Source organism: Hemicordylus capensis, chromosome 3, assembly GCF_027244095.1.
Source record: "Hemicordylus capensis ecotype Gifberg chromosome 3, rHemCap1.1.pri, whole genome shotgun sequence".
Lineage (NCBI taxonomy): Eukaryota > Metazoa > Chordata > Lepidosauria > Squamata > Cordylidae > Hemicordylus > Hemicordylus capensis.
The window spans coordinates 172,978,263-173,122,441 of NC_069659.1; the positions used below are offsets into that span (position 1 = coordinate 172,978,263).

A 144,179-nucleotide genomic window follows, 5' to 3' on the forward strand; every position below is an offset into this window, starting at 1 on the left:
ATCAATCCTAACTACACCTCAAATATGAATCATTTGAATAGAGTTTCACACATTCAGTGAAGCTATTCTCATGAGCAGCCTAACCAAGGCTAAGGCAGCCCAGCCTGGGTTAGGCTGCTCAGGTGGAGCACTGAGATTGAGACCGATCCCGGTGCTGCTGCCCTGCCTAACCCAACTTTTTACCCCAGCCTTTAGCCAAGGTTAAAGGCATGAGTGTGCCCTTAACCCTGGTGCCAGGGTTGTGTGTATGCTCAGGCACAGAGTTTGGTGCCTAGAGTACACAGTGCTGGGTGCCTAGAACATCTGATTCCCAGGGGAATCCCCCAATGCACCGTGCTCATTGTGCGGTGCATTGAGGGATTCCTGGAGGCTGGGAAAATGAATCCCAGCCAGGAAAATGAGTCCCAGCCTGCAGAGATCCATGCTACAAGGAGTAGGGCAGAACACAGAAAGCTGCCTTATACTGACTCAGACCATTGGTCCATCTAGCTCAGTATTATCTGCACAGACTGGCAGTGGCTTCTCCAAGGCTGCAGGCAGGGATCCTAAATTGGAGATGACAGGGAGGGAACTTGGAACCTTCTACTCTTCCCAGAGGGAAGATATGTAAGATATTCCTGAGGGGAATATCTTACAGTGCTCACACATGCCTCCCATTCAATTGCAAACCAGAGAAGACTGTGCTTTGCAAAGGGGAGAATTCATACTTGCCCCCACAAAACTAGCTTTCCTCCAACTGGGCATGCAGTGGCATGCTGAAGAGGAGCTTGGTTGGTCATATGGGGAGAAGGGAGGTAAAACCCTGTCTTCCCCACTGCCCAACCTTCCCATCAATGGTTTGGTCATGTGCACGACTTTAATTAATAATGTGAACTCAACAAATGTAAAGAAATGATGCACATCCATGTGTGAAACGGACCACTGAATATGTAAAATAGAATACCATGCAAGATAAGTGTTGTGGGCAATGCTTACCCGGAGCTTCATCAGATTACATTCTATTACATTCTCTTATCCATTCATCTTCCTCAGTGAAACCGAGCTGTGCATTATGGTATTGACATTCGTGTATATGGGATGCAGACCATACTGCCCACTGGGTCTGCATGTATGGCTGGAATGCAAGCAGGGCCAGTATACCATCCAGCAGGGTGAGGCAGCCCACCAAAGGTGGAGGCTTACATACAGCAGAGTGCCCCACTGGTCCAGGATACCTCTCCATACAATCTTCATGCTACTAAAGAGTTGGCAGGAGCTCCACTGCTACTAACGATGACATCATTGGTGAAGTGAGGAGCGAGCCTCCCATTGAGAATAATGGGAGGCTCATCGTTACTCCAATGATGAATCATTATTAGTGAAAGAGCCTCTATGAACTCACTAGCATCATGGGTGTGGTTTGGAGAGGCACAGAATGAGCATGTGCACTCTGCTCTTGGATCAGCACAGCACTTTGCTGTATGTAATGCTTAAGTCAGAAAATTTAGTGCTACCTTTAATGGACAGCAATTGTCAATTCTTTATATTTATATAAAGCACTTTTACACTTCTGCAAAGCACCATTTGGAATCTTAGTCTCAAGCACCAAATATCTTGAGCGTTCTCTGCTTGCAGAAATGCATACCAGTGGTGCTGAACAACTGATAAACCTGGTGCCAGTTTGTCACCTCTCTATCACCAGGTCCCAATTCCTGCCTACAAGATTATGATTCTTATGGAAGGTGGCATGCTGTCATTTACTGGCATCAGGCTCTGCTTCCATATAGGGAGGAGTTTAGGGGAACAGAAGATGCATGCCTCTGCAGCAGGCCAGCTCTAAAGTAGCTGCTTGCTGCCTGATAAGCAAGACTGCTGCCCCCAGGAACCCCACCAGAGTGGCTAACAGACATCACTTTCTCCTCCACATTACAGAAACCAATCAGGAACCAAGAATTCAGGGCTCATAACACATAAGTAACTGGAGCATTGTTGCTTAGGCAACATGCTGCTGATTGTAATTAAGGTTGAGTGAAAATTGCCTGCCCAAATTCACCATCCCATCCATATCCCATTTCAAGTAAACAAGCTCTATATATTCTAAATAACCAATACAACTAGTTATGAAGGTAGAATGCCAGCAAAGGAGGGGGTGCTTCTCACTGTATTGCTCAGAGAGTTGCATGTATTATTATCTGCCTGAGGGGCAGAAGTTGTAGGTTTGCACTTGGTGCAAAGAACTCCTGGCTTTCCGGGAACAAGTTGGTTTGCTCAAAGCCAAGGTGGCTGAACTGGAGAAGCTCAGGGAGGTAGCAAGTTATGTGGATGAGACCCTCAGGGATGTGATAGAGGCATCCCACTCTGAGGCTGACAGCTCCTCTGCTGTCATGGAGAATGAAGGATTCAGGGAAGGAGGACATACGTCTGAGGAAGACGGGAATGCTCCCTTAGAAGAGACTCCTTCCTTGGGTGATGCACCCATATCCTCTCACACAGGATACTCCTACAGGGGTTGGGGGCCTCTAGGAGTGGGTGATTCAGTCATTAGGGGCATAGAGAGATGGGTTTGTGACCCATGTGGGTTTGTGATCTGCATGGCGATCTGTCTGTCTGGTGCAAAGTTTGAGGACATCACTCAGCATCTAGATAGGCAGTACTGTAGAGGAATCAGATGTCATAGTGCACATCAGCACCAACGATGTTGGGAAATGCAGTTGGGAGGTCCTGGAAGCCAAATTTAGGCTGATGATGAGCGTGGTTTTAAAGCTAGAGGAAGAAACATCAATAACTTGTGCTACGCTGATGACACCACTCAGATAGCTCAGAATGTGGATGATCTGCAAGCTCTAGTAATGAAAGTCAAGGGGCACATTGAAAAAAATGGGACTACGACTAAATGTAAAGAAGACTAAACTAATGACAATGGGTACAGCAACCAGCCTCAGAATTGATAATGAAGACACTGAAGTAGTTGATAGCTTCTGCCTTTTAGGATCAATCATCAACAGTAAAGGATCCAGCAGTCAAGAAATATGCTGCAGAATAGCACTTGGTAGGGTTGCAATGAAGACCTTGGAAAGGAATTTAGATGCTATGACATGTCTATACCTACAAAAATTAGAATCATTCAGACAATGGTTTTTCCCATGACACTCTATGGATGTGAAAGCTGGACTTCGAAGAAGCAAGAGAGAAAAAGTATTGGCACTTCTGAACTTTGGTGCTGGAGAAGACTTTTGAGGATACCATGGACAGCCAGTAAAACAAACAAAGGGATCATAGAACAAATCAATCCAGAATTTGCACTCGAGACACAAATGGCTAGGCTCAAACTATCATACTTCGGACACATTATGCAAAAACCCAGCTCCCTTGAGAAGTCCATAATGCTGGGAAAAGTTGAAGGAAAGAGAAGAAGAGGATGACCAGCAGCAAGGTGGATGGACTTGATTACGACTATAATGAATGCACCACTGAGAGACCTTAAATGCCAAGTTGAAGACAGATTATCCTGGAGAGAATATATCTATGTGGTTGCTAAAAGTTGACACCATCTTGCCAGCACTCAATCAATCAATCAATCAATCAATCAATCAATCAATCAAGCTAGCATATTAATGTCCTGGACCCACTTGGTAGCATTCTCTGAAGTGCTACCTGTGTCATGCACAAAGCCAGCAAGCAGGGGTGTGCATGAACCATTCAATGCTGAACCTGTTCATCTCAAACTGAGTCGGTTTGGCGCTTTGACTATGAACCGAACCGGGGGTGGTTTGGTTTGATTGCGGACTGAACCACCCCTGGTTCGGTTCACAGTCAGGCTCAGGAGGACCAGTCCAGCATAGAACTGGCTGCAGGGCGGCGGGGGTGGGGAGTGATAGAGGTAGTTAAAGTGTCATACCAAGCTTGTGTGACTGCCAGCACTGCTGCTTGCCCCCTGGCAAAGCCCATAGCCAAGCCCACACCACGATGCCTCCTTTACATAGCAAAGAGCGCACCATGATGCCTCCGATGTGGCAGTGGCACAGTTTCAGTCTCCAAGCATCCATGGAAGCTGGAACTGCACCACCACTATGCGGGTGGCTTTCTAAAGGAGGCATTGTAGAACACGTAATGATCTGTGTCAGGGGAATTGAGTGGCAGTGCCGGCATCCATGCCAGCTGGGTATGACATGTTCACATTACCTCTTTCACTACCCCCACCACTACTACAGCCTACCAGGACCCCCACCTCTTTACTTGTAAAGGGGAATCCTCACTGGATTCATCTTTACATGTATAGCTATGCTCAAAATGCCAGACTGGTTTGGTCAAATGGATCAGGCTGCCCAGTAGGTTTGACTGAACTTGTTTGGCAACATGCAGTTCGGTTCCAATTCTATTCAATTTCAGACCAAAGCATGTCTTTTGCTTCATGCACACCCAGACCAGCGAGACAGGCAGAGCTGGGGGGGGGGTCACTGAGACAGTGGTGCCGAGAGGAGGGGTTTAGATTTGTTAGGCACTGGGATACATTTTGGGGCAAGAAAGGCCTGTACAAAAGGGATGGGTTCCACTTGAACCAACAGGAACCAGACTGCTGGCCCTTAAAATGAAAAAGGTTGCAGAGCAACTTTTAAAATGTCGGCCTGGGGTGTTGCCGACAGGAAATGGGTGGTATCTTGTTCAGCAAGCAAAATCCCCTAAGGTGTGAGGGTGCAAACATTTCAGATAAATCAGAAAAGGACAGAGTAGAATCAGGACTAGAGCAGATGGAATCACATGGCAGCTGGTCAAAAAGGTCAAATGTCAGGAAGGGAGATAGCACACACTAACACCCAGTAAGAGACATGTTGTATAAGTGTTTATATACCAATGCCAGAAGGCTCTGAGCCAATATGGATGAGGTGGAGTGCTTGGTTGCTGATGAAAACATAGATATAGTGAGCATAATTGAAACCTGATGGAATGGAGAGAGGCACTGAGATATAAACTCTACGGAAAGGACTGCAGCGGTGGGGATGGGAATGAAGTAGCACTATATATTAATGAAGGGATAGAATACAACAAGCTAGAAAATCTAGGAGGACCAGAGTCCTCCACAAAATCATTATGGGTGACAATACGAGGACTGAAAGGAAATGTGTTTCTTGGAACATGCTATCACCTTTTAGATCAAAACGCTGAGAGTGACCTGGAATTGGAGAAGCAAATCAGACAGGTATCAGAAAAAGCCAGAGCTGTAAACATGGATGACTTCATTTACCCTCACATAAACTGGGCAAATTTACATGCAGGTATTGACAGAGAGGTTAAATTTCTAGACATGCTAAATGACTGTCCCTTAGAACAGCTGGTTGCAGAACCAACCAGAGAGATGGCAACCTTGGACAATCATGAGTGGTGCCCAGGACCTGGTGCAACATGTCATAATTGTAGAACCATTAGGAAAAAATGACCATAGTGTGCTCCAATTCAGCTTATATACGAGTGGAGCACTGCCAAGGAAGTCCAACGCAGATGGATTGGACTTCAGAAGAGGAAACTTCTAAAAAATGAGGGGACCGGTAAAAAGGAAGTTGACAGGGAAAGTCAGAAGGGTCAAGTCATTCAAGAAAGCATGAAACATATTCAAAACCAAAATAACAGAAGCTCAGTTAGAATGTATATCAAGAAGGAGCAAAGGTTTCACCCAGCAGAGGATGCTGGCATGGCTAACAAATAGAGTCAGGGAGCTATACAGGGGAAGATTTCCTTCAGAAAATGGAAGTCCTGCCCAAACAAAGATAACCGAAAGGAATATAAAGTCTGGCAAAAGAAATGCAAGGAGACAATAAGGGATGCAAAAAGAGAGTTTGAGGAGCATATCAGAAGCAGAAAACCTGCCAGGGAGGCAGTTGTCCCCTTAGAGAAATTATTAAGGAGGATAAGGAGACTGCAGAGAAGGTGAATGAATTCTTTGTATCGGTCTTCATGGCAGAGGATACTGACAGTATACACACTCCAGAACTCAACTTCTCATTGTTCCCTATGGCCGGAACAAGCTGCCATAGGGAACAATTAGGAAACTTGAAACACCCCATTGTTCCCTATGGGTAGCTCCTAGGAACATAGGGACATAGGAAGCTGTCATATAATGAGTCAGACCCTAGTTCCATCTAGCTCAGAATTGTCCACACAAACTGGCAGCAGCTTCTCCAAGGTTGCAGGCAGGAATCTCTCTCAGCTTTATCTTGGAGATGCTAGGGATGGAACTTGGAAACTTCTTCAGAGTGGCTCCATTCCCAAAGGGGAATACCTTACAGTGCTCACAAATCACGGCTGCCATTCATATGCAACCATTCATATGCAACCTGCTTAGCTAAGGGGAAAAAACCTCCCAACTCACAAAGAAATTGGCAAGCAGGAGATTTCAAACAATTTTTTAATTCCCCCCCCAACCCCCCATATTAACCCACCACCACCACCACCACCATATGGTGGCCCGGGAATACAACCTGACCTTTTACTTGGTTTTACTTGGTTTAAAGGGCAACGAGCATGGTATATTGTGGGATTCTAGTTGTCCCTTTTATTCCTATGGCTGAAACATTCAATAATTTTTTATTTTTGTTTTGTTGAAACAACAACTAGTTTGACCACTGTTTTGATGGAACATTTCAGAGGTGTGCATTTCAATTTCAAATTGAAACAAAGCGCAAAATACATTTTGTGCACATCCCTACTCTAAATACCTGTTGCACAGGAGCAACAGCAAAAGAGAAGGCATGGCCTCTCCTCTTGCCTGTGGGCTTCTCCGAGTAGGGCTGTGCATGGACCGTGTTCCATGGTTTGGTCTAAACTGATCAGACCAGCTGCATGTGCAGAGGCCAGGTGAGTGCGTGCCTGCAGCCACGCCACCACCACACAGGCTGCTGGGGCAAGTGCCACTGCAGCGTCCAGGAGTGGTACTATGCCGGTAAGCTGTACTTTCTTATTTACTTGTAAAGGTGCCTCTCACCCCACCTTCTGCCCTCATTGGCTACCCTAAGTTTTATTCCCTTTACAAGCAGCTTTATAGCCTCTTGAGCTGGCGAACCGATGATTGAGGTGGTAATTCAGTTTGATCTTGGATTAGCCTGCCGTTCTTGAAAACCGGTCTGGTTAGCGACTGAACAGTCGGACAAGCTTGGTTCATGGCAGAATAGTTTGCTATTGAACTGTGTGTGCACATCCCTATCTCAGAGGCATCTGGCAGGCCACCGTGTGAAACAGGATGCTGGACTAGATAGGCCCTGGGCCTGATCCAGCAGCACTGTTGTTACATTCCTAGGGGGAAAATTAGTGAGTATTTTGGCAATTTGGTGGCAGCCATTTTATGTGCTGCCTGTCATTTCCCCTAATAAGATCCAGTATAATACCAGTTCCATGACACTGAGAGAAAACTGGCAACTACTAGAAGTATCCTCTACTGCAGAAATGCCTGCACTCACAGTCAATGTTCTCTCTATCCACCCCACCCCCAATCTGTGTGCAGAATGAGTTTTGTTTTGGGTGGCAGGATCGAGGCAGTGTGCGCACACATGCATTCAGAGTGGGGCTGAGCGGTTGAATCAACCTGAGTGATTGAATCAACATTTAATTTTAGATGTTTTGCACATCTAAAATTAACTGAGCAGAAATGTTAAAAACTTGTATGCAAGCGCACATGCACACACCTTAGAGGGGACACTGCTCACAGTATTTTTTTTTTTAAGACTGTGCCACTGCCACCGTGTTATGCCCCCCACCCTTGACATGATTTGTAAACTTTTGCTTCTCTCTCCAAAAATGTTGGGCCCCCTCAGTCCAACTTCAGGCCAGACATAGATTTATCCAGGAGTATTTGGCTATATTCATAATTCATGGCCCAAATATTGTTCAAGCATAGGGACGGAGGTGTCCCAATCACTATGATGCAAATGTTGCCAACTTTCCAAAGATCCATGGTACTGCTATGCCTCCAAGTTTTCTCAGATCTTGATAGACCAGACCAATTTCTATAAGCTTCACTAGCACCTAGGGAAGTGATAAATGATTTCATTGTTAAGGGTGAATTATACAGTCACTTTGCCTTTTCTGCCCCTGTTAGTGGGCTTTGTGTGTGAAGAAAATATTGCACCTTGCTAAAGGCTGCCGTATAGCAAACATCAGAATTTACAATGGATTGCACAACTGAGCTCACACTACTGTATCCTATTTGTCTAGAAACCCTTTATGACACAGAACCACTAAAGCTCTGTGTTTATATATATAAAACTTCTTGAGGCTCACATCTTAATAACAATGTTTCATTCCGCCCTGTTTTGCACGGATGCTCTGACATTTTTCACCTCAGCATCACTATACTGAAGCCCTTCCAATGTGTTTCTACAATACTTTTTAAATTTTAAAAACTTATTAGTCACATAATATGTGACTAATAAAGACAAGCTAAGTTTGTCAGGGCACAGAAGTGATCTCCATTTATCACAAAGGAGACACTCGGTCTGAAAAGAAGGTGAGTACTACCCTACTTCTGTAATATTCTTGGAAGACAGAGTCTGAAACCTTTACTTAGCTGACAACTGCAGCTAAGACCTAGCTTTCAAGTAAACAAGCTCTAAATATTCTAAATAGCCAATGAAACCAGTTATGAAGGTTGAGCTGCCAGTCTGTGAAGACAATACTGAGCTAGATATACCAATGGTCTGACTCAGTATGTGGCAACTTCCTATGTTCCTAATGGAAGAAGGGGAGGGGTTGCCAGTGTATCGCACAGAGTATTGCATGTATTACTATCTACCTGAGGGGCAAAAGTCATGGCTGTGCATTTGGTGCAAAGAGCTCCTAGCTCTCAGGGAACAAGTTGGTTCCCTCAAAGCCAAAGTGGCTGACCTGGAGAAGCTCAGGGAGGCAGAGAGGTATGTGGGTGAGACCCTCAGATATGTGATAGAGCCATTTCCACTCCAAGGCTGATAACTTCTCTGCTGTCATGAAGAATGAAGGTCTCGGGGAAGGGGGACATCAGTCTGAAGAAGAAGGGAATGCTCCCTTATAAAATACTCCTTCCTTGGGTGATGCACCCATATCCTCTCACACAGGGGATACTCCTCCGAGAATTGGGGGCCTCCTAATAGTGGGTGATTTAATTGTTAGGGGCATAGAGAGATGGGTTTCTGACCTGCATGTAGACTGCACGGTGACTTGCCTGCCTGGTGTGAAGGCTGTGGACATCACACAGCATCTAGATAGGCTGTTAGACAGTGCTGGAGAGGAGTCAGCTGTTGTGGTGTATGTTGGCACCAACAATGTTGGGAAATTCAGTCTGGAGGTCCTGGAAGCAAAATTTAGGCTTCTAGGTATCATATTATTATTATTATCAGAGAGATGTCAAAGAGAAACAGACCTGTAATAATGGATAACTTCAATTACCCTCACATAGAGTGGGCAAATACACATTTGGGTGTTGACAGATGTCTGTGTTTAGGGAGGAGGAATTCTCTAATTAACCTTCCCACCCCCTCACACTAAATAATAGGCATGGACATTGCCTCAGAGTTGGGGGAGGAGGGAAGTATATTCACTCCACTCCTTCACCTATCAGCGGGAGTAAAGGTCTGATCTCCTTTCCAGGAGTCGACCAGATCAACAAACCCCATCCTTGCTGATCGTCTCATCATCGGCAGCCCCTGCCTTAAATAAAGCCCTACATTTAGGACACTCTTCCCCCCTTCCAGCTTGCTCCTTTTCCCCTGGCCAGGCAAGTGGATTGGCAAGTGGATTGGCCACCCAATCCCTGGCCTCCCAAGGGGCCTTTTTCCCCAACTCCACCCCCTTCACTATCATTTCCACACAAGGCTGCAGCTGTGGAGCTGATGTCATCACTATTCCCTCTCCACCCTTCTGCTGCCCCTTGGACTGCCCCCGCCCATCCTCCAGCAGCTGTTGCATACCTCTCTGGGCCCTTCCTGACTTCTGAAAGGGAATTACTGGAGTTGTCCTGGAGCCCTCTGCTTCTCTCAGCACACTGCCGTTTGACTGTGTAAACAACCTTGTATCACGGAGTAGGGTAGGAAATCCCGACAACAGTCATTGAATTGCTAGACATGCTAAAGACTGTGCCTTTGTACAGTTAATCGCAGAAGCATCCAGAGATAAGGCAACCTTGAACTTAATCCTGAGTGGCACCCAGGACCTTGTGCGAGATATCATAGTTGTAGAACCATTGGGGATTAGTGACCATAGTATGCTCCAATTCAGCATATATGTGAGTGGAGCACTGCCAAGGAAGTCCAACAAAGATGCACTGGACTTCAGAAGAGGAAACTTCTCAAAAATGAGGGAACTGGTAAAAAGGAAGCTGAAATAGAAGGTCAGAAGTGTGAAATAACTCCAGAAAGCATGGAACTTATTCAAAACCACAATAATAGAAGCTCAGTTGGAACGTATACCAAGGAGGAAGAAATATACCACCAAGTTCAGGAGGATACTAGCATGGCTAGCAAGTAAAGTCAGGTAGGGATGTGCATGAAACTGGTTTTGCCAGATCAGCTTGAATCTGAACCAGATTCAAGCCAACCTGGCCTAGGACCCATTTTGGCCATCAAACCAGTTTGCTTGCCAGCTCAGGGGGTATACCTCTAATGGGGAATCCAGCACAGATTCCCCTTTAGAAGTAAAGAAATTCCCTACAGTAAATGGGGGTTGAGAGAAAAGATAGTCTTTACCTTTAAAATTAAGGCACTAGGGTGGCAGTGGTAGCTGAGACATTGGAGGTAGCGGTGGGGCTTCTTCAATCCCCTCTCACCGCCGTGGGTGATGCAAATTCAGGCCATTACGTGTTGACACAAATTCATATCATTTGCATCACCACTTATTTGTGTGACAATTTTTAGCTTGTGAGCCCTTTGGGGTCAGGGAGCAATTTTATTTATCTATTTATATCTATGTAAACCACTTGGAGAACTTTTTGTTGAAAAGTGGTATAAAAATATTCGTCATATTTGTACAATTGACTAGGAAGGTGCACCTGGTGTTCTGAGAGATATCCTACAAGAGGTAAAGCACCCAGATATGACTAGAGGCAAGGTACAAGACAGTTATTTAGTTCATCAAGCTCTTATATATAGCCCTACTGCCTGTCTTACTGTCATGCTCTCTAAGGAGTGGAGTCTTGCATTTGACCATCGTTTGGTTCTTTCCTGAGGGGTCCATTGGCATCACTGGCAACATGGAGCAGGAGGTCACAAAGCTTTGGGTAGATTTTATGGTAGTTCTTAAAGAGCTCAAGTGGCTAAAGTAATCTCTGCATTACATGGCTTCAGGGTTCAAAGAAGCATTCAAAGTACATGTACATTTTGGGGTTTTAATCTCTGGTTTATTTTTAAATTGTTATTGTTTTAAAGATTTTTGTATATGTTTTTAACTGTTTTTATGTTATTGTTAACCGCCCAGAGATGAAAGTTTGGGGCTGTGTACAAATTTGATAAAATAAATTAATAAATAATAAATGTATGATAATCTTGACCAACTTGAATAGCGACAAGACTTTAGAGTAAAGCTTTCCAGAACCTTTAATTGCTGCCAGACCCAGTTCATCTTGTGTGGAGTGAGCTTGAGTCCTAAATTAAGACTGGGTTGAACTGCTTCAAATTCTGTGTTCACAGGGAGCAATAATTGCATAGACGATAAAGGCCGCATTCACATGTAACATGAAACCACAATTAAATGGGGCAGTGGTTGGAACTCCATTGCATCCGAAGGTGTGCAAACGCGGTTTCACAGCAAAAGTGACCTGAGGTCTCCCTCGCCAAACTCCAATTTGAACCTTTGGTTTGTAGTGAGTTTTGCCGCCATAACCTGAGGTTTTTTTGGCAGCAGAATTATATTTGATACTGAAGCTACAGCCGTACGGATATTGCCATAAACTCATTTAGAATGTGCCATAACAGCAGTTTTGTTCACTTTCTGGAGCCGTAATCATAGAGACGGTGGCGCAGACCAACCTGTGATACCGCCTGCTCCATGCCTGCAGAGCTTCTTGCTGGCTGCCTCTCCGAACACTTGCCCCGCCCCGCTGCCTCCAATCCAACAAAGCAGTTGCCCATCACCAGGGACACCATCATGTCCCATCCCAAGCTTGTCAGCCTGTCAAATGGCACAGTTGCACAGGGGCAAGCTCTCTTCCCACTCAATATCTTGCTCCCCTCTCCTGGCAATCAGGAGAGAAAGGGGATGGGGTGGCAAGACAGGCACTACATGCTTTACTCTCTGAAAATGGAGTGACAAAAATGTATGTTCACAGGCACATGAACTCCAGGTGGCAACATAAGCAGGGCAACCCCATTAGTGTACTGGGGTGGTTAAAAGGCAGCCCCAACCAGGAATTATTGAATGGCTAAGTTATAATTTTTGCACAATGATGTTGGGGAAGGGGGCCCCAGCTCCTTTCCCTTGGGTGAACATGTGTGGTCAATAGGCTTACTTATGAGAAGGGCCAGGCAGCAGGATCATCATTGTGAGCACTGACAGGAGAGATTCTTCCTCTGTGATGATGATGAATGCTGTTCCTGAGTGGACCATTCACTCATGAGAGTGTAAGGCCATGGGGATACCCCTTCACAGCTCAGGAGAAAAACTGTCTGTGGGGACAGGGGTGTTGGGCAGAATCATTAAGAATGTGTGATGACCTCCCCTTCTCCCACGCACCACTTGCTCGTGAGAGTGGCAGGCCATGGGGCCGGACGGCAAATGCTGCCCAGCCAAGTTGCTCTATACAAGCAAGTTGTGGGGATGGGTACCTCAGCAACAGCTCCCTCTCTCTTGGTGTCTGCCGCAAATAAGCTGTCAAAGTATGCCATCTGCCAGCCTGTCCACCGATTTGAACATGACCATCTTTGTTTTTGCCCAAAATGGCATCCCCACTCTCCTGGGGTCACTGTATATTGGGTCTGCCTGCCTGGCTATGCCCAGACACATGAAGCATCAGAAATCTCCTTTGGGTGTGTGAAAGGCTTTTCTGCAGAGGAGGGTGTTGCTGTGCAAAGGTTCTATCATTAATCAGAGAGAGCAAGGGCCCCAAGCAAGCAGCGCCCCCCCTTGGGGCAAGTTTAACTCATGAGCTCACAGTCTGACCGAAGCCCAAAGTTTTTGGCCAACATAAGGTCCTCCCCAGTAGACTGGCACCATGGTCACAGTGGGCAAGACTGGAGGATCATTTGCTCTCTGTCATATACATATCCCCTCCTAGGAAGTCATCATGTTCCCTTCTCTTTCCTGAGTAACAAGAAAATAGTGCCCCCCCAGATCCCACACCCTGCCACCAGAAATTGTGCTTGTGCAAGAGAGTTTTGTTTGGGGGCTCTTACAAGGACAGCAGTGCAGTTGCTGTCAGAAGAAGAGTTTGCATGGCATGGCATTTAAAGGGATTTGAATGCCCTTTCCCTGCTGAGGGTGGGTGGACCATTCTGATAAGGCATGCTCATGCTTGGCACTCCCCTTGAGGATTGTGGCCAAGGGCTGCCACCCTGGAGATGTGCTGACACCTTGCCCACAGTCTACAATGTGAGCGCTATGGAGCTTGCTGAGATGAGGTCTTGGCAGATGAGGAAGACCCTGCCCTGAAAATGGAGGTTGCTGGATCATGGTTGGATGGATGACTGCAATGTGATTCACCATTTGAAAAATTAACTGCAGGTTCAGCAACCTCCGGTCTCATATTATGTGCAAAAGCAGTGGAAGTTTAAACCCCGTGAAACTAATAATCTTATTCTTTTTCCCTAAACAAGAATACATAAAGGTTTATCTATGCTTGTATACATGCAAATTCATACTGCATCCATCAATACTATGCCACATTTAAAAGCCTGTAGTAATATCTTGTGATGTTGACCAACTCCTTCACAGAGTCAGTGTCCAGATCAGTGCTTGGCACTGGAGTCATGACAGTTTATTAGAATTAAGGGCATTCATGGAGAAAAGAAAGATTTAATCAGATACCTAGCAACAGCTTGCTGGCTTCAGGAAGGTAGTTTTTCTGTAAGGACTATGGATCAGGAGATAGAGGTGATCAGTGTTAAAAAGCCAGAAGAATCTTGTAATCCCCAATTACTGCTGCTTAGAATTGGGATCACCATGTTTTTCCTCATATAGATTTAAAAGTTATTATTATTATTACATTTATATCCCGCTCTTCCTCCAAGGAGCCCAGAGCAGTGCACTACATGCTTGAATTTCTCTTTCACAACAACCCTGTGAAGTAGGTTAGGCTGAGAGAAAAGTGATTGGCCCAGAGTCACCCAGCTAGTTTTATGGCTGAATGGGAATTTGAACTCGGGTCTCCTCGGTCCTAGTCCAGCACTCTAACCACTGCACCACGCTGGCTCTAATTGTCACAAAATATAACTTTTCGATTTCCTAGGGTGATCCAAAACTCCCTTCCCAAATTTTTCACCAAATCCTGAGTCAGTGAACCTGGGGTCAGGGAATCTGAGAAATGTCTCAGCCCATTGGCAATCACCATTTTTGCCCAAATGTGCCCTCAGAATGACACTATAGCACCATTCAGATGTTATTTAACTTAGGCTGTACGTGAGCCGCTGCCACAGAACACAGCTATTGCCCTAAAGATGTTAAATAACATGTGAATAGGGCTATAGTCCAAACGTGTGTTAGAAGTTCCGCCCAGCACATCACTCACTTAGTTCTCCCAGTGAGTCACTCAATATTACAAGTGTTTGAAGAGATGAGCTCCGTAAGCATGATGGTGGGCACTTCAGTGATCGGCAGTCTTGAGTGCCCACCATCATGCTTACAGTGTTCATCACTTCAAACACCTCTAATCTTGAGTGACATGCCAGGAGAACTAAGTGAGTGATGCACTGGGTGGGACTTCCAGCATGCTTTCAGAGGCTGTATGTGAGTATAACCTCCATTAAATACAGCTGAATAGGGCTTATGTTGTGATTTGTGCTGATCCAAACCAGCACCAACCCCCTCCCTTCATGTCAGAGGTCAAAGCAGCTGGGAAAACATCTTCTCCTGGGTTCTCTTCTGACAATGAATAGCGTGACAATGCTGATCAATAGATATGCCATAATCCATCCCCATATGTAGCCTTACCACACAGCCAACCTTATGAGCCACTCAAAATATTAAAATTCTGTGCTTTCCATTTGTATCTGAAAAGTTAATCTTAAGAAGCCAGCCATTTTCAAGCACTTTTATGCATATCACACACTTTGGCAAAGCAAAAACAACAACCCAACAGCAACCTTCACTGGTACTTCTAAAATATTTTGGAAATCCTTCAGGTGAGAACAGATTTGAATAGGATAATTAACCTTGACAGTAATTTGTTCATAGCTGAGCCAAATACCAGTTGGAAAGATGTATTCACTTACCACAGAGTACAAGGTTCCCATGGGCGGCAAAGAGGCTATAATGTCTTCATAGACTGTTATTTCCCCCCAAAAAAACATTTAAAAATGCCACTAAAACATCTTCCAACACAGCTCTTTTTAATCAACATCTTGGAGATGATCATGCCTCTCATAGCATGGAAAGGGGGAAAGAAGACTTGAAGGGTCTGGGGGAGGGAAGTGTGTATACACACACACACACACACAGTCAAGGTGAATGACTCATCTTTTGACTCTCTCAGAGCAACACAGCTGGAATTACACAGCTGGAATTACATCAGGCTCTTGATGAAATTGGTACCATGTGCTTTGCCATATTGATTTGCTACCAATTGAAAAAGAGAATCCCTATCACAAGGAACACCATGAGTGCCCACAATGTGCTGATATGTACTTGCTGTCTCACACAGTGTGTCATGATGTCAATGCTATTTGTGTTTGTAGCTCTAAACTCAGAATGGAGGTTACAATGGAAGCAGGCAAATGTAGCATTAGATATAAGAAGCTGTCCTAAGGATTCATTACAGCAAGCTTGAATTCAAGTAAATCCCTCAGAAATCAGTCCTACTTCTAGCTAAACCTTTGTGCATACTTACACAAGTCAAGTGTCTGCTTCCATATGAACCTCCACACACTATTAGATCTTCTGGGGAAGCCCTGCTTAACATGCCTCCACTTTCTGAGGTTTACTTAGTGACTACAAAGGGAAAGTCCTTTTCTGTTCTGGCAGCACAGCTATGGATGGCTTTCCACAGATGGTTGCTTTTGTCCAATTCTTGATTACTTTCCAAATAGGGATGCGCACAAAACTGGTTTTTCTGGTTCGGTTTTGGTTCTGGTTGAAATGGACCCAGTTCAGTTCAACTTCCGAACCAGTTCAAATCAGTTCAGAGCTCCACTGGTAAAGGGGAATCTGGCAAGGATCCCCCCTTACCAGTAAAGGGGCAGGGGAGCTTCCCAAAGGGTAGAGTGGATGGGAGTCAATTACTACTTACAAGTCCCACTGGTGGCAGCTGCCACCCCAGGGGGCAACAGGGATGAGGCCAGGTCCCCCCTCCCCCCCACCAGCCTGCTCCAGAGTAGCCAGGGCCTCCAGCAGCCTGGTTCAGGCCTTCTCCAGCCTGGTTCGGGCCTCTGTGTATGTGTGGAGGCCATTTTAGTGACCTCCACACATGCTCAGCAGCCATTTGCATGACCACGCCAATTGTGTGGTCATGCAAATGGCCTCTGTGCATGTGCAGAGGTCACTAAAATGGCTTCCGTACATGCACAGAGGCCTGAACTGGACCACCACAATTCCTGGCTACTCACAGGGAGGCCAGCGGGGGTGGGGGAGAGTTGCCCCCACCCCCACTGCCCCCCTAGCAGCCGTCACCAATGGGACTTGTAAGTAGTAACTGACTCCCCTCCTGCCTGCTCCACCCTTAGGAAAGCCCCCCTGCCCCTTTACTGGTAAAGTGGAATCCTCACTGGATTCCCCTGTACCAGTAGAGGTCCAAACAGGTTCAGTTCAATCCAGGCCTGGTTTGGTTCGAACTCAGACTGGCAGAGTATGGTCCATTTTAACCCCAAACCTGTTGAACCAAGCCGGTTCAACATTGAGCCTGGCTTGAACCAAGCCTGCTTGCACACCCCTACTTCCAAAAGACGATGAAGACTACCGGTATCTGCATTCAGAAGGCACTCGGGGGTGGCATGACGTGAAAACTGAGATGTGTTTGATGGTAACTCTACTGTTCGTTTATGTTTTTTAACAAATTATTTTGGCTTCTCTTTTAAGACTATGCAACCTACTCTGGGTCTAAATGTAGCAGAACAGTGAGTATGAAAACACAAGGATTGGCATGTAAATATCTATCCATGATTCAATACTTGTATAGCAAACTTGGATCCAGCAGCTTTATGGTTTTGATGATGCAGCCTTTGTGAATCTAAAGTTTAAAAATGAATGAATATAAGCAGTGTTGCTCCTAATTTTAATCTGAAGCAACTCTCAAAACAGAATGTGTATTAGGATTATTATACATCATCAGTAAAATGGCTACCAAGAGAAAAATTACAATTCATTGTGCTAGCAACAGTAAAGTAGCTTTCCCTTTGATGAACACATTCTTCTTGGGAGCTTGATTTGCAGGAACTTGATCTCTAATGTTTTTTGGGTTTTTTTAAGCATCCAACTTTGTATCAAATTTCATTTCAGGCAAAATCTGATGGCAACTCTTTCTGGGTCCTAGTGTCTTGTTAGACATGAACGTCACTGGATGGTCTTGGGTGAATAATTATCTTCAGTATAACCTGGCTACTGGAGTGATGGGAGAGGGTACAATGAAATAATATTTGTACAATATTTCATATGCTGAAATGGGCTTCATAGCTTGAAAAGTGATGTAATCATATTTATCAATAATGAGCATGCTTTCTCTCATTCACATAAGCTGAACAACTTAAAGAGCAAAAGAGCAACCATGGTCTCTACTCAAGACAGTGCATGATAACAATGGCATTTCATAAACTATTCACATTACATGGAGGGATATTAGCAAAAAAGTGTTCTGTCAAGTAACCAGTAGGGCTGTGCATGAACAAAGTTATTGGATCCAGTCTAATACATACACAATGCAAGGGATTATTGAAACAACATGCAACAGGCCCTGCTAACTTGGCAAAGAGGCACCTTTTAATGTGGTGATTCTCTTTATTTAGCAGTGGGAGAGTAACTGGCCCTATCCACCCCCAGCACAGTGACTGTTGCTGGTATCTATCTTATGTTTCTTTTTAGATTGTGAGCCCTTTGGGGACAGGGTTCTATCTTATTTGTTTGTTATTTCTCTTTGTAAACCACCCTGAGCCATTTTTGGAAGGACGATATAGAAATTGAATTCATAACAACAACAACAACAACAACAACAACAACAACAACAACAACAACAACTGAACCACCCAGGATTGATTCGTTCAATGGATCATTATCAGGGTTGATGCACTGGCCCATAGGATATAATGGTCCATAGGAAATGATGTGACATCATTGAAAGTCTATAGAAATATTATCATAAGACCGAATGGGATGAAACTTTCCATTCTGGTAGATGTCTTTTGATACCTCTAAGATCCTTCTTAGAGCTTGATACCACCTCCATTTCATCAGAAATTCCAGAGTTTAAGAATAGCGGGCAATGCCTAAAGAGGCATTGATTTGAAGCAGGGATATCAAACAATCATATAACTGTTTTCTTCCTGCCACCCCTCCCACCCCACTACCAAGCAAGTTTTATGATATAAGCAACAGAGAAAAGTAGCATGAAAACAGCCCATCTGATCACTAGATGAAGCTTGATGCAACTCAATATGATATAGAAAATATTGTTTTGTGTGGTGCCGATATTAGCAATTTTGCATTGAAACCAGTGTAACAAAAATGTCACCATCAGGGACTGTATCAAATAGATTCTGATTATTGTTCTAATTCAATGCACAGCCCTAGTACCCAGCATGCAACATTTGATGTAAAGAAAGGTTGAAGGCTACCTGCTATGATCAAGAGATGATGAGAAGACAACTCAACAGATCTCTAGTTTTCACACTCGGGGAAAAATGACACTGCACAGTTGCTTTGTTGTAGAAAATTTCTGGGGAAAGAAATATTTCCTTGGTTAGTGCATTTTGCTTGAACCTAATGGAAAACAACAGCTGCAGTGCTATAATTATGGGTATTTGAGTCATAAATCTCTTCTTGAAAATGTTTCTCTAGTCACATTCCATTTTTATTCTCTATTTACTAGCCTTTTTATCTTCCTATTTTTCTTTTTGCAGCCCGAGATGTAAAACACAAGAGACCAAGTGCATTAAGCTCATTAATGTCAGCTAGGTTATAAACTAACAGATTCTAGGTTGATATGCTGATGGCATAACTTATGCAAAATACTTTGGTGTACTGAATGTATATTTAAGTATTTCTTTTAGCTGAAAATGCTCGGATGGCATTTATCGTTACAATTCGCCTCTCCTTCTTTTCCTCCTCTGTTTATGACATCGTCAGTTTCAAAGTCTGGGTTATGCCAGAAAGATCGTGGTTATCATATTCTTTCAAATGGCTGATTGATTAAATTCTGAAGTCACTGAGCCCACTGACAAGGTCACTTTGAACTTGCTTCTTCTCTTCCAACGTGGCCATCAACCGTTTGTACTTCAGAACATAATAAAAAGCTAGACAAGTGGAATGAAATACAGCTCAAGAATTAAGAACTTTATGCTCTGATAGCTTACCTCGGAAACATCCCCACAATAGTGTGACCTCTGCTTTCAGAATGTACATACATAGTGACTTCATCATATAGAATCTAATTATGGGGAGTCTGAAGCCAGCATTTCTTCTTTTTGTGAACAGACAGAAAATGAAATATGTTTCCTTCATCCTGTTTATTTCACATACTGCCTAAGTTCATTAAGAATGCTCACTCCTACTTTTATTTAAAAGGCAGACTGATGCTATATAGCACGTTGTGTCCTCAACATGGTTCAAATAATTGGCATGTGACAGATTAGATGTGCAGGATAATTAAGGTTACAATGCTTTAAGAGGCTTGTATTTATAATCTGGTGCAGTAAGTAATGGATAACATTCATTTATTTACTCCAAAAGCAAACAGGGTAAAAATGAGGCTTCAGCAACAGCTGCACAGGTTGAGCTATGCTGAATATTCTCCAATTTGATTCGGAAGTAGAAACTAGCAAATTTCTCTGCAAATAGATTGTATAATATTTTCACTCTTATACAGTTCCAGTGTTTTCTCCACCTGCTGCAGTTTCAGCATCTTTCTTCTTGCAGGCTGCTATTTCTTCCTCATTCCTTGATCACATAGGCAATCCCATCAAATCAGGTATCACACACTGAATGGGATGACCTCATAATGCTACCTAACCAATCAGATGTCCAGGTGATGGCATCACTGAAAGCTATTGAGTGTAATGGAAGTGAATAAACAAACATGTTCACACTCACTGGAAAGGGAAAATTTGGCACTGCCAAAAATATTTATGAAAAACTATAATTTTGATTCATATACATGTACAGATATCAACACATTTGCACATGGTTTTACATGAATGACTGTGTAACAAACCCAAGCCCAGCCCACCTGAGAGGAGACTCTAACTGAACCACGCCTCTCCAAGCCTTGTGGACTGACTGGATTTAACATTAATTAAAAAGAAAAGAAGACTCTCTGGTAGATTGTCTCACTGCCACCAAGAGCTCCTTGGTTAACAGAGTTAGCTCTCACGAGAATTGGAACACTAAAACTTCCCATCCCTTCTTTAATTTTCCAGCAGGCAAATATAAAAACATGGTTCTACTTATATATGCTTAAGTGGAGAGTAGCAGGCTTAGTATGTCTGGTTGGGGCAGTGTGAACTAGAGGCTTCCTCTTCCTCTCTCCCAGAGTCAGTCAAACACTCTGAGAAGGCTTGTAAATACAAAGAAAACAATTTTTTAGTATAATACTACTACTACTACTACTACTACTACTACTACTCCTCTCTCTCTCTCTCTCTCTCTCTCTCTCTCTCTCTCTCTCACACACACACACACACACACACATACAGAGTCAGGATTTAGCTTAACGGTTGCAAATAGGAGTTAGCTTAGTGGTTGCAAAAGTTTTTCAGGACACCCAGATGGTCTCAGCACTTAACTTGTTCATTACCAGACTGATGTTGAAGATAGATCAACATCAGGGCAACCTAAAAGAGCAACCAAGATGATCGGGGCCTAGAGCACCTTTCTTATGAGGCAAGGCTACAACACCTGGAGCTTTTTAGTTTAGAAAAAAAAAGACTGAGGGGAGACATGATAGAAGTCTATAAAATCATGCATAGTGTGGCGAAAGTGGATAGAGAGAATTTTTTCTCCCTCTCACATAACACTAGAACCAGGGGTCATGCCATGAAATTGATTGCCAGGAAATTTTGGACCAACAAGCAGAAGTACTTTTATACACAATGCATAATCAACTTGTGGAATTCTCTGCCACAAGATGTGGTGGCAGCCAACAACCTGGATGGCTTTATGAGGGGTTTGGATAACTTCATGGAGGAGAGGTCTATCAACGGCTACTAATTGGAGGGCTATAGGCCACATGCAGCCTCAAAGGCAGGATGCCTCTGAGTACCAGTTTCAGGGGAGTAAGAGCAGGAGAGAGGCCATGCCCTCAACTCTTGCCTATTCCAATGGCATCTGGTGGGCCACTGTGTGAAACAGGATGCTGGACTAGATGGGCCATGGGCCTCATCCAGCAGGGCTATTCTTATGTTCTTATGTAGATAGTTGCAAAAATAGATACTTGGGTATACAAAACTGGTTCCATGCACATCCCTTGAGGTGGCCTAAATAATCTTTACTTGAGGTATGTATGAATGGATGAACCAGATGCTGCCATTAATTAGTTAACATAATTTTTTTTGCAACATCTTTTTTTAAGAAGTCCAAATGAAAAAAGATTAAACAGGTAGAGGTGTGCAAGGTTGGATTAGAGAGGTTAGACATTGGCCCACATGGGCCAGGTCAGAGGGTGTTGGGAAGGCTAGTCATAGCACTTTGTAGCTCCAAATGGCAGTGGGAGTCAATCACGACTGGGGTGAAAAACATCTTCTGCTACTTATCTGCCAGCCAGCCTGCCTGCTTGCCTGCCTGCCCAAGCATTTATTTCTTCTTTTGTAAGTTTTTTGCCATATTTTTATTCACATTTTTTAAAAAATATAGCTGCCGGTTTCTGGGGTTCCCCTGTGGTTCTCTGATGATAAATCACTTCCCCTGAGATTCCCGGATGTTACATCAATTTTCTTTCACATGCTCTGTGAGTACAATTCCTGGTTACTTAAAAATATTAATCTAAAAACAACCAATGGTCTGATTCACTTCTAGTAAAATACACAGAGTCCGACCACCCTTGGCTAATTTTGTGCCAGCTTTCAGAGCTACCAGGCTATCCATTTTTCTTGGTGAGTCTTTCATCCTTTTCCCCATAGACTTCTATGGGGATTGTTGACAATTTTACTGACCCCAATTTTACTGATCCCTGGCCTTATGAAGGTTGAAAAGGAAACAAAACTGACATCTGGTGTTTCTGGAACTGACCCAATCCAATTTTTTTGTAGTTGTGCACACCCCTATAAACAGGATCCACACACTGGCCAACATCCTGACTAACGTAGTTCATGCTAGTGTCACAGTGCATTCCAGACTAAAGCTGTCCCAGCACATGAAGGAAGGTAAAGAACTCCTCACCCTTTTGCAGTAGTTTGCACCACCACAGGCAACTTCAGAAGTAAGGGGAAATTGTTTTCTACCCGACATGCACTGGCACAGCCTTAGTCTTTGAATTCATCATTGCTGAACCAGCGTGTCTTTATTAGTCAGGATGTTGGCCACTCTTTCTAACATCCCAGTTGTATTTTCTGCACCATAAATGCACTTCCTTCCTTCTTTCATCTACAGTGGAAATTCAGGGAAACATACTGAAAATTGCTGGGGATTCTGCCTGATTGAGGAACAATCCAAATCTTGCTAGATTTGGCCAGTAGACTCTAAGCACTGGTGTGGAATAAATAACATTATTTATGTCCTTGATGCCTAGAGACTTGTAGAACTTTTGAGGCCTTTGAGGCATGGATTATGGTCTTAATGTTGCATCTGTGGATGCCTTCTTAAGTGTGACATGGATAGCTTGATCTGTTCTATACAGGACATAGCCTGCATAGAGGCCATGAGATGTGCGCTGGCACCCTGAGTTCTCTGACCAGTCCTAGCACAACAGGGAAAACTTCCCAAACTCAACGTGTTCCACTGTTTTGGAATTCTGTTCCTCCTATTTTGTATTTGGAGAAGAATCTGACTGTTGAATCCAGACCCTGGGTTCAGTGTGTGTCAGTGTGTATGAGTAAAATGTCTCCAGTGAATTGAAAAGCAATCCACATTTATAACTATGAGAAACAGCCGTCAGTGTAACATTATGGATTCCAGATAAGCCTATAGGACTTCTTCATGAGATTGTTATCTGGGAAAAGAAAGATGCCTTGGGGTACTAGTGTACTGAGCACAGCAAGAGACAGTGGTAAAATGATATTTCCCCCCCCAGGTAATAGGCACGATTAGATCCCCAAGACTTTAAAAAATAAATTAGTTCCCAGTGTTCCAGAGATAATCCTGCAAATGTGTATTTAACACTGCAACCCTATGCAAATTAACTAGAAAGTAACTTTTTGTTGAACTCAGTAGGATTTATTCCAGAGTGAATGTATTTAAGATCTCATGGCACACATGTTTTAGCACCAACCGACTTGTTTCCTTTTCCTAGGAGTGCATTTCTGAAGGTTGTGGCATGCCCCTCCCTTTGCTGTGGAATCAACTTGTCCCTTGAAGACGTCTCTGCATTTCTCCCTCAGCCCTAAGGAAATAACTAAGAAGGGCTCTCTACAACCTGGGTCTATTATATATTGCTTGGAACTGAAGAGATAGAATCAATTACAGATTAGAATATTACTCCGTTTTTTTCTGGAAAGCTTTTAATGGTTTATCTAAATGTAAGGTTCAACAAGGGATTAAGATATATTAATCTTTGTATGTGTGGAAGAATTATATCAAAATAAAAAGTAAACACTTGATATTGCCTATAGAAGACTACAACATTCACATTATATGAATACATACTCTCGACTAACAGAAATACATTGGGTAAGCGCTTCTCAGAGCTGCAAAACTGTAAACTTAATTCTGAATGCAAGGGGACAAATGAACCTTTATGCTTATTGCTGCCACTGAATGCCATACTATATATTTCTACAAGTTTGTGGCAAACAGAGTTGGTTGAATCTGTTTTAGCAGATTTATTAAGTGTTCACCATTTTAAATATGGAATTACTACTAATTCTTGGGGAAATTTTAGTTATTTATGCCATATATACTTTAGGATACACTAAAATCAATAATATCATTTCATATGATCTTTTCAAGCTTGTTTTATTTTCTAACTTAATACTTATCTGGGGTGCAGGGGAACTAAAAAATGGTTAAAAAGATTGTGAAGCAAACTTTATATCAGGAGTGTGGGATCATAAAAATCTTAGTGCTCAGAGGTAATCCGTAAACTCATGAATTTTTACTACTCTTGCGGCAGACATGCACAAGTTTGATTCCCTGTGTAATATGAATCCAAACTTCTGTTGGAGGAATCCCTCCCTGTTTTTCAGAGCAGAAATGGGCCAAGATATTATGGTGCCAGAGGCAGCAGTATTGAGCTGAATTTCTGTAAGTTTCCTTTTTTGTGTGAAGCTGTGCATGCTGGATGAGGAAGAAGTTTTCATCAGTCATGTGGAAATCAAAAGGGTTACTCTTCTTTGCACCCCCAGGCCCCAATGAAGACAGGACATGTTTAGTTGGAGTTTCTTAGGGCCACTTTATTAGTGTACAGCAGATAACAAACTTGCAACGAGGTCCCTAACTAATCAGAGTGTGGGTAAGCCTCTCGTGTGGTGGCCCCCTCCTAGTGGGGGCCATCCCACACCAGGGCGAAGGGCCTGGTACTGATTTGGTCAGGAGCCATGTCCTGACCTCCTCTCACCACAAGGCTTCACCCCACTGAGGAGAGGCAGCCCGACCCACCCCAAACCCATGTCACCAAAGTTCTGAGCTGGTGAGTCATGCTGCCCCCGAGTGGGGGCCATTCCCAGCCCTCTGGGCCACCCAAACCCTGAAGGGCTGTTCCTTGACCCCCTCTCACCCCAAATGGCCCTCCAGCCAAACTCCAATACTGAGTCTACCTACCCCACACCTGCACTCTCCTGCCAAGTGACCGGTTAATCTACTATGCCAGACTGCAATCCAACTCCTAGGTCTAAGTGAGAAGTAGGCGAAAAAAGGCTGCACCTCAAACCAATCTGGTGCATGTGAGTGAGAAGAATTCTACATCTGAATGGTGTTAGAAGCAAACCAAGATGTCCAAACAGCTGTAATGTCCAAACAGACTGATCTTGGGGTTTTCTAACCAAATGCCTTAAAAATTCTGATAGCTGTACTCAAAGTCTGAAATATATTTTAGATCTTGGTTTACATCAGGCAATTTGATTAGAATAATCCAGGACTGGTCAGTTCAATGGGTTTGTTAACAGCTTTTGGAAGCAGAATTATTTTAATTCACACATCAGCAGGAGAGGGGTGTGCAGTGTGCACTCCTGAGGCTCAGGGCTGTTGAGCAGAATGAAGATTGAACTGTGATTTTGCATGATGTCTGAACCAACCCAGTCATCAAGGAGATCCCCCAAGCTTGGTTAAACAGGCCCAGGAATCACAATGATCCTTTGCTCAAAGGCTGACTCGAGGAAACCCCCGAGTCCTAAAAATGAGTTTTTAGGAACGTTTTTCCACTTCTTTCTAGAAACCAGATCTTTAATGAAACATAGGTTAAATTCTGAAGGAGCAGTCAAGTGTACGCTGAAAAACAGAAGTGCTTTTTGACAATAAGAATATGAAGAAGACAGTTTCAGCTCAGCTGCGTAGAATATTCAAAAGGAGACCCTGAGTGTGCTAAAAATACAATGCTAAAATTGTCAGTTTGCTTCCTTTGAATGAAACCTAAAAATACCAGAATCTGTCACCTGAAGGAGGTTGCTTGACCCTCAGGAGAAAGAAGGGCAGGAACCACTGAAAGGATTTCAACTTGAGACAACATTCACTAAAGAGAAATTAACTGAGTTGCAGAGCTCTCTCTTGCATGGGGAGCCAGACTTCTAGGAGACATCACAACCAGCACATGGTTTATCAACAGAGCAGTGTCTTCTGCAGTGCAGATTCAGTGATTCAGCTCAGTGATTCAGCTCAGCAGCAGGCAATGGGCACAGCAAGGCAGCAGCAGGTCCATCAGGGCAGAAGGGGTCCAGCACAGAGGCCAAGGAAAAAGCAAAGCTGGCACAGCAAGGTAACAAGGCATCAAGGCAAGCCAGCTCTTCCTCCAGATCCAGAGGCAGAGTGAAGCCAGACACTGTCTGACTGGGTTTTAAATACAGTTAGAAACTCCCTCCTTTTTGCTCCCCCTCCTTCATCCCCCCTACCCACAACCAAAGGGAGAAGAGTTGCCCTGAAAACACTTGATTTGGAATAACAAGCCAACCAGAGGAAAGGAGATCACAATTGGAAGTGATAGAAAATGAATCAGCAAGGGAGAAAAACAAGTAAACAAACAGACAAAATGTCAGCCACCATCGAACCTTTGAAACATTTCACATCAAACCGAGTTCAATTCAGTTTGATCGCAGACCGGCTGCCTTTCCTGAGGGCCAGTCCAGTTCACAATCAAACCGGCCCAGTTCATGGTGATCTGCTTCATTTCGAAACATTTATGCATACCCCTAATATCTGACCAGTTCCTCCTGTAACTAATAAACATTTGCTAGTTGTCTGTTGTTGTTGTACATAGGTCAGAAAGTTGCCAGTTCTTGCTCTGGGATGAGAGGAAGTCTGGGTGATGCACCCTTTTATTAGAGAGTGCCACCATGTAGAAGGTCACAGGTTCAAATCTCTAGCATTGTCAAACTGCCCAGAAACTAGAGTTTTGGACAGTATACAAATATGTTAAATAAATAAATAAATAAATAAATAAATAAATAATGCTCTGCACCCCTGCAGTGATGTAGAAAGGCCATACCTCCCTCGCCAGAGGTGTAACCAGTGGGGGGGGCAGGCAGGGCACGTGCCCTAGGCGCCAGTTGCAGAGGGGTGCCAAGTGCCCGCCATGCCCCGCCCCACCCCAACCACCTCAGTTGATTAAAAAAATATTTTTTTTAATCGCGCGCCCCCCGCCGCCTTCTCTGAGTAGGGGACGGGGCACACGCCCCCCAGGAGCCTCCATAAGCGCTTACTTTTGCATTAATTTCAGGGAGCGTTTGCTGCCGAAAAGCGTCTATTCCTCTTTCTCTCCCTCCCACAGAGGAAGAGAAAGAGAAAATACACCCTTTCAGGCAGCAAGCCTGCCCTGAAATGAGACTGAAGAGCTCGCTCTGGCAATTTCTACCTCGAGGCCACACCCCCTTTGCATGTGATATCATCATGTGACATATCACATGTAAAGGGGGTGTGGCCTAGAGCTCTAAAGAGTCCTGATACGTTCTGTGTATAGAAAGCTATTTCTATGGCTTCGTTTGAAGATCCTTTGGTGACTTTCAGGTCAGTGTAACTCAAACCTATGCATGTTTCCCTGAGAATAAATTGCACTGACTACAATATAACTTACTCTGAAGTATGTATGGGATATCTGGCCTTGTATTTCTTGTCCTTTGTGTTATGTAGAATGAGATTCCTTAATATGCACAATATGGAAGCTAAAAACAATTTTCTGATCTATGGGCACAATGTTTGCAGAAGAATCTAGTTCTTAAATAGTTGGGAGGTCCTAGTGCAAATTTGCCATGAGTGATTTCTTTGATTCTGAAAGAATTTTCTTATTAAGATGAAGAATTCTGCAAAATATGTTTTCTACTTTGAACTGTAGATTAATCTGGGTCAATTTTCACTCTGGCAATCTTATATGTTCCAGTTTTTCACTTGAGTTTTTCTATGTATTAGTATTAACAAAATTTTGTATTAGTATTAGTATTACTAATGCTTTGTGTATTAGTAATACTGATGTATTAGTAATACTGATGTATTAGTATTAACAAAATTTTTGTATGTTTGATAAATAATAGAAGAGGGTCATTATCCAGAAAACTCATCACATATGTTTTATATGTATGTATATGATAGTTTTCATGGTTATTTTAATTTGATCTTTTAATGTGTTTTTATAGCTGTAAACTGCCTAGAGACTTTGGTAGTGGGTGGTATAAAAATATGTTAAATAAATAAATAAAAAGTATGGTTACTATTTGTATTTGGAGTCACTTGAACCATTAATGGCACAGTGGGGAAGCAACTAGAGAGCAGGAGGCTGTTGGTTTGACTCCCCACTGGTGTGTTTCCCAGGATATGGGAAACTCTTATATCAGGCAGCAGCGATATAGAAAGGTGCTGAAACACTGCACAGGAGATGGCAATGGTGAACCCCTCCTGTGTATTCTACCAAAGACAACCACGTGGCTCTGTGGTTGCCAGGAGTCAACAACACCGACTCAATGGCACAAACTTAACCTTTATGTTACAATACGTTTGCATCCTGGTTTTTGGTTGAGGTTCCAGTTTGTTGTTTACTTCTGATCTTTTTGGGGACTCCAAAAAGTTTCTATTAGCTTCTATTCTTGGAGATATTTTGGACTCCCAATTTGAGGGCAACTGTGTGAAAACAGCTCTTCAATCCAAGGTGTGTTCTTTAAGTTATTTGGTGAATGGATCATGTTGGCTCACTGTAGCTAGTTGATTCTAGTTAGGAGGATAGGTGTGAGTGGGCTGGGAATGTCTTATGTAAGGAACAGCTCCTTTTGTGAGGATCTAAGATCTCATGTGTGATCATAAAACTGCTCAGGATTACCCAGTTAAATTTCAGGCCTTACCTATGCAAAATGGAAATTGCATTAAATTCTATTTAACTTGGTTCTAAGTCAGATTCATTATAAGGAAGGTGTTGTGGCACATAACCATTTGATATTCATGCAGTAATGAAGAGTGAAAATAATTGGCTGTATAAGTAGCGTTTGTCAGGTGCACAACTGACTTGTCCTAAGTCATGAGAATGCAGACTAAGCAGTCTCCTGGCCTGAGATTTTCCAGCATGTGATGGCTACTAGTGAGGGATCATTTTAGATTTAAAGACAGCACCTGTTATGTATTTTTCTGTTCTTTTCATTCTCTTCAACATTTATTCTCAACCTAAGGGAATTAGGCAAAGACCAAACAAAGCCCATAGTAGAAATGTGTTTATTGTTAATAAAATTGCCATCTCTGGCAATTTTTAAAAAACACCTGAAAACCCATCTTCTCACCCAAGCTTTCCCAGCTTTTAAAAATTGTCTGTCTTTAATATACAGATACAGCCTTCTTCAGAAAGCAGGAATCACACCTATCAGCTATTCAGAGAGGTACTGGAGGAGACTGGATGTAGTCCTTACACTCGCTGATCAGCATGTTCATTGCATTCCAAATCCAGCATTGTGTATTAGTAACCCTCCTGCCGCCCCCGCCCCCCAGCTGCTATCTGCCTTGATAGTGGTTAGAGTGCTGGACTAGGACCAGGGAGACCCGAGTTCAAATCCCCATCCAGCCATGAGACTTGCTGGGTGACTGTGGGCCAGTCACTTCTCTCTCAGCCTAACCTACTTCACAGGGTTTTTGTGAGGAGAAACTTAAGTATGTACACTATTCTGGGCTTCTTGGAGGAAGAACGGGATATAAAAAATGTGAATGTTACTGATTGCTGGCAGATAGCAGCTGGGGGGTGGGGGCGGCAGGAGGGTTACTAATACACAATGCTGGATTTGGAATGCAATGAACATGCTGATCAGCGAGTGTAAGGACTACATCCAGTCTCCAGTACCTCTCTGAATAGCTGATAGGTGTGATTCCTGCTTTCTGAAGAAGGTTGTATCTGTGCTGCTTCAGCAATTTGCATCAGTGAAAGCAAGTAAGGTGCAGTTATAATTTTCAGGTAGTGCCATAATTTTTTACTTAAAAGATTAATAAGCTTGACTTTTACTTTTTGAGCTGATATTATGGTGAAGTTATCTGAAAGATGGGTGCCAGATATTTGGGGGGGGGGGCGCAATTTCAGTGCTTGCCCTAGGCGCTATTTTCCCTAGATACACCTCTGTCCCTCGCAGCTCAGGTGGAAGAGGAATGCTGTAAGTCCATCAAACAGTAGAAGAGGAGAAAAGAGGCCTTGAAGAATATATCAAGGACAGTGAAGATGATGCACTTAAAATGGTTAACAACGAGAAACTATTCAACAACAATGAAACAAAGCAGGCCTACAAGAAAGAACAAGTCAAGAACCGAGCAGAAAAATGGAAAAAGAAGCCACTGCATGGTCAATATTTGCACAATATAAATGGAAAATCAGACATCACCAAGACCTGGCAATGGCTTAAGAATGGCAACTTGAAGAAAGAAACAGAGGGTTTAATACTGGCTGCACAAAAACAGGCACTAAGAACAAATGCAATAAGAGCAAAAGTAGAAAAATCAACAACAGCAAGTGCCACCTTTGTAAAGAAGCAGATGTAACAGTGGACCACCTAATCAGCTGTTGTAAAAAGATTGCACAAATTGACTACAAACAAAGGCATGACAAAGTAGCAGGGATGATACACTGGAACATCTGCAAAAAATACAAGCTACCTGTAGCCAAACATTGGTGGGACCATAAAATTGAAAAAGTTGAAGAAAATGAAGATGCAAAAATATTATGGGACTTCTGACTACAAACAGACAAACATCTGCCACACAATACACCAGATATCACTGTAGTCGAGAAGAAAGAAAAACAAGTCAAAATAATTGACATAGCAATACCAGGGGATAGCAGAATAGAAGACAAAGAAATAGAAAAAATAACAAAATACAAAGATCTACAAATTGAAATTGAAAGGCTGTGGCAGAAGAAGACCCAAATCATCCCAGTGGTAATTGGCGCCCTTGGTGCAATTCCAAAAGACCTTGAAGAGCACCTCAACACCATAGGGGCCACAGAAATCACCACCAGCCAATTACAAAAAGCAACTTCACTGGGAACAGCCTATATTCTGCAGCAATACCATCCCAAGTCCTTCGGAAGGACTCGATGTCTGGATAAAACAAACCAGTCAATAACACCTGTCTGACTGTGTAAACAACAACATAATAATAAATTAAAAGGATCTCAGCTGACATGACAGGAACATAATTTGCTAGAAACTTGTCAACACTGTCAATTGAATTGAGAGTACTGGGCTAGATAGATCATTGGTCTGAGGCAGCTTCATATGTTTATATGCATTTTTGTAATGCTGAATGATATGGATAGAGTGGGGAAATTCTTATGTTCCAGTGTTTATTAATGCATATTTATGACTGGGATGGGAATTCTGTTCATTATGTATTTATTTTATTTATTTAAAAGTCTTTTTTCGTGCTTTTCAGTTTACTGGAAGTCCAAGGCTTACAGACAAGTTTAATACAATTTGAAGTCAACTTTAAAACCAAAACCAAAATACAAGTCTAATGTAATTCAAAAAGTAACATTAAGCAGATAAAATCCAAAATCATCCCCAATTCAAATTCTCCAAAGTCTTGAATGATTAAAGGAAGGGCCAGGTGGTGGCTTTTTCTTCTTCTTTTTAAGATCAACGTAGGAGCCAGGCAAATATGCAGCAACTGTGCAATGTTATTTGTGACTGTAAAAAGAAAGAAAGAAAGAAATCAAATGTGCTAGCATCCTGTTCATGTGTCTAATATCAGAGGGTCCTATCTGGCAAAGAAAGAAAGAAATCCAGTTAACATTAATAGGCTAGCTAATATTTTTGGTTGATTAATGGTGATGTTTGTGAGGCATGATCATACATTGGTTGCAATTTTAATTCAGCAAACAATGAAAATAATAAACATGCACAATATTTTCCTCCCAGAATGAATCCCAAAACGTAAAGCAAACCTTTGGCTTAGGAGTGGGTAGGAAGGGCTGGATTCAGGGCCAATAGATAGTTCTTTGTCCAGGACCCCGCAAAATCCTCAAACCAGCCATGGCCAGTCTAATTCTAGGATTGTGTCTGCCTGCCAGCAAAAATAATAAATGGCCACTTGAAGCACTAAAGATGATGAGACTGAAAATCTGGAAGCTAATTATGGCATAATTAAAAATATTTAGATGGATGCTTCTGTCTTGTTAAGTGCTACAAACCTACATATGGCTCAAAGTTCTACAGTACCAGCCTGATAGGTAGTGGCCAGTATTTCACAGGCAGAGGAATGTTCAAGGGGAAAAAATGCCCCACACGTGGAGCTCTACTTTTGTACCAATAGATCTGTAGTCTACAGTCAAAGATAGTGAAATGGTTTCATCACAGCTTGTCTAGGCCTCCATTTCCACATTAATGGAAACGTGGAAATAGACAGCAGGCACTAGGGCACGGAATCAAAATAAGTTTGTTACTAAACTAATAAATAGTTAATAATGATTTAAAAATACACATTAATGGCAACAGTGGAGCACCACCTTCAGTGAAACTTTGCTACAACAAGTAATGCAGGCTCAAGTTAGATCATCAACGCAACATGTCTGTCTGCTCCAGGGCAAAGGCCTGCAAACAGTGTTCCAAGGCTTACTCAAAACCCTGACAGAGATTCATCACTTAGAAGATCAAAAATTATTCTAAAAACTCTGAAAGACAGCTCACTCATCAAATTCCAAGTTTCCCCCTTGCAATGTGCAGCTGAAGGGTGTGTTTGGGGTGCAAGCACATTCAGTTTATAAGGAGTGATACTCTGCTGTGGGCCTGATTCAGTCAAAGCAGAGGAACAGCACACAGGAAGATAACTCATTAAACTCTCTTTTCCTCATCTTCTCTCCTCATACCTATGCAAGCACCCAGTTGTACATGTAACAGAGAGCACAATGTGTTGGGAATTCTCTCTGGTAAGAGAAGCCCTTTTTCATTATAGCAGAATGCACAGAGGCACAACACAGCGGAATTTAGTTAGGCATGCGTGTATGCTGAGAGTTAAGTAACTTGGAGCCAGTTCATAGTTTCAAATCAATATAAGTGGCATTTATTAGAGAACTCCAGTCTAGATAGGTAAGTGAAGAGATGGGATCTCTAATCTATCTATCTAGCTGGATGCAGATGGATTCTGCATCTCTGCACACATGGTGCAGGGGAGAGGAGTTTGCATGTTGCAAGGTAGAAGGAAGGGAAGAGAAGGGAGAGAGGAAGTGACATGGCAGGAAGGAAGGAAGTGTCCCTGAGATTAGCAATCTACATTCCAAAGGGATAGTGTTAGAGCAGTAGAGAAGGGATGACCAGTGTCTTGACCCTCTAGCCCTCTGACTCACTAGTCTGTCCTCCTGTGTCATCGAGACAAGAGACAGCGCATAGTCCTTCACTTGCAACACAATGGACCATTGAAGGGAATGGGAGAGTCTGACACCGTTAACCCTCTCCAACCCAAATGCTATTGAAGTTAACTGGTTCCAGAGCATGAGTAGCATGTGCACAAAGAGGGAGGGATGTATGGGCATAGGGCTCATTGGCCTCCCATTCCCAGCAGTGCGCCTCATGCTGCCTGTGTGTGCACTCTGATGTGGGAGGAATGAGACAAGCCAGAATCTATGGAAGCCTATGGGAATTCTTCTTTCACAGTGCCCAAACTTGGACTGGATCTGGCTTTGAGTGCTTTAAAAGTTATTTTTATCTGAAATGCTGAAGTTCAAATAGAGTCCAGACATGACAAAAACTATTTATGATCTTTTTATGACAATGCAATGCTGAAACATTTATGATTTAGACCTCATTGTGAATCTGAACATTTTAAAGTACATTCTTGTTGTTGCATTCAATATATGTTTTTTTCCCCAGTATTAACTCAGTTCGATCACTTTTAAACAGTCTCTGGCTTTACTAAGCAGATAATAGATTACAACAGCAGTAATGCCATTAACCTGAACAATTTAGTTCACTATGTCCATTAGAATGAACAGCATTCCCTACTGCTGATTAGCCCACAGCTGATTTTCCTCTGAACAAAATAAAAGCTATCTCTATATTTTAACTACACACCCACAGGCACATTCTTATAAGCCCTATATGAAATAAACACATTTAAGAGCACAATGCTCACTGTGTAAGCTAAACAAAATTCAATTTCATCTAATGATATATAATATCTTGATGATCTGCTTCTATTTAATTACCAACAATCCTCTAAAGTAATTAATGTGAAGGGTGAAATGCATTGTGGGATGCTCGTAGTAGCACAATACAGTGTGCTCAATCTATATAATGCAAATGCTACCAATACTGCAAACGTTTTTAGAATGTGGAAGTCTGGACACAAAAACCCCTCAGTTTTGAAATATTGCTCACTTTATGTGACAGGCCCAAACCCCTTCTGATGTTTGGGCCTGGCTTACAATGCATTCATCATGAACTAGCCCTCCCTGCCAATCCCCTACTTCTCAAGGGAGCAAACCTTTGTGAAGAGAGGAAACTTGTGGCAAGAAGGGCTTCCTGAAGACTACTACTCGTATTTACATTTTAGAACACCACCACATTTCTTTTCTCAAGTCCTAAGGCAAATGCAGATGTCTGTGGCTTTCCTATAGCTTCTATAGTCTAAGAAATTGATGAGAGAAAGAAAAAAGATACATTCCAAGATTCAGTTTTTCGTTATGTAGTCATTTCTAAAGAGAAAGCTTTGCTTAAAGGCTCATTGCTCCTTAATTTCTAATAAATCAGAATCAGAATTCAGATCTGTATTATGGTCACTGACCAGTACAACAGAATGAAACCCATCACCATCCATCCACCATCAATCTGAAACTCTAAATATCATAAATCTATCTGAAACAAAAGAAACCTATATAACTTATATAACAGAAACACTTAATTTACTTAACTGTCTCCATACACCATAATGCGGAAAACATTTACAAATTCTTGACACACTTTGTGTGCAATGTACCAAATTTTGGCAATGCATGAAGTTACATGTACATTTTTGCCAGAGAGAAGATAAGAAACATAAAATTCCTCTGATTTGCCCAGTATATGAGATAAAAAGGGGCAAAAGGACATAAGAATAGTCCTGCTAGATTAGGCCCAAGGCCCATCTAGTCCAGTATCCTGTTTCACACAGTGGCCCACCAGATGATGCTGGAAGCCTACAGGCAGGAGTTGAGGGCAGGCCCTCTCTCCTGCTGTTAGTCCCTGCAACTGGTACTCAGAGACATCCTGCCTTTGAGGCTGCACGTGGCCTATAGCCCTCCAATTAGTAGCCGTTGATAGACCTCTCCTCCATGAAGTTATCCAAACCCCTCATAAAGCCATCCAGGCTGTTGGCTGTCACCACATCTTGTGGCAGAGAATTCCACAAGTTGATTATGCATTGTGTGAAAAAGTACTTCCGTTTGCTGGTCCTAAATTTCCCAGCAATCAATTTCATGGGATGACCCCTGGTTCTAGTGTTATGGGAGAGGGAGAAAAATTTCGCTCTATCCACTTTCTCCACACCATGCATGATTTTATAGACCTCTATCATGTCTCCCCTCAGTCGTCTTTTTTCTAAACTAAATAGTACCAGGTGTTGTAGCCTTGCCTCATAAGGAAGGTGCTCTAGGCCCATGATTATCTTGGTTGCCCTCTTCTGTACCTTTTCCAGTTCCACAATGTCCTTTTTTAGATCTGGTGACCAGAATTTTACACAGTACTCCAGGTGTGGCCACATAATAGTTTTGTATAAAGGCATTATAATATGAGCAGTTTTATTCTTAATCCCCTTCCTAATGATCACTAGCATGGAATTGGCCTTTTTTTTAACAGCTGCCACACATTACTGTATTTTTCGGACCATAAGGCGCACTTCCCCCCCAAAAAAATTGGGGGGGAGATGAGGGTGCGTCTTATGGTCCGAATGCTGTCCAGTGGGGGTATGCACCAGCCCCCCGCCCCCCCACCTGATTAGGGGCCGAATCGGCCCAAACTATTGCCGCCACCTGCCCGCCCTCCCAGCCGCCCTCCCAGCCGCCCCGCCACCCCACCCAAAGCGCCAGTTCGGGCTGAGGCTTTGCAGAAAGAGGAGCTCTGTTTGCGAGCTCCACTCTCCTTCTCCATTTATGGGTCCCTGATCGACCTACAAGGTTAGGACTCGGGCAGCTGGAAGGGCGGGAGGGCAGTCTGCGGCCGCGGCAGCAATAGTTTGGGCCGATTTCGCCTCTAATCAGGTGGGGAGGCGGCTGGGGGGGAGGCTGGGAGGGCGGGCAGGCGGGCGCCGCGGCGGCAGTAGCTTGGGCCGATTCGGCCCCTAATACTGGGTGAGTCCTATGGTCAGATGCGTCTTATGGTCCGAAAAATACGGTAAGTCGACACTTTCAATGAGCTATCCACCACAACCCCACAACCTCTCCTAGTCAGTCTCTCAGATCCCATCAGCGTATACTTGAAGTTGGGTTTTTTTGTCCCAATGTACATCACTTTGTCACCCACTCACCTAGTTTGGAGAGATCCTTTTGGAGCTCCTCATAATTTGTTTTGGATTTCACTACTCAAAAGAGTTTGGTATCATCTGCAAATTTGGCCACCTTGCTGCTTACCCCTACTTCTAGATCATTTATGCATAAATTAAAAAGCACTGGTCCCAGTACAGATCCCTGGCAGATCCCACTTCTTACTTCCCTTCATTTATACCTACCCTATGTTTCCTGTTCTTTAACCAGTCAGCAATCCACACATGTACTTGTCGCCTTATCCCATGACTGATAAGTTTTCTCAGGAGTCTTTGGTGAGGAACTTTGTCGAAAGCTTTTTGGAAGTCCAGGTATACTATGTCAACTGGATCACCTTGATCCACACGCTTGTTGACACTCACAAAGAACTCCAAAAGTTTCATGAGGCAAGATTTACCTTTGCAGAAGCCATGCTGGTTGTCTCCCAGCAGGGCCTGTTCTTCTATGTGCTTTATAATTTTATCCTTGAGGATGCTTTCCATCAATTTGCCTGGAACGGATGTTAAGCTAACCGGCCTGTCATTTCCCGGATCGCCTCTTGTTCCCTTACATTTGCTTCTTTCTAGTCCTCCAGTACAGAACCTGATTGTAGGGATAAGTTATATATATTTCAGCAAGGACATCGGCAATTTCACATTTGAGTTCTTTGAGGACTCTTGGATGGATGCCGTCTGGCCCTGGCAATGTGCTAGTTTTCAGTTTTTCCAGACAGTTTAGAACATCACCCCTTGTTACTTCTATCTGACTAAGTCCTTTAGCCTCCATCCTTGAAAAGCCTGTTTCAGGAACAGGTATATGCTCAGTATCCTCTGCCATGAAGATGGATGCAAAGGACTCATTTAGCTTCTCTGCAACCTCCATATCCTCCTAAGCCTACTTGTGCTTCACAAGTTTACGCGTCTGCCATCTTGAATTGGTTACCACCTTTTAATGGAAGGTTGAATAGGCACATGAGAGGCCACAGTTGAAGAACTGAAGCTTTCCTTAGCAAGTGCATCTTGGTGTTGAGAAATGCTGTAATCCTAGTTAGGACCAAAACATACATGTGTCACAAATAGTGGATTTAAGCCCAGCCTTTGTCTCAGAGCAAGTCTACATGGTGGAAAGAAAAATGCTGATTCATTCCCTCCATGTTTGCTCAACAAAGGATGTTCCTCTAAAACTTAAAACTTTTCCTTTGGTAATCGCTGCCACCACACCCTAATTACAGAGTTAACTCCTCCCTGGATTTGTGTGAGTGTCCAGGGAGACTCTCTTCCTCTTTTACCAATGGAAAAATAATAATTTTTAAAAACAACCCTTCCCTGAGCAGTCGATATGTGAAGAGCAAACTTGGTAGTGTGAGCTGCTGAGTGATCAAACTTGAGACGTGTTTGCACCAGAGTAAAACCCCTTTTTCCTGAGTTAAAAATCCACTCAGAGGCAAGTAAGATACAAAGAATCAAAAAGAGAAAAACTTTATTCAAAATACTACAGACTGCTTCAGTCTGAGGCTCTAGCAGCTTCCATTACAGGGAAAAGAAACACTCAGTACTTTACAAGATCACTTCCAAAAAGCACTCCAGCTGGTTTGTATGGAGTAGCACACTTTATAAATCGTGGTTACTCTGTTTCATAGAACATAAATGAAAGCAAATACAAAAGCCCCCATGTTGGAAAGAAAGGGCTCAGGCTAGCATTGCTCTTAGCTTGTTACATTACAGAAAAAAACACAATAACCCAGTTGTAAGAGCTTGCAATTCACAAAATCAAAATAATCTAATGCAGGCTGCTTAACACACAGTTCCCTGGCTAAACCTTTCCCTGGAGCCAAAGCCCTGGCTTCCCTCCTGAAGTCACCATATCCACAGCAGAGGATTCAAGCTTCCTGCAATCCTGTATCTCCAAGATCTGCAGATGTCCTTCCCTGAGAAAATTCTTCAGGCTAGCTTTGACCATGAGGCACAAAATTCCATTGCTCCCCCACTAAGCCCATCCTCTCTCATTTCCTGCCTGGCCCATCTAAGGCCCATCCTCTCTCATCTCCTGCCTGGCTGCTTCTGTGAACAAAGACCCCCTTCACTTTCTGCTGTTCATTCTTTAGGGTAAGGGAAGGGCTGATTGCTACAACATGTATAAAGTTTTGTTTTATAGCTGATTCCCTCATAGACAAACAAAAAAAAAAATCTTATGTAGATTTACTTAAGGTTTGTTCAGAAACAACTCCATTTTTAGCCTACTTTCCAGTAGGCTTATAAGATAACCTAGCATTCTGTGTGTGTGTCCGTGTATCTGTGTGTCCCCCCCAAATCAACTTCGCAACACCTGGCCCAATATGAAGCAAATCAGTTACAGCTGTAGAGACACATAGGGATACCTCAACGGCCTAGTTTGTGATTATGTCATCCACCCCAATCCAAGATGCTGGATGCGTAAACTTTTGAGGCACAAGTGAACGAATGTGTGAATTGCTTAACCGATTTGAACCGAAATTGCTACAGCTGTAGGGACACATAGGGATGCCCTAATGGCATGGTATGCGATGATGTCATCCACTCCAATTCAAGATTGCAGCCGTGTGAACATCTGAGGTGCAAGTGAGCTAATTTGTGGGCTGCCTTTGAACCAAATTGGGTACAATTGCAGTGAGTGACACACAGAGACACATCAATGGCATAGTTTATGATGATGTCATCCTCTCTGATTCAAGATGGTGGACACGTGAACTTTTGAGGCACAAGTAGTCTAACTTGTGAACTGCTTAACCGGTTTGAACCAAGATTGCTACAGCTGTAGGGACACATATGGACACTTCAATGGCATAGTTTGTGATGATCCAAGATGGTGGTCACATGAATGTCTTGGGCACAAGCCAGCTAATTTGTGAACTGTCTAACCCATTTGAACCAAATTGGGTACAGTTGCAGTAAGTGACACACAGGGACACCTCAGGGGCATAGTTTGTGATGATGTCATCCACCCCAATTCAAGATGGTGGACCCATAAACTTTGGAGGTACAGGTGGGCTAACTTGTGAACCACTTAACCTATTTGAACCAAAATTGTTGCATCTGTAGGGACACATAAGGATGTTCCAGTAGTGTAGTTTGTGTTGATGCCATCCACCCTGATCCAGGATGGTGAATCTGTGAACTTTTGAGGCACAAGTCCACTAACTTGAGGATTGTCTAACCGATTTGATCCAAATTTGTTACAGTTGCAGTAAGTGACACACAGGGACACCTCAATGATGTAGTTTGTAATGATGTCATCCACCCTGAACCAAGATGGCAGACACATGAACATTTGAGGTACAAGAGATCTTTGTTGTGAACCTCGATTTGAACCAAATTTAGTCCAGTTGTAGATACAGTGAAAGGAAAGTAGGCTGATTAGTTCTTACTAGAACAACTTGTTTTCTTTAATGGCATAATAAATATTCTCTAATTTCCTTGTCGTCATTTTCAATGTTTCAAGTGTTTTTGCAGTACAGTATTTATAACATTGACTTCATGCAACTAAACAGGCTTTCAAGCTATGATTCCAAGCATGTTTATTCAGAAGCTAGCAATGGTAAACCCCTCCTGTATTCTACCAAAGACAACCACAGGGCTCTGTGGTCACCAGGAATCAACACCAACTCAACAACACACTTTACCTTTACTAAAGTAAAGTTTAAGTAAGTTTATTGAACTTCCTTCTGCATGATCATACAGATGGTCAGGCTGTAAATAAGAAACAAGCTAAGTCACAGAAATATTTTTTACTAAGATGTCTGAAAAAACACATTATCTATTACATACATACATACATACATACATAATGCATATGTACATACATACATATCTATTTGCATCTCAACGTATCACTATAGTGGCAAAACATTAATCTAGGATGAAAAATGCTTCTATACTCACAGTAATGAATCTAAACCTGTATCAATTTATCCTCCAATTTCTCCTCCATGAAAATGAGAGAGGCTAATTGAACTCTGTGTAATTAAAAGCTCTCACAGCTTGACAACAACTAGTCTACAGCATTGTTACTTGCCGAGCCTTTGGAGCACGACCAACCTTGAGGGAGAAAATGAGATGTTACTAAAACTTCCAAGATCATAATTAAAATTGCAGCCAGCGCTACTAAGCACAACTGCTAATGTCATACACTGAACATAAGGGAGAAAAATACTTTCTGTGATCTGTTACCTGATCTAAGGCCAGCTACAAGCTATTGATATCAATCTGTGCTATTTGCTTGCTGATGTGTGGTTTAGAGCCCTTACATGGAGTGCTTGTTTCATTTTCTCTGTGATCTATAGAAAAAACCACAGAGCCCAATTTGCAGGGCAGAGTAAAAGATGGCGGTGTTGTTGGTAGTGGGTTGGGAGAATTCCCCCCCCCCCCCAGTTTATTGATAATTAGTGGCTTAGATACCTTATAGTGCCCCACTGGTTCGATCCAATTCTAGGCCTTGTCCACACTGTTTCCAAGCTCAGAGAACTTCTGTGCCTACTAAGAATTGCCAGTGCTGAAGTGATACTGCTCCCACGGGGAATAATCGGAGCAGTATTGCTACAGAGGTGATGCAATTCTTAGTCAGCATGGCGGTTCTGCAAGCTCAGAACAGAGCTTAGAATTGGACAAAACCAGCACACACACCCCACTCTTGAACCAGTGGGGTGCTATGCCTTTTGTAAGCCATTTAACTGGCTGAATATGGTATAGTACTTTGGGGCAGGGTTTTTTAATACTTAGATTTAAAAGGGAAAGATCAGACTAGTAGTTGGAGCTACTATGCAATACTTCTCCAAAGTGGGTTCAATCCTAGCTCCTTTGTTGGGAGGCAGATGCACCTGGAATTTGTGCAAATTTTGCCACGATTGTGGATTCTGTGGGGGTAAAGCTACAATTGCCCAAGAAGCAGGGGTTTTAGAGGGGGCACTCAGGACCAGAATCACAGCACAAAGAAGGGCAGTGGAGGATCTGCCTCCCCCTCCTCTTCCTCTGGAAAAGGGGCCCAGTCCAATTAACTTGTTAGTGTTTGAGCACCTGTTTTAGGACTATCAACTGCATGACAAAGCTGAATATCTGTTGCAGGGCTTTATGCATGGATTCCAGATCCATTGTGGATTGCCCTGAGTTTATGTGGAAGGATGGAATTTGAGGTCAATTCATGGGATAGAGGATATTGTTCATAGAAAAATTCAGAAGGAAATGAATTTGGGTAGGGTTTGGGGACCTTTTGCGTCCCTTCCTCTGCCCAATTTACATGTTTTGCTGTTAGGTGTCGTGCCTAAAAAGGCATGAGGACTTCCTTCCAAAAAGGAATACCGACTTATTCATCACCTGTCTTTCCCCAGGGGCTCTTCTACCAGCTGAGCTTTGTTCAGTTAGGTATACTTCCTTTGATGAAGCAATGCTCATTGTGCATAGCTGTGGGATGGCAGCACTGATGGCAAAATGTGAAGTCGGCATTTCATCTTCTTCTTGTACATTCTCTGGACTTTGTTCTTTTGGGATTTTCCTTTGGAGGCTTCTATTATGTTGATCACACTCTTCCAATGGTTTGCTCTGTGTCTTGTGTGGCATTTGAGTCATTTAGCTCCATGCTGGAGTGGACAGTCAGGCATTGGGTTGGGCTACAGACCATCACACATGTTTTAGATGATTTTCTTTTTGTGGGATGTAAGGATTCAGATCAGTGCATGTGCCTCCAGAATGAGTTTCGTGACCGGTGTTCAGAGCTGGGGGTACCTTTAGCTGAGGGTAAGATTGAGGGCCCTGTTTGCAAGCTCACCTTCCTTGGCATCATAAGAGAACATAAGAAGAGCCATGCTGGGTCAGGCCCAAAGCCTATCTATTCCAGCATCCTCTTCCACACAACTGGTATTTAGAGGTATCTTGCTTCTTAGTCTGGAGGTGGCATATAGTCATAGATAGACTTGTTCTCCATGAATTTATCTAAGCCATTCTTAAAGCCATCCAGGCTGGTGGCTGTCACCACATCTTGGGCAAAAGTTAATTATGTGTTGTGTGAAAAAGGCAGAATTGAACAGGCCTGTAAAAAGATTAATCAGGATCTGGGGAGGTTTGCCTCCTCTTGGGGTGGGGGATTTATCCACTATCCAGACATTTTATTTTCATGGCCTGAGCTCTATGGGGTGATGAGGTTCATTTATCTCCCCTCAGTTCAGGCATTTATTTAACTGACTTACAGAGGGGATTGGCTACTATTCTGAGTAGTTGGTGGGAGGTGTAGGGGGCCAAGGTAGGCTAACCCTCTACTGAGGCAAGGACAGTGCAGAATAGGGTTTGGTGAGCACCACAGGCATGCATTTGGCATACAGAGGAGCCCAAGACATTTCCTAGATGCTTTATGTCTCTGAGCTCTGGTTTGGGCTTGCTCTAAACTGCTGTGGCTTCACCCAGGACTATACGTCTTCAGGGATGGGGGGAGGTTGATGACTCTTGCAGTTGCCTGATTTTAGGTTGGCTAGGAAGGGCTAGGAAGGGCAGCCTCAGCCACAGGGCAATGAGCCTACCTGGAGCCAAGGTGTTTTGCTCATGGTGTTATAGGCTGGGCACACACCTTGGGTGGTGAGCTCTAGTTACCACACTGTGGGGAATGGAGTGCCAATCCCCTTTTGCCGACCAATTTATAATTAATAAAGTTGTAGCCAGTTATCAAAATCTATGTCTCATGTCTTCATTAGTCTGGGATCAATGTTCAATCTTCCTTTGCTCCCAATTTGTTGGCTAGCCCAGTTCAAAGTACTGCTTACTACTTGAAGCTGTATGGTTTGGAATCGAAAGAACTGCCTACCACCATATGAACCTGCCCGCCAGTTGAGAGCAGTGCCAACAGGCTTACTTTGTTCCCAGCACCATCTGAGGTCCAGCTGTTGGTGATATGTGAAAGTGCCTTTTTTGTTGGTAGTTATTTATGAATTTGAATTTCTGTACCACCTAACCCAGATCGCTCTAGGTCGCTCACATAAATAACAACTGATAAAAATAAAATAAAATAACCCATTGAAACAATTAAAGAATAAATCAGTTTAAAACTATTTAAAAATCACTGAAGGCTAGGCTAAAAAGATGTGTTTTAGGGCTACTTTAAAGGCTGGTAAAGATCTTAAGCTTGGGATGTCTATAGACAGTACATTCCAGAGCTCAGGAGAAGCAACAGAGATTGCTTGATCCTGAGTTGCCGTTGGCAAGCTGGCAGCGGCCAGAGACAGGCCTCTCCTGATAACCATAAAGTGTGTTGGGGATCGTACTGCTGTAGGTGCTCTCCCAGGAAACCCGGTCCTAAGCTGTTCAGGGCTTTAAAGGTAATTACCAGCACTTTGTGTTTTACCCAGAAACATATTAGCAACCAATGCAAGTGTTTTAAAACAGGCATAATGTGATCTCTCCAAGACACCCTGGAGACCAATTTTGCTGCCTCATTTTGAACTAACTGAAAATTTTGAACTATATTTGTATATAGTTCAGCCCCATGTAGAGCCCATTACAGTAGTCAAGCCTAGAAATTACCAGTGAGTGCACCACAGTTTTGAGATCATTATTTTCAATGAATGGATGTAGCTGTCATATCAACCAAAGTTGAAAAAAATCTCTCCTGCCCATAGCTTCAGTCTGATAAAAGAGGGTGAGGTATGGGTCCAGAAACATTCCCAAACTACTTATCTGTTCCTTTTGAGGGAGTGCAACCCCATCTAGAACAGGAAGTTCTATCACATCCCTTGAATCATGATCCCTCACCATGAGTACCTCTGTCTTGTTTGGATTCAGCTTCAATTTATTATCCTTCATCCAGCCCATTACCACCTGTAGGAATGCCTTTAGGGGAAATATGACATTTCCTGATGATGGTGTCATGAAGAAATAGATTTGGGTGTCATCAGCAGATTGATAACACCCTGATCCTAATCTCCTGTAGATCTCACCCAGTGGTTTCATGTAGATGTTAAAAAACATCAGAGGTAGGATGGAGCCCTGAGAGACAGCATAAATAGTTCTTGTTTTACAGAGCAACTATCTCTGAGTGACACCATTTGGAATCTATCCAAGAGATTGGAATGAAACCACTGTAAGGCAGTACAAACTACTCCCAAATCCCTTAAACAATCCAGAAGGATACTATAGATAATTGTATCAAAAGCCACAAAGTAGGGGAGTGCAAACAGGTTTGACATTGAATGTGTGTTATATTGAACTGGTTCAATTTGACTGTTCAGGACCGAACTGACCCCCCCTCTTTTGGTACGACCAATCCCACCCCCCGCCAGTTCTAGGGGTTCACGAGATAGAGAGAGAGAGAGAGAGAGAGAGAGAGAGAGAGAGAGAGAGAGAGAGAGATATTTGCCCACCCCCCACAGCCTCAGACAACTTCCCCGGAGGGGGTAAGTTTTTAAAAATATATTTTAAAAAACTTACCCCCTCCGGGGAAGTTGTCTGAGGCTGTGGGGGGTGGGGTTCATGGAGGTTCCCTCTCCCCCAACTGCCTCCCTTAGTCAAAAAATTGACGGTTGGGCCATTCTTCGGCTGGTTTGGAGCCTTTCCCCGGCACATCAGCCATTTTGGAGTCCGACACACCTGTGCAATGGGCCTCTGCATGGCCTTGGTCATGCCAGGCCATGCAGAGGTGCGGTGGCCTCTGAAATGGCCACAGCACCAGGGGAAAGACCGAAAACCAGCTGAAGAACAGCCAAATTTGACTAAAGGAGGTCAGCAGGTGGAGGGGAATCTTCTGCAGACCCCCCCCCCCGCCACCTTTGCACAATTCCCCTGGAGGGGATATGTTTGGGGGAATTTTTTTTAAGCTCATGAACCCCCAACCCCAGACTGACCCAAACTGGGTGGGGGGAGGTTGAGGGGGTGCCGGACTCAACTGGACCATTCCGGGTCCAGTTCAGACTTGAATTGAACTGGACCAGCCAGTTCCGTGCACACCCTGACCACAGAGACATCCAGAAGAACCAACAGAGTCACACTATTTCTTTCAGTTCCTTGGTAGAGATCATCCATCAGACTGACCAAGGCTGTCTCAACCCCACAGCCTGCTTTGGGCTATGGTCATTTTACTACACATATTACAACACAATTGGATGTAATAAGTGCAGTGTATGAGGCATACTAATGTACATGAATATATCCAATTTCTACAATCATCTCCCACAAGTGATGGGAGGATATAAGGATTTTGCATGAGCAAAAAATAAATGTGTAGTATTTTCAATGCACATATCATACCACATGCCTATGAATATGACTCTGTGAACTGTATACACACTACACACGGTTTCCCCAAATGAAAGATAGTGTAAGTTAGCCCACTGTGTTATTAAAAAAACTTTAGGAAAATGGAATGATCTTGGACATGAAGATTCAAAATCTTGTGATGTGTTGGCATTTCCTGAGTGCTCGCTATAGATCTGGCAAGTGGAATGCATTTTGTCACATGTTTAAGTCTGATTCATGAAGTCCATATTCCATTCCCAACATGTTTCTCTACCATTAAACAGTGATGATATCTCTTCTTGTTTCACTTGACTGGCAGCTGTATGAAAGATGCAGAATCCTACAAATAATAGTCAAAACCTTTAGCTTCCTGCTCAGCTGCACATTATAATACAGATGGGGGGGAAAATGCCAAAAAATTCGCCAGAATCTAAAGGTATATCACTCCAACCTTTTTTTTAAACCCATCGCTAATATTTTATTTCCACCATGAGCAATGTATTCTAATTTAAGCACTCAATTATAAAGCTAAATGTGCAATTTCAGTAAATGAAAATCACTACTAGAGAGGAAGACACAAAGACTGTCTGACAATTGTAATAAGTTGCTCATTTTAAAAGAACCACATGTGGTACTGACTTCTTGAAGGGAAAAAAAGACCAAATTTTGCACAGACATTATGTGCCATCATCAAGTTAGCGCTGCAAAACAAGTAATCTTCTATAAACTAAAGTATCTTAGAAATGCAGAACCCTGAAGAATAAATTACAAAGCATCAGCTGAGGCAATTGCTTGTCCTTTCCAGCTATAGCACAAGGCCACAGTAAATTCATCTGGCTGCCTTCCAAGATACAACAGAAAATGAGAAGATGATGGTGCATCCTGAAATTTCCTTGTTTAGACAGCAGGATTTTATATTATTTTTTAAGTTTCAGAACAGGTCATCCTGATAACTGATCATAGTGGCAACAGAGCTGATGTAGTATAAATGCAACCAAGTAGTGACCATGAAAGATGAGGGCTTTATGCTGCAGCTACTTTGACCTCTAAGCTTCTGGTAAAACTATCTAATAGATTAATGACTCTATTATCAATTAACATGACAGATATTGAAACTAGTGGTTGACGTGCAATGTTACATGCACCTTGCAATGTAGCATGCACAGAGTTTGCAAGAGTACTGTGCTAATCGCACTGCACTCATAAGCTTATTATGAGTGCAATTATTTGTGCTAATCGCACAAATTGTGCAAACATGGTTGCACAGTTCATTACTATTAAAAACAATGGCCATCAATTGCACAACTGCATTTGCACAATTCTTGCAATTAGTACAACTCTGTGAATGCACATCAATCAATCTTTATTATGGTCATAGACCACCATCGTGCACATAATATTGTGCACTATGTCATCCACCATCTTTAGATTGCTTTTTAGCCTACTTTCCTTAAGGAAAATACACTTATGAGATCATCCAGCATTGTGTGTGTGTCCCGTCCATCAACTTTGCAATGCCTGGACCAATATGAACCAAATCAGATACACTTGTAGGGATACATAGGGACACCTCAACGGCATACTTTGTGATGATGTCATCCACCTTGATTCAAGATGGTGGACACATAGAGAGGCTCAAGTGAGCTAACTTTTGAACTGCTTAACCAATTTAAACAAAATTTGGTACAGCTGTGGGGACACATAGGGATACCTCAGTGGAGTAGATTGTGATGATGCCATCCACCCCAATTCAGGTTTGAGGTGCAAGTGGGCTAACTTGTGGTCCGCCTGTCAGATCTGAACCAAATTTGGTACTGCTGTAGCGAGTGACACATAGAGACACCTCAACAGTGTAGTTTGTGATGCTATCTACCCCAATTTAAGATGGTAGACACATGAATCTTTGAGGCACAAGTGGCCCAACTTGTGAACTGCCTAACCAATTTGAACCAATTTGCTACAGGTGTAGGGACACATAGAGATGGCTCAATGGTATAGTTTGTAATGGTGTTATCCACCCTGATTCGAGATGGCAGATGTATGAATGTTTAAGGCTGAAATGGGCTAACTTGTGAGGATGGTAGTTATAAATTAAGATTATAGAGAAAGGAAAGCAGGCAGATTAGTTTCTACCAGAACAGCTTGGTTTTCTTTGTTGTTTTTTAAGGTATGGCAAATATCAACATGCACATCTGCATTTCCCTGTTTTTGTGTAATCATGGGAGCTGCATGTCATTTGATGGAGTACTAAAGATAGAGGAAATAAGTTGACAGACTGGACCCCAACTGTTGTAGAAATGACCTCAAAAGGGTCATCAATCATCACACATTCATGGAGTACATGTAAAGTGGTTAATAAAATTAAGGTTCCAAGCTCTTGATAACATTAGGGCTTGAAGAAGGTGATACAGATACTTTTGTATTATTATGAATGTATTGTTTTGTCGAAGTAAGTTCTTTCTATCAAGTAGGAAATGAATTTGGCCATCTATAGTCCACATGCCTACCATGTTAGTAACCATAAAATTGCATGTTTAAACTAGGGCAAGTTTTACAAAATCTTTAAATCTGGACATTGCCATTTCATTTTTGGGTTTTGTGGACAAGATAGCCGCATTACAATAAAGAAACCTCTGGGGTTTTTTTTGGGGGGGGGGATAAAACAGGGTCATGTGGGTTTGTCTTTAACTTCTTTTCAGTTTACACTGTGCCTCTGTGGGTGGCAGTAGCAACAGCAGTGTAGGAAGTGCTAGGCCACTTCCTCATGGCCAGCTTTGTCTAGCTGCCACCCCACTCCAGCCCTATATTCCCTTTTGGAATTATGGTAGGTCAAGATATAGCATCATTCCCAAAGCACTCCAGAGGAAAAATGAGAGCCAGGTGGAATCAGCTGCTGCAAAGAGGTACAGCATTGGTCCTGCCACACCACAGAGGTATGCTATAAACTGGATAGATAGATAGATAGATAGATAGATAGATAGATAGATAGATAGATAGATAGATAGATGCACACACACACACACACACACACACACACACACACACACACTATAACACCTACCATTACCAAACAGTGGTAATCCCCCTTGCCCACCAGCCTTTCAGAATATCAGATTTGTGTAGATGAGAACCTCCATTTAACAGAGTAGTATATCCGGGAATGTTCTAATTATGCAGCTCCACATTTTATGTGAACATATCTTGCAATAGCATGTCTCAACTATGTCTATGCTTGCATCATCTGCACCATGTAAACTCATAGCAGAAGCAAGCAAGCAACATTATAACCTTATTGAATAAGTGAAGACAGGCTGTTCTTTCATCTTGCTGACCAACTCACTATTAGGATCATACGTTCAAGAACATTTGTACCCAGCTGTGCTTTCAGTCCACTGAAGATATTTTGTAACAAAGCATTGGAATTTGTAGCAAAGGAGCAAAGGAGTTGGAATGGAATGGCCTTAAGCTATTGAGAAACCACTATGCCCTTTGTATTTCTATCAACCAACCATCATGAGTCAGACTCAGTGTTCCCTGTAACAGGGATCCCCAGATGTTGTTGACTACAACTCCCATCATCCCCAGCTGCAATGGTCTTTGGCTGGGGGTAATGGGAGTTGTAGTCAACAACATCTGGGGATCCCTGTTACAAGGAAAACTGGTCAGACTGCCCTGTTTTTCCAAGACTGCATTCATACTTATTTAATAAAGAGACTGGTGGTACCCAATCCTGCCCAAAGTTTCTTGCTTCTTCTTAGTACTTGAAGTTGGAACTCCATCTCCCCAGACCCAAGCCCAAGAAGACAGGGACAACAATGTTGGGTATAAACAGGGCCACAACTTTATTTTAATTGTCTGATTGATTTGAGCAGCAGACAATAGGAGGGAAAACTCCACCCCCCATAACAGTGCGGGCCTAAAAGGTGGGGTTCAGACTCCACAATCCTAGTCCACACCCTAAATGGGCAACACAGCCTGACTCTGGAAAGAAGCAGGTGGAAACCTGCTTCTGTCTCTACACAGTCAACTCGAGGGCTCTGGGCATTTCCATGACTTCACACCTCCCAGACCGCTGAGCCCTAGGATTTGCAGAGTCCTGGATCCGGCTCCATGGCCAGCCAGCCCCCTGGGCCGCACAAACCACAAGGGAGCGACTGACCACCAGACCTGCTTAAATGCCCAAGGGTGCTCACCAATGTTAAATCCCTTTATCTAATTGCCAGCCCTCACTGTTCCTGCCAAGTTGTGACCAGCTAACTACTAACTAACTGTAAAAGGCCTCAGAACGGGGGAGGCAAAAAAAACCCCAAACCAGGCCAATGTGTTTGGGAGCCAAAAATTCCTACCCAGCCCCCAAAAGGACAACCAGCAGAGCCCATTCTGAGCCTAGGGATGGGAAGGAGGGAAACTCTTGGCCCGATCTGAAGCGTGAGGTGGGGAGCAGCAGTTGCTGCACTTCAAGCCCCGCCCCCAGAAGAGGCCCCAGCCAATCGGGTGCCTTCTAGGGCCTGTGCATGGGCGGGGCTGGGACAAACTCCCCTCCCGCAGCACGAGGCCTTAGGAGGGGCATTCTTGAACAGAGTGTAGACATTAGGTTATTCTTTAGATAAATGGAAGCATATTCAACAAGTGGAGCTTGTTGTGGTGGCCAGTTGCTATCCTAAAGCTTTGGACCAAGGTGCAAATCCCATGAACTAGTTCAATCACTGATAATTAGCTTATGAGCAATTACTGTTCATTGATACTGCAGACAAAGCTGGCAGGGTTTATATGATCATGCAACTCAGTTTAGGGGTGTGCACAAAACCAGTTAGCCTGGTTCAGTTCAAGTCCGAACTGGACTCAAACTAAACTGAGCATGTGCAGTTTTGTGTTTTGTGCCCCCAAACAACACCCCCCCCCAGCTCAGCTTAAAACTGAGTCCATACCAGGGTTCTTAATGTGTTTGTGTATATTTATTTATGTGTTTATTTATTTATTTAACACTTACTGCCGGGTCCAGAAGTCTCAAGGAGTGCTGCCATGGCGGGGTGTGTATGTGTGTGTCCCTGCTGTTTCCTTCTACCCTGCCGGCCTTCCTCTGGTCTTGTAAGGGCCATTTCGGCCTATCCTCTGATGGTGGCAGCCATTTTGGAGACCACCATGCATGTGCCCTGGTCATTTGTTCTAACCTCAAGCAAATGGCCAGGGTGCATGCATGAAGGCCTCCAAAATGGCTGCCAGAGAGAAAATGCCGCCAAAGGGGGCTAAAATGGCCCTTAGAAGATCGGGGAGAGGCCGGTGGGTGCAGAGGGAAATGGCAGGGACACCCCCACACACAGTCATGATAGCACCCCCAAGGCCACTGGACCCGGCAGTGAGTGTTACATTTCTTTAAAAAACTTAAGAACTCCCAAACTGGCACCAACCTGGCTTGGCAGGTTTGGCTCAACCTTGAGCCGGACCGGTTCAATGGCAAGCTGGCTTGACCTTGAGCTGGTTCACACATCCCTAACTCAGTTTACATCACAATCCTTAATTGATTATATTCCACAGGACATTATATCATGTAAAGTGACTTCATATATCTTGATTAATCAAAAACAATGAACTCTGTGAGATATCAGCTATGTTCTGTTAACTAATTAACACATCACCACCATTTTACTCCTGTTCAGATGTTATAAACTGTAAACATGAGAGCCATTCATGAGGGGGAAAGCAGGGAGGAGGTCCCACCTAGCCTTCTGTCACTCAGCCCCAGCGCCTGACAACCACACTTATGGTTCTGTTGGTCCAAATGGGTCACCATCATAAGCGTGATAGCCAGTGATCCTGTGAACTGCAACCCTGATGCTTTCAGACAGCTCCCCATTCAGACAGGTGTGGTCATCAGGCCTTCTTTCTTGCGAGCAGCACTAATGCTTACAAATTATTCATTAAAATAATTTAAATCAGAATTAATTTTCAAATGTCTTCAAAAATGCTTTAGCCATCTGTAAACAAACAAGGTCTGTTGATTGTGCACCTCTTCGGACAGGGTCCTGCTGCTGAAAAGGCCCTGTTTTTTAGCCACAAGCATCTTTCCAATATATGTTCCAACGTCTGCATAAACCTGTAATGTTTTATTCTTTCTGTAATAAATTCAGAAGGTGAAATACCTGCCTAATACAAAGAAACCATAGAACCCTATGCAACAGAAACATTTGAGAGAACAGAAGAACAATACAGCTCTCAATATTGCATGCAATACTTCTTTTTGCTAAGTTTTCAGTTCTAACTTTATTGCCCTTCAGTTTGTTTTCTAAGCAGTCTTTGTTTGCACAATTACGTTAACAAATATTCCAGAATCCCAACTCTACCCATGCAGTGACCTAGAACATTGCAGAAGATGGAGTAAAATATGGGGGCAAGAATGAATAACCATCCTCTGCAATTAAAGGACAGTAAATGGACCGTTGCTGATCAGTATTATGGCGATTTGAATTTCAAAAGTGTTTCATTTAATCGGTTTGTTAGAATGGCCACAAGATAAATACCTTGGGTGCACAAACAGCATGTGTTCAAGGAGTCCCTAAAGCACTGACTCACCATGCACAAATAAAACAAACAAAAACCCAGCAAAAGTGATGTGAATATTGACCTTGTGAGGAATGACTATCTAGACAGTTACAAAGGGTAGAACTAAAGCAAAATGTTTACAGTCTTCAAAGCAATTCCCATACATTCCCATACATAACTGGCCCTATCCACCCCCAGCACAGTACCTCCAGTGACTGTTGCTGGTATCTGTCTTATGTTTCTTTTAGATTGTGAGCCCTTTGGGGACAGGGATCCACCTTATTTATTTATTTATTATTTCTCTGTGTAAACTGCCCTGAGCCATTTTTGGAAGGGCGGTATAGAAATCAAATTCTTCTTCTTCTTCTTCTTCTTCTTCTTCTTCTTCTTCTTCTTCTTCTTCTTCTTCTTCTTCTTCTTCTTCTTCTTCTTCTTCTTCATCTTGTAATCCTTACAACAATCCTTACAAGAATCCTATAAGGTAGGTCAGTGTAATGATTAATATATTGCAGAGGACAGTGAGGCTTAGAGTAGCTTGCCTAAGCTCACCTAGTAAGTTCGTAGCAGATGTGGAATTTGAACCAGGAGCTTCCAAACTGATAGTTCAAAGTGGACGAATCACCATTATGCTGCATATTACCAGCCCACCAAAACAATTAGTACAGAGTATGGATTAGTTGGGGTTATTTAACATGATGTTTTGCTTTTTGAATATCACTTTAAAATGTATACATTGGGATGAGTATTTTCTGACCTTTCTGTAAACTCAAGGTGGAGTCTTCAGTTATCCTGGTCCACACATATTTTATTTGTAGCTCTATGCTGCCTAGATTAATTTGTAGTTTCTCTTCCCCCCACCCCAAGAACATCTATTTATGACACTAGCTATTGTGGTCAGCTTATTGAAGGAGTTGATCTATTACTTTTTATCCTGCCAGCTTTTTTTCTGGCAGGACCTCATTATTTCATTCTAAAGTTCTTAATAAAAAATTCTGGACTTCTTCACTTGTACATATTTTGAAATAACTTCACCACACCTGCAGTCTCATGCTGGGGGTGAGGGTGAGCTTTGCCCTACCTGGCTAGGGAAGCATGAAGCCTGGTTGGGGTTAGGGCCAATCAGTGGTATGGAAGGCATGGCTTGGTGGAACCCAGCACAGCAGCATAGGAAGCTGGACAGCAACCAGGAATAGGCTACTGCTGTGTTTCTATCTGCCACTGTATTTTCTGCCACCATCACATTTCCCTCCACTGCTGCCATGCTGGCCATGCCTCTTCCTTTGTGCAGGAAATGTGGCCAGGGATAAGAAGGAACACACAGTGGCCCCTCACCCTCTCCAGCTCAGACAGTGTTTCACCAGCTGAATGCTTTCTGGGCTGAAGAGGATGAGAGAGCTGCCATATGTTCCTTCCCAGTGACGGTCATGCCCCCGCCATCAACATGATGACATAAAAGGATGGGCATGGCCAACACATGTTAGTGCTTCTGATCGAGGTGGAGGGAAACACAGCAGGAGAAGCATGGTGGGGGTGAGGAGAGAGGGATAATAGAACGGGGAAGGGCAACCTGCTGCCCCCCCCCCCAGGCCCCATGGCCTTGGGACATTTGTTGCCCCCTACTCCATTATCTCTAGGGATTGCGAACTGGTCTGCCGGTCCGGCGGCTCAGTCCGGAGGTTCGGGGGTTTGGGATTGAACCGAACCGCCCCCCCCCCCCGTTCCGTCCAGACCGGAACCAAACAGCCAGACAGGTCCGTGAATCTTTGTTTAAAAAAATTAAAATTAATGATAAATACCTGTAGCCCCTTTGGGGGGCTTGCTGTAGGCCACAGGGAGGCCCATGAGGGTTGCCTCTCCCCCACCGACCTCCCTCATCACCGCCGCAGCCGGATAAATGCAGTATTTTTGGCCCTTTCAGGCCTCTGTAAAGGCGAGCAGCGGCCATTTTGGCCTTGCAGAGGGCCGATGGCCTTTCAGAGGGCATTTGTGCATGCGTGGCAGCAGCCAAAATCGCTGCCGTTCGCTTTTACGGAGGCCCGAAAGGGCCAAAAATACTACATTTACCCAGCTGCGGTGGTGGTGAGGGATGCCGGTGTGGGGAGGGGGAACCCTCACGGACACACACACCCTCGCCTACAGCAAGCCCCCCGAAGGGGCTACTGGTATTTATCATTAATCTAATTTTATTAAAAAACATAAAAATTCACAGGCCCCCACAAGACCGGACTAGACCAGGGTGTGTGTGTTTCTGATAGGGACGGAACCGAACTGGCCTGGTTCCATTCGAGGCCGGTTCGGCCTTGAACCGAACCAGGCCAGACAGTTCTGTGCACAACCCTAATTATCTCTACATGCCTGCCCATCAGCATCCCTCTCTCCTTCCCGCCTTTGGGGCAGTGACCCTTTGACTTGTGACTCTTTTTGGTGCTAGGCAGGAATTTTTTACTTCCATACTGATTGGCCTTTGTCTAGAGGGTTATTGTTTTGTTATGTTTTGCCTGGCCCATTTTGCTCATTTTTAGTTAGTTGGCAGGTTCAGTGCAGGCAGAAAGTAGCAATAGGCATGTTTAGTGAGAACTCTTGGGCCTTTGTTTGGTAAGGGGGAAGTGGTCAATCAGCCCTTAATGGCTTTGTGGTGTTATGGCTTGGATTGGGACTCTTCCCCTTCTTCAGCAGTTTTGCCCACCTTAAAGAATGAACAATTTTTTGTGGGGTGAAGCTACTGAATTGTCCTGAGCCTGTAAGAAGTTGGTGAAGAGGAGCAGGGATTCAAGGGGTTCTGATCCACTACTCTGAGCCAGGATGTAATCACTCAAGCAGATTGAGGGAAAGGACAGGACATCAATGTGACCTTCTGCCTGCAGTTTAGCACCTGCACTGCTCTGGGGTGGGGCGTACATCCTTAGGTTTAATGTTAATGTTATAATCAATAAGGTTGTGTGGCCATTTTACCCAAGATACATTGTCTGAGTGTTACCACCTTGTACTTTCTTCAGTGTGGGGGCAACAGTGCAGATCTATGACTTATTAAAATGGTTGCAATTTCAAAATGAGATCTACTCAGCCTGCAAATAGTTCTATAAAGATTAGTAGCCCCTCCCATTTGTTTCTTTGCCTGCCAGCCTTCCTTTGTTACTAATTTACCTTCCTTTATTAGTAATAAATTACTTTCCTTCTTAAGTAATTTCTGGCCTAAACATCATCATCAATGACAACGAAAGAGCCAGTTTTTGTAAAGCTTCCATTTCTGGTGATGTGGTTCTTATTCCCCAGATGAGTGGCTATCGAGATATCACATCAGATGTGTAATTTGTAATCTTCAGAAGCTAATTTACACCAACAGAGGACATATGACTCAATTAGATTTCACAATCTATTGCTGAATTTCAGCAACTCCTTAAAACAAGATGAACATTAGTAAAGTAAAGTGTGCCATCAAGTCGGTGTTGACTCCTGACAACCTCTGAGCCCTGAAGCTGTCTTTGGTAGAATACAGGAGGGATTTACCATTGCCTCCTCCCATGCAGTATGAGATGATGCCTTTCAGCACCTTCTTTTATTGCTGCTGCCCGATATAGGTGTTTCCCATAGTCTGGGAAACATACCAGCGGGGATTCGAACTGGCAACCCCTGGCTTGCTAATCAAGTCATATCCCTACTACGGAACATTACTAGGTCCTTAATATACTATTAATTATACTTAGAGTGCATATGACACATTTCAAACTGTTCTTTTTCTTGTTGTGATCATTATCATTATTAGTATTATTAGTAGTAGTATTAATATTATTATCCTTTTTGTAGCTTGTTCGGATTTAAAAGAGGACCAGCATCAACGGGCAGCACTACTGAGGCCCAAGAACTTCGGAGAGCCAATCAGAACTACTTCCTCTGAGTAGAGTAGACCACCCCGCTGGGAAATATGAAGCCCCTTCATTTGTGTGCTGCATCAGCATGCCACTAAGACAGGATAGTGCTCAGAGACTGTGACTTACCATCCTAGCTGACCTCTTGCCTGCCTTGAGGGTGCAGCAAGGAGAAGGAGGTGAGGAGGATGGAGGGCCCACTAAAACTTCAGAAAACCTGGAACCAAGCCTGGTCCCAAGTGTCTTCCTAGAAGACATTTTTATTTCCATTTAGGAATTTCCTAATTACGTGGAAAGTCTGGGAAATAACCACTTTAATAGAAATGATGGCAAATCTATCCTCTCTTGAGGTGTTGCTTCAGGGTATTTTGCCCCACTCCTGTGTTTGCTATTAAGAGGTCTGTTGTATGAATTGTTTTGAATTTCCAGACATATGTTAGTTCTCTGGATAGATTCTGGTAGTTTTTAATTTTTTTAATTCTCAATTTTTTCCAAGTTATGTATGAGAGCGAGGTATTGCAATGTTATAGTTCTGATTTTTCTTTTTTTGTTCACCAGAATTAGAATTGGTCTATTATTTTATCAGTTGTAATAGGTTTATCGCAACAGCAGGTGTAATGAGATGAAAGTTTGGGCGATATATAAATTTGATAAATGAATAAATAAATAAATACAAATCATGATCTCCAGAACTGAGCCAGGATGTTTTTCCCCAGCAAAAGATCAGTTCTAGACTAAACAAGGTATTATATACAGTGATTGTGTCTGGTAAAACATTCTTTATTAAATATAAGACAGGGCACATCCAGTCATTATATGCTACATTGTTTCCGGTGGCAGAGTGAGCCGAATGGCGGCCTGTGTTCCGTTCCACCCTGCCCAGTGGCCCAACCAGTGACACCCTTTGTGCATGATGTCACACACACACACACACACACACACACACACACACACACACACACACACGGTCATGGCTTGGGCTCTGGAGAGCTTCCCCCCTCTCATTTCAGGCAGCAAGGAAGAGGAAGGGAAATAAATGCTTTCAGGCAGCAAATGCTGCCTGAAATGAGAGGGGAAGAGGTCGCTTGTTCTATCCCAAACCTGGTTCATGCCCCCTTTGCATGTGGCATGTGCATGAGCACAACGTGTGCACACGTGCCGGGTACTTCTGCTTATTTCCAGTCCGAGGAGTGGACAGGGTGACACGGAGTTATGCTGCCACCAGACCAGTTTGCAATGGAGCGCCAGTGGGGGGAATGTGGAGGGAGGGTTAAGTGCACTCTCCCACACCTTTAAAGTCACCCCCACCTTCAAACTTCCCCCGCCCAGTTTATGCACATTCCTACTACCTTCCCTAGCAGTTTTTGCCTGATCCACAACTGCTAGTGTATTCGCCCTCAGGATCACTCAGCAACAAACAATCTAACTGATCCCTTCTCTTCTCTCTCACAGCTCAGCTCTCAGCTTTCCCTCCTTCCAGCAGCCTCATCCTTGGCTTTTGCACTCTCCCTTATATTCAGTTTCACGGGGATATATTGTCCAGTCACGGAGTTTCTTCCCTCTGGCAGCCAGAACCTTCTGTCTCTGCCTGGAGACAACCATTGGCAACCAAAAGCTACATTTTAACTTTCCCTCCAAAACTCTACAGTTAGCAATATTTTTACCTCAGACAAGGCTGTAAGAGGTTGCTGTATTTCACTTTTGTCAAGTCTGGAATAGACAAAGAAGGAGGCAAGTACAAAACACAAACTACAATTCAGAAAACAAAGTGGGAAAGGGTCATTCCTTCACAGGGGTGGAGCCACCATAGAAAGAATGGGTTCAACTAACCCAAGCCACCACCCCTCAGTGACCGCACCTCATGACCCAGACACACCTCCCACATCTGATGTCAGACACGGGGGCATGGCTAACTGCTCCCTGCATCTAAAGGTCTTATATCAGACTAGTAATTTTAAGCCTGTTAAATTAACGGGCGCTAGTAGACCTCCCCCCTCCCCCCTTCCCCTTCCCCACCTCTGTAAGTCTTGCTTGCTTTGCCGTGCCTGCTCCAGCCGGACCTCCCGGGAAACAGAAAGCAGCGAGTATGTCTCAGGCTGGTGGCTTTCTCCTGCTGCTTCTGTTGCCTCTGGGCTAGTCGCGCCCGGGCTGGACTCACCCCCTCTCCCGGACCCGGCGCCGCCGTTTTTCTTCTCCCGGTGGTCGTGCCGAATCTGCCCCCGTCGTCTTTTCTATTCCCGCGGCCGGCCCGCAACGACCCGGGTTTGAATGTGTGTGTGTGTGTGTGTGTGTGTGTGTTGTTTTATTTTTTCACTATGTTGGCTTTCGGGCGGCTGAGGGGGGGGGTGGACCGTGGCTGCTGCTGGCGTCTCTGATCGTCTTCGGTCGGTTGGGGGGGGGGCGGGCGTTGGCTGGGGCCGTTGTTCTTGCTATGTGTTTCCCATGGCTGTGTGTGCTTTTTAAGTATCTGTTGCGGCCGCCAACATGGCCGCCTGGTCCCTGCCGCCGCTGCCGTCTTTCCCTACCCCCGTGTCTTTCCCTGCCCCGTCTTTCCCTGCTCCCTTCTCCCGGTCCGGGAGCCAACATGGCCGCCGTGTCCCTGCGGCCGTATCTTTTTCGGACGTTCTGGGCATGCGCTCTGCGCATGCCCAGAATAGCCGAGAAAGACACGGGCAGGGACACGGGATTACACTCAAGGGCTTTATTATAGAGGATGCTGATGCCGGGGGGGGGGGCAAGGGGCTGCAGCAGGGGGCTGTGCCCAGGCCACCACTGGCCTCCCTCCATGCCTGTTCCTTCACACATGTTTTGTCCTTATGACAGTTTTTTAAAAGCTTGTTTCATTGACTGAGCATAGGAAATATGGATTTGAATTAATTATCAACTTTCCTTTTGTTTGGGATGTCACTTGTGTAAGGATTTTAAGACACGTTGTCAATGGTAAAGGAGCACTGGATCAGAAGCCGTGGCTCAGGAAACTGTTTGCTTTGTGATTTCACTCACTGATCCTAAGCATGGGCTGTCTTTAAATATATTTGAGGAGAGATAACAAGGAAGGAGGACGACACTGGAAGTTTGGCACTTGGAATTTATTTCTCAACATCTCTCCTGAGCTTTCTTCAATATGTAGGACTTTTATGCTTGAGTCATAAAGCTTGATGACATAAGAATGAAACTATAGAATATATAACTCCTGGTTAAAATAAATCCCACCCTTTAAGTTAACTCCCTTTAAGTTGCCCCCTTGAAGCATCCTTAATGCTCCCAATCATAATAGCTGGGTTGGGGGCAGGGGCTTTTAGGATAATTAAAGCATGATATCTGCTCTGAATTAAGGTGCATCTTGGGTGAACAGAGTCAGTGGGTCACATGGGGAGAATCTGGTGCACTGCTACTTGTAGGGGCATCCGCTGCTTCCATTTCATTTTTAAAAAGCAATCAGAAACTTCCCTGTTCTAAAAATGTGCCTGAATTCTCTAAATTGAACCTGTCATGTCATGAATTAAAAAGGCTGATTTGTGACAAATTCTTAAGTAAAGAAAACCAATGTTCCAAGTGAGGCAGTATACTGACTGGGCCCGCCTGATACAGCCCTGCATCTTTAGAAGCCAAGCAGAATTCTATTAATTAAAAGTTGAATCTCAATTATATAGCAATTATGTAAAATGCATTCATTGCCAAAGGCATTTGGGAAAAAAAGCAATTTGTGCTAATGAGTCTTTCCACTTATCACCTGTGATTAATAAATACAACAGAAATACCATAGGTCACTAAATAGTGCAGGGGTGGTTTAACAGTAGATTGACTAGCAATCTACAGGTGAAGGAAGATGCTAAAAATTGAAACCTATTCAAGTGTCAGTCTACAAGGTGAATTACTATAATCAGTGAATTTAGAATTTTGCCTGTATGTTTTTGCAAGGCCTTAAAAAGGAACATCTCAGTATGGGAAGAAAAGATTTCATACCGAGAGCAAGCTCCATAAGAGGAAGGCTCAAAATAATCTGCTGATCTTTAAATGCCTTACAATGGCACAAAAATATGCACAGAAAATGCAGGAGGTTTAAAAAACAAAACACAAAACACCTTATGGGCATAAATGACCCTCTTGTGGCTTGTGTAGCTCTATGGTCATGCAAGGGAGGAGATACCCATAGGAAGAGTATGAGCTCTTTTATTTCCCCCTACTAACCCTTTTAAGCCCCAATATACAGCTGCCCCTCCAACGTGCTCATGAGAGAATCTCTCTGTGTAAGGCACAAAAGCATAGACATCAGGCAGTAGGGGTATGCACAAACCGTTTTATATAGAACCAGTTCATATTGAACTGGACCAGTTTGGCAGTTTGATCATGAATCGACCTGGAGCTGGTTTGATCCATGGTTTGATCTGTGAACCAGACCAAGCCCAGTTCAATGTAAACAATTTCTACATCGAGGGGAAGCAAGCCACAGTGGGGGAGTGGCAAGAAAGGTTGTTTAAGGCTCTTACCTGGTGTGCTGGAACTCAACACCTGCCACTCCCCACCACTGGTCGCCCCCATCCCCAGCCAAATCACTGGCTGGGTTGCTTTTTAAACACAGGCTGCCTGCATGGTGATTCAGCTGGAGATGGGGGCAGCCAGTGGCGAGGGGCAGCCAGTAGGGAGCAGCAACGAGCCGGATAAGAGCCTTAAACAAACTCACTGGATTCCCCATTACAAGTATTGCCACCTGAATGGACAACGGCAACGGACCTGAGCAACCAGTCAGTTCGACTGAACCAGTTTGGCAGAATGTGGTTTGGCTTGAATTTGATTCAAATTTGAACTGAATGGCATTTGGGGGTTTGTGCACACCTCTATCAGTCAGGTGGCGGGAAAGGGATGTTTAGTAATTCCCCTATGGGCATTCTCCTTTTGTGCACACAAACATTCATACCTGCAGTAAAGGCCAGCAGAGGAGGACCGGGAGAAAGCACTCAAATCAGTACAGATCTGATCACAAGCATAATAGCTTTTCACATGTGCGGGGAAGGATCATCTTTTAAATTTGCCCCTGATAAATACTGGTTTATACTATTTATTTATGTTAGGCACCTTTCTGTTAGTAGAGCACTTCTTGTTCTATATAGCCTCTTAAGGGATTTAAGGAGTACAGACATTAAGGGAGGAGAGGACAGAACCCTATTCAGGCATTATGTTTTATGTGCATACAAGTGTTGATGTGCATGATTTAGTTGTTTTGTCTTTGTGGGAGAAATTGCTATTTATTTATCTTTGGTGGTCTTAGTGCTAGGACGGGGAAATATTATAGTAGCATGAGTAAAACCTTATGTTTTGATTGCTGGTCACTGACTAATAATAAATTCATTCATTAGAACATAGGAAACTGCCATATACTGAGTCAGACCATTGGTCTATCTAGCTCAGTATTGTCTTCACAGACTGGCAGTGGCTTCACCAAGGTTGCAGGCAGGAATCTCTCTCAGCCCTATCTTGGAGAAGCCAGGGAGGGAACTTGAAACCTTCTGCTCTTCCCAGAGCGGCTCCATCCCCTGAGGGGAATATCTTACAGTGCTCACACATCAAGTCTCCCCTTCACATGCAACCAGGGCAGACCCTGCTTAGCTATGGGGACAAGTCATGCTTGCTACCACAAGACCAGCTCTCCTCTCCATTCATACCTTATGTTTTGAATTCGAAGGTTATATAAACATTTCTAGAGTTTCTCAAGATCACATGTAGTTCAACAACAGCAGGAGAGGCAAGGTTGCCTACCCCTGCATGGAAGCTCTGTAGCTCACTCTGTGGTTATTGTACCTATTTAACCAAGAAAGGTTGTTTATGTCAATGAGGCGAGTCTCACGATCAAGGAGAGGAGCCATAAGGGGGTTTGTGGGGAGAGCGGGCTTAACCCGCAGACAATTGAAAGGCAGCCCTGGGTGGCCGAATTGGCCACCCACACGACTGCCGGCTCCGAGACGGAGCCAGCGGGGACTGCAGGGATCAGGGGCCGCATGGCCCCCGGAAGTTCCAGGATTTCCCACGGGGCAACCTGGAGAGACCCCCGAGCTGGGGAGGCTGATTGCAGCCTCTCGGTCGGGGAATACTGATGTGTTGCGATGCACTGCTGCAACACACAAGCAAAAAGATGAGAGTAACGGAGCGCTCAATCCGTTAACTTCGACTAAGGGGAGGGGTATTTGGGGTGGCTAGCTGCTGGTTGTTGCGTGGCTCCCGTTGCAGCACACGATTGCCCAAAAGCAGGCTAGGCTCCCTTAGCCCACTTTTGGGCAATCATGAGAATTGCCTCCTTGAATGTTTTTCTATGATGCTCTTGATCCAATTGTTGTTGTTTCTGACACTAGAGGGAAGAACTGAAGACTAAGTCACCATTTCCCCCTATGTTGTTGTTTAGGCTTCAAAATATATATTCTAGGGAGGCATTTTTTTAAAAAAATGAAGAGTTATTTACAAGGTAGTAAACCTTATAAATGGACTTCTCAAGTTGACATTGATCTTATGACCTATGCCGGGAACTAGACAGGGGGAGTGCGTCCGGTTTTGCTGGACCTCTCAGCGGTGTTTGATACCATTGACCATGGTATACTTCTGGACCGCCTCTTGAGTATGGGAATTGGAGGTACTGCATTGCAGTGGCTCCGGTCCTTTCTTGGGGGGAGGGTCCAGAAGGTGGTGCTGGGGGACTACTGCTTGGCTCTGTAGCCATTGGCCTGTGGGGTCCCACAGGGTTCGATTTTGTCGCCCATGCTGTTTAACATCTACATGAAACCGCTGGGAGAGCCATCCGGGGACTTGGACTGAGTTGTCAGAAATATGCAGATGACATTCAGCAATATCTCTCCTTGTCACCTGATCCTAGGGAGGTAGTGGTTGTCCTGAATCGGGGACTGGAGGCCATGATGGGTTGGATGTGGGCTAATAAACTGAAATTGAATCCGGACAAGATGGAGGTACTGTTGGTCAGTAGGAGAGCCAATCGGGATGAGGGGATTTTACTGGTTCTGGATGGGGTTGAACTCCTCTTGAGGGAGCAAGTACACAGCTTGAGGGTATTACTGGACCTGGCTCTGCTTTGGGAAGCTCAGGTGGAGGCGATAGCCAGGGGTGCCTTTGCACAGCTTTGGCTAGTGCACCAGCTGCATCTCTTTCTCGAGAAGGCAGGTCTGGCTGCAGTTACCCACGCCTTACTCATGTCATGGCTGGATTACTGTAACATGCTCTACATGGAGCTGCCCTTGAAGAATATCCGGAAACTGCAGCTAGTGCAAAATGTGGCAGCTAGGGTTTTATCTGGAGCTCCCTGTTGGGATCACATCACACTCATTTTGAAAGAGCTGCACTGGCTACCAGTTTGTTTCCGGATCCAATTCAGGGTGCTGGTTTTGACCTTTAAAGCCCTTATTGGTTTGGGTCCAGGATACCTGAGGGACCGCCTGCTCCCATGGGTTACTGCCTGCTTGATGAGGTCATCTGAAGGGGCTCTTCTCTGGGTACCGACAATGAGGGACGCTTGGTTGTCATGCATGCGGGACAGGGCCTTCTCTGTTGCTGCCCCCATACTCTGGAATGCTCTCCTATTGGCTATTTGCTCCTCGGTCTCCATCACAGTTTTTAGAAAGCATGTTAAATCTTGGCTTTTTACCCAGGCTTTTATATGATGGTCTCTGCTGCTGCTTCTTTGTATTTTGTACAGTTTTTATGCTGGTATTTTAAATCTTTTCAGTCAGATTTGTCTTATATTTTAGCTTAATATTTTAATTGTGTCATTTTTATAGTCTTGTTTTTAATTTTTGTGTAAACTGCCTTGGGATTGTTTTAATGAAAGGTGGTATACAAATTTAACAGTCTATCTATCTATCTATCTATCTATCTATCTATCTATCTATCTATCTATCTATCTATCTATCTAATGACTTTACTGAGTTGTGCCAGGATCCCAGAAATGCAACATCAGGCCCTTGAAGATTAACATGGAATTTAGGATATAATTGATATATCGGGATATAATTGATATCTTGAGGCAACTTAGTGATAAAACTGCTTCTTTTACATATGGTTGGTTTGTTCAAGAATGTAAGAGCAAGCAAAAGAAGTTGTCTAGAGTTCAAACAAAACTTCATCTGCCAATCTGACCCCATGAGATAAGGAGGCTCCATGAGTACTCATGTCCTTCCCCCTCTTGGCATTTAGGAGTGTAATTATGTGGAGTGGCAATTCATCCATACAACCTTGCTAGTATTGCTAGCATATGTCGAAAAGCAGTTCAGATGAAACAACCTCCTCACCCATGATTAGGAGGAGGTGACTCAACACACGGAGGGGGGAGGGGGGAGATGTGTGTGTATGTCCTTATCACATGTGGGGAGCCAGACTGATAGAAGTTAATTAGGACAGCTAGGAATATTAGAGTAGATAAGGCAGTTCTCGCCCTGATTCAGTGTCACAGAGAGTATGATCGCCTTTGCCAATCCAGAGGTGTATGAGTCAGAGATTCCAATTTGTGGACAGCCAAATGCTCGGAACCGCAGATTCGTCACATAAGTGACTGAAGGTTTTTGAGCCAAAACCGTCATCTGAACCTTTGGTTTGCAGTGACTTTTGCTGCTCCAACCTGAGGTTTGAAGGCGGCATTGTGTCATCCAAATGCTGCTTCTGCCATAACCTGGGTTTTGTGCTTTGGCTGCTGCGAAAACCATAGAGAGGGCAGCTCAGACCAGCCCAGGAATGCACCAGCTCTATGCCTGCCACGCTTCTCCCTGGCCGCTTCTCTGGGCACTTGCCACTCCCCCACTGTCTCCACACACTCCTTCAGCTGTTGCCCAGCAACAGGAATTCCACATAGTCACGACTCAAGCTTCAAAGCACGTGAAAGGGAAAAGCCACATTGGGGGATGCCTGCTTTCTACTGTGTCTCATTCCCCACCCCACCCCCAGTTTGGTAATTTGCAGGAAAAGGGGGTGGGATGACAAGATTGACACTTTGTGGTGAAGTTTCCACAAATCAAGTGATGAATAAGTATTTGCACAAGCACATGGAGTCCTGGTGGCACCATAAACTGGGCAACCCAGTTGTTTCCCAACAAAGATAGCAAATGCCAAAAAGTTGATTTTTGCCCAGTAGGGCCACCCTGCTTGCCAAGGATAACTGAAAATAGGAGCTCCCCTCATCTGCAATTCCCCATACTGCATACACTGGACTGCCGGGACTGGCGGTCGCAACCCAGGAATTTTGAATGTGTACTAGGATCCATCCCAGATTTTGCCAGACTGAGCTCACAGGGAAACGGCTGGACACATGGAGCAACCTGGACTCCTTAGGTGTCTGTAGGGGTTGAGTGTGAAGTGGAAAGTGAGGAGTATGAGTTCTATATTTGAACAGATATATGGGGGGGGGGGACATGAGCAAGGGGCCCTATAGTTGGATGGTCTAACTCATGAGGGCGCAGGCCAATGGAGACCTGGAGCTCATAGAACCTCTGGTCAGTGCACTGGCTCTTTCATTCCACAGTGGACTGGCTCCCACATGAGAGGGTAATCCCTGGCTGGCAAGCTGACACAGAGGCAAGAATGTGTTGGTGATTCCTGGACTGCTTTGGCTGGGTCTGCCATGGCGCGAGCATCCTTTGCCACAGTGGCCAAGACCCCAGGATCATTTGCCCTCCCTCATATACATATTTCCTCCGAGGAAGTCATCATGGTCCCTTCCTGGAATAACAGAAAAATAGTGCCCCTCTCCATCCCGCTGTTACCAGTAATTGTGCTTGTGCTAATCTGTTTTGCTCAGCTATGGGACTCTTGCATGGGTAGTGGCAAGGGTGGTGGTCCAAGTGGTGTGATGGAAAGAGTTTCAATGTCATTTTAAAGGGTTTAAATGCCCATTCCCTGCTGAGAGTGGGCAGTCCATACCAAAATGGCACAATCACTCTGGGCACAACCCCTTGGAGATTGTGGCCAGTGGTTGCCACCCTGCTGATGTGTCTTGTGCACAGACTGTCAAGTCAAGTCTCCTTTGACAATAATTAGAAGAGCCTGAGGTTTGGCTCTTATTGAGGGAAATAAACACAAGTGTTTGAGTCTCATTAACAAGAAAGACCTTAGTAGGAATATGTTGTATATATCCCCAGTTATTATCTGGAGTGTGGATTACAGTAGTGTTTTTGGAGAGAATTTGGGAATACAGCCACAGCCATTTGAGACTTCAATTTCACCAAATGCTAATGTTTATTAGCTGACAGGTAAAGCTCCTGGAGAAGATATGATTCCCTCAGAGGTTTTCATTTGTGACATGGATTGGTGAGCCCCAATCCTGTTTACTCATATCCATTCATCAGATAGTATTCCCCTTGAGAGGTCATCTGGTATCATTGTCTCATTTTCAAAAAAGGGGATCCAGCTAATTTTTTTGAATTACAGACCTATGAATCTTCTTGATGTGGCCTCTAAAATATATACCCTGTACCTTGGTATATAGCTAATTTAGGGAAAGGAAATAGCTAATTTAGGAAAACTCTTGTTACTTGTGAAGAATAAGCTAAATAAAAGAAGGGTAGGAGTATGATTGATCAGGCATTTGTTTTGTCTCAGGTACTTTCTAAGTGTTCAAATGATTCAAATAAATATTTTTTGAAGGTTTTATTGATTTTTCATCCATTTTTGACTTTGTTGTAAGAGATTGGTTATAGACTAAACTGGCAGTGACTAGTATCGTCAAAAGATTATTTTGGCTTCTTCAGATCCTGCATCAAGATAATGTTGTGCAAGTAAGATTTGGGTCTCATGTTGCATTGTCAGAGAAGATTTATATTAATACAGGGATAAACAAGGACCCGTGGCGCCTTTCCTTTTCAATCTAAATGTGAATGATATTGTCACTAGCATGACATTCCCCTTTCTTTGCACTTTCAGCAGGAAATCAGAAAGTGGCAGTATTGTGTTACGCTGATCATCTGATTTTTCATTTACATTTCATATCCCACTCTTCTTCCAAGGAGCCCAGAGTGGTGTACTACATACTTAGGTTTCTTCTCACAACAACCCTGTGAAGTAGGTTAGGCTAAGAGAGAAATGACTGGCCCAATCACCCAGCAAGTATCATGGCTGAATGGGGATTTGAACTTGGGTCTCCCCGGTCCTAGTCCAGAACTCTAACCACTACACCACACTGGCGATCCTTAATAGAATAGGCTTGAAGAGAATGTTGTATAGTTTCAAACACTTTTGTAGGGAATAAACATTATTGGTCAATCAATCAATCTTTATTATGCTCACAGACCAGCATAAAGTATAAGGGTGATTATAAGTTAAAATGAGAGCAGGTAAAAGTGATTACATGTAAAATGGTGCATAATAATACTAAAAGGACTAAGAATACTAAAAATAGTAAAAGCAGAATCACACCTTAGAAATAGTAAAATAGTCTATGCAGTCATAAAAATGCATAAAAAGCATAAACCACTTTTTAAAAAGTTGTATGAAGGTTAAAAAGCACAAAAACCCAGAAATATATATATAATATATACAATCCTGAGTAATAAAACTAGAAAACAGCCGAATTGAGGATTATGATGAGCTTTAAAAGGGAGGCGCGTGAACAATTGCAAGGCCTGCCCAGAGTCACCGGGAGACAGATTGATAGAACTATTGGTTAATCAATGAAAATTTAATGTAATGGTTTTTGGGGAAAGATCACAATGCCATAAATGGGCAGTTGATTGATATCCCTTACAGCAGTATGCTCTTCTAAATACTTCAGTTTTTGATGGAAAACTTCCTTAGAAAACTCATTTAGTTGCAAGTGTTGACAGCCTGAATTAATGTAAATACTGAGCATCCTTGAATGCTTATATATTTGTGTATGAGAACATGCAGGGTCTTGGGCTTGGCACTGAGGCCCTTAATAAAGCAATTGTCACATGTCTTGCAATACTTATTCAGGCCTCTGAAACTTGCTGTGGATTTTGTCCCATTCGCCACTCCCTCCTCCCACCCGCCACCTGGAAACAAGGAAAGCACAAAAAGCTGTAAACCTCAACAAAGCACAAAAAGCTGTGGGTGCGGGAAAGGGTGGGGGAGAGAAGTAGTGGGTAGAAAGTTGTGTTATTCGAGCTAGATGAGTTGAAAAGTCTTCTCCCAATGACACGGGAGCAGCACACATGCTGTTAGGGAAGCAAGGTGAATGCAATAAAGTTTAAGCAGCACTGGTAATGGCAGCATAGCCCTAATAAATCCTTAGCAGACCTTCAGGTTTGTACTCTGATAATGATGTTACAACTCCAGTTACAGTTTATTTATTTAACCAAGGGCAAAGTTGTTGAGTCAGAGTTTCATTTTAGAGAAAAGCCTGACAAGGCCTGTGGCGGCAATGACATACTACACAGGGAAGAACTTTTAAAACCTAGTCATCAGGTTAGTGTATAAAACAAACAAACAAACAAACACACACCTTAAAAGGGGTTCTTTTAAATGAAAAAACAGAGCAGTAGAATGCCATATGGAATACTGGCAAAATCATTAGTATACATGAATATGAAACAGGACTGCATAACTTGGTGTGTCTCAAGCAGAACACAAGATCATGTATGGTGACCTGCCAAGAGCTATGACAACCTCTCTCTTTTAGCAGTTCCAACAGCAGGAAGTTTATTGAATTTGGTGGGCCACCATATGTGGTTGTTGAATCACAAGCTCACAGAAACTCCAGCTGTGCCCGTACCCATTAAAATAGTATAAAAGTCCCATGCAGAGGTCTGTGCGTGGCACTAGAATAAGCAAGGCAGGGATAAGGCAGCCCCCTAACCAAAGTTATCTCTTGATCCCCTTCTTGTGGGTCACGTGGCTCTTTCTGTGTCTTCACAATGAGAAAAACAACAGGGAATGTCCCAAAGAAAGATGTTTGATATTGTCTTCTTTTTTTAAGGCTTTGAAGTTCAATATGTTTCAAGCCTCCTCAGGAAATTTACTTACAGAAATGTTATATGAAAAGTCATATAGCTAGAGAGATAGAGGAGATTGGGAGAAAGGAGAAATTAGCGTCTAGAGTTTATCTAGGCTTTAATTGGCAAGCATGTGTGGTGGGCTCAGTAGACCACTTTTTCCCGCATAGAAGGCTGCAATGCATGCCTGGTGGGTAGTGTCTGGTTTCATGGGTGACAAATCGGGCAGGGTTGATACTGACCCCATTACAAACACAGTACTGAAGCTTGTGCTAGTCCTATGGTGTGGTGCCAATGTACAGATTGTATTAGCAATCTTTCCATAGCCTCCACAACACTCCAATCTATAACGGTGTGTTATAATATAGCATTATAAGCTCCACTACCTTCACCAACATACATTGTTTATGCTGTTGTTTGGTAGGGTGTGTGTATGTATATGTATGTGTGTGTGTATATATATATATATACACACACACACACACACACACACACACACACACCACACCGGGAATTAATTCTAAGGCCATTATATCCTGTATGCTAACCTACAGGACCTAAGTCTCTTGTGAATGAATTTTGGGGATTTGGGGAAGAAGTTAGGAGAGAAAGAGAATAAATCATGAATTTTACATTGAGCTCAAATAATTTATATGCTTCCTAGAGTGTTCAGAACTTCTACTCAGGCTAAGCATGACTCACCAACAGAGCCAAGCAAAATAATTTCTGGTGAATAATTTATGTAGTGAATTGCACTTCTTTTTCTGTTTGTAAGCTATATGTTTTTTTAAAAAATATATATGATTTTCTTTTTCATTTTATTTTGGTGAAATGCTTAGAATTGGATTGTCAGCTTGCTACCATGTTCAGAATTCCTCCTTGAATTTCTGCAAGCAAACCTTTCCCTTGAAGAATTTTACATTTTGTCAGATAGCAGGAAAAAATCTGCATCTCATCCTTTGTCTTCTTAAAAGCTGAACCTGTCAATCAAAGAATTGCCAATGTAGACAGATATTTAATCCATCAAATCTATATAATTAATTCTCTTAGCCGGTGCATGTCCTCAATTTGGCGGTGGAACTCTCGCAACATATTGTGAGAGTTCCGGCCCAGCGAGAGTTGAGAGGAAATGAAAAATGGAGGCAGCGGCAGCCGCAAAACAGCCAGAGGAGGTGGCCTCGGCTGGCCGCTGGGAACTGGAGGCAGTGGGATGGCCTGGCCTGGCCAGGCCAGGCTGTTCCAGGAATGGAAGAGGCGGCGGCGGCAGCCTGACCTGGCGGGAGGCAGAGGCGGCGGGACGGCCTCGTGGGACACGGAGGCAGCTGGATGGCCTGGCCTGGCCAGGCCAGGGTATGGAAGAGGCGCCAGTGGCCCGGCCACACTGGGCCTGGCCGCCGGGAGCAGGAGGCAGCAGTGGGATGGCCAGGCCAAGGTGAAGGGAGAGGAGCAAAAGATAATGGGCGGCGAAAGGTAACGGTCAGTGGGATGCAGCCCCAGCACCTGTTGGAGGCCAGGGTGGGAGGGAAACGGGTGGTCAGACTTCCCAGTTCGCCGCCCAAGAGGAGGAATGGTGGAGGTGGGGCCCTTTTCGGCCCACCACTGCCCCAGTAAGGAGGACCTGGCTGTGGCGGGAGGAGGGAGGGGGGCAAGAGAGAGTGGGGGGGCAAGAGAGAGTGGGGCAAGAGGGAGGGGAGTGGGGCAAGAGAGTGGGGCAGGAGGGGGAGTCGGGCAAGAGAGTGGGGCAGGGGGGAGGGGGGCAAGTGAGAGGGGGGCAGGAGGGGGGACAACAGCAGGCCCTAAAGAGCGCACAGATGCTCTGTGTGGGTCAGCTAGTTTATTTTTAATTTAATATTTTTCTATCTATCTATCTATCTATCTATCTATCTATCTATCTATCTATCTTTCTATTGCATGATATGTGTATCTCTGGGTGGTGTACACAATTTTAAACAACAAATATAAAACAGAATAAAACAATTAAAACAATTTCACAGAAAAAAAAGTTGAAACAATTGTATAGGACAAAAACAATTAAAGGGTTAAAAGCCTGAGAAAACAAGTGTGTCTGATGGTCTTTTAAAGAGCAATCAGAGATGGAGATGCTCTTATTTTGGCAGGGACCATTTTCCAAAGCCTCAGGGCAGTCACAGAAAAGGCCCGGTCCCAAGTTGCCACCAAACAAGCCAGTGGCAACCGTAACCGGGCCTCTCTAGATGATCTTAATAGGTGGCTGGGTTCATGACAAAGAATATGCTACGTTCCCTGGACCCAAGCCATTAAGGGCTTTATAGGTATTAACTAGCCCTTTATATTTCACTCAGAAACATATTGGTAGCCAGTGTAGTTCTTTTAAAATTGGTGTTATATGGTCCCTTTGAGTTGTTCCAGAGACCAACGGGTCTCTGGCTACCTCATTCTGTACCAATCAAAGTTTCTGGACTATGTACAAAGGCAACCCCATGTGCATTACTGTAGTCAAGCCTGGAGGTTACCAGCATATGCACACTGTTTTAAGGTCATTTATCTCCAGAAGTGGGCATAGCTGACGTATCAGCCAAAGCTGATTAGAAAAATATGACAATGGATCATATATAAGATCACTATGGACATTTTTTTCATGCAAGAGTGATAAAGCATGCTGATCTTAAATATATAACTTGACACCAGCACTCGAATGTTATCATCTTGGATAGTACTACTAAGCTGGAGGAGGAAGTGTGACTTGCTTCATACCAGTCACTAGTTACTGCAATTAGGTTACAATCCAAAACATAGACTGAAGCACACCGACTCAATGTTGAACTGTGGCCTGTGTGTGATTTGACATTGCCTTATTTCTTTGGATCTACTCCTTCCTCTATCATACTAATATTGTATCTTGTTATTTGGTCAAATCTGACTATTTTAGGATATAACTTTATACCAGGATATGACATTTCCAATCTTTTGTGTACAATTAAATACAAGGATGCAACATTAAAAGTCATCAACAGAAACTAACTCCCAAGCAATTCATCCCCTTCGCTTTTCCAATCTTTTCTATTTCCTCCGTTCCTATTTTTCTCAAGGGGAGCTCCTTCATATCCCAAACCATATATCTACCTGAGTTTATGCTGCCATGCTTACATGTGGTGAAATGGCTATCAGCCATGCTGCCCCCACCCCCCCAATCCTGAAATTGAACCATTCTCCACAACAAACTATTTCATTTGGTCAAAACAGTAATTAATCCAAATTTGACATCCAGTATATTATGTTTGATGGATGCTTCTCTAGGGGTATACAATAGGGATGTGTGAATGAATTTGGGTACAAAATGATGTGTACCTGGGTCTAGCTGTTTCGGGCAATTTGTTGATAGAACAAATTGCCCCTGTGCTCAATTGCCCAGATTCAGATCCAAAACAAATTGCCCAGATTCGGACACAAAATAATTCTGAGATTCGGACATCCATTTTGTGGTTATCTCTGTTGCTCTCCATTTTGTTTCCCTGCAAAAAAATTTCAAACTCCTGCTCTCCAAGCTTCAGATTGGTGACTTACATGTGTGAATGATTGGCTGGAGAATCCCCTTTGGTCGCAGACTGGTTTGTTTCCATTCAAATCTTGTGTAGCCAGGAATAACTGTGTCAGCATTGGCTAAGGGAAAGGGTGTGGGGGGGGCGGGTGGCAGATGGAGGGATTTTCAAGTGGGTGCTGGACTGCTGCCACCATGGTCCAGCAGCACCACCCATCCATCAGAGGTTGTGGTGTGGTGGGGCAGGCAGGCAGCAGGAGGGTTTTGTTTTGTTTTGTTTTTGCTGAGAAGTACTTGCATGCTGATATGAATTGATTTAATTGTTTAATTGATGCTGACATGAATGCTGAATATGATTGATGATTGATGATGGTGATTTGATATCTTTGAATTTGTAATATGGCTTTGCACTTGTTCCTTTAATGTCTGTATGTGACTTTGCTTTGCTGTTTTTTTGCTTGGAAGGACTGTGACTGAAGCAGCACATACTAGGGATGTGCACAAACCTGTTCAGAGGCCCTTTTATGGGCCTCCGAACAGGTTTGAACGGGGGGGGGTGAAGTTCGAAGCGGGGTGTGTGTGTCACTTTAAGGGTGGGGGAGGGTACACTTACCCTCCCCCTGCTTTCCCCCCGCCAGTGCTCGGTGTCCATAAAAGCCTTTGAGGTGGCAGTATACCTCCCCGCAGCCCCTTCCCCCTCTTTGGCCAGAAGTGGCTGGAAGTACATGTGCATGCGCACCCGGTACTTCCGTACTCTGCTGCCCTGAAGGCTTTTACAGACACTGAGAGTCAGTGGGGGAGAAAAGGGGGGAGGGGTAAGTGCATCCTCCCCCAACCTTAGTGACACACCCCACCCCTTGAGCTACCCCCACCTGGTTCCATTCACATCTCTAGCAAACACAAACACATACACACACACCACCACCCAACCCCCACCTTCCCCAGCCGTGGCGAAGGATGAGGTTTCTGCTGGTGCCCTCACATGTGTCAGCCTATCTGTCACACAGAGGGCATAGCATTCTGTGCCACGACAAAACATAACCTAAACCCTAACCCTTTTGCACAGCAGGCCCAGGTATATGCTATTTTTGATCCATCACTAATAATCACTAGCAGTATATGTATGTGCTTAATTCAACTGCCTTGGTTTGTTGTTGTGACTGCACCTCATGGATTTGGTAACCTCGTGGATGGGCATAGATTCTCTGTGTGTGACATATTTGCAATGAAGATTGGGTCATATTGTGACTTGTGTTCGAGAAGCATCATCATTTTATTCAAAGTAGATTGTTTGCATTACAATAGGTTCTGTTGTCACCACTGGCTCCATTTTGTTGCAGAATTTTTGGGTTGAAATGTGTGCCATTATTGTCGCACCACTCTCTTATATTTGTGTGGGTAGGTGGGGGGAAAGTAACCTTGTTGTGCCACTGCCAGCTCTGTTGTTGCATCCAGGGATCTGAACATAACTGCTTGGTGCAAAATGAATGATCAGTGACTAAAAATCCACTTAGAATCATTTTGCACCAAAGAACCCACACAGAACATCTCAAAAATTGAAAATAAGAACAGAACCCAGTACCCCGTAGGCTGGTGGTTTGGGGGTTGTTTGGCACCCTATGTTCACTACACTGCAACCCACTCTGAGCTACCCTGGCACCACCCATGTGGAATTATGGGGCCACTGAAATATTCATTATTCCCTATTGGGGAAAAATAAAAACCACAAACTTCAAAAATTTGTAAAAAGATCATTCCTTTGGCCAATTAGTTTGAAATTTGGGGGGTAGCTGCCACCCATTGGGCACTACCACTCAGCATACTCTGCTGCCCCCAGAACCCCTTCCCCCCTGAATCAATTCAGATTCAGATTAATTCAGATCCGAATCGAATCAGGGGTGGTTTGGGGGGGTGTCAGATTTGAGCTCATAATGAATCTGGCTTATTTGATTTGAGCTTTAATTGAATCAAGAAGATGATTTATGCACATCTCTTGTGTGCAAGCCAGCTTGGAATTGAGCCGGCTTGAGATTGTGCCAGCTCAGCTCAAAGGCTCAAGCTCAAATTGAATTGGTCCCATAAAAATGAGGCCAGTCTGAGCCAAGCTGAGCCCAGTTTGATTGAACCGGCTCGTATGTGGCTCAATGACTTGAATGGCCATTTTGAGGTGGGTGAATGACAGAGGCCATTTTGTGACATGATGTGTCACCTTTCCCTATTGGCTGTCCTGCCACTGCCCTGATTGACCAGCTGTGTCCTCTGCTCTGGGTGGCTTGCCATCATGCCACTCAGAGTCATTGTTGTGGCAACTGTGACCCCATTGGCTGGGGGGTGATTTTTTTTTTTTAGTAATTCCTGGAGTCCGTCCCCCCCCCCCGCCATAGGGAATAATGGGAATTCAAATCAGCCCCATAATTCCCCATGGGTGTCACCCTAACCCTAACCCTAGAGACACCAAAATAGGTTGGGTGGTAGGGACCCATGGGTGTCAACTACCACCCAACCTACCACCCAGTAGGGCTCTCAGGTAACTTTTTAAAAGAATGTTTAAGTATTGTAGATTCTCAGTTGTTAACTTCTTTTCATAGGGAATCCCTATGAAGAAGTTATTTAACTGAGAATCTACCATACATAAACATTCCTTGTTGACACCCATGGGTCCCTACCACCCAACCCATTTTGGTGTCCCTAGGCACTCCCTGTGGGGAATTATGGGCCAGTTTGAATCCCCATTATTCCCAATGGCTGAACCTTTAGAACCGGCTCGAGTATGGTTTGAGATTAAGCTGAACCATGGGTCAGCTTGACAGAACCAGTACTCAAACTGGGGGACTTGGCTTGCACCTGTTTTGAACTTGAACTGAACCAAGAAAACTGGTTTTATGCACACCTCTGTTCTTTTCATCCACTGATTTGGTTTGTTTCTGTCTAATTTGTTTAGGCATTTTCATTTGAACACACACACACAATTTTTGCTTGCAAAGTCCCACATCTCTTTTTATATCTGAACGAAAACCTTTTACATTATTTTAGTAATCACATTGATCCATCAGTTCAATTATACAAACAATGGAAATCTTGTGAAACTTGGTTCTAAACTCTGCTTGCTTTCCCTCCCCAATGCCATCTCCCCCAGCTGAAACTGGCACTTCTACTACAGCAAGGGCAGAAATCAAGTATATAGTCAAAGGGGCCCTGGGCAAAAACAGGATGAATTGCAAATGCTTATATCTAAACCATTGTTTTCTGCTGTGTTCTCCTGCAGCCTGCTGCATCCAACTTCAGCCTCCAGTGATGGAGTGAATACTAGTAGAATTTGATGAAACAAATTACCTGGGGCATTCTGAAGTCTACATTTCTGAAACAAATATCCATCTCAGTTGTAATAATGAATGGTTATTTTATGGATTAAGATATTGGGCATTATTGAATAAACACATAGAAATTAATCCATAATGCCCTTTTGTTTTCATTGGTAGAAATATATAATGCCAAGGTCTCTCTATTAGAACAAAAAACTGCCATTTGAAAAAAATAAGTTCCCTATCTCTTTGCTAAGCATACTAATTTCTTCAAACTTGTCTCAGCCCACTGGCAGAACTGAAAAATATTTATTACATTTAAATATGTGCTTAAAAATAATAAAGCTGCACCCACTCTCAAGATCTTGCACTTCAGCCACCCACTATGAGCCAAACACATATCATCATGTGCACAAGACACAATGAAGAACTATTCCTTGCCAAAACATAGATCTCAGTCAATCACCTGGGTGAAATACAAATTAAGACAAGTTGTTCTATTAAGAACTAATCTGCCTATTTTCCTTTCACTATCCCTACAAGTGGACTAAATTTGGTCCAGATCAGTTAGGCAGTTCACAAGTTAGCCCACTTGCACCTGAAACTTTCATGCATCCACCATCTTGAATTGAGGTAGATGACATCATCACAAACCATACATTTGAGGTGTCCCTCTGTGTCCCTACAACTGTACCAAATTTGATCCAAATCGGTTCCCACTTGCACCTAAAATGTTCACATGCCCACCATCTTGAATAAGGGTGGATGACATCATTACAAACTACACCCTTGAGCTGCCCCTATGTGTCCCTACACCTGTAGCAAATTTGGTTCAAATTGGTTAGGCAGTTCACATGTTAGACCGATTATACCTCAAGTTTTCCTGTTTCCACCATCTTGAATTGGGCTGGATGGAATAATCACAAGCCATGTCATTGAGGTGTCCCCAGGTACAGCTACAGCTGTACCAAATTTGGTTCAAATCATTTAGATGGTCCACAAGTTAGCACACTTGTGCCTCAAACGTTTACATGCCCACCATCTTGAATAGGGTGGATGACATCATCACAAACTATGCCGTTGATGTGTCCCTATATAGCTATAGCGAATTTGGTTCAAATAGGTTAGGCAATTCACAAATTAAGGCACTTGTGCCTCAAATGTTTACACATCTGCCATTTTGAATTGGGTTGGGTTACAACATCACATACCACACCAAAGAGGTGTCCCTACTCACTACACTTTTACCAAATTTGGTTCAGATCAGTTAGACAGTCCACAAGTAGGCCCACTTGCACCTCAAATATTTTTCATCCGCCATCCTAAATTAGGGTGGGTGACATCATCAGAAACTTAACATTAAGGTGTCCCTATGTGTCCACACGACTGTACCCAATTTGGTTCATATTGATCCAGGCATTGCAAAGTTGTTGGGACAGACAGACAGAAACATACACGAAATGCAGGGTGATCTCATAAGCCCCTAAAAGCTTGCAGAGCATTTCTCCATTGTAGGAAACCCCTTCTGTTCAAGGAAGGAAACCTGCACTTAGGCGAGGACCCTTTTACCACTTGTGGTCAGATCCTTTCAAAGAGCACAAGTCTTCCTTTGCAAATGGAAAGAGCTTCTGGCCTCACATAATTAAGTGCTTGCAGTACCAAGCATTGTGGGAATATGGGGAGAATGTGCATGCTGCTCCCTCCCACATGCATTGTGCAATGGAGCAAGTGGCGACTTTTTGTGCAGCACTCTCCCTTTCTTCTAAAGCCCTCTGTCACTGTGGAAACACATCACTTTGCAATGTCAGGGCTGCCTTATGAGTCAGAAGAGCCCCAATGCACAGTGGTGCTGATGAACCCCTGTCTATCATTTCAGCCAACATTTCCCTCAATCACATGAAGTTCACATGTGCACTAAGGCACTTGAATTTATTGGGGTGCTGCACATGGCTAATTTCTTCTGCAAACTACCAAAGAATATAATGGCTATGCAAGCTATCCATGATCAACACCATATCGCAGTGTGTGATCTGGGAGCTTATAGTCATTGTTGCAAGTATAAATGAAAAATCACAATAAAAAATAAACTAGTCAGAAGTAGGGATGTGTGAACTGGCTTGAGGTCAAGCCAGTTCACCATCAAACTGGTCCGGCTCGAGGGCTCAACCTCAAGCCAAACCCCCACTCAGCCAGTTTGGAGCCGGTTCAGGAGTTCTAAAGTTTTTTATTTTATATTATTTTAAATGTGTGTGTATCATTATCTTTAAACACACACGGCCAGGTCGGGTGGTCTCAGGGGGATGCTGCTGCTGCTGCAGAGAGGTCTCTGCAGTTTCCCTCTGCCCCCGCTCGCTGGATACCCCCCTGCTCTTTGAAAGGCTGCTCTGGCCCATTTGGGGGCCATTCCGGCCCTTTCTCCAGTTGCGTGGGCTGATTTGGAGGCACCTTGCATGTGCCTCGGCCATTTGCATGGCCGTGTCATGAAAATGGCCGGGGCATATGCGTGGCAGCCTCCAAACTGGCCACTACAACCAGAGAAAGGACCAGAATGGCCTGAGAACGGGCAGAATGGCCCTTGGAAGAGTGGGGGTAGGCTGGTGGGGGAAAGGGGAAACATCAGAGACCCTCACTGTGCCAGCACCCCCTGAGACTGCCAAACCTGGCAGTGAGTGTTAAATTTTTTAAAAAACAAACTTTAGAACCCCTGAACTGTCTCAAATTCGAGCCTAGCTGGTTGGTCTGTTTGGGAGACACAAATCTAAACATGCCCAGTTCAGTTAGAGTCCAGTTTGGACACAAATGGAACCAGGCAAACCGGTTTTGTGCACACCTCTAGTCAGAAGCTGTTTCCCCATTGCAGGGTCTGTTCTGTTGCAGATGAGTTCCAGTGCATCGACCTTTTGCACCGACTATCCCAATGACCACTAGAGGCATTGGGAGTAGAGGTAGTTAGTGATGGTCTCCTTACCTGTCCCTGCTTGCCTCTAGTCTATGTCTCCTGCTTGGATCCTCAGGTACTGCCTGTAGTGAGTCAGTCCTCTTCCTTTCCTCCTAGAGATAAGATGGAAACTTCTCTCTCTCTCCCCCTACCTATTCATTATGCAGCTGATAGATAGGATTACGTCTTTCCTATCTCAGTATATTCCAGCAATAAACTAGTTAAGTAACTTAGACTCTACATGTTGTGTCTAACACGTACCCCCCACATGTTAGACCCAGACCTAAAGACCCAATCCTAAAGAACACTCCCAGGTGTGTTATTTAAATAGCTGCAACAACTAAACTCCACACTCTGTAATGTAACTGAAGTGTCAGCGGATGATAGGCCGTGAGCCCTATCAGCCTCAATCTGCCTCTCTGTGACTCTGGGCAGGCCATGCAATTGCTCAAGTGCCTCTCTTACACTGCTCCTTATATCCTTCAATCTGGCTGGTTTTTTTCAGTTTGATCACTTAGGTCATATATTTCTGTCCACTCATGTCTTTTAACTCATGCATTTTTATTACTATTACTATCTTTTAGGCACTTAGGCCCTCATGTTATTTTCTATTTTTTAGTATTTTTAGTATAGGTAATCATTTTTTAAATCGAATTTCACTTTTAACATGGAATCACCCTTTAACATTGGCTTAGAATTTGTAGTGTTCTTAGTCCTTCTAGCAACAAAATGTACTATTTTATATGCATTTATCTTTTATCTAATCTCACTTTTAACATGTAATCATCCTTATACTATATGCTGGTCTGTGACTGTAATAAAGATTGATTGATTGAACAGAAGTGTTAGTTTCCTTGGCACTTTGCTAAATAATCACAAACCCCAACATGTTCCCAAAGCTGGCATCAGGGATCAGTATCATTGGGCAGTGTCCAAGGGGCCAGAGCCCTCAGAGAGGCCCACTGCTGATACCTGGACCATCTCCATATCCATAGCTTCTGTTTGGTGGTGGCAGAGTGGCATTCTTGGGACCCATCAAGAGAAGAAGAAGCTCATGGGTGACAGTTCTACCTGCTAAACAAATCTGCACAGCTTGTATGTGACCACTAATTTAGGAATGGAGAGATATATCTGTTTCCATTTCGTCCAAACTTTGCAGTTCCTTTGATTTCCATTTCATTCTCATCTGCTAAAAATTCCCAAGTTTTCCCCTGAAAAAATATGTAAATACATATGTAGAAGCATATTTTCACAAGTAGTTTTAATATTTCCTACCTACAAAAACCACTGTTGCAAAGTGTTATTCTGCACATGTATGGACTCTAGAATCCATACACATCTCTGTACCTTATAACATCCAATCTGCTGTGGAATGGGAACAATCAACAATCATGTTCTGTTGTAGATTTTGATAAAAGAATTCAGTAACATCCCTGCCCACTAAAACTGAACACAGACATTTGTTGAGGACTTCTTTGTGCTTTACAACATTTTTATGCCCATTTTTATTCCCCAGTCATCCAGAGATGGGTTGCCATCCATGCTCCCATTGATTGCATTGGTTTGGTGGTTTCCTAGTTGTGCGGACCTGTTCTAAACACACTTAGTTGCTAAAACCCAATTGCCACCACATAATTCAGTTACTAAAACCAGATTTTTTCCTTTCATGAGGAACCCAAAGTAAACCCATAGATGTCAATGAAACATTAAGTGAGGTCAGTTAGGAAAAAGTGGTTTGTGGATTGTGTCATTAAAGTTCACTCCTTTTCAATTCTTTGAAAGCAAAGACCTGGGATGGGGGAGGGTAACAGCCTGTTAACCTTTGCCATTTTTTACAAAATTGACTGCTTATTGCTAGTCATTGTTTTCTCTAGGAGTTTTCTAATTTGGTAGTTTCCACACTATAACTGCTTTCCCTTTTCCCTTTTCTTTAAAAGCATTTTAGCAGAGCCAAAAGTTAATAGGCACCTTTAAAGTCCATCAGCAGATATAGTGCTTTCTAACTTAATCATGCTTTAAAAATCATTAATATTTCTCATTTAATTTGGGGGGATGGGGGTAGGGCAGGGGAGATAACTTACCCTTCCTATTTTCCCCCCCGTAGAAAACATGTTCTAGCTCAGTATTATATTTTTCTCAATTTTTTTTTTAAATCAATCCCAGATTTATTTTTGTTTTAAATTATGGCTTCATGTTATGTTATTATTTCTATATGTTTTCAGAAACACATGGTTCTGAATGCAAGCATTCTTTATTGTCCCACAGGAGAGCTGTTCTTGTGGTAGCAGGCATGATTTGTCCCCTTAGCTAAGCAGGGTCTGCCCTGGTTGCGTATGAATGGGAGACTTGATGTGTGAGCACTGCAAGATATTCCCCTCAGGGGATGAAGCCGCTCTGGGAAGAGCAGAAGGTTTCAAGTTCCCTCCCTGGCTTCTCCAAGAGAGGGCTGAGAGAGATTCCTGCCTGCATCCTTGGAGAAGCTGCTGCCAGTCTTTGAAGACAATACTGAGCTAGATAGACCAATGGTCTGACACAGTATATGGCAGCTTCCTATGTTCCTATGTTCACTTATGGTTAAACATGGTCTTGTGCTCTAGCGATATGCCCAAACAGGCTTGGGCAGCCGCAAGCGGTGAAGAGAGAGGATCCCTTAAGAAACAGAGGTCTTTACCTGCTCTGCTGCTGCCCCACCACTTTTCCAGCATCGTCATGCACATGGCTGCTGTTCATGCTCACGCAGTCTTTAGTAGAGCGAGTGCTGTGCCCAGAAAAGTGGTGAGGCAGCAGCAGCGGAGGTTAGGACCTGATTACTGAGGGGCTTCAATGCGTGGATGAGATGCTGGTGCCGGGAGGAGGGATTTAGATTTGTTAGGCACCGGGATACATTTTGGGGCAAGCAAGGCCTGTACAAAAGGGACGGGCTGCACTTGACCCAAGATGGAACCAAACTGCTGCCACTTAAAATCAAAAAGGTTGCAGAGCAGCTTTTAAAATGATGCCTGGGGAACAGCCGATGGGAGCTGGGCAGTATCCCGTTTGGCAAATGCCATCTTTTAAAGTGTGAGGGTGCAAAGAATTCAGATAAAATCAAAGGGGACAGAGCAGAGCCGCATAAAGAGCAGAAGGGAGCCTGTGCCAGCAGGCCAAAGAGTCAAAAGAATAACATAAATTAGGTGAGAGATTCAGCGTATAGGTGCTTATATGCCAATGCCAGAAGCCTCCAAGCCAAGATGGGTGAGCTGGAGTGCTTGGTTGCTAACGCAGAAATATACATAGTGGGCATAACAGAAACATGGTGGAACAGTGAGAACCAGTGGGTCCCTGTTATCCTTGGGTATAAACTCTGTAGAAAGGACAGGAAGGGGCACCTTGGAGGAGGAGTAGCACTATATGTTAAAGAAAGGATAGAATCTAACAAGCTAGAAAACCTAGGTGGACTGTAGTCCTCAACAGAAACCCTGTGGGTGAAAATACAAGGCCTATAAGAGAACATGCTACTGGGGACGTGCTATCAGCCTCTGGATCAAAATGCTGACAGTGGCTGGGAGTTGCAAGAGGAAATCAGGGAGGCGTCAAGGAGAGGCAGGGCTGTAATTATGGTTGACTTCAATTACCTACACATAGACTGGGTAAATTCACAGCCATGCCAGGACAAAGAGATCAAATTTCTAGATATGCTAAATGACTGTGCCATAGAACAGTTGGTCTTGGAACCAACCAGAGAGAAGGTGACCTTGGACCTAATTCTGAGTGGCACCCAGGACCTGGTGCGTGATGTCAGTGTCAGTGTCATTGATGTCAGTGTCATCGACCCTTTAGGGAACAGTGACCATAGTGCCATCAAAATCAGCATACATGTGGGGAGAGAATCACCAAGGACATCTAACACGGACATTTTGAATTTCAGAAGAGGAAACTTCTCCACAATGAGGAGTATGGTGAAAAGGAAGCTGAAAGGGAAAATCAGGAGAGTCACTTCACTCCAGAGTGCATGGAGTTTACTCAAAACCACAGTACTAGAAGCCCAGTTAGATTGTATACCGAAAAGGAGGAAAGATACCACTAAGTCCAGGAGGATGCCAGCATGGCTAATGGGTACTGTCAAGGAAGCCATAAAAGGGAAGAAGACTTCCTTCTGAAATTGGAAGGCCTGTCCAAATGAAGAGAACAGGAAGGAACACAAACTCTTGCAAAAGAAATGCAAGGTGACAATAAGGGAGGCAAAAAGAGAGTTCGAGGAACATTTAGCCAAAAGTATCAAGGGGAATAACAAAAACTTCTTTAAATTCTTGAGAGCCAGCATGGTGTAGTGGTTAGAGTGCTGGACTAGGACTGGGGAGACCCGACTTCAAATCCCCATTCAGCCATAAAACTAGCTGGGTGACTCTGGGCCAGTCACTTCTCTCTCAGCCTAACCTACTTCACAGGGTTGTTGTGAAAGAGAAACTCAAGTATGTAGTACACCGCTCTGGGCTCCTTGGAGGAAGAGCGGGATATAAATGTAATAATAATAATAATAACAACAACAACAACAACAACATCAGAAGCAGGAAACCTGCCAGGAGGCAGTTGGACCATTAGACAATGAGGGAGTGAAAGGGATTATTAAGGAGGATATGGAGGCTGCAGAGAAGCTGAATGAGTTCTTTGCATCTGCCATCTGTCTTCATGGCAGAGGATACTGAGCATATGCCTGTTCCTGAACAAGGCTTTTTAGGGATGGAGGCTAGAGAGCTGAGTCAGATAGAAGTGACAAAGGATGATGTTCTAAACTGTCTGGAAAAACTGAAAGCTAACAAATCACCAGGGCCGGATGGCATCCATCCAAGAGTCCTCAAAGAACTCAAATGTGAAATTGCTGACCTCCTTGCTAAAATATATAACTTATCCCTGAAATTGGGCTCTGTACCAGAGGACTGGAGAGTAGGAAATGTAACATCGATTTTTAAAAAGGGCTCCAGGGGCGATCCAGGAAATTACAAGCCTAACGTCCGTTCTAGGCAAATTGATGGAAAGCATCCTCAAGGATAAAATTGTAAAGCACCTAGAAGAACAGGCCCTGCTGGGAGTAAGCCAGCATGGCTGCCGCAAAGGTAAATCTTGCTTCACAAACCTTTTGGAGTTCTTTGAGAGTGCCAACAAGTGTGTGGATCAAGGTGATCCAGTTGACATAGTATACCTGGACTTCCAAAAAGCTTTTGACAAAGTTCCTCATCAAAGACTCCAGAGGAAACCTAGCAGTCATGGGATAAGGGAAGAAGGACATGTGTGGATTGCTAACTGGTTGAAAGACAGGAAACAAAGGGTAGGTATAAATGGACAGTTTTCACAATGGAGGGAAGTAAGAAGTGGGGTTCCCCAGGGATCTATACTGGGACTAGTGCTTTTTAATTTATTCATAAATGATCTAGAAGCAGGGGTAAGCAGCGAGGTGGCCAAATTTGCAGATGATATCAAACTCTTCCGAGTAGTGAAATCCAAAACGGATTGTGAGGAGCTCCAAAAGGATCTCTCCAGACTGGGGGAGTGGGCAACAAAATGGCAAGTGCGGTTCAATGCTAGCAAGTGTAAGGTGATGCACAATGGGACAAAAAACCCCAACTTCAAGTATATGCTGATGGGATCTGAGCTGTCGGTGACTGACCAGGAGTGGGATCTTGGGGTCGTGGTGGACAGCTCGTTGAAAGTGTCAACTCAATGTGCGGCAGCTGTGGAAAAGGCCAATTCCATGCTAGGGATCATTAGGAAGGGGATTGAAAATAGAACCACTAATATTATAATGCCCTTATACAAAACTATAGTGCGACCACACGTGGAGTACTACGTACAATTCTGGTCACCACATCTTTAAAAGGACATTGTTGAACTGGAAAAGGTACAGAAGATGGCAACCAAGATGATCAGGGGCCTAGAGCACCTTTCTTATAAGGCAAGACTACAACACCTGGGGCTTTTTAGTTTAGAAAAAAGATGACAGCAGGGAGATATGACAGAGGTCTATAGAATCATGCATGGTGTGGAGAAGGTGGAGAGAGAGAAATTCTTTTCCCTCTCACACCCTCTCATTATGAAAACCATCCATTTATTCCTAGCCTCTATTTCCTGTCCTTCAACCATTTACCAAACCACACATGAACCTGTCCCCTTATCCCATGACTGCTAAATTTACTCAGGAGCCTTTGGTGGGGAACTTTGTCAAAAGCTTTTGGGATGTCCAAGTATATAATGCCAACCAGATCACCTTTATCCACATGACTGTTGACACTCTCAAAGAACTCCAAAAGGTTAGTGAGGCAAGCCTCTCCCTTGTAGTCATCACCAAATGAGATTGTAATACAAGATTTGGAATCCACACATTTAAAAACTGCTCCTTCTCCCACTAAATGCTTTCTGCACAAAAATCCCTGTTGCATTCTTGCCTGTAACCTTTTGCAGTTTGTTTGGAGGTTTGTCCCAGTGGGGATTCTGTAGAGAGTGTGAGGTAGGAGCCAGAAAGGAAAAGGGAGGAGAAGGAGAAAGTGGAGTTGTTGCTGAGTAAACCTCTAGTTACATCTACATAATATTTCCTTGTGTGTATGAGGGAAGCAGCTATAAAACAATCCCTCTATACACTGCAATGGAGGTAGCAATGGGGAATTAATTCAGTTTTACTTCTTGGATGTTTCTGGTAAATACAGGCCAGACCAGCTATCACTGCTACTTGTGTGTAAGAGCTATGTAATCTTAAAGTTTGTGACATTGTTTTCAAATAAAGATAAATTTAACTTGAAATCTGTAGAATTCAGAGACAGCAAGTAGGCGTCTTTAGTATTTTAATTAATTACTTTTCTTTCTGGAGTTGCTAAGTACTATTTATTTAGTTTCCTTCCAACTCAATCCCAAGAGTTCAACACGGATTATGTGATGGGCTTTATTTAATTGAATCTGTGTATTAAATGAAGCTCAGCTGAACCTCACTGGTGCTGAGAAACTCATCTCACACATCAAGTTGCCTCTGATTGTGACTGCCATTGAATGCAAAGATTTCCATCTGTTTTGTTACATTTCAGGTTGTTATAAAGAGCTAGATTGCAGTCTGCCTACTTTTACTTTACTGTGCATACAGATTCAATTAAATATTATGCAAATCACTTGACCCTGGACAATCTGCAGAAGTGGCATGTAGAAAAGGTTTCTTCAGTAGGTGCATATGTATCTCTGGGGATCATGCAACACACAAAATCAGAATGAATACATTTGAAATGTATTGCTTTTGTGGGGGGAGGGTAAACTTGAATCTTTCACAGAGAACTACAGGCCTTTGAGCCTTACTGTGAATCGTAGTTGTTTTACAAATAAAATCTTTCCACCTCCCACTGAAATTGTATGCTGGATAATCTGTACCTTCCTTCCTATTACATGTGAGCCATATTTAACAAGGACTGGAAAGCAATTTACTTGTCCCATGCCATCAGTTCTCTTCACTGGGTTGTTAACTGAAGGCACAAGGGGGGAAGGGGATGTTGAACCAATGCCTACAGCAGCCAGGCTCAGGCACCTTACTCTCCATGTCACTTTGGCAGCTCTCCAGCAGAGGGTGATATTGGCTTTGTCTTTGCTATGCTGAAGCTCCGGCTGGATGACAGGTCATCAGCCCAGTCAGCCTTCGTGATCTGGAAAACCAAGAGGGGCCTAGCTGGCCTGATATCATTGCTGTTGTTTGGTTCCTTGCCTGAGCAACTTGCCTCTAGCTGGAGCTACACTGACTGCTCTGCCTTGCTTTGCTGCCATGGACTGCCACTTTTGTGAATACAAATGCCCAACATACCTAACTATGTATTTACCTCTGGCCTCTCTGGAAACCGTTTTGCTGTGCTGGAGGAGGATCACACCTTCTGCCCAACCTGATGATGTATCTGCAAGGGATATGCACAAATCGATTTTTTTCTATTCGATTTGTACCCAAATAGAATCACTTGCAATTTGTTTTGGGTTCAAATCTGGCCAGCTAGCACAGGAGCGATTTGTTTTGTCCATAAATCTCCCAAAATAGGTAGATTTGGGTACAAATTGTTTTGTACCCAAATTGATTTGGACAGACAGCTGGCACAGACAGTGATTCTCCCAGCAGCAGGAAGGGGGTGGAAAAAAATTCTCTTCTCATTTCCTCAATCAGGAAAGCAGGAACAAAAAACAGAGAATCCACTCCAGGCAGCAGACAGCCAAGGCAAAGCAAAGCTCCTCTGGCTCTCTCTCTCTCTCTCTCTTCTCTCACGAGGCAGAAAGGCAGAATGGTGGCTGGCTGCCTCCTTAAGTGCATTTGAAAATCCCTCCTTTGAACTCCCCCCACCCTTGTCCCTTCTTTGACCCTTCCCCTAGCCAATGTAGGGTCAGTCACCCCAGCAACAGAAGACTTGAATGGAAACAAGCCAATCTAGAACCGTGTGTGTGTGTGTGTGTGTGTGTGTGTGTGTGTGTGTGTGTAATCACCAGCCAATCGTTGCACACTGTAAGTTACCAATCTGAAGCTTGGGAGGGTAGGATTTTTTTATTTTTATTATTTTTTTAAAATCTTGACACAAAATGGAGACAGCAAGAGAGATCTCAACAAAATGGAGTTCTGAATCTACAAATTTTTCAGGTCCAAAATCTGGGCAATTTGTTTTGGACTCGAATCTGGCCAGCTAGCACAGGGGCTATTTGTTTTGTCCACAAATCACCCAAAATAGGTAGATTTGGGTGCAAATCATTTTGTACCCGAATCGATTCGCACGCACATCCCTAGTACCTGCCTCTGCTCTCAGTTTGGAACCCTGAGAACTTGCTCTGAACTCAATAGCTTGTCCCTGAACCTGGCTGAGGCCAGACAGTAATTTTGCTGAACAAGATGGAAGAACTTATGGGAAATACAGTATTTGTTTACTGCATCTAGGTAGAACTATATATTCTATGAAACATGGCAGAAAAGTGAACCCTGGGTCGAGCTCCCCTCTCTTCCTGTGTAACATGTGGTCCATTTCCTGGAATCATTGTGCTATGTGTTTCTTCACCCCCAACCATGACAGCCATTGATGGGGGGGGGCAGGGAAATTATCGAAGTAAAATGAAATCAGGACACAGCATCTTATGTAGAGGGAGATGGAGCTTCATGGAGATGCCATTGTTGGTGATGACAAGAAACCTTCCTAATAGTTCTTTTATTTTTACTTCTATATGTTTACCTTTACCTTTTTTAAAGGATTGTAAAAACAATCATTATTCAAATCTTTAGCTAGGAAAAGCCTTTATTTATTTATATATGTTATTACATTTATATTCCCCTCTTCCCCAAGCAGCCCAGAGCAGTGTACATGGTTATGTTTATCCTCACAACAACCCTGTGATGTAGGTTAGGCTGAGAGATAAGTGACTGGCCCAGAGTCACCCAGTGAGTTTCATGGCTGAACAGAGATTTGAATTCAGGTCTTCCTGGTCCTAGTCCCAGGGGTGTACCTAGGTAATTTTGGAGCCTGGACCTGTAGGCCTTTTTCACACACACCCCCGCTCCACTGCCACTGCCACCAGAGAACTACAATGCATTATTTTTACACCCAAACATGCTTGGGGGAGGCTGGAAACACCACTTTTATATTATTTTAAAATGACATTCTGAATAAGATATGTCCCACTGACTTGCAGAGAGATACCATGTTTTGCATATACAATCCTTCCACTTAAATTAATGGGCTGCTCAGGATTTGGAGCCCCCCCCCCAAGCCAGCATTTGGAGCCCTCCCCCCCGGCCTGCTGGGGACCAGACATCCACCCAGAAGTCTGGTCCAAAGAGTGCCACTGCCTAGTCCAACACTCTAACTGTTATACCACTCTGGCTCCTAATCTGGGGGCTATCTATCTATCTACCGTGTTTCCCCGAAAATAAGACCTACCCGAAAATAAGACCTACCCGAAAATAAGACCTACCCGAAAATAAGACCTAGGAGGGAGGCGGGGGTTCGCGGCCGCGCGCTGGCCGCAGGGATTGAGAACGGCAGGAGATGGGGTTGAAACTTGGGGCACTACCTCAGAGTAAGTTGTTCTGTGCTTGCCTGCCGTGGCGGGGGAGGTGTGTGCAAAATAAGACCTACCCGAAAATAAGCCCTAGTGCATTTTTTGGGCCTAAAATTAATATAAGACACTGTCTTATTTTCGGGGAAACACGGTATCTATACAGCTACATTTATTTATTTACTTCATTACTTACTTACTTATTTATCATGTTTTTATACTGCCTGATATGTAAATCTGTAGGTGGTGTACAAATCGCAACATTAAAATCACAGGTTAAAATACATAAAACACGATAAAAACAATATAAAACAAATTATTAAAATTATTAAAATTCTAATTAAATGCTTGAGAGAACAGTAAAGTCTTCTTGAGGGTATTCCTGAAAGCAAACAGAGAAGGAAATGCTGTTATTTCAGCAGGGAACATATTCCCAAGTCCTGAGGCAGCCACAGAGAAAGCCCATCCTAAGTCATCACTGAATGAGTTGGCGGCAACCGTAACTGGACCTCTCCAGAAGATCATAAAAGGCTCATGACACAGGAGGCTCTCTCTTAAATAGCCTGCTTCCAAGCTGTTAAGGGCTTTATAGGTAATAACCAGCACTTTACATTTCACCCAGAAACATATTGGCAGCCAGTGCAGTTCTTTCAAAACAGGTGTTATATGGTCCTTTTGTGTTATCCCAGAGACCAATCTGGTTGCTGCATTCTGTACCAATTGTTGTTTCCAGACTACATACAGAGGCAGCCCCACAAGCACATTACAGTAGTCAAGTCTGGAGGTTACCAGCATATGTACCACTGTTTTAAGGTCATTCACCTCTAGAAATGGACACAGCTGACGTATCAGCCAAAGCTTTTAAAAGGTGCTCCTGGCCACCACCTCAACCTGAGAAACCAGGGAGAGCTTTGGGTCCAGGAGCACTCCCAAGCTACGTACCTGATCTTTCAGGGGGAGTGTAACTGCATCCAGAACAGGCAGATCTAAACCATCTCGCAGGTCCCAAACCCCCACAGTCAATACTTCCGTCTTATTTGGATTCAACTTCAGTTTGTTATCCCTCATCCAGCCCATTACCACCTCCAAGCAGGCATTTAGGGAAGATATGCCATTTCCTGATGAGGTTGGCATGGAGGAGTAAATCTGGGTGTCATCAGCATATTGATAAAACACAGAACAAAACTTCCTGATGATCTCTCCCAGCAGTTTCATGCAGATGTTAAAGAGCATTGCAGACAGTATAGAGCCATGTGGAACTGCATACTTCAATTCTCGCCTTGCAGAGCAAGAGTCTGCAAGTGACACTACCAGAGAGGTAGGAGTGGAACCACTGTAAAACAGTGCCACACAATCCCACCTCTCTCAGGCAGTCCAGAAGGATTCCATGGTCAATGGTATCAAAAGCCGCCGAGAGATCCAAAAGGATCAGCAGAGTCACACTCCCTCTGTCGATAGCCAATTGGAGATCATACATCAGGCCAACCAAGGCAGTCTAGCCACATAGCCCACATGAAAGCCAGTTTGAAATGGGTCTAGATAATCTGTATCATCCAAAACTGGGTACCACCACCCACTCAGTCACCTTGCCCAAGCATGGAAGGCTAGAAACAGGTCTATAATTAATTAACTCCGAGGGATCTAGTGTAGGTTTCTTCAAAAGTATTCTAATAATACTTTTAAGTAGGCAGGAGGCATCCTGCCCTTCCTCAGGGAAGCATTTATAATATTTAGCAGTCCCTCTCTGATAAATAATTATCAGATGAGATCAGCCAAGTTGGGCAAGGGTCAAGAGAACAAGTTGTAGGATGCACAGTCCAAAGCAGTTTGTCCACTTCCTCTGGAGTCACAAACTGAAAATGATCCAATCTAATCCAATAAGAGGAGTTGCTGGACACCTCCACAGTAGACTCTGCAATAACCATGGAATCCAGCTCAGCCCAAATGTGAGAAATTTTATCCGCAAAAAAGTTGAGGTTAATGGTGGGAAAGCATGACTATCTCTAAAATTTTGGTTGGAATTAAACAGTCTCGAGGCCCTCTACCCAGAGACTGGGATAGTAGAGATTTTTCTACCTCTGCAGCTTGACCTAAAGAAGCCTGATGACCAGATGTTCCCGATGTCACACAAAAGAGCATCCTAATGAGTTCTATTCATCCTGCACTGTACAGATACACACACATTCAAACAATAGTTCTTTTTCAACACAATTTTCAAAGCATTTTTGGGAAAGGCAGCTATGTTTGCTTCCATGTTGTGTTGTGTGTATAGGTGATTTCAATTCTTAAAGGATTGTATTATATAAGCCTCGCCTACTGCTTTGCAAAATGTAATACAGTCATATGGATGGCTATCTGCCCAGACATCAATGGTTTCAGATATCTCCTGGTCTGCTATGTTATCTTTTCTTTAAAGGGTGTATTTTTTCCTACTTACAGCAGCCAACTGTCCAATTGTGAAGCAGATCTTTTATTTCCCCACTAAAGTTGTAATCATTAAAGTATCATCAACAGTGTCTTTCCTTCCAAATGTACAAGTCCACTTTGTTTAAACTGAACATACTGTGCCTTAAATTTCAGTTCTAAATGGGCTATCCAGGTATTAAAGCTGTATTGAGGTGCTTTGTACTTCTTGATAATTGATAGCTTAAGTTCCTGGCTCCCTTTATACATGCTGTTTCTGTGGCTCATTTCAAGGTAGAATCTCATCAGTGTAAGTAATTCCAGGTTTGTTAGCTGAGAGCTAAACTGAATATAATTTGTCTTTTTATTGTGCAGTGTATTTTTATCTTTCCCTCTTCTAACACTATTAGCACAGTTCCAGGTATTTCAATTCAACTGAGAACCATGTGTAGTTGTTTAGAGGGTGCCATGTTTTCTCTCCCTCTTTCCTTCAGCTTTCTGCATTAGCTTAGCTAAATGGAACACAAGGCAAACAATTTGACTAACAGTAGCAATTTCCCTAATTAAAGAAATAGCTAGAGTCGTCTTTTCCACATGCTATAGCTGTATGAAATGAGCTGGAAAGCATTATTCTTTTACAAACTGGCTGACTAAAGCCAGGCTGTTTTGTTGCATTAGAGAATACACCACCATATTCATTGCCTACATGGGGCACCATTTGTCTTTTATGCAGAGTATACATTACTCATTGCTTTTGATAAATAATTGATGCACAAGATATCAATCTGTGCAGCAATTTAATTCAGCAATCTCTCTCTCTCTCTCTCTCTCTCTCTCTCCATCTATCTATCTATCTATCTACACGCACACACACACACACACACACTGCAAAGATATTGGGCTGGATCCAAAAAACAGGAGCAGGAAAACAGCTGCTTAATGCTTTTCTGCAGACATTTGCACAAGAGCTTGAACAAGAGCTGACACAGTTTTCGTATAGGTAGATTTGTATCAAGTAGGTAGTTTTTACCCAGAAGCAGTTTGGGAAAAATCTTATTTCACTTTAGGTTTTCTAATGAGCAAGTCCTACACTACAAACAGACAGCATCCTTCCTATATATGACCTAATATCTTCATCGGTAAAACACAAATCCCAGTCCCATATCCACATTGTACTGAAAGCCACTGACTAAATTGGAAGGATATCTATCTATCTATCTATCTATCTATCTATCTATCTATCTATCTATCTATCTTTCAAATTTGTATACCACCCCAAACTTCCGTCTCTGGGCAATTTACAAAAATATAAAACAGATTAAAAATAAACACCTTAAAACAATTTATAACCACAGTTGAGTTTAAAACCTTGCGTGAAAAAACAAGCCTTTAGAGACTTTTAAAAAGTTGTTAGAGATGGGGAGGCTCTTATTTCAACAGAGAGCAGATTCCAGAATCTTGGGGCAGTAGCAGAGAAGGCCTTTCCCTGTGTAGCAATTGCAGACAAACTTCTCCGGATGATCTCAATGGGTGCTGGGGATCATGAAGAAGAAGAGACTATTACTCTCATATCATTAGAATGAGAGTGATAGCCTGCTGACACACACAATAATGTCAGGGCAACACTGGGATCATCCCCACCCTGATATCACTGGAGGACATCCCAATGTGCTCTCAGAGCAACTTTTAATTGCATGGGGTGTTTATTGGTATTGCCCTTCTGCATGTGCTCCAAATCCTTATTTAAACCTTGAGATTACGTGATGCCCTGAGATCCTGAGAGTGCTTTGATAAGTCCTTTACTGACATTAGAGTGAGCATGCTCTTGGTGCATTGCTGACTTTATCCTATGTGCCAGCAGACTATAATCTGAACCATCCCATTGAGTATTTTCCCATTCCTGCCTTTGGCACCCAGGGTTGTAAAGCAGTGTGAGGAAACACTTCACTTAATGCCATTGGGTCAGAAGGTACATTAAACACATGCTATGGAGTGGAGGTTCCATGATTCTGATTCAGTAATAGAAAAAGCTTCAGTTTAAGATGAGAATTAAGATGCTATACATTTTCACTCGTGCTCTAAAAAGAATGGAAAATGCAAGTTAAGAAGTCCATCTTAACTTCTGCACCAGTCTGGTATATGACGATGTGTTTCGAAATGCAGCTCCTTTCACGCACACTTTGCCTTCATCAGAGATGCATCTGGCAAAAATTCATCCAGGGCATCTCTAGGAAGTGATTAGGGAAACTGCATCTTTTAAATGTCTGTCTAGATGACTCCCCAACCCAATGTCAATTTGAAAGACCAAGGAAAGACCTACCCCCAAGTATGGGTGCATGGGATCCAGGAAAACCTGTCCTCTGAGGCAGGCTGACAGGCCTCTCAGGAAAAACAGGAGAGCTGGTCTACCAATTGGATTGGCAGGTAGATCAGCCCTCTGCTCCATACTTTGCGTGTCAACCTGCCTCAGAGGACAGGCCTATCTGGCTAGGCTTGTCCTCCAAGGTGGGCTGACATGCTAATTCCAGAGCGGAGGGCTTGTCTACCCAGTGATCCAATTCGTAGACCAGATCTCTTTGTGGGAAAGCACCATTTTGTGGCCTGTTTTTTCTAGGAAAATGGGCCTCAAAATGGTGCACAAATCACCCAAATCAATTTGGGTGATTTGGGGCTGATTCTCTGAATCAGCTGGCCAAGATAGCTGATTTTGATGAATCAATTCAGGGGATATGCAATTCGATTCAACCTCAAATCAAATCACAAATTGTGATTTGTGCTCAGCCCTAGACACAACAGGAAGCAAGTAATTTGTGTTCACTTTAAACCTGTACTTCATTTTTTTCCTTAAAAAACAAACACACAGACAACAATGATAATTAAAAATAACAAATGTTTTGTGTCCAAAACTACAGATTCCCTTCCCAGAAATTTCCCATAAACCTCACAGTTGTCCTGCTTGATTTAATTTCCTTCAGTATGGTGTTATCAGCAAAATAGTGGTAGGCCTAAAGCCAATCTGACTGAAATTGTAGGCCTTAACCCTCTGAATTGTGCCTTCTTGCCATATATAGTGACTTATATTCTGCTTTATGAGCTCCCCAGAGAACAAAAGTCCCCCCTCCAATTCATGAAACCCCAACTCTTTTAAGTGATGGAAACCTATAGGAACCCTTTCCTTTTCTCATTCCTTAGCTTGGAACACACAGGCCTTGAGCAGCAGCCCTCCACAAACCTTTCCAGGGCCTGTTCTCTGGCTACGGTTGAGCTCTGAGTTCTTCTGGTGTAGACTGCCCTTGAATATGGAGGTTCTACATGAGAGCCAAACCACCTGTGAATATGGAGGCTTAATTTCTTAAGTATGGCCAAGTGAAGCTTCCATATTCACTGGCAGTTTGGCTCTGATGTAGAACCTCCATATTCAAGAGCAGCCTACACCAGAATGGTGGTTTCTTGGTACTGGATTGGAATGGTTTTTAGGATTTCCTTGAGGTTCAGTCTTCAGAACTTCCTAGCATGGAGTCCTTGGCCCCAGTCCTGTGCATTTTTACTCAGAAGTAAGCCCCCACTAAAAAAAAAATGAGGTTCCCCTCTTCTATGCTTTGTTGAGGGACTGGGAGGAAGGAAAAAAACAGAGAACCCATGTTCTTGCCTAGGATCTCTGCTGGTTCTGATTCCTATGTGTGTTTACTCAGAAGTAAACTCCAATGAAATCAATGGATTCACTTTCTAGTAATTTATTCCAAACTGTGCTGATGGCCTCTGCTTCCCCCATTTGCGGGGGGGGGGGGGGGGTCAGAGCAAAGGGGCAGAGGAAGAAAACAAATACCCATGAAAGGGAAGGATGGGGAGGAATTGTTGTTTAATTATACACGTGCCAGAATGCTCATAGATTGTCCTTATCTGAACCTATGTTCAGAACCAGAAAGTCACTCACTAGAAATTGCCAGGACTTACCCCTCCATACATTGGCTTCAGAATTCTCAGTGGGCTGACTCTGCTATGCTTTCAGCTAACTTCCCCTTTGTTGTTTTCCTTGTTATGATGGGGATTTGAAACAGTAATTACTCAAAAATCACTAGATTGATGTTTTTCAAACCAGCAAAAGACACCAGTACTATATGGATCTGAATTTTGGGGCAAAGCTAAAAAGACATCAAACATTTAAAAATGTACAGTGAGGTAATTCTCACGACAGCATGGGCAGGCAGCAGGGAAGGCTTCAGAAGCCTGCCTTCCCCACAGATGATCTCTGAGGGCCATCTGTGAGGATCATGTGCCCAGAGAGTCTGCCACTGCCCCAGGGAGCCAGGAGGTGCAGGAGCTGGGATGTGTCACCACACAACCACTTCTACGAGTTTCAGGGAGCACTCACTCCCTTAACCTCGTTTAAGAGGCGGGCTCCCTAGGCAGGTTTGCCACCAAGGGGCCACCAGGATCCACATGGATCCCATTGGTCCTCACAAGCAGACTTGCCTGCGTTTGGTCGCCTTAGCCCAGTCTTGGCTGCTCGTGAGAACAGGTGAAAAAAGGTCACCCAAACTTTGAAACCCCCTTTTTAGGCGTTAAAAACATAAAGTGCTGTATCTTAGCCATTTTGCAGTGGATTTGCACCATATTTGGAGGGGTAGTATCTCCTGCATGATGAGTGCATGATTTCAGAGGGATTGGGTGGATACTTTGAATATAATGGCGGAATGCTGAAAACACTCTCATCTTAACTATACTGGCACAACTGTGCCAGTATAGTAAGGTTCTTAAAATGAGCTGTAATGTACTTGGTATTTTTATTTTCTTCCAGTATTCTGTGTTTGTCATAATAAGAGGTGCACGTTTTGGGCGGTATAAAAATATGTCAATAAATAAATAAATAAATAAATAAATAACACTGGATGATTCCTAACAGGTTGTGTGGGGAATTACAACTGGCACACTGGGGGGGAGGGGAGGGGCGGACGCTGAGGCAAATTTCTGAGGGCAGCAAATAAAGGTCATTGTCACTCCATGTAAACAAGTCTTTAAAACCAGCTGCTTCTCACATACTCTTTAAAAACACACACATAACACACAAGCAGATCTTATTAATATTGTTCCAGTGAAGCTTCTGCAATTCTGATTTATGTGAGGGGAGACAGGGAACAATCCTTTTCAATCGCATTAGTTTTGACATGCACTTATCTGCATGGTGAGCCTTAATAAATCTTGAGCTGATAGTTCTTTATATCCAGCATTGTTTCCTAAACTAAAGTAAATAACACAATTGGTCTCCAATAGATTGACTGCCCACATAGGAATCTAACCTTTAAGATGATGTGTGGGAAAAAGTGGTCATTTGGCAGGAAAAATTCCCAGCAGACGAAATATGCCAGTTTTGGCAAATGAATCCAAATGTTCAACAGATGGTAAACTGAATAGGGTACATCTGGAAATGTAGTCCTTGTTTGGGGGAGGAGGGAGCATAGAGGCAAAAATGCAAAGGAGAAATAATAACAAAGTTATCTTGAAACAATGGTGAAACAAGGTCACTCTCAATCATATTAATAAGGAAGGTAATAGTACCCCACTGGATTAATTTTGGTTTTAAAATTATGACGTGACCTTTGGGCACCATGTAAGGCATTATAATACAAGGCATTCCTTTGTTACGGGTTGGATATTTCTCTGCAGTAAATTGTCTCAAAATTATGTTTGCATGAATATGTATTACATATCCCTATATGCATACAAAACCCCAGACAGAAAAACATATACTAGCATTTACATTTGTTTGCCCTTTGAAGCTGGTGCATGTAAAATTAGATTTATCCTTGTTTTCAGTGTGCAATTTACTAAAAGTTTTTAAATGTGTCAACTAGGAATATCCACTTGAAATTTTAAATGGAGCAGGAAAATGCTGTTCACTAAAAATGTATGCCACTGCCCCACTTTCTTTATCCTTTCAGATACAACAATCTTCATGGCTGATATTTTAACGGAGTCTAAGAGCTTCCATTGGTTGCAGGGGTACAGACAAAGGGAAAGCTTGAAGAGCAACTTCTCACTTAAATTTTTGAGGAGGAGCGGAAACACTCTTTTGAGGGGGAGAAAGATATGCTTTGGGGATTGAAGATAGTGATTGTTAGATTTGGCAGGGAGAGTTCAGGAAAATGAGGAGGGAACTCTTTAAATGCCAAGGGGGGATCTGCACCTCTGATTGGTTGAATCATTAGATTAATTAAAAGTTTGGTTTGGTAATTCATGAGGACCAGTTTTAATCTGAAAAGGCAAATGTTAATCCATAGGCACTCTTTGGTTCTGGTAAACTACTGTAATAGGGAAAGAACAAGACAATTTAGTCTGTGCTCTCACTGACCCTAAGATGATGATGATGATGATGATGATGATGATATTATTATTAATTTTATTTATTTGACATGATGAAAATTATTCCAAATAGTCTCACTAAAATGCAGGGGCGTATCTAGGGTGTGGCAGGCAGGGCATGTGCCCCGGGCACCACTTGAAGGGGGGCGCCATTTTGTAAAATTAATTTTTTTTAAATGGCCACCAAAAAATAAATGGCCACTGTGCATGTTCAAATGGCCTCTGTAAGGCCCTAGGCTATGCCAGGCCTCACAGAGGCCATTTGCGCTTACACAGTGGCCATTTTGTTTTCTGTGGCTATTTTTAAAAAAAATTTAAAAATGGCCACCGCACATGCTCAAATGGTCCCTGCAAGGTCCTAGAGGCCAGTGGGGGAGGGGGAAACTTTGAAGATCCCCCCATGGCCTTTAGGAAGCCCCCCAATGGGGCTACAGGTTAAAAAAAATTAAATTTGATATACTATAAGTCACTGTACACATATTCAGATTGGCACTATGTACAGAGAATCAGGGCTTGTGAATACTGAGCTGAAGCTTATGAGCTAGGATTGTATTCATTTGCTCTTACTTTGCTTCTGGTGATAAGTGAGTTAAATGTGATGTCTTAATAACGGCTATTAATGGTGAGTTTGTGTTTGAATCAGTGTGAAATCCTTAGTATTAAGGCCCACTGGGAGTTTCTTGCTCTCTTTATCTCATTTTAACTGTCTTTCTGAAATACTAGAATATTTTCCAAGCATTGTCACAGTTTACTCTGCATATCCTTTAATTATTTTCAGAGTATCTGGGAAAAATCAAATTCTCCATTTATTTTTAAAACTTATGTAATAGTGATGCTACAATGCATAGAAGAGAATTAAACAGGCACTTCTGTTTAGTTTTCCAAGTACACCTCGACATAGTACTTGGGTATTTCATGATTTTGGGTATTTCATTTGGGTATTTCATGCATACTGAAATTTGTAGTTTTCCAGCATTTTTTATTCTGGCTACATCTACTGCTAAATAGTTTTTGAAATATTAAAAGATTAACGAGCTTGACTTTCAGCTGATGTTATGGTAAAGTTATCTGAAAGATGGGTGTCAGATGTTTGGACAGGGGGCGCAATTTCAGTGCTTGCCCTAGGTACTATTTTCCCTAGATACGCCTCTGCTAAAATGTCTAACTTGTCCTTTTAATTTCAGTGGGTCTACTTTGAGTAATTTTTATCTTCATGTCGGACATTATTATTAGGTAATTCTTTAAAGCAATAATATATTATTGTTACATTATATAGGAAAGTGAGGGTTCCATTGTGATATTGAATATCTTGTGAAATTTTGACTACTTGTATTTGTTAAGGAAGATAGTCAAGCAGCTTCTGGATATCGAATTTTTCCCAATGTATTCATGCTGTTGAAGAAGGTTAAGACTTCAGACCAGAACATACTTCCCTAAGAGTAAGCCCCATTGAACACAGTGAGGCATATTTATAAGTAAACAAGCAGAGGGTTGTGCTACATGAGTCAAAACATGTTCATTGACTGCAATGGCTGTAGAAACGTATGTGTATTCTTCAATGAACAAATGTCAAGAACAGGTTAAAAAATGCATAATATGATACCATTGGCTTATTTTTCCAGTATATGTGCCCTAAGTGAATATAGGAGCAAAAAGGTGATAGATCAGAACAAAAGGTCCTCTGATCCAGCATCCTGCTTCTAGAAGTGGTCGGCAAGATGCTCTCAGGAAGCTGCAAGCAATACATGAAGGCTACAGCCCTTCCCTCCACAATTTGTTACCCAGAAATAAACTAGCTAACATGCAGACTGGTGAAGCTCTGGTGGTGTAGAACATCAGTGCTTCTGAAGAGTTCCAGACTCTGAATCAGTCCTTGCATGAGGAGGGGGAATTTTGATGAGCTCCCCTTCCCTGGGAAGCAGTCTGTGCCACCCAAAAATATGTCAGTGAGGGCTGGACAACTCTTGTGACATATTTTGAGGTGGCACAGAGCATTTACAGGGAACGGGGAATCAAAAATTTCCCCTCTCTGCCAGCATGATTGGGAGATCTGAGTTAGTTGAACTCTGAATGCCTCTGAATACCAGAATACCAGATGCCTCTGAATACCAGTTGCAGGGGAGTAACAGCAGGAGAGAGAGGCATGCCCTCAAATCCTGCCTGTAGGCTCCCAGTGGCATCTGGAAGGTCACTGTGTGAAACAGGATGCTGGACTAGATGGGCCTTGGGCTCGATCCAACAGGGCTGTTCTTATGTTCAGAACTCGTCACCGGTGTTTCTCCCATAGCACTGGTGCTTTATTTGCCTGGATGTCGGCCACTGCTTCTAAACATGGGGGTTCTGTATGACTATCATGGCCAATAGGCATGAGAAACATTTTTGGAAAACATTTCTGTCCCACCAGAAGTGCTATTCACCCTGCCACAAATTGAAACCAGAGAAAATTAAGCACATGTTTATTCAGAATAATGTACAAACTTGGAGGATAGCTGGCAAACAACTTCAAGTGAGTATAAGTGATTTTTCTTCCTTGGTCATGTATGTATGTATGTATATGTGTGTGTGTGTGTATAATTATATAATTATAATATATTATTATATAATTACACACACAAAAAAAATATAATTATACACACACACACACACACACACACACACACACAATCACAACAAAAAGAATGGCAATACCCAGATGAACTCTGCCTGAAAAGGGACATAAGTTACAACCCATCTATTGCAAAATGAAATGCTGTGGAATATTCCTCTTTAATTGGATGGCTTCCTTCATAGTACGGAACCTTTTAAATCAGGGGCATTGCTATAATAGGGCAAGGGGAGACAGTTGTCTGGGGGCCCACTGCCTTGGTGGGGGGGCACCCAGAGGCAAGTCACATGACTGACTTCCCCAGCCATGCACCTGCCCAGGCTTCCTTCAGTTGTATTCATCCTCTGAAATTGATGTGAGTGTTAAGACCTGGAGCTACCAGAACAGCATGTCTCTCTAGTACCATTAAATGACTTGCATCATCCACAAATTACAAAACCTTTTAAAAAATAATTTAGGATGATGTTCTATTGTGGCACATAGGTGCTCGGTAGATAGATAGATAGATAGATAGATAGATAGATAGATAGATAGATAGATAGATAGATAGAACTTCAGTGAGGGGGGGCATTTTAAAATCTTGTCTCTGGGCCCACTCCAACCTTGCTACGCCCCTGTTTTAAATATATAGCCAAATAAGGAGAGAGATGCCTCTAAGAGTCTGTACTAAATGTGTGCAGACCATTGAGCCTTACAGGTGATTCCATGGTTCAAGCGAACACTAATACACTCTTTCTTAGAGAAATAAAGAGTACTAGCTGATCCTGCACAGAGCATCTGGACCCCTAGCTCTTCCCCCTTCAGCCCCAGTCCATTCTCCTTTCCCCTCTTCAGCCCTAGTCCATTCTCCTCCTCCCAGGCTGCTTTCCCTCCAGTGGTGCCTTCCCCTGTGGGCCGGCCTGGCTGGCACTTTCCCTCCCTCCCTCCCTGCCCGCTGGCAGCGCTTCCTCTCACTGGCCTGCCTGGCCAGCGCTTCCCTTCCCTTCCCTGCCTGCTGGCCTGGCCGGCACTTTCCCTCCCTCCCTGCCCACAGCATTTTCTCTCACCTGCTGGCCTGGCCGGTGCTTCTCTTCCCTTCACCCCTCCCCACCCACCGGCAGCGCTTTCTCTTGCCAGCCAGCCTGGCAGGTGCTTCTCTTCCCTGCCTGCCAACCGGCCTGGCACTTAACCTCGCTGGCCAGCCAGCACTTTCCCTCTGGCTGACTGGCTACCACCGCCATTTTCTCCCCCCATTCCCATCACTATCCCCCAGGCAGCTGCTTGCAAACTCTTGCAAGAGCTGCCACACATGGGATTAGCGATGAGGATGTTTAGGAGAATTATATATAGAGATGCCACCATCACATAGTAATGAAGGTTACTATGTTAAGCAAGGAAGGTTAATTTCTTGCTTAACCCTCTCTCAGTGCCCTTAAGGATGAAGTGCACACATTAAACAACACTTAATTTTCACCTAATGTACATCACTTCAGTCAACTGTCATATTGCCATATCTATCTTTTGTGCTGAAGAGTTCCAGGAGGAAACAAAGTGATTCTGGCAGGGATAAATTCTTGTGGCGTTTCTTATAATGTTTTGGCAGAGGGAGGTTTTCCTCTGTGGTGGTGACAGCAACAGGTGTCATTCTTCCTTCATTTCTTTTTTATAGTTCACATCATACCTCTGTGGACAGCAGTGGCAGCATGATGTAGTATCATCCTAAGGAGAATTATGGAAGGGGTGGCGGTGGGGGGAAGCAGCTGCCAGTAGACTGACACATTTATCAGAGTTTCTCAGGCCTCCTGTAGAAGTTGCAGATTGAGATTGCCCCTGCATGAGTGCCACCTGAGATGTAGGTCAGCACTAGAATAGATAGATAGATAGATAGATAGATAGATAGATAGATAGATACACATACTCATACACAAAGTGGTCATACTAAAATTAGAGTTGCCAATGAAATTCTGCCTAATGTGAAATTCAGCACAAATTAGGGTGTTCCTCCTTAGGCAAAACATCTGAGGAATGTCAAGGGAAGCCCCCAAAGCTAAAAGCCTAACACAATAAAATGCTAACAACAACTTATGCAAAAAGCTTACTCCGGCTCTCCTTTGAAATTCCATTTTGCTCCCTGTAAAGCAGCACTAGATTTGGGTTGCATCAACATACTGATGAATAATCCAGTTCTCTGCATGACCTCTCTTAGTGATTTCTTACAGAAATTTCCTTATCCTACATGGAGGCTAAACAAAACAATTCTGCCTGATGGTAGAATCTCACAAGAAAGCATGTAATGTAAGAAAGCCCAGTGGTGTGGATGAAGAATTATGGAGGAGACATTCCACTCAATTGACTCACATGGGTAAGCCCAGAGCAATTGCTATGCCTCTCTGTATAGGGTGATCTTTCATGTATGGTATGAGTAATCATTATATTTTTCCTTAAATTCCAACTGTTAAGTAATTTATAGATGTGTGAAAGGTAGTTATCCTATGACAACCAATATCAGAAGAAGACTCTGTTATCATATGAGTGATGTGCCCTTGAATCAGTGTTGAATCCTGGAGACCACAGAGCCATATGGTTTTTTTGGTAGAATACAGGAGTGGTTTCCATTGCCTTCTCCCGCGCAGAATGAGATTATATCTTTCAGCACCTTCCTATATCACTGCTGTCTGATATAGGAGTTTCCCATATTACCATATCACCATGGTAAAAGGTGTCCGATATAGGAGTTTCCCATATCACCATATCACCATGGTAAAAGGTGCCTCTTTCCCCAGTTAGCAACCCCTGCTAACTGGGCAAAGAGGCACCTTTTACCATGGTGATTCTCTCTATTTAGCAGGGGGAGAGTAACTGGCCCTATCCACCCCCAGCACAGTACTTCCAGTGACTGTTGCTGGTGTGTGTCCTATGTTTCTTTTTAGAATGTGAGCCCTTTGGGGACAGGGAGCCATCATATTTGTTTTATTTCTCTTTGTAAACCACCATGAGCCATTTTTGGAAGGGCGGTATAGGAATCAAATTAAATAAATAAATAAATAAATAAATAAATAATAACAACAACAACCTGGCAATGGCTTAAGAATGGCAACTTGAAGAAAGAAACAGAGGGTTTAATACTGGCTGCACAAGAACAGGCACTAAGAACAAATGCAATAAGAGCCAAAGTTGAAAAATCCACAACAAACAGCAAGTGCCACCTTTGTAAAGAAGCAGATGAAACCATGGACCACCTAATCAGCTGTTGTAAGAAGATCGCACAGACTGACTACAAACAAAGGCATGACAAGGTAGCAGGGATGATACACTGGAACATCTGCAAAAAATACAAGCTACCTGTAGCCAAACATTGGTGGGACCATCAAATTGAAAAAGTTGAAGAAAATGAAGATGTAAAAATATTATGGGACTTCTGACTACAAACAGACAAACATCTGCCACACAATACACCAGATATCACTGTAGTCGAGAAGAAAGAAAAACAAGTTTAAATAATCAACATAGCAATACCAGGGGATAGCAGAATAGAAGAAAAAGAAATAGGAAAAAATCACCAAATACAAAGATCTACAAATTGAAATTGAAAGGCTGTGGCAGAAGAAGACCAAAATAATCCCAGTGGTAATTGGCGCCCTGGGTGCAGTTCCAAAAGACCTTGAGGAGCACCTCAACACCATAGGGGCCACAGAAATCACCATCAGCCAATTACAAAAAGCAATTTTACTGGGAACAGCTTATATTTTGCGATGATATCTATAATAACCAACTGTATTGATGATAAAATTCAGCCATCCCAGGTCCTTGGGAAGGACTCAACAAACAAACCAGTCAATAACACCTGTCTGACTTTGTAAACAAGAAATAATAATAATAATATTCTGAGAAACACACCAGTGGGGATTCAAACCTACAGCCTCCTGCTCTCTAGCAGGTTGCTTCCCCGCTGCACCATTAGGTGGCCTATGAGTGAAGTACTTAGTCAATATCACATGGGTTCTCCTGATAATCAATAGCATAGAGAAATATTCCTGGCCCTTAACAGCAAGGGGGTATTTATAGTATATGAGGCAAACACCCTTCTCAAAAAGAGGATTCATAAATGAAAATACAACTCATACTTTGTGCTCTGGTGGCTGTAGGCAATGCATGTTTTATTTATTTATTTGTCATATTTATATACTACCTCATATATACATTTCTAGGCAGTATACATAGTCCAATTTACTCTCAAGACAATGAGGTATCCTACCTTCCCTAAGAGGGTAGGATTTATGATGTTTACCAGACCCTCTTCAATCATCTGATTGTTAGAATAAGCCAAGATGGGCAAGGGTCAAGAGAGCAGGTGGCAGTACGCACAGTCCGAAACAGCTTGCCAACATTCTCAGGAGTCCCAATCTGAAAGTGATCCAGTCTGACCACATAAGACTCTGCCCTAATTGTAGAATCCAGTTCGGCCCGAATACAAGACATTTTGTCCATGAAAAAAATCACTAAAAGTCTCACAGCGGGTAACCAATGGTTCTAAATTTGGATCCAAGGGGAAGGGGCTTGTTTTATCCCTCTCACAACCCTTGACAATTCAGTTGGACATAAATTTGTGGGTGCAATGAGAACAGTCAATAATTGTTTCTTTGCCGCATGTATAGCTAGAGCATAGATTTTCAGATTTGCTCTATGTTGTAACCTAACGGATTCGAGTCAAGTCTTTCTCCATTTGCGCTCTACTAATCTACCTCACTGTTTCAGCTCCTGTAATTCTTCTGAATACCACTGGGCTAATTTTGAAGCAGGTCAGAGAGGGTTTGCTTTGAGGATGTAAGAGCTGATTCACACCTTTTAAAAAGTAAAGCCCCCAGGAGCTTGCAGGAGAGAGAAGAGGAGAGACAACATCTGCTCCTAGGTAGACTCCAGGGTGAGAGACTGGGTGCCTTCCTGTTTGCTTCTCCTGCTGCCCCCCTGTCTGTTATCTGCAGGGGCATAAATATAGGGGGGGCAGGGGGGCACGTGCCCCGGGTGCCACCCCGGCAGGCCACGTGGGGGGTGCCAAAAAGTGGCTCCCCCCTGCCGCCCCCCGGATCGCCTGCCGAGTGTGGCGGCGGGCATGCGGGCAGCAATTCGGTGGCGGGGGGTTGCCCGCCGCGCCGAGTGCGGCGGTGGCTGGTGTGGTGGCTGGCCTGGCAGCGATGGGATGGAACTGGTGGCAGTTGGGACGCCGACGCTTCCCAACTGGCGACAGAAGCAATGCCAGGCCAGAAGGCAGGCTCGGCGTCGCTGCCTGCACTCCGCACCACCGCTCGGCCGCTACAGCTACACTGAGGAGGCCATCCCATCGCCGCCAGGCCAGCCACCACACCAGCCACCGCCGCAGTCGGCGTGGCAGGCGACCCGCCGCTGCCGACACTCGGCGGGTGACCCGCCGTTGTGGCCTGCCACATCACCGCTGCCGTAGCCCGCCACATTGCCCTGGGCGCCGTTTCCCCCCGATACGCCACTGGTTATCTGTCCCCCAGGACTGGCTGCTGTGCTGAGGTGAGGCCTTGCAGGGTTGGGGCCCGGGCAGGAGGGTGTCTTGGCAGTTTCCTGAATTCCATCTGCCTAGAGCTGTCTGCTCAGGGCTATATAGGGTTCTGCCAGTGGCGGCAGGCCTGCCACCGGCAGAGTTGCCCCTTTGGGAGAGACATTGAGAGCAAGGGCCAGGTCTCTTGGCCTAGGTATTTGTATGTGGGTGGGCATTTAATAGTGGAGCTTCTGTTTTAATTCATCCTGGGTGAGATAATCTTAGAATGTGTCTGGGCTTAACTGGAGATGGGGAGACAGGGGGCATGCCCACTGACTGTGGGGTCAGCCATTCTGGTTGCGGTGGGGAACAGCAGAAGTAACATTGGCAGATCAGCAGGCCGTTACAGGGGAAGGGGACTTGGAATTCTAATAGCTGTTTCCCCTTCTGGCTGTCCTGCCAGCTCTTTGACCTTGGGGAGCAGTGCCGATCACCCTTGGAACCTCGCCTTGCTCCTCTGTAATGCCGGGTTGGTCCAGAACAAATCAGAAACCATCCATGATTTGATTCTGGATTGATTGAACAAGCCATGTTGGGCAAGGGTCAAGAGGACAGGTGGTGGGCCGCACTGTTCCAATCAGCTTGTCTACATCCTCAGAAGTCACAAACTGGAACTGATCCAGCCTAACCACATAAGAGGAGTCACTGGATACCTCCACATCAGATACGGAAGTAAGTGCGGAGACATGGCTTATATTATCTGGCAGGGGGGTTGTTGTAGAAGGCCTGGTAGAGATTATAAATGCGTCTCTGAGGGAAGGTAGTATGCCTCCTTGTCTTAAGGAGGCAATTATTAGACCTCTTCTGAAGAAGCCTACCCTGGATCCCTCAGACTTGAACAACTACAGGCCTGTCTCCAACCTTCCATGGCTGGGCAAGGTAATTGAGAGGGTGGTGGCCTCCCAGCTCCAGACAGTCTTGGATGAAACTGATTATCTAGACCCATTTCAAACTGGCTTTCGGGCTGGCTATGGGGTGGAGACTGCCTTGTTCAGCCTGATGGATGATCTCCAACTGGGAATTGACAGAGGAAGTGTGACTCTGTTGGTCCTTCTGGACCTCTCAGCGGCTTTCGATACTGTCCACCATAGTATCCTTCTGGAGTGTCTGAGAGGGTTGGGAGTTGGAGGCACTGCTTTGCAGTGGTTCCGCTCCTACCTCTCGGGAAGGTTCCAGATGGTGTCCCTTGGAGACTGCCCCTGGTGGCGCAGTGGTAAAACTGCCGCCCTGTAACCAGAAGGTTGCAAGTTCAATCCTGACCAGGGGCTCAAGGTTGACTCAGCCTTCCATCCTTCCAAGGTCGGTAAAATGAGTACCCAGAATGTTGGGGGCAATATGCTAAATCATTGTAAACCGCTTAGAGAGCTTCCAGCTATAGAGCGGTATAGAAATGTAAGTGCTATTGCTATTGCTATTGCTATTGCTATTGCTATTGCTATTGCTATTGCTATTGCTGTTCTTCAAAATCTGAACTCTTGTATGGTGTGCCCCAGGGCTCCGTATTGTCTCCAGTGTTGTTTAACACCTACATGAAACCATTGGGAGAGATCATCAGAAGATTTGGTGCAGGGTGCTAGCAGTATGCTGATGACACCCAAATCTATTTCTCCATGTCAGCATCATCAGGAGAGGGCATAACCTCCCTAAATGCCTGCCTCGAGTCAGTGATGGGCTGGATGAGGGATAACAAATTGAGACTGAATCCAGTTAAGACGGAGGTACTAATTGTGCGGGGTCGGAACTCAAGAGATGATTTTGATCTGCATGTTCTGGATGGGATCACACTTTCCCTGAAGGAACAGGTATGCAGTATAGGGGTGCTTCAGGATCCAAGCCTCTCCCTAGTCTCCCAGGTTGAGGCAGTGGCTAGAAGTGCCTTCTATCAGCTTCAGCTGATACGCCAGCTGCGTCTGTTTCTTGAGGTGAACAACCTCAAAACAGTGGTACATCTGCTGGTAACCTCCAGACTGGATTACTGAATGTGCTCTATGTGGGGCTGCCCTTGGACATAGTCCATAAACTACAGTTGGTCCAGAATGTGGCAGCTAGGCTGGTCTCTAGGTCAACTTGGAGAGACCATATAACTCCTGTATTGAAGGAGCTACACTGGCTGCCAATATGTTTCAGGGCAAAATACAAGGTGCTGGTTATAACCTATAAAGTCCTAAACAGTTTGGGCCCTGGGTATTTAAGAGAACGCCTTCTTCGTCATGAACCCCACCGCCCACTGAGATCTGCTGGAGAGGTCCGTCTGAAGCTGCCACCGGCTCCTCTGGTGGCCACTCAGGGACAGGCCTTCTCTGCTGCTGCCTCGAGGCTTTGGAATGCACTCCCTAGTGAAATAAGAACCTCCCCATCTCTGACAGCTTTAAAAAAAGTCTTTAAAGATGCATCTCTTCACCCAGACTTTTAATTAATATTGTTTTAATGGTTTTAATGCTGTTTTAAAATATTCTTTCAAAAATTTTAAATTGTTGTAATGTGTTAATTTTTTCCTTTCTTCCTTAACTAATGTTTTCCTTTGTTTTTATTCTGTTGTAACTCGCCCAGAGACGTAAGTTTTGGGCAGTATAAAAGTGTTTTAATAAATAAATAAATAAACAAACAAATAAATAAATAAAATGTATGAAGCAGCCCTTACAGCTGAACAACTGTGCTGACATTAGCTTTAGTAGCACAAGCTGTGACTTGCACAGTTAATACTGAACCTCTATTTGGTGTCATAGGCATGCACAGAATGTCAGTAATGGGGATATATCACTTAGTATTTAAAATTTTATAATACAACATAATATGTAAGTTATGATAAAAGATTGTAACCCCCATCTATCACATGTTAACACAAGAGAGATCTGATGGAGCCACCAATGATCTTCCATTGCCCCCCAAATACAGCTGTAGAGTAACCATGTGATCAAGCCATGTGATCAAGCTGTAGAGTAACCATGTGATCAAGCCATGTGATCAAGCTGTAGAGTAAGCATGTGATCAAACATGCCAGCCAGTTCTGTAGTACAAGCTAGGCCAACACCACTCCACTATAACATATCATGGTGTCAGATGAGGGGAAGTACATAATTGTCTGATATTAGACACACATTAAACAGAGTCTACTGTACATTTTGCTGTGTCCGTTGGAAGATCATGAAGGTGCAAATTCACCTGTGCATGTCTATATTTGCTGTACAGATATGCTCAGTGTACATGCAAAATGATATATATATGAATGGAGCTAACATATATTCAAATGCATATATGATACACTCATCAGGATAGCAAAACTGGTTGTAGATGATGTTGTTTGTCACAACATAATCCATGCAATAGACCTAAATGTTCCAGTTACCAAAGGTTGATTTTTTAAAAACATTTCATTCTAAGATGAAAGACGAACATTCCTTAACATTGTTTCACATGGTAGCTTTACAAGCACAATGGCATGTATTGATGTCACCTTATGTCAAATTCTCATACATCTTCTGTTTAAACTGAAATTGACATTGACATATTTGTATACATTACAAAGCAATCTTATCGATTTCTTTTTAAAAATTCTATTTATACATTTCCATTCATTTTTGTCTTCATGGGATTCTTTCATTGTGGGAAATATTTCTGCAGGAAATGTCTAGTATAACATATCCACATGCTATGGCAGGGGCGTAACAAGGCTGGAGTGGGCCCAGAGACAAAATTTTAAAATGGGCCCCTTGCTGATACACACACACACACACACACACACACACACACACACACACACACTTCACAATATATAGTCATGTCCTCGAGGCATAGGGGCCCCAGGCAGCCACCTCCCCTAATAGTAGTTACACCCCGTGCTATGGATACCAAACTCTTTACTGCACTGTTTTTTTGGCTCCACGGGGAATCTCAAATCCCCTTTAAGATTGCCCATAGTTATTTCTTTCCTTCCTGCAAGCTATCATTTTAAGCACATTTATAAAAGAGGGAAAGTCTTCAAAGAGCAGTTATGGTTCCTGGACATATTATTATCAAGGTAGCAGACTGGGATTGGCAGACTGGGATAAAATTGACGCAGTACTTCAGAAAAATAGGTAGGAATGCCCTGTGGTTGTAATGCTGTTATGACATGGAAAATCTGGATTTTGTTTCCAGCTCTGTGCTCATAAGTAAGCCACTAAGAGCTCTAGTTTACAAAATTCTGGGCGAGTTGTGGGCTGGATGCATTTGGAAATCAAATTCCCTGCCATAATTTTTATAGTAGTCTGCCAATTTCCAATTCTTTGTCTCAGCAAACATGTTTACTGAAAAGATTGAATGCTATTCTCATGTCATCCATAATAGTTATCATTCTGAAATTCAAGAGAAACTACACAAATGTGCCACTTTATTCCTCCCATTTTCCTTTCATGGGCATTCTGGAAACATATGGGTAGCCTGCACCACTATATAACATACATTTTCTAAGCTACTTAGAGGAGTGATAAACTCTGGATAACATGCATTTTGTACAATACTTATAGTAGTAATAAACCCACAGGTAGTGCATGAAAGAGCCATAAAATACTCAATTTAGTACTCAATTCTTACAGTATAAATAATTTACATTTTAGTCTAACTGAGGAAAAAAATAGTTGAAAATGAATAAAGTTTCACTCAAGCAGAGAAGGAAGTTACAGGAAGTTACTGGAAATAATCTACTGGTTTGCATCAGTTCTGTGATATCCAAGCATGAATGTATGCTTTATCCCATTGCACCATTACTATCAGTAGTAGTAGAAGTAGTATTTATTGTAGTCATACTCACAGGAGGATTAAGTACTGTTGGCTGACATCCAAACTAGTGAAGTGCATATGCTTCGAGCAACTTGAGCCTTCATGCCACTCCCTAGGTGCTCTAGTGGAAGAGAGCTAGGAGTTCAGCATACTCCCTGTGTCTGGCACTGCTCTGTAAGATCAGCAATGCATCACTGACCCTCAGTGACATTGACCTTAGAGAGCAGTTCTGGAATGCAGGGAAGACTCCGAACTTTAAGCCCCTTCTGCAACAGAGCAACTGCTACTGGACTCAGAGAATGGTGCAGAGGCTAGTGCTGTGTGGCTCAAAATGCAAACTCTTTGTTAGTCAGGATGTCAGCCACTGTGTCTGAAACAACTTCCATGCCTACTTCCATGCCCAGTTTCTTCATCCTACAATTTGATACCTGAGTAAGAGTAATACGTTTGTAATAATTTTGAAATAACAGTTATCACACTATGATACTGACCCAGGTTCAAGCCAAATAATACAAACTAGCTGACCTGCTGCAGAGCATCTGCACTCCTATTTCTCCCTATCTCTCCCTCCTAGCCCCATTTCTTTCTCCCCCCACCCCAGTTCATCCCACCCAGTTTGTTCTCCCTTGGCAGCCAGGCTTCTCCTCCCCACCTGCCACCACATTTCCCTGCCCGGCACTTGGCTGGCCTGACCTCTAGTTCACTGCCGCCACCATCACTGTCTTCTTCCCCACCTGCCTCTGCTGCTGTTTCCTTGCCAGTTGGCCAGCCTCTGCCGCTGTTCCCCCCTGCTTCGCCTACCCGCCCACCGCCATTGCCGCCAGTTTCTTCCCAGCAGTCCTCTTCCCCCTGGCTGTGCGGCCACTCGCCGGTGTTTTGTTTCCCCACTGGCCAACTGGCCGGCTGCCCCTGGCGCCACCATTTCCCCTCCCCTGGCCATCCTGTCACTATCCCAAACTCTTGCAAGAGCTGCGACACATGGGATTAGTGATGGGTCAACCTAGGAGAAATATATATAAAGAAGATTAAAGGAAGAGCCAAATGATGTGATGAATACTGGACCATGACAAAAATTGCATTTCTCCTCTTTCTCACACAACCTTCCCCAGAGAGTAAGAGAAAGAACCTAAAGGTGTCAAGTTCATATCATCCCTAGCCAACTGGGAGATACCTTGGAAGACACTCAACAAGTTAATTTTTCAGCCAGCAGGCATTAGAATGTTGCTGTTAGAAGAATCCAAAGAGGAAAACATTAGAGATGTGTGAATGGATTCAAATTTGAACCCATTTGACAGCAAATATGGCCAGTTTGGTGGTTCGATATTGAACCACCCTAGAACTGAACCAGCCTCTGCTTGGCCTGCTCTCGGACTGAACAACCCCCAGTTCGGGTTTGAGGGGTTCATTGTTTTAAAAAAGAAAATTTAAAAAACTTTTTAACATAAAGAAAACTCACTGCTTCCCACTCCAGAGGCTGCTCCGTGGCCACAGCTGTGTCTGTGTGTCTCCAGAGGTCCCCCCTCCCCCTGCCGCAAGCCTTCAGTTAGTGAGAAACACCCGGTTCAGGCCCATTACAGGCCTCTGCTCCATGGCGGTGGCCATTTTGGAGGCTGCCACATGTGCCCAATGGGCTTCTGTATGGCAATGTCATGACTTTGTGTGGTTGATCCGGACTCAAAGCAAACTGGGCAACTCGGTTTTGTGCACACCTCTAGAAAACATATTTTTTTAAAATTAAGAGTTGTATATCAAACTAGTTTACTAGAAAATGATCAATTTGATGGGATGAGCAGTAATTCATTTTCAGAGGAAACTTATACAATAAATGATTTGTCATTTTTAAGTCCACATTTTCAGCAAATCATATTGATATTGACATACAAGCAAACCATCAGAACCAAGTTAAGAATGGCGTGGCTGAGAAGGCTCTCACTGAATCTAGACCTAGGGACCTGGAGCATGAGTTCTCCAAGGCCGAATTCACATGTAACAAGGTTGACGAACTCACAGTTTCAATTTCAAACTGGAAATCACATTGCAGACATTTGTCCAACTGTGGTCTGGGAGCCTCCAGTTTAAGGGCAGGGTGGCCCCTCCCTGCTCCTGGCTGTTGAGGTTGTATCCCAGCAATATCTGTAGCCAGACTGTGAGGAAAGCATCAGCACATCACCAGAGTGGCTATGATTGGCCACAATATTGAAGGGGGCTTGTTGAGCACAATTGTGCCTTTTCGGATGGTTCACCTGCCCTCAGCTAGGAAAAAGGCATTTAAATCCCTTTTAAATGCCATGCCATGCCATGCCAGCACTTCTTCTGACAGCTGTTTCACCTCCTGCCTCCTAAGAGCCCTGCAACAGAACTGCCCTGCACAGGCATGATTTCTGGGATGGTATTGGGGGGCACTATTTCCCTGTTAGAAAAAGGAACATGATTACTTCATAGGAGGCGATATTTATATGAGGGAGGGCAAAGGATCCTTGTGGGTCTTTCCTGCTGTGATCTAGGATGTTCCTGCAAGGGCTCACCCTGGCAAAGCAGTTCATGCAGACCAAACCACACTCCTGCTCTCCTGGCAGCTTGCTGTCGGTAGACTAGTATTCTCATGAGAGGGCCAATCTACTGGGGAGGACTATTGGGTTAGATACCCTTGGTACTCTCTTGGACTATGCGCTCATGAGTTGAGCAAACCCAGCAAGGGGGCCCCAGGGCGCCACTCTTTCTGGTAAAAGATAGAACTTTTGCACTGCAACCCCCTTCTCCATTGGGAAGCCTTGCATGGACCCAAAGATGATTATGACGCTCCATGCGTCAGATCCTGGTCGCATTTGCGGACAGGGGGAACACCAGGTGCAGGGACAGATCTTCCAAAATTCCTGGGTGTAGGCCATCATGCCGTATGCAGATCTGCTGCTTCAGGGAATCATGGGAGAGAGGAGCCCCAATTTCTAGCAACTCCAGGAAAGAAGGGTCCTCAATTTGGGGCACAAGCATGGGTGGACATGTCTACATGGGCGGACGGGCTGGCAAGGGGAACGCTGTGACTTGGTGGCAGTCACCAAGACAGACATTGCTTTCATGTATAGAGCAAACTGGCTCTATATAGAACCCCCATGGTCTGACACTCTTGTGAGAGAGCTGTAAGTGGGAGTAGGGGTTGTTTTGTCATCACATATTATTAGCAATTCTTCCTGACACTGTGACAATTCTGCCCAACAATGTGATTACAGTTGTGTGACAATGCTTCTTCCCATGAGTTGTTGTTGTTGTTGTTGTTGTTGTTGTTGTTGTTAGTTGTGAGAGGGTGTCCCCTTGGCCTTAGACTCTTGTGAGTAAGCGGTCCCCTTGGGATGAGCATCCAACATGATCACAGAGGAGGAATCTCTCTTCTTAGTGTTGACAATGCTCTTCCTACTGTCCAGCCCTTCTTATGAGTAAGCCTAGGGAGCCCAAACACCTCCAAAGGGGAAGGATCTGGGGGCCCCTTTCCCAACCTTTTTGTGCAAAAAATAGAAATTGACTATCCAATCATTCCTAGTTGTGGCTGCCTTTGCAACTTGACCCTGAAACCCACCCCCACTCCTGGCAAATGTTCCCATCCCAGCACTGTAATGGGGCACCATGGTTATGTTGCCTCTTGGAGTGTTTGTACTTGTGAACATACATCATTGTTGTGTTATTCTTAGGGAGCAAAGCACTTACTGCCCATCCTGTCATCCCATCCCTTTCCCCCCTGCTTGCCATGAGCAGGAAGCAAGGGACAGAGTAGGGAGAGGGAATGCCCCTGTGCTAATTTGCCACTCGAAAGGCTGACAAGCTTGAAATGGGACATGGCTGCATCCTTCCTATTGCCGGGCTACTGCATAGTTGCATTGGAGAGGAAGGGCAGGGCTGATATTCAGAGAGGTGATCGGAGAGACGCATCACAGGCATGGACCAGGTGCAATCCTGGGCAGGTCTGCACCTCAGTCTCTATTATTGCAGTTTCAATAACCTCATAGAACCATAGTTATGGCACCATCTGCTTCAGACATTATTTATTTATTTATTTATTGTTAAATTTATGTACCGCCTTTCATTAAAGCAATCCCAAGGTTGTTTACAGCTAAAAATTAGGGATGTGCAAAAAATTTCGGGCACAGAACGATCTGTGCCCGAAACGAACAATTTCAGGTGATTCGGGGCTGAACCGAATCACCCCCGATGTCCCCCGATATTTTTCGGGAACAAGCCGAATCACCCGAATTTCGGACCCAAAAAATTCGGGTGATTCGGTTCATGGTTGATTTTTGGTGAATTTTTAAAGTTTTAGTGACTTTGGGGCAGTTCGGGGGCATAGCATGGGATCTGGGCAAAAGGAGTGGGGTGGGGTGGTAGTGCCTAATGGGTGCAGACTACCACCCCAATTTCAGGGGGATTGGGCAAAGGGCTGATTTTTGGTAAATTTCTGAAATTTTCATGTCTTTGGGGCAGATTGGGGCATATTGGGGCAGAAAGTGGGGCCTGGGGCAGAATAGTGGGGTGGGGTGGGGTGGTAGTGCCTAATGGGTGGAGGCTACCACCCCAATTTCAGGGGGTTTGGACAAAGGGCTGATTTTTTGAGAATTTTTGAAGTTTTAGTGACTTTGGGGCAGTTTGGGGGCAGAAAGTGGATCTGCCCCAAAAGAGTGGGGTGGGGTGGTAGTGCCTCATGGGTGGAGGCGACCACCCCAATTTCAGGGGGATTGGGCAGAGGGCTGATTTTTTGAGAATTTTTGAAGTTTGGGTATCTTTGGGGCAGATTGGGGGCAGAAAGTGGATCTGCCCCAAAGGAGTGGGGTGGGCTGGTAGATAGTGTCTAATGGGTGGAGGCTACCACCCATGCCCACTTTAAGAGTGATTGGGCAGGGGGTGAATTTTGGTGAATTTATTTTTATGAGGTTTGTCTTCATAAGGTGAAGTGTGTTAAATTGATTACTTCCTCATATTATTCATAGTAAAGGAAAGTGTGAAAAAGTGAAAGTGGGGTCATGAGAGTTGTTTAATTGAAAAAAATCTCATTTGCTATGATAGAATGAGAAGTCACACCTCAGAAGTTTTTTCTGAGGTGTGAATTCTCATTCTATCATAGCAAATGAGATTTTTTTCAATTAAAAAACTCTCATGACCCCACTTTGCACACCCCTACTAAAAATTGCACACCCCTACTAAATTGCACACCCCTACTAAAAATGTAAACACAAGATGGTAAAAAAGACACAATTAAATATTAAGTGAAAAAAAATTAAACAAATCTGATTAAAAATTTAAAACAAAAGCATAAAATCAATACAGAATATAAAGAGCAGCAGCAGAGAATCAAATAAATGCCCGGGGCAAAAAGCCAAGATTTTACACTTTTTCTAAAAGCTGTGATGGAGACCGAGGAGTGAATAGAGAGAATAGAATGCTCTGGAGAGCATTCCAGAGTCTGGGGGCAGCAACAGAGAAAGCCCTGTCCCGCATGCACGACAACCGAGCCTCCCTCATTGTCAGCACCCGGAGCAGAGCCCCCTCAGATGACCTCATGAAGCGGGCAGCAACCCTTGGGAGCAGGTGGTCCCTCAGATATCCCGGGCCCAAACCGTTAGGGGCTTTAAAGGTCAAAACCAGCACCTTGAATTGGACCCGGAAACAAACTGGTAGCCAGTGCAGCTCTTTCAAAGGGGATGTGATGTGCTCCCACCAGGCAGCTCCAGATAAAACCCTAGCTGCCGCGTTTTGCACTAGCTGCAGTTTCTGCAGTTTCAAGGGCAGCCACATGCAGAGCGCGCTACAGTAATCCAGTCTTGATGTGAATAAGGCATGGGTAACTGTGGCCAGATCTGCTTTCTCGAGATAGGGACGCAGCTGGCGCACTAGCTGCTGGCACATTAGCTGAAGCCGTGCAAAGGTACATCTGGCCACCGCCTCCACCCGAGCTTCCAAAAGCAGAGCTGGGTCCAGTAATACCCCCAAGCTGCGTACTTGCTCCTTCAAGGGGAGTGCAACCCCATCCAGAACTGGTAAAATCTCCTCATCCCGATTGCCTCTCCTACTGACCAACAGTACCTCCGTCTTGTCTGGATTCAATTTCAGTTTATTAGCCCACATCCAACCCATCATGGCCTCCAGCCCCCGATTCAGGACATCCACCACCTCCCTAGGATCAGGTGACAAGGAGAGATAGAGCTGAGTGTCATGTGCATATTGCTGACAACTCAGTTCAAGTCCCTGGATGACCTCTCCCAGTGGTTTCATGTAGATGTTAAACAGCATGGGGGACAAGAGCGAACCCTGCGGGACCCCACAGGCCAATAATGCTTTTGGCAGCCAAACCTCATGTCTCTGTGGCAAACCTTATTGCAAACTTAAGGTTCAAATTGGAGTTTGGTGAGGTAATTCACAGGTTGCTTTCAGCTCAAAACCATAGTTGTATGAATTCAGACATAATGGAGTTATAACCTCTGCCCCATTTAACTCCATTTTCTCATTATTTCCCAATTCGGCCCAACTGACATTTCCTGAGGCCAGTATACTGCACTACTGACCATGCAAGGTTAGAAAGTCAAGCTCCTGGAGTGTTTATATAAGATGTAGACAATCCACAGAATTCATACTGTTTGTCAGGGGCATATGTTGCCGCCTTCTATTCCCTTCATGCCTGAAGTAGACGCTGAGGTCAAATACACAGCTCTATTAACGCCAAATGATAATGAAGTCTGCTAAAACCAAGCCTCCTTCCATGAGATTCCTGGCTCAAGCCCCAATGTCTCTGACACTAGTGAATGAAACTTATATCTCGGAATAGCTAATATGCTGTTTCTGGAATTCTTCATCTCATTCATCAATAAGGAAGACAGTGACAGAATTTTCAAGAGTGATTAGAGATTTTGAATTTCCCTCCAAACCTTCCTTATGTTTGTGGACAATATGGAATTTGTTTCCAATAGTGTGTTGCACGTTTATCATCTGGAAACAAACAAGGAGACTTGTTTTGGTCCATTCTTCACTTTGGTTCCTGAAAAATGGAAAGCATTAATAATTTATCAGTACATTAATCACTGAATTCAGTAGTTACAGATATTTTTTTATCAGCTCTGTCCACTAGGCCTGGGCACTCAGATAACTCCAACAGGCATGTCAGATTAATAGTCCCCATGCCAGGATTATTGAAATGAATTCCATAAATGATAGGAGGGACCCCCATCAATCAGAACAACTATATTTTCTCCTATCATTCTGGAATTAGTCCAAGTTCTGACATGCCTGTCAGAATGAAATCCTACACACACACACCCCTGCACTGCCCTCCTGCCTCCCTCCACCCTTACCTTACCCAGGTCCTCTTCACTTCCTCCAGAGCAGGGGCGTAACGATAGGGGGGCAGGGGGGGCAGGTGCCCCGGGCGCCACCCCGGGGGGTCACATGGGGGGCACCAAAAAGTGGCTCCCCCCGCCCCCCTGGATCGCCCGCCGAGTGTGGCTGCGGGCGTGCAGCAGCGATTTGGCGCTGGCGGGCGGTGGCGGGTCGCCCGTGGCCTGCCAAGTGCGGCGGTGCCTGATGGCTGGTGGCTGGCGTGGCGGCGATGCTGTAGCGTGGCCTGAGCGGCGGCGGCAGATCGCCCGCCGAGGATGGAGTGCAGGCCGCAGAGCGACGCCGAGCCTGCCTCCTGGCCCGGCGTCGCTTCCCAACTGCGCAGGCGCGCCTGAAGCGACACCAGGCTAGGAGACAGGCTCGGCGTCGCTCTGCAGCCTGCATTCCATCCTCGGCGGGTGATCTGCCACCGCCGCTCGGGCCGCACTAGAGCATCGCCGCCACACCAGCCACCAGCCACCGCCGCACTTGGCGGGCGGCGGGCGACCCGCCGCCGCCCGCCAGTGCCAAATCGCCGCCGCACACCCGCCGCCACACTCGGCAGGCAACCTGCCGCCACACTCAGGCGACCTGCCGCCGCACGCCACCGCCGAATCGCCGCCACCACCGGTGATCTGCTGCCTGGGGGGCGCCGCCGCACCCTCACAGGTATGTGGAGGACGGGGGGGTGGGGGGTGCCATTTCAGGGAGCTTGCCCTGGGCGTCGTTTCCCCCCGATACGCCACTGCTCCAGAGTACTGGAACAACTGCCTCCACCAGGCTGAGCCTCCATTGCTGCTGCTGGCACCACTATTTTATCAAGAAGAAAAGGCAAGCATTGTATATAGAAATGCCAGAAGGTGCATTGTAGAGAGTGTAGTTCCTTTAAGGGATGCAGCAATTAGCATTGCAGAGCAGTTGTCAGAATTACTGTACGAATAATGCTAATAATGCTGGTAATATTACTACTGTACTGTTCTAATAATGTTCTTAAACCCTTCCCATCCCTGTATCATTTTTTTCTTTCATTTTTTACTTACTCTGAACACCTATTTGCAAACGTGGGAGAAAAGGATAGGCTACATTGCAGAATTATTGTAACTCTCTTCCATTATAATGCGTTTCCCTGGATCAGATGATTTCTCTCAGACTAACCTATTCCACAAGGTTGCTGTGAGGCTAAAATTGGGAAGGCAACATGTAAGCTAGCCTTGCAGGAAGATGTGGTCCATTTAAAATTAAGACAATTTCAAATATAAATTATGGGACGAGGGAAATAACTTTCTGTGATGGGAGGGGGTCAGATTATTTCCACGGTTAAAACCCCCCCCATCTTTACATATATTCCAAATTAAATGGCTAAAACATGTATATTTAAAGGGCATTTTCAATACTAATTACCCCACCTCCCAATAAGAACTACAGCACAACTACAGTTTCACTTTCTTTTGAAAAAGCAAAGGGATTTGTTCATTTGGCATAGATACCTACCTAGTATATAGACCAACTGAACTGCATATTTCAATCATCATTCAGGGTGCAGAAATACTTAGCTGCTCAAAGAGAGTCTGTGGCTACAGGATACATGAGCATATCAGAATACATGAGTACTTGTGGGTATATCCCAATATCTCCACAGATTGAAAACTGTCAAAGGATAGGGCCCTGCCTGACCTAATGGCCTCAGTCAAGTGACAACCCTTTCAGGAATGTCTCCTAGTAAAGAGGATTATAACATGGCATAGTTCCCCCACATACATCTTTATCCAGCCTTTTAATCAAAATAGTAAAAGTAGTAAAATGTGGTTGGCTTTTTCTACCTCCTGTAACCAGCATGCTACAGTGCCAAGAACTAAAGGCTATTCACACAAGCAGCCTAGCACAGGCTAGGCTACTTGTGCACAGTGTTGAGAAAGAGGCCGCTCCCAGAACTGTCCTCTGTCCAAACCCTGCTTTTTACCCTGGCCTTTAGCTGAGGTTAAGGGCGTGAACATGCCCTTAACCCTGGCACTGGGATCCATGTGAGTGCTTACAGCCCAAGCCAACACAGAGATGGGAGCCTAGAGCGTCCGTCTCCTGGGGGAATCCCCCAATGCACCATGCTCATTGCTCAGTGTATTATGGCATTCCCAGAGACGGGGACAGCATGGTCTGCATTTCCACCAATGTCCAATGATTGTCTGGTGGGAAGGTAAGTTTTGCGCAGCCTTCCCCTGTGCCCACTCACCCGCCCTGCCTCGAGTCATGAGAATGCCCTTTATGTATTGAGTTCCATGTTGGCAGAAAGGTGGGATATAAATGAAATAAATAATGGTTGAAAGGTGGTATAAAAATGCATATCAAGTGATATGAATATTCTAAAATATCATATAAATGCTTATGGATAAGTCATGGTTAAAGTCAGGAGAAGGACCACTGGCTTGAAGCTCATCTTTAGACATCTTCCATTTTGTACTTTTCTTTAAATATATATTGCAAATTAATAATAGAATATGACAGTCTAACAACCTTAGAACAATTCTCTAATAAAATACCATCATTCTAATAGAGCATCTCCAAAATGTCATTCACACATTTGTTATTGCCACACTATCTGGTTCATTAAAAGCTATATATGATTTATAAAAACAGATAATTATTTTTTTGCATTCAATCAAAGAATCCACAATGTTTAGTTTACCATGCTCAGAATGAGTTAATGGATTTGTTTCAGTATTATAACACTTCCCATACTTTGAAAACAGAAGGCTACAAAATTTAGCAATATGTAATCCTGATAACAGAAAATAAATAAAACACAGCTTCTATTAGAGAACAAATAATCTGACTATTCTTATCCTTTTTTAAGGAAGGCATCACAGTCTACCATTTCCTTAAAATTGAATCTTTATTTTATTTATTAATTTAACATATTTATACAGGTGAAACTCGGAAAATTAGAATATCGTGCAAAAGTCCATTAATTTCAGTAATGCAAATTAAAAGGTGAAACTGATATATGAGACAGACGCATTACATGCAAAGCGAGATAAGTCAAGCCTTAATTTGTTATAATTGTGATGATCATGGCGTACAGCTCATGAAAACCCCAAATCCACAATCCCAGAAAATTAGAATATTACATGGAACCAAGAAGACAAGGATTGAAGAATAGAACAATATCGGACCTCTGAAAAGTATAAGCATGCATATGTATTCAGTACTTGGTTTGGGCCCCTTTTGCAGCAATTACTGCCTCAATGCGGCGTGGCATGGATGCTATCAGCCTGTGGCACTGATGAGGTATTATGGAAGACCAGGATGCTTCATTAGCGGCCTTCAGCAAGTCTGCATTGTTTGGTCTCATGTCTCTCATCCTTCTCTTGGCAATGCCCCATAGATTCTCTATGGGGTCAGGTCAGGCGAGTTTGCTGGCTAATCAAGCACAGTGCACTGTATACTTTTCAGAGGTCCGATATTGTTCTATTCTTCAATCCTTGTCTTCTTGACTGATCCACCAGCTTCCACTGGACCTGCCAGTTATGACCTATAACAACATAATTAAACAAGGAACAGAATGGAGTAAGCAAAAACAAACAAACAACCCTTTCATACCCAGGCCAATAGGTTAGAAAGCAAAACAATTCCTATTCAGCCCCCAATATTATGATTAGCACAGCCCATTCTGTGCCTAGGGAGGGAGGAAAGCTGAATCTGCAGCAGGGCTTCTTCAAAACCAGGTGAGGCAAAATTCCCCCTCTCCCCGTAAAGGGGCTGGGGATGTGGCAACATACACATCCAAAAAACTCATGGAATGGAGAATAGAATTTTGCATCTTGTTCCCACACCTGACCTCATGAAAAAACAGGCGTCCTCCTCCTACTGCAGTAGTAGTGGTGGTGGCGGTGGCAGAAGTAGTAGTACCACCACCCCTGCTAACTTGGCAAAGAGGCACCTTTCCAAGTGGTGATTCTTATATTATATAGAGGGAGAGAAACTAGCTTTCTTGGACACCAGCTCCAAAGTCCTCCAGTGGCTACTCTTGGTATTTACCTCATGTTTCTTCTAAGACTCTGAGCCCTTTGGGGACAGGGAACCATCTTCTCCTTACTATTCTTTTTCTAAGTAAGCCTCTTGTGTTGAAAAGCAGTGTATAAATAATAGCAGTATAAGTAATAAGTGCTAAATGCATGGAAAGAGCCCCCAAGTGCAAACAGCTGTACAAGTGGGAGCTCTATTCTGACCATAAGATGCATGTGTGTAGATCGGGGTGGGGCCTGCCACTATGATCCTGCTCTCCTCATGCCCTTTAAACATGTAGAAAGGGCAAATCACTCTCATAAGATTCTGTTCCACGGATGCATTTTGCATCATGGAAATTACAAAGGCCTCCAATGAAACAATTAGGAAGGCACTGGGAAGAAGATAGCATGCTTTTTGTCAGGAAAGTCACAGTCTGGTCTTACAACATCAATGCTTTCTACCTGGGGTTTTGAAGTCTCTAAGCAGCAGTGTGCAGATTTCAGCCACTCAGCTGTTGGTCCTCTGACTGACAGATCGGTGATGCGGCTTAGCCAATCTTCTCCTTCCTGGCGCTCTTGTTGGGAAGGAGAGGATGCAAATTACGAACAGCCCTTAACCCTATGCTAGTGACAGGGCCCAGATTGTCATTCCCCTTACTTCTATAGCCACAGGGCAACTGACAGTTGTGACAGAGGAAACAAGCAACCTGCAGATAGTAGTCAGTCAATCAGTCTTTTACAGTCAGAACTTGAAAATGTGTAACATTGAGAATGCCATTAAGTACAAGATGCCACATGTCAAGAAACTATTCATTTGGGTTAAAGCACTTGCTTTCCAGATGCTTGAAGTGCTGTTGACCCTATTGGCACTAGAACAATTCTGAACATGAGTATCCAGTAAAGTAAAGTTTAAGGATCATTTTGATTTTGAAGGAGCACTTCATAAGAGATCCCCTGTTCAGTAAACAAACAAACAACGATCAACTCTTTCAGAAGTGCCTCAAGTGTAAAATAATGATCCATGGAATAAATGGCTTTCAATGAGTTTTTTTTTTTTTTAAGAAAAGGAATTGTAGAATGGATGACCCTTTATTATAACATTCAAGGTACCTATTGCTCAGGCTTCTCATTGATTGTGCTGGAGCTCATAACAGCTGAGGAAGAGATTTTTAAAATGGGAAATGATGTATAATTAAGGGGTTAAATACCCCCCCACCTCTGTTCTATGGTCCCAATCCAGAACAGTCCCCCCAATAGGAGAATATGAATCAATGCCCCAAACTAAATGTTGATCCATTTAATGTCATATCCAGTTTGGCCACTAGGACATACCATTTCAAACAGTCTTTGGTCCAAAATTTAGTGCTCAGTTAAAACATCTTCCATTTTTTACAGTGCACCAGAAACCAATGGTACTTGATGCTAACTAACTTAAACGGAATGTTTATTGCTGACAGGTTTGAATTCTGCAATTGTCCAGTGGACTATGCTATGTTCAGTTTTGTTAGTTTTCCAATGTTGTAGTATTATTTGACTAAACTTGTACAATTAAACTTAACTAGGCTCAGTAATAATAATTGTCTCTCCAATTTGGAAATTAATGATAAATGGATTAATTGATTATTTTGTTGAATCAGATGATATTTACACCTCCTACTGAACAGATCCTCATACACACCAAAATTGTATAGTATAGGCACAAGACTGGAAATCTGCAGTTGAGTCCATAATTAAGGAAAGGTTGATTAGATATAGGTGAATTGGAGAAGTTGACAGACAAGATTCAACAAAGCCATGCTCTCATGGCAGAAAAATTAGCTTCGTTTTTAAGATACTGTATCCAAATACAAATTGTAACTTTATTATGCTTGATAGTAATATGTTTGTATTAATGTTAATAAAACTTTATACAAACACACAAACAAAAACACAATCTATAACATATAGAGGCTAGAGGCTCGGCTGCGAGCCCGGTGGTTCCTGAGTGGGTAACGTGTTCAAGTAACCTTCCCCTTAAACTGGGTTTGCGGGGTGAGTGCTCCACAAACCCGTTTTTTTTTTGCTCATGAGTTGCCACGGCGCGGCTCTGCACCGCGGCTACTCACAAGTAGACCCCTGGCCGGAAGGCTCAAAAGCAGGCTCCTGGCTTGGGGGTCTCTCCAGCATGCCTTGCGCGCTTGTTCAGAGCATGCTGGAGCTTCCGGGGGCTGCACGGCACCCAAACTCCCCAGCCCCCGCCGGCTCTGTCACAGAGCCAGCAGTTGTGTGGGCAGCCGATCTGGGCTTTCCGATTGTCTGCTGGGAGAGCAGGCTTAGCCCGCTCTCCCTACTAACCTGGACAAAGCGGGTCTCACTGATCATGAGACCCACCTCATAGACTGGTCATGTCACTATTTGAAGATTCAGCTTATGGGCATTTGTCCATTAATCAATCAAATCAATCAAAATCTTTATTACAGTTTCTGGCCAGTGCATAAAAGGAAATACATACAGAAACCCAACAGAATGTTTTTAAAAATAAGAGATATAGCAGCAAAAAGACTAATTTAAATCAAATTAGACAGTTCATAATTTGCTCCTGGTGAATTTTACTGGCATTTGTAGATTTCACTGAGGGTGGAAGTCAGAGCACAGTTCCATGATTCTTTCATGGATTCAGCTCACATCCAGGCTTTAAATGGTTTACGGGTCTACTTTAGTGTCCTTCTAATCTCTAATTGATTTTCCTGAATGCTTTGCATTGTATGGTTGTTCTGATTAATTAACTTCCCAACCTTTTCAATGTAATCACGATGATCTCATTAAAAGGCCTATCTAGTCTCTTTCTCCATGGTGCTTTATTTTCTTCAAAAGGTTGTGCTGAAAACAAATGCTGGTTAGCAGTACACTAATGTGTGCCCTGCATGACTTTGCACAAAAGCAAGGTCTACATTGGTAGTTTGTGCTGTGACATAAGAGATCCAGGAAGGTATGTAGTCATGTTCTTGAAAGAGCTGTTGTGCCTGTGTGTGAATCATCAACTATCTACTCACTATTTGCATGTTGGCTTGTATGTGACAAATACAGAGACATCTTCCAGGACCAGTCTTCTAGTGCAGGAATGCAAAAAAAGAAAAAGAAAAAGGTGGGGAGGGAGCATTTAGAGTCTATTATCAGCTCACAGCATCCTTACTATGCTCCATACAGTTTAGAAGACTTCAGTCAAAATTTTGGCTGGTTAGTTTAAATCAACGTGTACAATTCAGCCCTTGCCCCACTGCTTGGTCTTTATTAACCCCTATAGGATTTCCAGGTCTCAAGAATGCTCTGGCAGCAAAAGCCACTATGGGCAGAACATGATTTGATTGATGCAACGGCCATGTCCAATTCTAGTCTCTGGACCCAACATTCTTACAGCCCCTTGGCTCCCATTCACACTGTTTGCAAATGTAATTTGCTTCATTTGGAACTATTTCAGGGGAACAGTTATTTTTTTACCAAAAACAATAGAGCTCTTGTATTTCAGTAGCTGGCTCCTGGCATCCAACATCCTCTGCCCTCAGAATGCCTCAGTTGTTGTTTTGTTCTGGATGTAGCTTAGATGGCTTTAAAAGGGGCTTAGACAAATTCATGGATGACAGTCTATCAATGCCTACTAGTCTGGTAGCTATAGAGAACCTCTAGCCTCAGCAGCAAGATGCCTCATAGGAACATAGGAAACTGCCATATACTGAGTCAGACCATTGGTCTATCTAGCTCAGTATTGTCTTCACAGACTGGCAGTGGCTTCTCCAAGGTTGCAGGCAGGAATCTCTCTCAGCCCTATCTTGGAGAAGCCAGAGAGGAAACTTGAAACCTTCTGCTCTTCCCAGAGCAGCTTCATCCCCTGAGGGGAATGTCTTGCAGTTCTCACACATCAAGTCTCCCATTCATATGCAACCAGGGCAGACCCTGCTTAGCTATGGGGACAAGTCATGCTTGCTACCACAAGACCAGCTCTTCTCTCCCATTTAGCCTCTAAATACTAGTTGCAGGAGAGCAACAGCAAGAGAGAGGGCATGCCTTCATCTCTTGCCTGTGGGCTTCTCAGAGGCATCTGGTGGATTAGGGGTGTGCAAACAGGTTCGACGTTGAACGTGTTCAACATTGAACCAATTCAGTTTGACTGTTTGGGGTCAAACTGAACCACTCCCTGTTCAGTGCAACCCTGGACTGAACCCCCCCTGAGTTCACAACCCCCCTGGGTTTGTGAGCTAACATAGTAAAAAAAAAAAAATTTAAACCTTTACTCCCCTCGGAGGAGTTCTTGGAGGTGGCAGGGTCTGCGGAGGTTCCCCGTCCCCCTGCCAGCCTCTGTAATCACCCCTCGGCCAGTTCGACCACTCTTCGGCTGGTTTTCGGCCATTATGAAGCCCGTGTGCCTGTGCACATGGCCTCTGCATGGCCTGTGCTGAACTAGCCTGGTTGGGTTCGAGGCTGATCTGGCCTCAAACTGAACTGGACCAGCCGGTTCCATACACATCCCTATGGTGGACCACTGTGTGAAACAGGATACTAGACTTGATAGATCTTGGGCCTGATGCAGCAGGGCTGTTCTTATGTACTTAAGACATTTTAGGAAAAAATCGTAGCTAACGGTGTGGTCACCACTTTTTGTGGAGGTTGCCATTTTTCGTCCCATCATGTTACAAGTCTAGGGCTTTGGGGAGGGGAAAATAGTAGCGGTAGGAAAATAAATGAAAAATAGGGATGCTCCAAATGTCGTCTTCAATATATTTCTCTACAGAATCTGTCTTTAAAATCAACTTTGTCCTGTGTATGGAATGGAAATGCATGCAGTTTGTGTTTTTGCCCCCTTTCCAGTTGTAATTCTTTCCAGAGTTTACTGTTATGCTTCTGGCCAACCATCCAACTATTGCTTTTGTTAGAAATATCTCTAAGTCGTACCCATGGCTAATCCTGTGCATGGCAGCTCTCACAAGTTTGTGAGTAGAAGCACCGGGCATTGCCAAGTACTAAGCAACCACAATGATATAATCTGTGCATAGCCTTTATGATAAAAATGGATCTATCACACCAATTCCATAGATTTTGATCAATTAAATTCTCCAACAGAGGGTAGACTAAGCATGGCCTTTGAAGCTCACACCCACGCAGTCTCTCATCCGGCTGTAGAGCAGCATCCCTCCTGCACCTGAAGTACGGCATAGAGTCGACTTTCACTGGTTGTCCTTTTGTCGGCCTGATAGAAATGTTTTGACCCTTCACAGTCCCTTGTGTTCAAGGGACTTTTTTGCCTATCCCACACTGTTTTCCATAGTTAGGTTTCCCTAAACATAATGGTTTGAGGATGCTCAGATCATCTTAAAGGTGAGCACCCAAAGGCACGTATCTTGCATGAGGAAGAGTTCTAGTCATTCCTTAGAGGCTGCACAGATCAGGGAGTTGTGGCTGAGCTTCTCTAATTAGGGGAGCTTTACCAATCTCAAAGGCTACATGACTTGATGTGAGGCTGTGCTTTCTGCAGATACCTTGATCTTATTTTCTAATGGATGCTCTGAACCGGGGCTTGGAGGCTGTTCTCGACTGGATGGGGGCAAACAAGCTGAAACTCAATCCAGATAAGACAGAAGTGCTCTGGGTTGGTAGAACTGATAATCCGAGTAACGAGGTAAATCTGGTCTTGGAAGGGGTCACACTCTCCCTGAAAGACAAAGTCCACAGCCTGGGGGTGCTTCTGGACCCAACGCTGTCCTTGGAGGTGCAGGTGGAGGCAGTGTGCAGAAGTGCCTTTTACCAACTACGGCTGGCATGCCAGCTGCGACCCTACTTGGAGAAGTCGGACTTGACCTCAGTCACTAATGCGTTTGTAACATCCAGATTGGACTACTGCAATGAGCTCTACATGGGGCTGCCCTTGAAGACTGTTCAGAAGCTTCAACTGGTTCAGAATAATGTTGCAAGGATGCTAGTGGGTGTGAGTCGCTTCATGAGTTTTACACCCATCCTGTGTCAGCTTCATTGGCTACCAGTCTGCTTCCAGGCTAGATTCAAGGTGCTGGTATTGACCTGTAGGTATTGACCTACACGGCTTGGGGCCAGGGTACTTGTCAGACTGCAATCGCCCATATGAATCTGCCAGGGCCCTCTGATCATCATCTCAGGCCCTGCTCATGACCCCACCACTAGCAGAGATCGGGTTGGCGAGGACTAGAGACAGGGCCTTTTTGGTTGTGGCCCCTCGGCTTTGGAACGCCCTCCCTACAGAGCTTCGCCATGCTCCCTCCCTCAATGTTTTTAAAAAACATCTTAAAACACACCTTTCTAAGGAGGCTTTTTAATGCTCCATTATTATTTGTTTATTGTATCTGGTAGGTTCTTTAGCTTTTCATAATTTTCAGTTTTAATTTGAACCTAATAATTGCTTTTAATATGACTTTTTTTAAATAAAAAATAAAAAATAATTTTATTACTTGTATCTGTGTCTATCTTATTGTTGTCAGCCGCCCCAAGCAGTATTGCACTGTATGGGCGGGGTATAAATATTTTAAATAAATAAATAATAATAAATTGGCCTCAGGGCTGTGATGCTGCTCTGAGCTGAGTGTAATCAGCCATAAAATGCATGCCAGGGAGCTCACAGCTGGGCCATTTGTTAAAGAGTAATTCCACTGTAATAGGCTTGGGAGGTGATGCACCAATTCCCTTGTTATCTTGTTAATTGGTCATTTGAATTAATAAAGTTGTGGCCCTTTTCTTCCAATTTATTGCCTCTTATCTTCTTTGGAGTGGTAGCCATTGACAGCACATCAGTCGAATAGGGAGATGTTGAATGTATGGAGCAGGCTCAACTGAGGAACAGAATGAGTGAGTTCTGCTCATCCCTATGGAAATGAATGGGAATAATGAAAACTTTTGAAATAACATCCAAAATGAATGAGTTCCAACAAATGAATGACTACATCAATAAGGCTTTTCATAGCTAAAAAATAATTGAATAATGAAATTTTAAAAATCCCTTAAAAGTATGTTAATGTCTTAGCATTTAATATGGCAATTTGATGTATTAACACAGAGTCACAGATTACAATTACATGTGACTAAGCCTTTTAATGCTTCCCTTATTGATTGATTGATTGATTGATTGTTAAATTTATATACTGCCTTTCATTAAAACAATCCCAAGGCGGTTTACAGCAAAATTTAAAAACAAGATTGCAAAAGACACACAATAAAAATATTAAGCTAAAAATATAAAACCAATCTAAAAATTTAAAACACAAGCATAAAAGCAAAGTACAAAGAGCAGCAGCAGAGACAATCATATATGATCTCCTGCACCAATGGGAGCAGCCAAGCAGGAGCAGGGCTTCACCTTCACAGAAGTGTGACTTCCCCAGATAACTGCACGGTAATCAACCAGCCCAACCAACTTTTGTCCCTTTTCTTTGGACAGATGAACTTCCAAGATGAGAAGCTCCCCTGCAGACTCCCTGCTGCAGGAGGTGCCTGTGCTCCCTTGAAGATCTGGGGCCCGGGCAAATGTCCATCTGCCTGTCCATTCCCTCACCGGTGCACCTTGTGCTTGGACCTTGTGATAATGGTTAAGACAATAATTTAAGTTATTCACACATGATCTTTCATCAAATATTTCAGATAAAGAAAACATGTTGGGGCTGAGCAAGTAAGGATAAAAGCAAAGAAAACTCTCTCTCTCTCTCTCTCTCTCTCTCTCACACACACACACACACACACATATATACACACATCCCTCCCAGTTTTCAGTGATTTTTAAGCCTGTAATATCTGACAGTGGCAAATCAAATCCTGACTTTCTATTTAATATAGTCTCTACAGGAATAAATTCATTGTTACTGTAGGAATACACTCATTGTGTGAAGAGCTGATGTTTATCAATGGATATGTCTAGCAATGGAGCTCCCTCTCTGAAGGACACTCAGTAACCTCAAATGCACATTATGGGTACACAGGAATACCCACTAATCAAATCCTTACTCCTACCTGTATTCAGAGGAGGTTATTTCCTGTGTGTTTTTGGACAATGCACCAACAATCTTCTCTTGAAAAAGAGACTGAATTTGGGGTCTGGGAAATTAAAATACTTAATCCTGCTTGCTGGTGGGGGGGGGGGAATACTACTGGGAGAGGAGCTGATTTAGGTTCTTTGGAGGGAGGGGAGAGTTTTGAAAATAAGAGGCATGGAAACCTTTCATTTTCCTGTCAGGAATCAGTATAAATGCAAGCGAGATCATACTGGAAACATTTTTCATTTGCTATCGGGAATGTTTCAGACAATTGTATGTTAAAGATATAGAGCTGTCTGTGTATGTTCACTGCATGCTGCTTTACGAGAGCTACTACTGTCCTCAAACATTTAGTATTCACCAGAGTGCTGTGTGATCTAGGCTCACTGGTTGGAAGGCAAGGGATTGACTAGAGGCCTTTATGAAGCCAGTAAACAACTGAGTATGCCCCAGGTTGTTAGAGTGTCTGGCTTGACATGGTGTTTGTAGCAATGACAGTGATAAACTCCACTGTTCCTAGGCTGAAAATCAGATTGTGACACAGACAAATGTCATTGCTTTCAGTAATGACTGAAATGTGTTTTGCATGTGTTTTGCAGCTGGAAGAATTCCCCAGAAACCCATGCTTCTTTCTACTGATTGACGCAAAGGTCTAGCAGTAACTTGTACTCCACTTTATTTCCCTTCTGCCTTTCTGTTCCTACTGGCTCATGTGCAAAATTCAGCAAATGAAAGGTAACAGGTGATCTTACTTTTTGTAAGAAGTATTTAATATAAATACCAACAAATTGACTCAAAACAGTCCTCTTCAAAGCTTACATTTTAAAACCATCAACCGTCTACAGCAATGTATTTGTAATGCACAACCAATGTAAAAGAGTTTAAACACCATAAGCCACACTTAAAACTCCACAAAAAGGTAGAAGCAGCAGCATAAACAACACTTGACACAAGTCAAAGCTCCCACAGAGGCTCTTCTCATGATTAGTGAGTGATTAGAGGGTTTGCGAGGAGAGCGGGCTTAGTCCGCTTTCCCCGCACACAAGCAGGCAGTCTGCTCTGGATGGCCGAAGCGGCTGCCCACACAAATGCCTGTTACAGAGCCGGCGGGAGCTGGGAGGATCGGGGGCCATGTGCCCCCCCGGAAGGTCTAGCATGCCCTGCGCAAGCACGCAGGGCATGCTGGAGAGACCCCCAAGCTGGGATGCTGCTTTCCAGCCTCCCGGTTGGGGGTCTCGTTGAGAGTTGCTGCGGTGCGAAGCCGCGACGTGGCAACTCACGATTAAAAAAACTGGGTTTGCGGAGCACTTGCTCTGCAAATCTAGTTTAAGGGGAGGGGTAGTTTGGCGGGTTAACCACCTGGAGGACTGCGAGCCCAGTGGTTCTCACAGTCAGGCAAAATCGGGCTAGGCTCCCCTAGCCCGATTTCGCCTGATCATGGGAATAGCCTCATAGTCTAGTGGAATTTTTTAAAAGGAGTTTAATTTTAATAAAAGCTTCAACAGAATGAGTCTGATGGGGTTCTCTTTGGAGGGCATTCCCATGGAGGCTTCTTAATAGGACAGGGGAAGGGAGAAACCTCAGGCAAGTGATTCCTTGCAATGACAGAAGCACCCCCATCATGGGTACAACATTTCCCTATCCGTACAAATGCACCTGTAAGCATGAGCTGTGCAACATGTTGGTGAGTGATGGGTTGTGGGTTGGACTTCTGACCCATTATTTATTTATTTTTCTTTATTGTTACGATTATATACTGCCTTTCATTAAAAACAATCCCAAGGCAGTTTACAAAAGTTAAAAAACATATAACAAAAATGACAATAAAAATATTAAGCTAAAAATACAAAACCAATCTAATTTAAAATCAAATACAAACATAAAAACTATACGTGAGTAAAACACATAGAAGCAGCAATAAAACAATCATGTAAAGGCCTGGATAAAAAGCCAAGATTTAACAAGCTTTCTAAAAACTGTGATGGAGTCAGAGGAGCGAATGGCCACTGGGAGAGCATTCCAAAGTCTGGGGACAGCAACAGAGAAGGCCCTGTCCCGAGTGCACAACAGCCAAGCCTCCCTCATTGTCGGCACCCAGAGCAGAGCCCCCTCAGGTGAGCTTGTCAAGCAGGTAGCAACCCTTGGGAACAGGCAGTCCCTCAAGTACCCCGGGCCCAAACCGTTAGGGGCTTTAAAGGTCAAAACCAGCACCTTGAATTGGACCTGGAAACCAACTGGCAACCAATGCAACTCTTTCAAAAGGGGTGTGATGTGCTCCCACCGGGCTCCAGATAAAACCCTAGCTGCCATGTTTTGCACTAGCTGCCATTTCAGAATATTCTTCAAGGGCAGCCCCATGTTACAGTAATCCAGCCGTGACGTGACTAAGGCATGGGTAACTGTGGCCAGATCTGCTTTCTCGAGATAGGGACGCAGCTGGCGCACTAGCTGAAACCGTGCAAAGGCACCCTGGCCACCACCTCCACCTGAGCTTCCAGAAGCAGATTCGGGTCCAGTAGTACCTGCAAGCTGCGTACTTGCTCCTTCAAGGGGAGTGCAACCCCATCCAGAACCGGTAAAATCTCCTCATCCCGATTGGCTCTCCTATTGACCAACAGTACCTCCATCTTGTCCGGATTCAATTTCAGTTTATTAGCCCACATCCAACCCATCACGGCCTCCAGCCCCAGATTCAGGACATCTACCGCCTCCCTAGGATCAGGTGACAAGGAGAGATAGGGCTGAGTGTCATGTGCATATTGCTGACAACTCAGTCCAAGTCCCCGGATGACCTCTCCCAGCGGCTTCATGTAGATGTTAAACAGCAAGGGGGACAAGACCGAACCCTGCGGGACTCCACAGGCCAATGGCCATGGGGCTGAGCAGTAGTCCCCCAGCACCACCTTCTGGACCCTCCCCCCAAGAAAGGACAGGAACCACTGCAATGCAGTACCTCCAATTCCCATACTCGAGAGGCAACCCAGAAGGATACCACGGTTGATGGTATTGAATGCTGTCGAGAGGTCCAGCAGAACCAACAGGGATGCACTTCCCTTGTCTAGATCCCTGCATAGGTCATCCACTAGAGTGACCAAGGCAGTCTCAGTCCCATATCTGGGGTGGAAGCCAGATTGAAAAGGGTCCAGATAATTCGAATCATCCAAGATTCTCTGCAGCTGGGACGCCACCACACGCTCCATCACCTTGCCCCAAAACAGAAGGTTAGATACAAGTCTATAGTTGTCCAGGTTGGAGGGATCAAGGGAGGGTTTTTTTAATAGTGGTCTTACCACCACCTCCTTGAGGCATGATGGCATCCTGCCCTCCCTTAATGAAGCTTTAATTATCACCTCCAACCATCTGCCTGTACCCTCCCTGGCAGCTTTTATTAGCCATGAAGGACAAGGGTCAAGAGCACATGATGTCGCTCTCACACTGCACAGGATCTTGTCCACTTCTTCAAGCTGCACCAACTGAAAAGAATCCAACACACCAGGATCAGATGGTACCAGAGGCACATCTGCCGGAGCTGCCAAAACTCTTCCTCCAGACTGCCAAGACTCTTCCTCCAGCATCGCTCCAGCCGTCTCCCAAGTTGCTTCATCACCCTAAGCTCTGAGGAAAACAGAGCAGATCGGGCTCCACCAAGCCAGAGAGGGCATTTAGGAGCAACAGTGTCAGCTGCCTGGGCCGTCTCTCCATTCCAGAGATCAACCAGGGCCTCGACAGGGTCACCAGCTCTGGATACTGGAAACTCCCTGAGGGCCATCTTGAATCCAAGAGGATCCATAAGCCTCTGGGGGCGGAACATCCTAATCAGTCCACCACCCCTTCAGAGGGCAGACGGAGCAGTCAAACTAAACCCCACCAGATGATGATCTGTCTGTGGCAAGGGAGTCATCTCAATTCCCCCCACCTCCAGATTATTTATTTCCCGGTTGGCAAAAACCAGATCCAGAGTATGTCCTGCCATATGGGTAAGGCCCGATACCAGATGAGACAGGCCCATGGTTGCCATGGAGGCCATGAAATCCTGATCTACACTCACTAGGGGGGCCTCAGCATGGACATTGAAATCCCCCAAAACAATAAGCTTGGGGGAACCCAAAGCCACCTCTGAGACCACCCCCGCCAGCTCAGGTAGGGATGCTGAAGTGCAGCGGGGTGGTCGGTACACCAGCAGAATCCCCAGCCTATCTCGGAGGCCCACCCTCAAGGACAAACACTTGAAATTCTGAGATTGCCAGACTGGGCATCTGGAAATGGGGAGGATCTCTTGATAGAGGACTGCAATGCCCCCTCCCCGACCCTCGAGGTGGGGCTGTTGCATGAAACCTGGAAACCTGGAGGACAGAGTTGAGAGTGACCAACCCCACCCAGCTCATGCAACCAGGTCTCCGTCACACATACCAGATAGGCATGCTCACCCACAATCAAATCATGGATGAGAGAGGTTTTAGCATTGACTGACCTGGCATTCAACAGCAGCACCCTAATCCTCGAGGGAGTGTTCTCAGAGCTTCCTGGTGTCAGCTGTACATGGTTACAGTGGCACTTCTCCAAACATTTGAAGAGGGCTATAGTGAATTTTGAGTTCCTCAAGCATTTGACCAAGTTTCCCATCATATCTTTGTTGACAAGAGAGTAAAATATGTGCTAGCTTATAGTACGGTTAGGTGGATTCATAGTTGGTTGAGCAACCATACCCAATGGGTGCTCATTAATGGCTCCATGCCAATGGCTCCATGCCAACTTGGAAAGAGAAACCAAGTGGGCTTCATCCTGGTGCCTATGCTGCTCAACATTGTCATAAATGACTTGGAAAAAAGAATGGAGGAGATGCTTATAAAATTTTCAGATGACACAAAGCTTCTAACATCTTAGAAGACAGGATCAAGATTCAATTCCATTGACTTGCATATTGGGCCAAACCCACAAGATGAAGTTCAAAAGAGGCAAATATAAAGTCCCGCATTTAAGTCAGAAAAATCAAATATACGATGAGGGAGAGCTGATTTGGCAGCAGCCAGAATATAAAAATGATCAAGTTGTTTTAGTAGTTTTACTCACGTGTGAGTAAAACTAGTAGTTTTCAAGTGTGAGAGGAGAGCTGGTCTTGTGGTAGCAAGCATGATGTGTTCCTTTAGTTAAGCAGGGTCCACCCTGGTTGGATATGAATGGGAGACTAGAAGTGTGGGCACTGTAAGATATTCCTCTCAGGGGATGGAGCCACTCTGGGAAGAGCAGAAGGTTGCAAGTTCCCTCCCTGGCTTCTCTAAGATAGGGCTGAGAGAGATTCCTGCCTGCAACCTTGGAGAAGCCGCTGCCAGTCTGTGCAGACAATGCTTAGCTCGATGGACCTATGGTCTGACTCAGTATACAGCAGCTTCCTATTTTCCTATGAATAAAAGTCAGCAAGCTGATGCAGCTACTATAAAAGGTGAATGAAATCTTAGTTTGCAGTAACAGAAGCATTGCATCCAGATCACGAAATGTAACAGCAGTAACTGTTCCACTCTACTCTTTGTTGGCAGACCTCACTTGGAATAATATGTCCAGTTCTGGGCAGTGCACTTTTGGAAGGACATTAATGTACTGGAATGGGTTCAGAAAAGGAAAACAAAACTTACAACGGGTCTGGAAACCAATTCTTAGGAGTAAGTTGAAGGAGCTGACTAAGGGGAGATATAATAGCTGTCTAAGGCCTGGCTTGGGAAGTGCTCCTTGAAACACGCAGGTGAGGCATGAGGTTGGGGTGCGGTAATATTATCTCACTTCAGATACAAATTCTGAACACAAGCCAGAACCTTAGCCTTCCTTTTGTTAGCAGGCAACAGTTATGTTCCTGATGCCTCCACCCCTTGGTTTGATGCAACTTTCAGTGACTGCAAAATAATTAAGAGCAAACTCAGTGACTTATTCGATCCCTGCTCAAGCAGTTCAGCTGTGCTTCTCAAGGACAACTATTTACAGATCTCTAAATTGGTTAGCAGAACCCCCTTCTCTTAAACCTGTGGCAGTCTGTATGTAGCAACATCTGAAAATGAAGGAACTATGTTCTGCATCAATGCTCTGTGAAGATCATTTCAGTTCTATTATTGTAGGTGTTTCACAATCATTATCATTGCATAGCTAAGCTGACAGCTATACAGACAACTTTTTTGTGCAAATGAATCAGTCCTAATTTGTCTTTATTTTTTCCCCAGGCCAAGCTACAATAACTATCCATCAAATTTTATGTTTGTTGCTGTTGCCAAATGCTTTTATTTTCAGCAGCACCATTAAAAAACAACAACACCCCCCACTATTTTTCATCTAAGCTCTGGATACAGTGTGCTGCCCACCACCAGAAACCCTCTAAGAAATGTCACTTGTCTTATAGAAACTTGTTGGCTTCTCTTGAAAATTCTCAGATGCTTTTTCTTGGGAGGAAGATGAACCCTGAAATTCCATTCAAAACTGAAATGTTGGTGCCAGCTCCAAATTCTGTGCAGGAAGCTCCAAAAGGCTCTTCCTTACGGCTTTGGTGAGTGATGCAATTCCTAAGGGAGGAGCAGCATTTTACCTCAGCAAACACATGTTCCCAAACTTGTGTCTGTTGAGATAATGCAAATGAAATTTGGGGCATTCTAAGCAGAAGATTGGTGGGTGGAACTGATTGCTCTCAGTTCTCACCTGCAAATGCCACTCCCCAAGGCTATTTTTTTCTTCCAGGCAGGCTCACCTTCTTTTTTGAAACCAGCTGTCAATAATCAGCTAAACCAGCCAGTGATGAATTTGCAGGGGAAGACTGATGGCCTGAGAAGAATTAACCCCAGCCAACCTGCCAGTTCTCCCCCACAAAGTTTCCCCATCCATATTCTAAGGCAAATTCTCCTAATATATTCTAGTTCTACTCTGAGATAGTCCACAAGCACCAAGCTTGGAGAAACTGCCCAACCCCTGCCCAACCCAAGACCATAAAGGAATGGTCTCATAAAGGCATATGTCCCATCTATCTTGCCACTACACAAGGAGTATAGCACTGTTCTTGTTAGCCGTGAGCCAAACTGTCACTTTAACTTTGCATCCTCTTCATAAGCTGCACAGCTGGGAGCTTTGCAAAGGGACCTTGCAAAGTTCACCCCATTTATTGGTAATTCTGGGATCTGCATTTGTGCTCCCAAGTATTTCTAGGTGCAATTTTAGCCAACATACTGCACAGCTTTATAAGGGAAGAGCAACTTGCTTACCTAGAGGGGGTAAGTAAAAAAAAAAATTTTTTTTTAATTAAAAATTTGTGGAACCCCCCCCCCAAGCTGAACCAAACTGGGGGGGGGTTGTTGTTGAGGGCAGCAAGAATGAACTGGACTGGTCCAGTTCAAGTCCAGTTTGGACTCAAACCAAACCGGGCCAGCCAGTTTTGTGCACACCCCTAGCTCCAGTGAGGGGCTTTGATTAACTGCATTTGCACATAATGGGAAACCAGAGTTTAAAAGGCAGAGGTTGGATAACTTGTACATCTGAATGCATGGAACTTCTGTCCCATTCAAAAAGTGATCTGGGGTTTCCCGCCCCAAACTCCAGATTGAACCCTTGAGTTGCTGTGAGTTTTGCTTCTCCTACCTGTGGTCTGAATTTGGGGTTGTTACATATGAACACTGAACGGGAGGCAGCCTTCTCCAGGACACCTCCCTTTCTCCATGCTGATTGGCTGCCATGGCTGTCCTTCATGTGAAGGAGGTAGCCTGACAGCCAATTCCCCCTCCTCTCTCAGTCTCCCTGACTGCAATTTGGGTTCTGGCGGTTATATCAGAATGTGGATAGGTTACTTTGGCAGAAGGCGAGGGGGCAGAAACATGTATCCATTGGATGTTCGGTTCCACATTACATGCAAATGTAGCCACTACCACAGTCAGTTCTTGGTCGCTTAACTATGGTTAAGTTGCACTGTCCCATTGTAGACCAAGTGCAATTAGAAAAGAGGGCTAGAGCTCTTAATTGACTGGATTTGCTTGACTGGTATTACCTAGCTGTTAGAAAGTATCCTTTCCACAATATTTATTATTTTAATCTGAATACGTATATATTTTAATTCCAAATGAAGGAGTTCATAAGGAAGTTTGTTACTGAACTGAACTGATTGATTCTGTACTCCCCCCAGCCAAAGAATAATCTCTGTGTCTCTTCAAGCATTAACAGTTTTATGAGAAGGAGATTTCAATCTGCATGTAATTATTATGCAGTATTCATTTTCTCCCCTTCGTCTCAAATAGCTGTGATTTGGGGGGGAAAGAGAGAAGTTAAATGTGATTTTGAAAATATGTTTTGAATTTAATCTTCTTGATGTATAAATGAAGAGTTTAAACAAGCTTTTGTAGTAGCAAGTGGGGCAATAATATATCACATAAGGTATCACATTACAAAGTTTCTTTATGAATATTGTTGCTTTTAAATGATGTAAAATGTGTTGTTTTGGAAACCCCTTCATTTGCCCTTATTGTAATGGTACTTACATTGATACTAATTCTCTCACATTTCTTTGAAAATATTCAATTAAATTCTTGCAATTGTTTTCCCACCAACTCTCAGGTGCAATGCAAGGTCTCTATAAAATCATCCAAGAACTGGAAAGGGAGTGAATGCTGTGGAGGGTGAAAAATATTTTCAGGATTATTATTGGCAAAAGCACTGCTGATTCTTGAGTGAGTGCAAATTGTCACATCCAGCTAAAGAAAAGCATTTTCAATTCAACTGGCTCAATTGAAATTCCTGCTCTTTCAAACCATGGTTTCAACTGAAATGAGGAACATGTTGTGGATTCTCATGTTCCCTCCATGACCATCTCATGTACATGTTTCCTTTTTTACTTTTCTGATTTGCATAACCATATTTGAATTAGGCAACCTGGGGTTAAGGTTGAGCAGGGTGGTTTCTAAACGCTGGTTCCAAATTCACTAGAAACATGTTTTGGCAACAATTCCTGGACATAGTTTGCCCAATTTGAGTGTCATGGCAAACTATGGTTATGCATATCAGGAAGCAGCAAAAGGAACCCTTGAGGATCAGGCAGTGTATGGCTGGCTCTATGATTGAGGGGTGTTACTAGCACTGCTTTTCTGATGGCTCCCAGAAGCCTCTCTGCTTATGTTTGAGACTGCAGGCATATGGGTCTCACTTTTGACATGCTCAGGAGCCTCACAGCATCGTGAGCTCTCTGTTTTCTGGCATATTGAGAATGGGTCAATTAATAGGCAGTGGACCGGGTCTCATGATCAGTGAGACCCAGTTTCCTCGGGTGAGCGGGAAGAGCGGGCTAAGCCCACTCTCCTCGCTCACGAGCGGGCAGGGAGCCCTGGGCAGCCAGATTGGCCGCCCACATGATGTCCGGCACCGTGACAGAGCCGGCAGGGGGTGGGGGGAGCGGGGGCCGTGTGGCCCCCGCAAGCCCCAGTATGCCCTGCACGAGTGTGCAGGGCATACTGGGGAGACCCCTGCAGCTGGGAGTCTACTCGTGAGTAGGCGCAGCGTGAAGGCACGCCGCGGCTACTCACGATCGTAAAAAGCAGGTTTGCTGGAGCGCTCACTCTGCAAACCTGCTTTTTACCAGGGGTTCTCGAGCGGGTTACCCGCTCAAGAACCACCGGGCTCGGCTGCGAGCCCGGTGGGTCTTACGGTCAACAAAAATTGGGCTAGCCTCTGCTAGCCCGATTTTTGTTCATCGTGAGAATCGCCCCAGTGGGACAGTTACCCCCATATTTAGCAGCTGCAAAAGAGCCAAATTGAAAGGTAACAAGCCTCGCACCTCCCCCATGCTGGGATACCTAAGTAGACTCCTGAAGTTAACTTGCAATAGTTAACTCTCTGTTCAAGGTCTCTTTGCATTATTGACCCTCCTTTGGCTTACCTCCCCTCCATAGATGCCTGAAACAAGCTAAAAACCAATTATTTCAGCGGGAAGTCAGATAAGGCTCCGCGAATGCACATTCCCTCCTTATCAAAAGAAGGCTAGCGTGGGCTATAAGAACTCAGAGATGTACCCATTAAAATGCTCATTAGTTTACTGGGTGTTTCTGACTGAAAAGAGTTCCCATGTTTGCAAGTTCAGTCACTCCATTTGCATTAGCCTATTCATACATTGAGGCTCTACATACGAGCGGTGTGAAGAGCCTGGGAGGGTTCTGTGGGGAGAGTGGACTTAGCCTGTTCTCCTCGCAGAAAATCAGTTGTGCAGCCCTTGGCTCTGTCATGGAGCCGGTGGGGGCTGTGGGGATCAGGGGCTGCTTGGCCCCTGAAAATCCCAGGATACCCCACGTAAGGGCACTGGGCATTCTGGGGGGACCCCTGAGACCGGGGGGGTGGGGCTTCTTGTTGTCTTCCAGTCAGGGTCTACTTATGTGGCACCGTGGGCCGCAGTGGCACACAATCAAAATCATAAGGTTAATGGAGTGCTCACTCCGTTAACCTCATTTAAGGAGAGGGGGAATTAGGAGAGCCCGGTGGTTCTGATTATCACTAGAAAACAGGCTAGGCTCCCTTAGACTGCTTTCTAGTGATCATGGGAAAAGGCTCATTGTGTTGTAGTGCAGCACAACAGACAAACAATGGGATCCTTTGAGATTCCCCAAAACTGTCCTAGTCAAGAAAGAAGGTCATTGGAATGTCCCCTCAGGACATCTGTTGAGCTTTATCTGCCTCTGGATTCTTGAGCCAGCGTGCTCCCCTTGGTCTCCAGTGCTCCTTACTTGGTCTACATCTTGAGGAGTCACCTGTTACTTGGACATTGCAGCAAACACATGCCATACCACTTGGCTGTGTTTTGCTCTGTGGTCCACCCTTGCTTTCAGGCCCTAGATCGGCTCCCTTGCCAGATCCGATCTGCCCAGCCCTCCTCACCAGCACCTGGAGCTGGCTTCTCAAGAACAGATGCCCATTTGATCTATCCCTGCTACCTAACCCCTTTGATTCTTTGCTCCTACTTGCTGCTCCCCAGGCCATCCCCGAGGAGAGAGGTCCTTTGGTCGCTCCTGAGCCATGAGGATCCACCTGCTACTAAAGAAAGAAATTAAGTTATATTGCCCCAATCTGGGCTCCCTCTATCCCTGTCTCTTCTCTCTTAAATCCAAGAGCCTGTTTCTCTGATCCTCCTTTCTCTGGCCAGTCTAGAAGCTACTTTAATTTGGACATTAAGCTAAATTTCCTCTTAGCAGTTGTATGGTTAATCTTGTAACATATTTTTGATAATATTGCTTTAAGTGCCTCTCTTGCTCCATTGTACCCCTTCCCCTCAAATAAAATCTTTTTAAAAAACATCTCTCTCTGTCAGTCATTTTCCTGTAACCAAGACTTTGCATTAAATTTATTCTGATGTGGAACCTATCCACTCTGAGCTAATTTCTCCACACAAAGCCCAAACACAATTTTGGGGTGTTTACCAATCACCCTGGGGCAGTTCCATTAACAGGGCCACTCTGCAGGGTGACCTCTGTTGGGCCCCTCCTGTCTCAGTGGATCGCTGGTCTTGGAAGCAGGTGTGATGATGGATTTAAGGTATCAGAACTTGGTCTGCCTCCAAGCCAGGCTTTGGCTGGGAAAGTCTGACTGCAGAATAAGCAGATGAGGTTTAAGACAAGATGGGGTCAAATCCTGAACTGAGACTGAGAAACCAAGCCTTGAGCAATGGTTGTATGGGGCAAACCAGGCCCTTGTGGGTTTTTCAGGTAGCCTGGGCTGGATTTCTGAGGTATCAGTTTCTCAGGTCACTGGTGTCATTATATGGGTAGCACTGCACTGTGGCAGAGAATAGGCAGATAAGTTCCTCTGCCTGGAAGTTGTGATTGTGGGACAGAGAGTTAAAAATCATGTAAACCCAATGTAGTCTTTCCAGTTCCAAACCTCTCCAATAAAGTCTGTTAATCATCAATGGTATCATGAATAAATGAATCAAAAGTGGCTAACTGGTCCAGAAGAATCAAGAGGGTCACTGATTGTCCACTACAGCCAATAAACCAATTTCTGACTCCAACGCTGGTCTCAAAGTAGACTGACATTGCAATCCTGAGCATACTTTTTAGAAAGTAAGTGATTCATATGATTCACATAATTCATATTAAATAAATGTATTAAGAAATTCAGCTGCCTTCAAGAATGAGTGCTATCTTGGTCATCCTTTCCATTCCATTGGGCAGAGTGCTGGAATCTGGCAGCAGATTTGCTTCTTTGAGAACTATTGGGTAGAATATTGCCTGAACATTTTTCATTTTATCTCCACAAGGAGGACTTTTAATTTTCTGAAAAATGAAAGCTGGAAATTTAAGGAAGGATAAAGAATATTCCTGAAGCCACCAACTTCTCCCTCTCTGTGGCAATGCCTCAATCCACATGGTGGAGACAGTTAATAACTGGGGTATTTTGACAATGGGTATAAATAATAAATATAAATTACACTTAGAACTAGAATTTATTTATTGTTGAATTTATATACTGCCTTTCATTAAAACCAACCCCAAGGCGGTTTACAAAAGTTAAAACATACAATAAAATAACAGTAAAAACATTAAGCTAAAAATATAAAAGAATCTAATTTTAAAACGATAAAATACATGCATAAAAACTATAAATGGATAAAAACACATAGAAGCAGCAATAGAAACAGTCATGTAAAAGCCTGGATAAAAAGCCAAGATTTAAGAAGCTTTCTAAAAACTGTGATGGAGTCTGAGGAGCAAATGGCCACCAGGAGAGCATTCCAAAGTCTGGGGGCAGCAACAGAGAAGGCCGTGTCCAGACTACGCGACAGCTGAGCCTCCCTCATTGTCAGCTCTCGGAGCAGAGCCCCCTCAAATGGCCTTGTCAAGCAGGCAGCAACCCTTGGGAGCAGGTGGTCCCTCAAGTACCCCGGGCCTAAACTGTTAAGGGCTTTAAAGGTCAAAACCAGCACCTTGAATTAGACCCGGAAGCGAACTGGCAGCCAATGCAGCTCTTTCAGAATGGGTGTGATGTGCTCCCACTGGGCAGCTTGAGATAAAACCCTAGCTGCCGCGTTTTGCACTAGCTACAGTTTCTGGATATTCTTCAAGGGCAGCCCCACGCAGAGCACATTACAGTAATCCAGCCGTGACATGACTAAGGCATGGGTAACAGTGGCCAGATCTGCCTTCTCGAGGCAGAATTGCCACCAAATATCTCCAAAATTAAATTTTTATAGCAAATATGGAGGCTTCTGCTCAGGAGAAAGTGCTAAGCTGAAGGGTGCATCTAGAGTTTCCAGTGTATTATACCTAAAGTGACATTTTGAGGTGAATTTTGAAGTTCCTGGAGAAACATCTAGGAACTTTAGAGGTTATATAAAAGGAGTTTTGATAAGAAAAAGATAAAAGACTATTTGGTGGGAGTATTCTGAACATTCCTATTGAACATCATGCTTGCATTCAGCCTTACATGCAGAGATAAATGAACTCTTCAGAACTCACTGTCAGGGATTGCCCCAGACCACCAGAATCCGACTTGGAGGAATCCAATCAGGAAGCAGCCAGGGAACAGATTGTGATGGGGATCTCAGTAGTGAGCCTGAACAGGATCAGGAGAGAGAAAGGACCAGCAATCCAGAGCTCCCAGATTTGCCGACAGAAGCCCCTACTAGTGCAGAGACCCCTGAGCCAGGAAGCCGAAACACTTCTGAAGCCCCTCTCAAGGGCCTGGAGCCAGGGGAGGCCACAGAATAGAACACCCCAGAGCCCTCCAATAGGGAGAACCCCATACCTGGACCGTTATGGACTCTGATTAGGAGGAGTCTCCCTCTCCAATTGAACAGCACTGGAGGAAGGCCCATGAAATCCTCAATGAATGCAGGTGAAGTGCCCGCTTAGCTGCAAGAAAGGAACTTGGGTCAAGGGCTACTCATGAGTAAGAAAAGAGACTCCTTGTGAGGAGAAGTTCTACACTAGGCAGGTAGTCCCACCTGCAACCCATAACTTCTTCTTCTTCTTCTTCTTCTTATTATTATTATTAATTTAATTTCTATTTTCATTAGTCTCTACCCACCAAGCCTCAGCTTTTTAAGCTGCTCAGTCTAGCCTACCTGTTATTGGAACAGGAGCTCTTGCTGTCCTTGTCTCCAGCGAATGCCAGTCTCCTGATTTTTCTGCTGCGAACACCTGCTTTTTCAGTGTTGCTGGTTGAGCTGCCACTCAGTCCAGGCCTGTGACCCTGGCAGCCTCAGCCACATGAGCTCGCTGGCAACCCTCTAGAAACTGTCAGTGA

At 44.0% G+C, this 144,179-nt stretch overlaps 1 long non-coding RNA gene across 1 annotated transcript; it reads left to right on the forward strand.

Moving 5' to 3' along the window:
• The first annotated feature begins 27,405 nt into the window (after window positions 1–27,405).
• LOC128351978 (uncharacterized) lies at window positions 27,406–75,994 on the forward strand. Its single transcript, XR_008320156.1, has 3 exons — window positions 27,406–27,588; window positions 56,116–56,356; window positions 75,895–75,994. It is a non-coding gene; the product is annotated as an uncharacterized LOC128351978 (long non-coding RNA).
• The last annotated feature ends 68,185 nt before the right edge of the window (window positions 75,995–144,179 follow it).